This window comes from Oncorhynchus mykiss, chromosome 20 (assembly GCF_013265735.2).
Source record: "Oncorhynchus mykiss isolate Arlee chromosome 20, USDA_OmykA_1.1, whole genome shotgun sequence".
In the NCBI taxonomy this organism is placed as follows: Eukaryota; Metazoa; Chordata; class Actinopteri; order Salmoniformes; family Salmonidae; genus Oncorhynchus; species Oncorhynchus mykiss.
This window is the reverse complement of record NC_048584.1, coordinates 2,234,974-2,379,152: the sequence shown is the minus strand read 5'-3', so window position 1 is coordinate 2,379,152 and position 144,179 is coordinate 2,234,974. Positions and strand designations below refer to the sequence as shown.

The 144,179-nt window shown below is 41.9% G+C and overlaps 3 protein-coding genes across 5 annotated transcripts; 2 read left to right on the top strand and 1 right to left on the bottom strand.

The window, feature by feature from the left end:
* Positions 1–57,475: 57,475 nt before the first annotated feature.
* gall (galanin-like) lies at positions 57,476–131,057 on the bottom strand. 2 transcript variants are annotated; one of them, XM_036955598.1, is made up of 7 exons: positions 129,996–131,057; positions 128,930–129,744; positions 60,473–60,553; positions 60,174–60,228; positions 58,014–58,109; positions 57,799–57,864; positions 57,476–57,654 (listed from the first exon to the last, which is right to left on the bottom strand). In XM_036955598.1, exons 2-7 carry the CDS (start codon positions 128,981–128,983, stop codon positions 57,599–57,601), a joined length of 408 nt encoding a protein of 135 aa, XP_036811493.1. In that variant the 5' UTR covers positions 128,984–129,744; positions 129,996–131,057; the 3' UTR covers positions 57,476–57,598. The 2 variants fall into 2 exon arrangements, with proteins under 2 accessions (XP_036811493.1, XP_021432384.2); XM_021576709.2 differs by lacking the exons at positions 128,930–129,744; positions 129,996–131,057 and adding an exon at positions 61,470–61,566.
* cd37 (CD37 molecule) lies at positions 84,206–102,495 on the top strand. Of its 2 annotated transcripts, none has more exons than XM_036955597.1 (10): positions 84,206–84,243; positions 84,756–84,979; positions 85,122–85,194; positions 85,411–85,474; positions 85,978–86,108; positions 92,185–92,259; positions 92,996–93,103; positions 94,063–94,227; positions 94,465–94,548; positions 102,125–102,495. In XM_036955597.1, exons 2-10 carry the CDS (start codon positions 84,846–84,848, stop codon positions 102,203–102,205), a joined length of 915 nt encoding a protein of 304 aa, XP_036811492.1. In that variant the 5' UTR covers positions 84,206–84,243; positions 84,756–84,845; the 3' UTR covers positions 102,206–102,495. The 2 variants fall into 2 exon arrangements, with proteins under 2 accessions (XP_036811492.1, XP_021431113.2); XM_021575438.2 differs by having other exon boundaries at positions 94,465–94,630; positions 102,125–102,223.
* LOC110498807 (lymphocyte antigen 6D-like) lies at positions 128,180–138,004 on the top strand. The gene is made up of 4 exons (XM_021575436.2): positions 128,180–128,187; positions 132,538–132,595; positions 133,055–133,192; positions 137,692–138,004. Exons 1-4 carry the CDS (start codon positions 128,182–128,184, stop codon positions 137,787–137,789), a joined length of 300 nt encoding a protein of 99 aa, XP_021431111.1. The 5' UTR covers positions 128,180–128,181; the 3' UTR covers positions 137,790–138,004.
* Positions 138,005–144,179: the final 6,175 nt, after the last annotated feature.

Here is a 144,179-nt window from a genome sequence, read left to right as displayed (position 1 = left end):
GTGGGCATCTGTCCGCGGTGGCGGCTCTGGCGCAGGACGTGGACCCCACTCCACCATAGTCTTTGTCCGCTTTAGTCTCCTCCTAGGAACGGCGACCCTCGCCACCGACCTTGGACTGGCAACCATACTAAAGGGCCCCACTGGACAAAACAAACTCCTCCGGACTGAGGGGCAGCTCCAGACTGAGGGGTAGCTCAGGACTGAGGGGCAGCTCAGGACCGAGGGGCAGCTCAGGACCGAGGGGTAGCTCAGGACCGAGGGGTAGCTCAGGACCGAGGGGTAGCTCAGGACCGAGGGGTAGCTCAGGACCGAGGGGTAGCTCAGGACCGAGGGGTAGCTCAGGACCGAGGGGTAGCTCAGGACCGAGAGGTAGCTCAGGACCGAGAGGTAGCTCAGGACCGAGGGGTAGCTCAGGACCGAGGGGCAGCTCAGGACCGAGGGGCAGCTCAGGACCGAGGGGTAGCTCAGGACCGAGGGGTAGCTCAGGACCGAGGGGTAGCTCAGGACCGAGGGGTAGCTCAGGACCGAGGGGTAGCTCAGGACTCAGAGATAGCTCAGGCTGGTTGACGGCTCTGGCAGCTTCTGGCTGACTGACGGCTCCGGCAGCTCCTGGCTGACTGACGGCTCCGGCAGCTCCTGGTTGACTGACGGCTCCGGCAGCTCCTGGCTGACTGACGGCTCCGGCAGCTCCTGGCTGACTGACGGCTCCGGCAGCTCCTGGCTGACTGACGGCTCCGGCAGCTCTTGGCTGACTGACGGCTCCGGCAGCTCCTGGCTGACTGACGGCTCTGGACAGACGGGAGACTCTAGCGGCTCTGGACAGACGGGAGACTAGCAGCTCTGGACAGACGGGAGACTCTAACAGCTCAGGACAGACGGGAGACTAGCAGCTCTGGACAGACGGGAGACTAGCAGCTCTGGACAGACCGGAGACTAGCAGCTCTGGACAGACGAGAGACTAACAGCTCTGGACAGATGGGAGACTAGCAGCTCTGGACAGACGAGAGACTAACAGCTCTGGACAGACGAGAGACTCTAACAGCTCTGGACAGACGAGAGACTCTGGCAGCTCTGGACAGGCGGGAGACTCTAGCAGCTCTGGACAGGCGGGAGACTCTAGCAGCTCTGGACAGGCGGGAGACTCTAGCAGCTCTGGACAGACAAGGCGCACTGTAGGCCTGCTGTGTGGTGCCGGCACTGGTGGTACTGGGCTGAGGACACGCACCCCAGGGCGAGTACGGGGAGGAGGAACAGGGAGTAGTGGGCTCTGGACACGCACAGGAAGCCTGGTGCGGGGGGCTGCCACCGGAGGGCTGATGCGTGTAGGTGGCACTGGATAGACCGGACCGTGCAGGCGCACTGGAGCTCTTGAGCATCGAGCCTGCCCAACCTTACCTGGCTCGATGCCCACTCTAGCCCGGCTGATACGAGGAGCTGGAATGTACCGCACCGCGGACACCGTGCGCTCCACAGCATAACACGGTGTCTGCCCGGTCTCTCTTGCTCTCCGGTAAGCACAGGAAGTTGGCGCAGGTCTCCTACCTGGCTTCACCACACTCCCTGTGTGCCCCCCAATACATTTTTGGGGCTGCCTCTCGGGCTTCCTACCGCGCCGCCGTGCTGACTCCATTCGCCGGTATCCCTCCTCACAGTGCTCCAGAGAATCCCAGGCGGGCTCCGGCACTCTCCCTGGGTCGACCGCCCACCTGTCTATCTCCTCCCAAGTAGTGACACAGTCCAGATCTCGCTCCCATGTCCAGAAATCCTGACTTCGCTGCTGCTGCCCATTACCACGCCGCTTGGTCCTTTTGTGGTGTGTGGTTCTGTAACGGTTTTCTTCCGTTGAAGGAGAGGAGGACCAAAATGCAGCGTGGTTAGAGTTCAACATGTTCAATAAAGACCATAAACATGAACACTACAAAATACCAAAACAACAAATGTGAAAAACCGAAACAGTCCTATCTGGTGCATAGACACAAAGACAGAAGACGGGAAACAACCACCCACAAAACAGGCTACCTAAATATGATTCCCAATCAGAGACAATGACAAACACCTACCTCTGATTGAGAACCATATCAGGCCAAACATAGAAATAGACAAACTAGACATACAACATAGATTGCCCACTCAGCTCACGTCCTGACCAACACTAAAACAAAGAAAACACAAAAGAACTATGGTCAGAACGTGACACTAACGCTACAGATATTCTTGTTTCCGGATTTATTTTGTATTTATTCCTTTAGCTTTCTGTGATATTCATATTTGTTCTTTACTTCCTATTTTCGTTTTATTGTGCTATTCCCTTATTAAACCACTATCTTGTTCTTATATTAATCCCTACAGATCCAGGACTAAAACTGTAATGATCTGTTCAAGCCCTATTCTCTCCTATTTATATCCATGTTATTTTCCTCTCTCTGATTATTGTACTCAGACTATTAGTTATTGCCCGTGTCACGATCGTCGTATGGAGTAGAAGGTGAGGACCAAAACTCAGCATGTTTATTATAAAGGTGCGGACTCCAGGCCGCACACCTAAATCTATAGGGGAGGGTCTGGGTGGGCATCTGTCCATGGTGGCGGCCCTGGCGCTGGACGTGGACCCCACTCCACCATAGTCTTAGTCCGCTTTTGTGGCCTCCTAGGAACGGCGACCCTCGCCGCCAACCTAGGACTGGCAACCCTGGCCCCACTGGACTGAGGGGCAGCTCCGGACTGAGCGAGGGGCTGCTACCGGAGGGTTGGTGCGTGGAGATGGCACTGGATAGACCGGCCCGAGAAGGCGTACTGGAGATCTGGAGCATCGAGACTGCCCAACCTTACCTGGTTGAATGCTACCCGTAGCCCGCCCAGTGACGCAAGGTGGAATAGCCCGCACTGGGCTGTGCAGGCGAACTGGGGACACCATGCGTAAGGCTGGTGCCATGTATGCCGGCCCAAGGAGACGCACTGGAGACCAGATGGGTAGAGCCGGCTTCATGGCACCTGGATCGATGCTCAACCTAGCCCGGCTGATACGAGGAGCTGGAATGTACCGCACTGGGCTAAGCACTCGTACTGGGGACACCTTGCGCTCCACCGCATAACACGGTGCCTGACCAGTACTACGCCCTCTCTCACTCCGGTAAGCACGGGAAGCTGGCACAGGACTCCTACCTGCCTTGGCCACACTCCCCGTGTGCCCCCCCAATACATTTTTGGGGCTGCCTCTCGGGCTTCCTTGCCAGCCGTGTTCCCTCGTATCGCTGGCTCCTCTCTCCGGCTGCCTCTGCTCTCCTAGCTGCCTCCACCTGTTCCCATGGAAGGCGATCCTTTCCCGCCAGGATCTCCTCCCATGTGTAGCAACCCTTGCCATCCAAAACGTCCTCCCATGTCCATTCCTCCCTATTTCGCTGCTGCCGCTGCCTGTTACCATGCTGCTTGGTCCATTGGTGGTGGCTGATTCTGTCACGATCGTCGTATGGAGTAGAAGGTGAGGACCAAAACGCAGCGTGGTTAGTATACATTCTTCTTTATTGAAGAAAGAACATAAACTGTAACAGTAAACTGCACCAAAACAATAAACGAATAACGACCGTGAAGCTATAATAAGAAAACTGTGCTGACACAAGCAACTAACATAGACATAGATAATCACCCACAAAGTAGCCACAGAATATGGCTGCCTAAATATGGTTCCCAATCAGAGACAACGATAGACAGCTGCCTCTAATTGAGAACCACTCTAGGCAACCATAGACATACAATTTACCTAGAAAGGAAACAGCTCCATAAACATACAAAACCCATAGACAAGATAAAACACAAACATCACCCATGTCACACCCTGACCTAACCAAAATAATAAGGAAAACAAAGAATAATAAGGTCAGCGTGTGACATCCCGTTTCTGGGTTTTTATAATTGTTCTCTCTTTTTGGGTATATTCTAAGTACAAATGTTCCAATTTTTATAGACTGTATATTCTTCCACTTTGCAGTACGCAATATGGTCTCACCCACTAATATCGTCTCTTACTAAGTTACTATAATGTTCATGTATTTTACAATTTATCCTATCTATAATGTTCAGGGATTTTACAATTTAGTTCAAACGTTTAGTATCATATTCCTTCAATGGGTATTTATGTTCATGTATTTATCACATTCACCTCCCCTAGTGCAGGTTGCGTCCGGTGTGCGCTCTGAACGCTCTGAGATAAAAACGTTTTGAATACACGAAAGGACAATCTGACAGCACAGTTGAAGTCACCAAGGTTCTAGATAACATGACAGCCTAACCAGCTCTGCCAGGGCGAGTAATATTCAGTGAGCTGTTCTCTCATTTGTGTCTGGAAGTAGCTAGCAAGTTAGCTTGGTGCTTGACTTCTGTTAGCACGGAATGCTTGGGTCAAGCCTTGAAGAGATGAATGGGGCTTAGGCTTAAGAGGGTGTGAATTATGCTGAATGGGTCTAGACAATAAAGGGTTCTCCAGTAGTAGTACCAAAATATTCAAAGACCATTTTCTCAAAAGTGAGTTTACAAGTTTATCAACTTTCAAAGCTAAATTACTTTCCCAATGTTCCTCAACTGTGTATGATATATAATTTTGTTGCTCTGAGTCTCTGCTTTTATCGAATGTAAAAAACACAATAAGACTGATTTTAAATTAACAGTTGACAATCATTTTTACCTGGTCAAAAACCTCCACATCCTTCTCAGTCTGTGCCTGAAGGTGGTCCTGAAGGTGGTCCTCTATGGCTTTCTGATCTGGTTTTACAACTTTCACCACATCAGGTGGGGTTTCAGTGATCTGAAAGTTACGTCATACAAAAATTGCAATAGACAGACAACACTAAGTCAATCACAAATTTGAAAGACTACAGTATATGCTATAAATGTATATACAGTTGCATTGTTTACCTCCGTCAACAGCTGCAACTCCCGTCTGTACTCGGCCTGGATGCTGCTGTTGTGTGCAAAGAGAATTACCTTCAGGTTGTTCTCCCACCCTTCCTGGTACCAATCAAGGGACTTGCCCATGGAAGTCTTGAGGGTCTGGTTGGTCCATACACAAAACCTGGAGGAGGGGGTAGGAAAGCGATATCTGTTGACAATGTAACATATTTAAATGTCTTATGTACCAAGGAAAAACAAAAATTGTGTGAAAAATAATACAACAAACCATTTGTGACAGAATATAATCTATAACCTCACTCAAGATGACACAATTACATTTTATAGATGGCAATTTGAATGCACAGGGATACCGTGATGAGATCTTGAGGCCCATTGTCGTCCCATTCATCCACAGCCATCCCCTCATGTTTCAGCATGATAATGTAACTAGTAGTGTATAGTGTAAATCTGTGTTGTTGTCTGTGTCACACTGCTTTGCTTTATCTTGGCCAGGTCGCAGTTGTAAATGAGAACTTGTTCTCAACTAGCCTACCTGGTTAAATAAAGGTTCTTCCATGGACTGCATACTCACCAGACATGTCACCCATTGAGCATGTTTGGGATGCTCTGAATCGATGTGTATGACAGCGTGTTCCAGTTCCCGCCAATATCCAGCAAACTTCGCACAGACATTAAAAGTGGGACAACCTTCGACAGGCCACAATCAATAGCCTGATCAACTCTATGCGATAGATATGTGTTGCTCTGCATGAAGCAAATAGGGGTCACACCAGATATTGACTGGTTTTGTGATCCACGCCCCTACCTATCTTTAAACTTTATCTCTGACCAACATATGCATATCTGTATTCCCAGTCAGATTAGGGCCTAATTAATTAATTTTGATTCAAATTCATTTAAATTCATTTTACCTAAGGAAATCAGTGAAGTTGTTGTGTTTCTAGATTTTTGTTTAGTATAACTGAGCAGCAGCAGTTTAGTTTATTAGGATCCCCATTAGCTACTCCACATGCAGTAGCTAATCTTCCTGGGGTCCACATGAAATGTACAAATATATGACAAAGTACAGAACAGTGATAGACAAGAACAACTTAAGATATGATATTTAAATAAAACATTTAATGAGTTATGTGAAAGACAACGAGACAGCAAAATACTAGTTCCACACCATACATATTCTTATATAAAGTTATATTCGATCTTTAGAAAGAGAAGCGCTGTGATACAATATATATTTTTTAAAGGTAAACTTGCTCTTTGCCCGAGTAACCTCTGGTGGCAGAGCATTGCAGTATGACATGGCTCTATACATAACTGAGTAACCTCTGGTGGCAGAGCGTTGCAGAAAATACTTATTTTCCACCATAATTTGCAAATAAATTCATTAAAAATCCTACAATGTGATTTTCTGGATTTTTTTCCCGAATTTTTGTCTGTCACAGTTGAAGTGTACCTATGATGAAAATTACAGGCCTCTCTCATCTTTTTAAGTGGGAGAACATGCACAATTGGTGGCTGACTAAATACTTTTTTACACACACACAAACACACACACACACACACACACACACACACACACACACACACACACACACACACACCACGAAGCAATGGACGGCACCATGAAGACGAAGGAGCTCTCCAAACAGGTCAGGGACAAAGTTGTGGAGAAGTACAGATCAGGATTGGGTTATAAAAAATATCAGAAACATTGAACATCCCACGGAGCACCATTAAATCCATTATTTAAAAAAATTGAAAGAATATGACACAAACCTGGCAAGAGAGTGCCGCCCACCAAAACTCACGGACCAGGCAAGGGCATTAATCAGAGGCAACAAAGAGACCAAAGACAACCCTGAAGGAGCTATAAAACTCCACAGCAGATATTGGAGTATCTGTCCATAGGACCACTTTAAGCCGTACACGCCACAGAGCTGGGCTTTATGGAAGAGTGGCCAGAAAAAAGCCATTGCTTAAAGAAAAAAAATAAGCAAACACGTTTGGTGTTCGCCAAGAGGCATGTGGGAGACTCCCCAAACATATGGAAGACTGTACTCTGTTCAGATGATACTAAAAGGAAAATGCTATGTCTGGCGCAAATCCAACACCTCTCATCACCCCAAGAACACCATCCCCACAGTGAAGCATGGTGGTGGCAGCATGAGGATGTTTTTCATCGGCAGAGACTGGGAAACTGGTCAGAATTGAAGGAATGATGGATGGTGCTAAATACAGGGAAATTCTTGAGGGGAAACAGGTTTCAGTCTTCCAGAGATTTGAGACTGGGACGGAGGTTCACCTTCCAGCAGGACAATGACCTTAAGCATACTGCTAAAGCAACACTCAAGTGGTTTTAAGGGGGAACATTTAAATGTCTGGAATAGCCTAGTCAAAGCCCAGACCTCAATCCAATTGAGAATCTGTTGTATGACTTAAATAATGCTGTACACCAGTGGAACCCATCCAACTTGAAGGAGCTAGAGCAGTTTTGCCTTGAAGAATGGGCAAAAATCCCAGTGGCTAGATGTGCCAAGCTTATAGAGACATATCCCAAGAGACTTGCAGCTGTAATTGCTGCAAAAGGTGACTCTACAAAGTATTGACTTTGGGGGGGACAGTTATGCACGCTCAAGTTGTATAATTGTTTGTCTTATTTCTTGTTTGCTTCACAATAAAAAATAGTTTGCATCTTCAAAGCGGTAGGCATGTTGTGTAAATCAAATGATACAACCCCCCCCCCAAATATATTTTAATTCCAGGTTGTAAAGCAACAAAATAGGAAAAATGCCAAGGGGTGTGAGTACCTTTGCAAGCCACTGTATGTGTAGAGTGTGCAGTCATAAGCATGCATAGTCATTTTAGCTTCTTGTAAGATAAGTGGCAAATCATTTGTAAAAATAGAGAAGAGTAATAGCCCAAGGCAACTGCCCTGAGGGATACTGCACAGTACATATCTAATGTTAGAGAAGCTTCCATTTAATAATACTGAGTTTTATTGGATGAGTAACTCTCACCATGTGATGACAGGTGAGGTCATAATATGGTAAAGCCATAAGTTCGTTTTTTTTCCAATAACAAATGATCAAGAACATCAAATGCTGCACTGAAATCTAACAATACAGCTCCAACAATCATCTTATTTTCAATTCATGTCAGCCAATCATCTGAGTCAGTGCAGTACAAGTTGGGTGCCCTTCCCTACATGCATGGTAAAAGTCAGTTGTTCATGTGTTCTTAAAAAAATAGCATTGTATTTGTTCAAACACAATTCTCTCCATCCGTTTTTTAAGAACAGGCAGCAGCAAGCTGATTTGACGGCTGTTAGAGTTAGCAAAGGGTGCTTTACTAGTTTTAGGTAGCGGAATTACTTTAGCTTCCTTCCACACCTGTGGGGACACACAGACCTTTAGGCTTTGGTTAAATACATCAACTTCAATGAACGATGAAGATGAATTGTTTTTTTTTGGCCCGTATTGTCATTTATCTTATTTTGGTAAGGTAATTATAATAATATTATTGTTCTGGACATTTTAAATGAGGTTAGAGTGTTAATTACACTAAATTACACGTTTAATAGCTTTATATTTTCATTATAAAAAGTGCATTATTTAAAAAGTTACAAAAAAACCACAAAAACATTGGCAACAGTAGCAGGCGCTTGGCCCTTCTACCTGTAGAAAATACTAAACAGCATCACAAACAAAAGCTGCTAAGGGGAAAATCCAGACTGCAAGTGGTATCGGAGTGCCAAGGCTACGTCCAAAAGGCTTCTAAACAGCTTCTACCCCCAAGCCATAAGACTCCTGAACAGCTTCTACCCCAAAGCCATAAGACTCCTGAACAGCTTCTACCCCAAAGCCATAAGACTCCTGAACAGCTTCTACCCCAAAGCCATAAGACTCCTGAACAGCTTCTACCCCAAAGCCATAAGACTTCTGAACAGCTTCTACCCCAAAGCCATAAGACTTCTGAACATCTTCTACCCCCAAGCCATAAGACTCCTGAACAGCTTCTACCACCAAGCCATAAGACTCCTGAACAGCTTCTACCACCAAGCCATAAGACTCCTGAACAGCTTCTACCACCAAGCCATAAGACTCCTGAACAGCTTCTACCCCAAAGCCATAAGACTCCTGAACAGCTTCTACCCCTAAGCCATAAGACTCCTGAACAGCTTCTACCCCAAAGCCATAAGACTTCTGAACATCTTCTACCCCCAAGCCATAAGACTCCTGAACAGCTTCTACCACCAAGCCATAAGACTCCTGAACAGCTTCTACCACCAAGCCATAAGACTCCTGAACAGCTTCTACCACCAAGCCATAAGACTCCTGAACAGCTTCTACCCCAAAGCCATAAGACTCCTGAACAGCTTCTACCCCTAAGCCATAAGACTCCTGAACAGCTTCTACCCCAAAGCCATAAGACTTCTGAACATCTAATCAAATGGCTACCCAGACTATTTGCTCTGCACCCCCCCCCCCCCCCCCCCCCGACACTGCTACTATTCTCTGTCATTATCTATGCATAGTCACTTTAATAACTCTACCTACATGCACATATGACCTCAATTACCTCGACTAGTCGGTGCCGCCGCACATTGACTCTATACCGGTACCCCCTGCCTTGCTATTGTTATTTTACTGCTGTTCTTTAATTTATTGTTACTTTTATCTATTTTTAATTTTTGTAGGTATTTTTCTTAACTGCATTGTTGGTTAAGGGCTTATAAGTATTTCACTGTGAGGTGAAATATATTGATTTGGCAGTAGAATGGCCTTACTGAAGAGCTCATTGACTTTCAACGTGGCACCTTTCCAACAAGTCAGTTCGTCATATTTCTGCCCTGCTTCAACTGCCCCGGTCAGCTGTAAGTGCTGTTATTGTGAAGTGGAAAAGTCTCGGAGCAACAACGGCTCAGCCGCGAAGCAGTAGACCACCAGAATTCTGTCAAGCAACAAATTAAATGGGTCCAAACATTGTAATTCACACAGGTACTAATGATTTGATGGCAATGCAAGGACATGTAGCTCCTGCAATGGACCAAGTGGCAGCCAGAGCTGCAGTGAAATTTCCTAACACCAAAATCACTATGTCCACCAGGTGGCGATGTGCCCTTCCACATTTATTCAGAGCAACAATGCTGAGCTGTCCAGAGGCTGTGCTCTGTTATACATTGTTTACCTAGCGAAACACCGTGGTGTTCACCCCAGCTGATGTACGACCTAGCATACTTAAACTTAAGCGTACTTAAACAGGGTGCCCCCACCCCCACTAAAACCCACGCTAACAGGACAACACCCCAATCAGAAGAGACCCACAGTCCAGCAAGACAGCTATGCAGAAGTGGCACGAATAATAGAACACCCTGCTGCTGGCGAGCTAAACCAGGTAAGGCATCTGATGAACATGATGTGCTCAAAAATCCAGTAATTCCTTCTTTGTTATTACAATTCAATTCAATTCAAGGGGCTTTATTGCCATGGGAAACATGTCTTAACATTGCCAAAGCAAGTGAGGTTGATAATATACCAAAGTGAAATAAACAATAAAAACAACAAACAATATTACAACCCATTATCATTATGAGTTATGGGTTAAAGTTAGCTCATATTAATATAGGTAGCCTCAGATACAAAATTCATGAGATTAGTAATTTGCTAATCTTCGCTAATATTAATATATTCGTCATTTCTGAGACTTGATCAGACAGCGCCTTTTGATACAGCAATAAGAATAGTAGGAAACAACCTCTAAAGAAAAGACAGGAATGTCTACGGGGTTGCTGTACATATTCAGAGCCATATTCCTGTAAAGCTCAGAGAGGATCTCATGAAAAATGAAGTAGAAGTGCTGTGGTTGCAGGTTTGTGTCTCATCTGAAGCCTCTTCTTTTAGAGTGCTGCAATAGACCAAGTGCAAACTGTCAGTGTCTGGAGGATGTGTCTGATGGTCTCTAATGCTAAGAGAGAAATGTATTTTCTTGGTGACCTGAACATTGACTGGTTATCATCTATTTGTCCTCTCAAGAGGAAGCTTCTTACCTTGACTAATGCCTGTATTATGACCCAGGTTATCACTCGACCCACTAGAGTGTATACCGGAAGTGTTGGATCTGTGACATCCACTTGTATTGATTATATCTTCACCAATGCTGCTCCAAAGCAATATCAGTTCCCATTGGCTGTAGGGACCATAACATTGTGGCAATAACAAGGAAAGCTGAAGTATCAAAGGCAGGGGCTAAGGTATTTTATAAGACATCATTCAAAATGTTTTCTCAGGACTCATACGTATGAGTAGAATCTAGATGCAGCACTTGGAATATTTGTAAAAATATTATTTCCAGTTGACAAACATGCACCTATTAAGAAACTAATTGTGAGAACTGTTCGAGCCCCCGATTCAACGATTAATTGAAAAGTTGTATGGTTCAAAGAATTTATGCAAAAAAAGGTGGCAGGCTGCTCAATTGAAAAATGTTGTGACTTTGGAGCATCTTAAAACCTGTTTGGGATAGGGGGCAGCATTTTCACTTTTGGATGAAATGCGTGCCCAGAGTAAACTGCCTCCTACTCTGTCCCAGATGCTAATATATGCATATTATTAGTAGTATTGTATAGAAAACGCTCTGAAGTTTCTAAAACTTTTTGAATGATGTCTGTGAGTATAACAGAACTCATATGGCAGGCGAGAACCTGAGAAAAATCCAATCAGGAAGTGGGAAATCTGAGGTTTGTAGTTTTTCAAAGCTTGGCCTACCAAATACACAGTGTCTATGGGGTCAAGTTGCCCACTAGATGTCAACCGTCTTTAGAAACTTGTTTCAGGCTTCTGCTATAAAGGAGGGGGGAATGGGAGCTGAATGAGTCATGGGTCTGGCAGAGTGTCTCAGGCTCGTGACGCGCGGTCCTGACAGAGTTAGCTCTCGTTCCATTGCTTTTCTACAGACGACAATGGAATTCTCCGGTTGGAACATTATTGAAGTTTTATGTTAAAAACATCCTAAAGATTGATTCCATACATTGTTTGACATGTTTCTACGACCTGTAACGGAACTTTTAGAGTTTTTGTCTAGATGTAGTGCTCGCGCCTCATGAAGCTGGATTACTGGGCTGAACACGCTAACAACAAGTGGCTATTTGGACATAAATTATGGACTTTCTGGAAAAAATCAGTCATTTATTGTCGAACTGGGATTCCTGGGAGTGCATTCTGATGAAGATCATCAAAGGTCAGTGAATATTTATAATGTTATTTCTAACTTCTGTTGACTCCAACATGGCGGATATTTCTTTGGCTGGATTGGGCTCTGAGCGCCCTACTCAGATTATGCTTTTTACGTAATAAAAAAAAAAAAATCTGACACAGCGGTTGCATTAAGGAGAAGTCCATCTTTAATTCTGTGAATAACACACAATGTTTATTATGAGTATTATGAGTATTTCTGGGATTTGATTTCAAAACATTACTGCACGTAGCACGCCAATGTAAACTGAGATTTTTGGATATAAATATGCACATTATCGAACAAAACATACATGTAACATGATGTCCTATGAGTGTCATCAAAGTTTAGTGATTAATTGTATCTATATTTTTGCTTTTTGTGACTTCTATCTTTGTCTGGAAAAATGGCTTTGTGTTTTTGTGACTTGGCTCTGACCTAACATAATCATATGTTGTGCTTTTGCTGTAAAGCCTTTTTGAAATCGGACATGATGGGTAGGTTAACATGAAGTTTATCTTTCATTTGCTGTATTGGACCTGTTAATGTGTGAAAGTTACATATTTCTAAAAAATATTTTTGAATTTTGCACGCTGCCTTTTCAGCGGAATGTTGTTGAGGGGTTTCGCTAGCGGAACACCTGCGCTAGAAAGGTTAAATGATATTATGGGCAGAGTACCTAATTAATCTCCATTAATTGAAGTGTCATTTATAACAAAACCTTTTGTATAGCCAATCACTTTTTTAAATTATTATTTTTACCCCCTTTTCCTCCCCAATTTCGTGATATCAAATTGCGATCAAATTATGATCTTGTCTCATCGCTGCAACTCCCCAACAGGCTCGAGAGAGGCGAAGGTCAAGTCATGCTTCCTCCGAAACATGAACTGCCAAACCGCGCTTCTTAACACCCGCTCGCTTAACCCAGAAGCCAGCCGCACCAATGTGTCGGAGGAAACACCATTCAACTGAGGGCAGAAGTCAGCCTGCAGGTGCCCAGTCCGCCACACGGAGTCGCTGGGTTCAAACCCCAGGCTGTAGTGACACCGCAACACTGCGATGCAGTGCCTTAGACCACTGCGCCACTCGGGAGGCCTATAGCCAATCATTTCAATTACATTTTTATCGGTAAAGTGATCAAACTGAGAAGTGAAATGACAACATTGAACAGTGAACCATCATATGTGTTTTGAAGATCTAATAATGAAAGAGAAGATTTGACATTTTGAATTTGGTCAAGTTTGTGTGGAAGAGGTGGACAAACAGTATTTATCAATAATGATAAGCCATCCGGCATAGACAACCTAAAAGGGAAACTATTGAGCATGGTAGCAGACTGTATTGCCACCCCTATTTGAAACGTCTTTAACCAAAGCCTAAAGGAGTGTGTGTCCCCACAGGCATGGAAGGAAGCTAAAGTAATTCTACTACCTAAAAATTGTAAAGCACCCTTTGCTGGCTCTAACAGCCACCCAATCAGGTTGCTGCCTGTTCTTAGTAAACGGATGGAGAGAATGGTTTGAATAAATACAATGCTATTTTTCTGAGAAATACTTAACTACTGGCTTTCAGCATACATACAGGGAACTGCATTCACCAATAAACTGGTCTGAAATACATCTAAAAAGCATAGTATTTGGTTCAAAGCATTCTCTTAGACCTAAACCTCATCTGGAGTTGTGCATAAAGGGTGTGACCCCTGAACAAGTTGAAAAAGCTGAACTCCTAGGAGTAACATCACGGTCAAGTCATATTGAAAAAGTTGTTGTGAAGATGGGGAGGGGTATGTCTGATTTATAAAAAGATGTTCTGTGTTATTTACACATCAACTGTACTAATTGTTCAAGCTCTGATCTTGTCCCATCTTGATTAATGTCAGGCAATATGGTCAGGTGCAGCAAAGATGGACCTAGCAAAGTTGCAGCTGGCTTGAAGCAGAACGCCTTACCCTTAACTGCACACACAGAACTAACAACAACATGCACAATATTCTTTCATGGTTGAGGAGAAATTGACTATTTCTCTTCTAGTCTTTTTAAGAAACAAACAGACCTACATAACCCACCAGACACGCCACTATGGGTTTCTACACGTTACCCAAACCAAAAACATGTGTTGCTCAGTTATGTATAGAGCCATGTCATACTGCAATGCTCTGCCGCCAGAGGTTACCCAGGCAAAAAGCAAGTTTAGCTTTAAAAAACATCTTGTATCACAGCGCCTCTCTGCTTTCTAAAGATATAATTGAACAGTACTATATATAATATGTATATATGAATAGTGTGTAAATAGTATTTTTGTTGTGTCTTGGTCCCTTCCTATACAGTATATAAGTCTTATGTTATTTTCTATTACCAGTTAGGTACTTTCATGTATTAGTATGTTTGATGCGGACCTCAGGAAGAGTAGCTGATGCATCTGCGGTAGCTAATGGGGATCCTAATAAACTAAACTAAACATTTGGCAGCAATTACAGCTCAGAGTCTTTCTGGGTAAGTCTCTAAAAGCTTTTCACACCTGGATCGTCCAATATTAGCATTTTTTTATTTTATTCTTCAAGCTCTGTGAAGTTGGTTGTTGATCATTGCTAAACATAGATTTTCAAGCCGATTTAAGTCAAAACTGTAACTAGGCCACTCAGGAACATTCACTGTCATCTTGGTAGGCAACTCCATTTGGCCTTGTGTTTTAGGTTATTGCATGGCAAGATTAGTCATTTATATGCAACTCTATATGCATGTTTTGGAATTTAGGTTTGTATTGTGGAGCAACTACAATGTTGTTGATCCATCATCAGTTCTCCTATCAAAGCCATTAAACCCTAACTGTTTTAAAGTCACCATTGGCCTTATGGTGAAATCATGAGCGGTTTTTACTCCTGAACTTATTTTGGGTTGCTGTAACAAAGGGGTTGAATACTTATTGTCTCAAGACATTTCAGTTTTCCACTTTTAATTCATTTGTAAACATTTCTAGAAACTTAATTCCACTTTGACATTATGGAGCATTGTATGTAGGCCAGTGACACAACATCCCAATTTAATCCATTTTAAATTCAGGTTGTAACACAAAATGCACTGTACATGAAAGACATATTGTTGTCGTTTTAATACTCTAGTGTAATTCTACACATTTTTCCATATCTTGTGTGCTTGTGATATGAGAGGTCGAAGCCTGACAGTTCCAAAAAATATCTTCAGTAAATCCAAAAAAATAGGCATTTGGTTTCTCTCCGTCTAAAAATCCTAAATAACAAAATTGCTTTGTTTACGAATTAGTAAGAATGTCTCACCCCATGTTCAAGAATGGCATTTTTCCCTTTTCAGATTGCAATCGTTCACTTTCGATTTGAAAAATTAATTCTCCAAAATATATATATTTTTTTAAACAAGCCATAGAAAGTTGGTTGCCATGTCTGTTTAATTCACCAGAAAAGACAGAACAAATAATAAAGTGGTTCAACTCAAATATACTAATTGATTAAAACAAACTGGAACCTTTAACAAGCGGAATGGGGAAAAGTATTATTATTAACCATGCACATTATAATGAAATAAAAGCCACTTAGATATTCTGTGTTTTTATTTACAGTAGTGATGGACAGCTGGAGGCATTTTGTTTTTCAAAATTCTGCAAACAACATTTCTAGGATGGGCAGGAAAATATATATTGGTCATGGCACTGCATTTCAGTGCAAGGCCTAGACCTATATAAAATAACTCAACTGGCTGATGTAGGATATGAGGCTTAACAGCCTAATAGAAGTAGGATTGTTTTTATTAGCCTACTCACAATTGCAACTGGTCAGAAATGTAGCATCCTACACTGTAAAAATGTTCCTGTAAATTTTCAGCATTATACTGGCACCACAGTTGCCAATTTAACACTGTTATTTTTCTTTACAGCAGTGATGCTGTAATATGTTTTACAGTAAGGAAAATCATACTGTAAACTGCTGTAAAGCAAAATTACAGTATTAAACTGGCAACTGGTGCCAGTATAATGCTGTAAATTTACAGGGAAATACTTACAGTAATTATTTTACAGTACTAAGCAGCATTGCTGCTATATGTATTGTAAGAAAAACAATACATATATATTAAAATTCATAACATAAACTTTACATGAATTGCACTTTAACCACAAAGAACAACATTACAACTTCAGATAGTAGGGAAGAGACATAGACAAATAAGAACATTGACAAATACGGATCGATAATGTACTTCACCATACACAAACCAAGACATCAGAGAATAGGTCATTCTTGAAAATACAGGATTATATAAGAAAAAATCAAATCAAATCTAAACAGATCAATGAAAAATAGGAAAACAACAGTTGAACAGGAAGAAATGTTTACATTTAACAAGAACTGCTTTCCTGCTTGTCTTTGAGAGAGAACTGAGAGAGATGGAGCTAGAAAGAGCCTGTGAGAGAAGGATGGATAGAGAGGAGCAAGCAGGGCTAGACTGGAGCCAGAGCCAACACAGGACGCAAGCCAACACAGGCTCTGGGATGGCGCAAGCAGATGATTTGCTGACCCGACCCGCATGGCAGAATTTCAGAGAGAATGAGAGATGCAAACAAGTCTCGAATAAGTCTCAGTGGTGTGCAGATTATCACCCCAATCTTTGAATCTTTGATCCTCCTTAGCTCTGACATGGAAATAGGACAAACATGGAAATAGAAAGAGAGATAGTAATATCAATCACTACTACTACTATTACTATCACTACTACTACTATTACTATCACTACTACTACTATCACTACTACTACTATTACTATCACTACTACTACTACTATTACTATTACTACTACTACTACTATTACTATTACTACTACTACTATTACTATCACCACTACTACTATCACTACTACTACTATTACTATCACTACTGCTACTATTACTATCACTACTACTATCACTACTACCACTATTACTATCACTACTACTACTATTACTCGCTGGATAAAAAGGCAGATGACAATTGACAAATGAAGTTTGTGTTCATCAGGTGTTTGTGTACTTACAGGTTGGAGTTTTTCCACTCAAACTCCTTCAGTTCTGCGTGAAAGCGTGTAACGTGGGTTAATTGGCAATCAATACTTCTGAGCAACCTTTCCGGTCTTGCGGCTTACTCCTGCTTTCGCTGGGCATTTGGTTCCTTCAGGGTTTATTCAAAGCAGGAACCTGCACAACCCAACAGACTATATTAAATCAGTTGAGACAATGAAAAGATAACAATACGAAATATCATTGCAATGTAACAAACAAATGCTAAATGTAAGTGTTGGATCAATGAATGTTCAATGCTTACATCTGTATCAGCTCCAAGGTTGCAGAGGTCGACTCCTGGTATGCTATGTTAAAACACAGAAAGTGCTGAAGAGCACAGAGAGGGCAGCAGCAAAGTTGGACTCACTGTCCAAAACACAGACCACTCTCCCCTCGATCGACACCATCCATTTTGAGGAACCCGATTAGAGTATTTCCTGAAATACACAAAAGTAAGGCTGTTAGTGTATACTTACTAGATATCTCTAGATAGGTACCACAATACTTCATATTTCTGTTCCACCTTAAATCAAATAAATGTATTACCCAGCATGATCAGCCTGGGTGTGTCTGGCAAAGGAGTTTGAGCCTCGACATCAACCTGAATTGCAGTGACCTAAAATCACTAAACATGCATAGAAAAAATATTCAAATATGTGTAATAGTACAGTATAAACACCATTAATCATATAACATTTGCATTTATAAAAGCACTATTCCTTACATCTGCCAAGAGGAACAGAGATTTGTTCTTCTCTTTGCAGTGGGTCATCAACAAAAGAATGGCAGCAGTGGCTATTAGATCGTCATTGCCTCTGACGTAACCGTCAATTTCATTCAGCAGGCGCTGGATCTCTCTCCTCAACTTGGTCTTTTGGCTTTTATAAAAGTTGACAATTCTCTTACCCTTGTTCAGGAGAGCTTGAGTCAGGCGACTGTCAATCACGATGCCAGTGAGGGTATTGTCGTGGTCGCAGAGCCAGAGCTTGATGAAAAGGAAAGGCCACTGTTCCTGGAGGTCACTGATGCTTTATTTTTCTTTAAAAAAATACAAAGAAAAAAAAACTGTTAGGCTGCACTCCATACCAGCACAAGAGGACAAACAAATCATTTACAGAAACGTTTGTATATTTTTGTACTGATCTATTTTTGTTATTTCTGTCCCTTTTATTGCATATGCCTCGCTCCCTCATAGCATAAAGGGTTTATTTTGAGGGTAATCCATTTTTTTAAAAAGGGTTCTGAAAGGGTTCTTTGGCTGTGCCCATAGGAGAACCCTTTTGGGTTCCATGTAGATCGACCAGTGACACAGACTGATACCCACCAACATTTAAATGGACCTGTGATTCTGTGACCAGAATCGGTGAGATATTTCCAAATGTGTATCCGTCATCATTTTCTCCCATTACAACAAGGCCTTTAGTGTAAGTTGTTGCTTTGTATACAACTTTAGACACCTCTGCCGTGCTTTTCTTTGTACACCCTTTTGACTGGACGGCTCCCTGAATGGTTACAACTGCTCCTCAAATTCATTCATGACACCAACAACTTCAATGCTATGTGGAAAAAAATGGATAAGATTGGAGTAACTGGTGCCTCTCAGACACGTTTTCTGGCACACTCCTTGAAGTAGGAGTGCTTCCTCTCAAACCTCAGGGTCCACAAACAAATAAGTCGCCTAAATTGCAGGATGAGTTCCGGGTGGTGTAACAAATAGTGATGCTTTGGTGCAAGGGCACTCTACCCCACAAGAAAAACTGAAGTTCGCTACATTTCTTTTTTTTTTGCATGAGTAATGAAAGCTTTAATATTTAGGAAATAGAAAATGCAGGATTTACACCTGTCCATTCCCAATAAAGCTACTTCCAGCCAACCTGCAATATGAAAAGTACTCCCAGCCACCAAATTGCATGCACACACCAAAAGAGCTATCAAGCTAGACGTTACCATGCAACTCATGCCAAACACACTTTCTCAAGAAAGAACATGTACTAGACTACAAGGCTAAAGAAAATATCAGTCTGTGCCTGATGTTTCAGAAATCATTAATTTAACGTTGCCTAATTAATGGTTGGTTAAGGATCGCTAAAGATTAGCAAAAGCACAAGGAAAATTCAACTCACAGCAAAATGCCTCCACCATCGCCCTGAATAATGCTAGTAAGTTAACCACACAATCTGAAGAAAATGATATTATTTATTATATTTAATATCCTGCAGGGCAAAATATCAGTCTGTGCCTGTTGTTGCTGAATTCATTAATGTAATGGACTAATAAGGAATACAAAAGCAGAGGGAATATCCCACGACACTTTTGCTAAATCACACACTACCCCCAGACTGAATAGAGCTAACGTTAACCAGAGATATTTAGAGAAAGGTGTCCAAGGGAGTTCGCCATCTCTGAACTGTAGTTAACGTTAGCAAGCACCAGTCCCCTTTCATATGAGACGTGAGCCTATGACCTCTTTGCCACGAATACGACCACTTTGCTACTAATACTGTCATGATGGACACCCATGTCATGCACCCACCAGTTAAGTAAGTAAGTAAGTTCCAAAGAAACACACATGGATTTCTGCATGTTGTTAAAACTTCTTATGGCTGAGATCCCGCTACCGGGAGCGATATAACAACAACCAGTGATAGTACAGGGCGCCATATTCAAAACAACAGAAATCTCATAATTAAAATTCCTCAAACATACGTATCTTCGTTTTCAAGGTAATCTTGTTGTTAATCCCACCACAGTGTCCGATTTCAAATAGGATTTATGGGGAAAGCGCCACAAACGATTATGTTAGGCCACCAGCAACTCACTATAATACACAGCCAATTTTACCAGCCAAAGAGAGAGAGAGAGAAAAAGCACATATAGAGATAAACTGAATCACTAACCTTTGATAATCTGCATCAGATGACACTCATAGGACTTCATGTTACACAATACATGTATGTTTTGTTTGATAAAGTTCATATTTATATCATAAAATCTGAGTTTACATTGGAGCATTCCATTCACTAGTTCCAAAAACATCCAGTGATTTTGCATAGCCACATCGATTCAACAGAAATACTCATCATAAATGATGATAATACAAGTTATACACATGGAATTATAGATATACCTCTCCTTAATGCAACCGCTGTGTCAGATTTCAAAAAAACTTTACGGAAAAAGAAATGCATGCAATAATCTGAGACGGCGCTCAAAAGTAAAAACCCCACAGCCGCAAAGATGGCATCAACATAAACAAGAAATTACATGATAAATATTCCCTTACCTTTGATGATCTACATCAGAAAGCACTCCAGGAATCCCAGGTCCACAATAAATGTTTGTTTTGTTCTAAAATGTCCGTTATTTATGTCCGAATACCTTCTTTTGTTAGACGGTTTGGTATACATTTCCAAAAGCTAATTCTGGTCAGCGTTATATCGGACAAAAACCTCAAAAAGTGATATTACCGGTCGAAGAAACATTTCAAACTAAGTACAGAATCAATCATTAGGATGTTTTTAACATATAGCTTCAATAAAGTTCCAACCGGAGTACTCCTTGTCTTCATGAGCAATTGAATGCAAGTGACTACCATGAGGAATAAGCATGATCAGAAAATGGCTGACTGCCAGACACCTGACTAATTCTGCTATCATTTACTCCCACAACATCATAGAAGTCTCCTTATAATTTCTATTGATGGTTGACATCTAGTGGAACCCCTAGGCAGTGCAACATCATTCATATCTCAAGGGGATTTCATTGGGGACTCTGGTGGGACTCTGAGCTCAGATTTCTGACTTCCTGTTTTGATTTCAACTCAGGATTTTGCCTGCCAATATGAGTTATGTTATACTCACAGACATCATTCAAACAGTTTTAGAAACTTTAGAGTGTTCTCTATCCAATACTAATAATACAATGCATATATTAGAAACTGAGACTGAGGAGCAGGCTGTTTACTTTAGGCACCTACTCAATACTGCCCCCAGCCATAAAAAGTTAATACTAAAATGATTTGCTCTATAGCTACAATATCACTGATAATAGCTTGAGTAGAACAGAAAGCTTATTTTCTCTTGAGTCTTCCCTCAAAGACAGTTTGGCGCAGAGCATCGCATTATTGGAAATCAAGTCTGTTCTCAGGGCAGGTCTGGATGTAGATAGGTTCGAGGCGCGTCAGGGACATTGTTAGCATTTTAGCTTTCCCTAACCTTTACCTAATTATCCTAATCTGCTGTGTTAATTCTTGTAACCTGCTACGAAAAGTAACTTATGCTAGTCAAACCAGCATACCTGCCCTGAGAACAGTCTTCAATCAAATTAATTCATAAAGCCCTTTTTTTAACATCAGTTGATGTCAAAGTACTGTACAGGAACCCAGCCTAAAACCCTAGAAGCACGATGGCTAGGAAAAGCTCCCTTGAAAGGCCAGAACCTAAGAAGAAACCTAGAGGAACCAGGCTCTGAGGGGTGGCCAGTCCTCTTCTGGCAGTGCTGAGTGGAGATTACAACAGAACATGTCCAAGATGTTCAAACATTCATAGATGACCAGCAGGGTCAGATGATAATAATAATCACAGTTGTTGTAGAGGGTGCAACAGGTCAGCACCTCAGTAAATGTCAGTTGGCTTTTCATAGCCGGTCATTCAGAGTTAGAGAGAGCGGGTGCGGTAGAGAGAGAGTCCAAAACAGCAGGTCCGGGACAAGGTAGCACATCCAGTGAACAGGTAAGGGTTCCATAGCCATAGACAGAACAGTTGAATATGGAGCAGCAGCAGGTGGACTGGGGACAGCAAGGAGTCATCAGGCCAGGTAGGCCTGAGGCATGGACCTAGGGTTCAGGTCCTCCGAGAGAGGGAGAGGGAGAAAGAGAGAGAGAGACAAAAAGAGAGCGAATTAGAGGGAGCATACTTAAATTTACACAGGATGAGCCAGGAGAAATACTCCAGATATAACATACTGACGCTAGCCCCCCGACGCATAAACTACTGCAGCATAAATACTGGAGGCTGAGACAGGAGGGGTCGGGAGACACTGTGGCCCTGTCCGACTATACCCCCGGACAGGGCCAAAGAGGCAGGATATAACCCCACCCACTTTGCCAAAACACAGCCACCACACCACTAGAAAGATATCTTCAACCACCAACCTACTACCCTGAGACAAGGCTGAGTATAGCCCACGAAGATCTCCCCCAAGGCACAAACCCGGGGGCGCCAACCCGGGCAGGAAGATCATGTCAGTGACTCAACCCACTCAAGAATGTGGTGATTGATGGTATCAAAAAGCAGCACTAAGGTCTAGGAGCACGAGAACAGATGTAGAGCCTTGGTCTGACGCCATTAAATGATTGGGTCTAAAACCAGACTGAAGCGTTTCGAATACATTGTTTGTCTTCAGGTAGTTGAGTTGAGTTGAGTTGCTGCGCAACAGTTTTTTTTTTTGAGAGGAATGGGAGATTCGATATAGGCCAATTTTATGCTTTTTAGTTAGCTTGGCAACAGTATCAAAAATACATTTGGGATTGTTCTTATTCTCCTCAATTAAGTTGGAAAAATGGGATGATCGAGCAGTAGTGAGGGCTCTTCGATACTGCATGGTTAATCGGAAGACTTCCAGATTGGTGTGGCACCATTTCCGTTCCAAATTTCTGGAAGCTTGCCTCAGGGCTCGGGTATTTTATATATATACCAGGGAGCTAGTTTCTTATGACAAATGTTTTTTGGTTTTTAGGGGTGCGACTGCATCTAGAGTATTACGCAAGGTTAAATTTAGTTCCTCAGTTAGGTGGTTAACCGATTCTTGTACTCTGACGTCCTTGGGTAGGTGGAGGGAGTCTGGAAGAGCATCTAGGAATCTTTGGGTTGTCCGAGAATTTATAGCACGGCTTTTGATGATCCTTGGTTGGTGTCTGAGCAGATTACTTGTTGCGATTGCAAAGGTAATAAAATGGTGGTCCGATAGTCCAGGATCATGAGAAAAAACATTAAGATCCACAATATTCATTCCACGGGACAAAACTAGGTCCAGAGTATGACTGTGGCAGTGAGTAGGTCCGGAGACATGTTGGACAAATCCCACTGAGTCGATGATGGCTCCGAAAGCCTTTTGGGGTGGGTCTGTGGACTTTTCCATGTCCACTGACCCACCAACAATGTGAATATTATCTGCCATGACTACAAGGTCTGATAGGAATTCTGGGAACTCAGTGAGGAATGCTGTCTATGGCCCAGGAGGCCTGTAAACAGTAGCTAAAAAAAGCGATTGAGAAGGCTGCATAGATTTCATGACTAGAAGATCAAAAGACGAAAACGCAGCCATTTCTTTTGTAAATTGAAATTTGCTGTCGTAAATGTCAGTAATATTGCCACCTTTGCGGGATGCGGGAGGGCCATGGCCACTAGTGTAACCAGGAGGAGAGGCCTCATTTAACACAGTAAATTCATCAGGCTTAAACCATGTTTCAGTCAGGCCAATCACATCAAGATTATGATCAGTTCATTGACTATAACTGCCTTGGAAGTGAGGGATCTAACATTAAGCAGCCCTATTTTGACATGTGAGATATCACAATCTCTTTCAATAATGACAGGAATGGAGGAGGTCTTTATTCCAGTGAGATTGCGAAGGTGACCACCGCCATGTTTAGTTTTGCCCAGCTAGATCGAGGCACAGACACGGTCTTAATGACTACACTGACTGTGCTAGTGGCAGACTGCAACAAGCTGACAGGTTGGCTAACAGCCTGCTGCCTGGCCTGCACCCTATTTCATTGTGGAGCTAGAGGAGTTAGAGCCCTGTCTATGTTCGTAGATAAGATGAGAGCACCCGTCCAGCTAGGATGGAGTCTGTCACTCCTCAGCAGGCCAGGCTTGGTCCTGTTTGTGGGTGAGTCTCAGAAAGAGGGCTAATAATCTACAAATTCTATCTTTTGGGAGGGGCAGAAAACAGTTTTCAATCAGCGATTGAGTTGTGAGACTTCTGTAGAGCTCACCACTCCTCTTAACTGGAAGGGGGCCAGAGACGATTACTAGACACATCTTTCTAGCTGATTTACACACTGAAGCTATGTTGCGCTTGGTGACTTCTGACTGTTTCATCCGTAACTTTGTTGGCGCCAACGTGGATAACAATATCCCTATACCCTCTACACTCGGCAGTTTTAGCTTTAGCCAGCACCATCTTCAGATTAGCCTTAACTTCAGTAGCCCTGCCCCCTGGTAAACAGTGTATGATCGCTGGATGATTAGCAGTCTAATACTGCTAGAAGGGATAATGTTAATGTTACTAACGTTACTTACCTTCGGCTGGTAGAGGTCGTGTAGAAACATGTCCAGATAAAGCGTCCGGGGTGAAAAAGTTGATTGAAAAAAGTCGAGCAATGTAAAAAATATAAAACGGTAAATAAAAAGTTAAATCCGGAAAGTGGGCAGGTAACAAAGAAACGTTAGCAACAAACCGCACAGCAGCATGTAAACAAGTCTACAAGTTGTGACTGGAAATGACGTCAGTCTATTCTAAAAGTTGTGAGATACAGTTCTCTTTCTCTCTCTCACTCTCTCTCACACACCATAGACCGTTTGGCGCCACCAACTACAGCAGTGTTCGGGTACTACTGTAAAGAAATACAGTAAATTAGAGTAATTTTTACAGGAGGCTTACAATTACAGTTAATAACAGTATTTTTCAGCATTTCACCCATAATGCAGCGCAATCTGCAGCATTAATGCTGTAAAACACCTTTTAATGTGTTTTACTGTTGAAATTACAGAATTGTCTTAAAGTGTACATAAAACAATAATTTTAAGGAAAAAAAGTCTGTCTGTGTCGGGATAGCCTGCTCGTGTAACGACAGAACAAACAGAACATACTGTCAGCTTGAGACCTAAATATCCCTGGATAACCTTTCACAATAATATTAGTATTTACTAAATACAGTCATATAGGCCACTAAGTTACTTATTCACTGATGAAAAGTTGCAATTCCCCCTTGGACACAATCTTGTGGATGTCGGGTTTGATGGATGTAATTGTGATGTGCAGGCAGTCCTCGATTGACTTATGTGAAAGCCGGTTCCTGTTGTGAGTCATCATTGCGTTCACAGAGGAGGACTCGCAGGTGTAAGTCGATCCAAACATTGTTTGCACATAAAAGGCAAGTGTATTTATTGTGCTGAATTCCTCTGAGCATGACACCCACAACACACACAAGGACTCAGCACTCCTGAGTGCATCCCTGATTTCGCTCTGGAATTCATTCAGCTCAGTATGTTTTGCGGTCTCATCCAGCGAGGGTATAATTTTCTTAGCAAGGGATGAGACTTCTCCACCTGGGAGGACTGTAAAGAGGATCACGTACAAACGCATTGATATCCTTGGGCATGCTGTAGTCTTCTAATCTGGTGGAGAAGTTGTCCCTCAGCTGCTTGATGAAATCTTCCATCACCTCGGTGACAATGCTGCGGCCTGGTATCTCAGCCTGTCGTTTCTTCAGTGTGCTGAAGTGCAGTAGACTTCCAGATGACCAAGTCCAAATCGAACAACTCAAGCTTCCTAGTAAAGGCCTCAAATTTTCCACCACGTCCCTCTTCCTTGTAACTGCAGATTTAACCCTTTTAATTTACAGAATATGTCCGCAAAAAAAGCTGTGTGTGCAGCTTGCGTTTAACGATTCAATGTTTCTGCATCGGGCCTCTATATGGGGTGGGAAGGCCACTGAAAGTTCTAGGCTTAGATTCATAATTACGCCTGAGATTTAATTTTTTGCAAACTGCGATATTTTCATTGCAAATAAGACACATTGACATTTGACATTGGGAAAAGATAGAGAGATGAAGGGATATCGCTCTACACATTCTTCTCTGAAACTTTGATTTTCATTATCCACCTTTCTTCTTGACACTTTTTGAGATTGACATTTTATCTTGCCATCAATCAAATTGTTCTGAACAAATGTTGACGTAAACAAAGTAGTGTAGCCTACAGTAGGCTACGTAGACCTGTTTTTCCCAACCAATCAACGCACAGAGAAATAGAGAAAATAATAATTGAATAGAGACAGGGATTTTATGAGCGTAATCAGATCAAAATGATCTTATTGTCACTGAATTTATTATGTACTAATCATATGTGTTAAACATGTTACATTTGTAGTGAAGGCCAATTAATTGTGCTAATATTATACACTTATTATGTTCTGGCCTACAGTCATCCAATTGTTATAATAGGATTTGAAGCATCGTTCTGTGCCGCTCTGAGACAAGCATTGGGACTGGTCTTGATAAATCCAATTATTATTATTTTTTCACTGAATCTCTGTTTGGGTATCGGTTAGCCTACAATTATTCTGTGGAAACAGTCATGTTGTACAGCGCTATGTTTCCTAACGGAAACCCTGAGGGTTTTGTTTTGATTTTTTTCTTGGAATATAAACACCATCGTATTAATCAAACTAATTAAGATAAATTTTAAAAAAAAAATTCTGCCCCTCCCAAAAGATACAATTTGTAGATAATTAGCCCTCTTTCTGAGACTCACCCACAAACAGGACCCAGCCTGGCCTGCTGAGGAGTGATGGACTCCAGCTGGAGGTGTGCTCTCATCTTATTTATGAACATAGACGGGGCTCTAACTCCTCTAGCGCCACGAGGAAATGGCTGTTAGCCAACCTGCCATCTTAGTGGAGTCTGCCACTAGCATAGTCAGTGCAGTCAGCTCAGCTATCCCCGTTAAGACTGTGTCTGTGCCTCGATCTAGGCTGGGAAAAACTAAACATGGCGGTGTTTGCCTTCGCAAATAAAGAATAAAGATCTCCTCCATTCCTGTCATTATTGAAAGAGATTGTGATATCTTACATGTCAAAATAGGGCTCCTTATTGTTAGATCCCTCACTTCCAAGGCAGTTATAGTCAATGAACAGATCATTATCTCTTTCTAAAATTATCCGCCACAATTTTTGCAACCCCAATTACTAGCCTGTTCAACCTCTCTTTCTTATCGTCTGAGATCCCCAAAGTTTGGAAAGCTGCCCAGTCATCCGCCTCTTTAAAGGGGGAGACACTCTAGACCCAAACTGTTACAGACCTATGTCTATCCTACCCTGCCTTGCGAAGGTCTTCGAAAGCCAAGTTAACAAACAGATCACCAACCATTTCGAATCCCACCGTACCTTCTCAACTATACAATCTGGTTTCCGAGCTGGTCATGTGTGTACCACAGCCACGCTCAAGGTCCTAAACGATGTCATAATCGCTATCGACAAAAGACAATACTGTGCAGCCGTATTCATCGACCTGGCCAAGGCTTTCGACTCTGTCAATCATCACATTCTTATCGGCAGACTCAACAGCCTTGGTTTCTCAAATGACTGCCTCGCCTGGTTCAGTGTGTCAAATCAGGGGGCCTGTTGTCCGTGCCTCTGGCAGTCTCTTTGGGGGTTTAATTCTCGGGCCGACTCTTTTCTCTGTAAACATCAATGATGTCGCTCTTGCGGCTGGCGATTCTCTGATCCAACTCTACGCAGATGACACCATTCTATATACTTCTGGCCCTTCTTTGGACACTGTGTTAACTAACCTCCAGATGAGCTTCAATGCCATTCAACTCTCCTTTAGAGAGTTCAATGCCATTCAACTCTCCTTTAGAGAGTTCAATGCCTTTCAACTCTCATTTAGAGCAGTTGGCCTCCAACTGTAAAACTAAATACATGCTCTTCAACCGATCGCTGCCCGGAGCCTGCCTGGCCGCCTTGCATCACTACTCTGGGCAGTTGTGACTGGTTAGACTGTAAACTCTCCGTCCAGGCTCATATTAAGCATCTCCAATACAAAATTAAATCTAGAATCTGCTTCACTCATGCTGCCAAACATACCCTTGTAAAACTGACTATCATACGGATCCTTGACTTTGGTGATGTCATTTACAAAATAGCTTCCAACACTCAAATTGGATGCAGTCTATCAAAGTGCCATGCGTTTCATCACCAAAGCCCCATATACTACCCACCACTGCGACCTGTGTGCTCTCGTTGGCTGGACCTCGCTTCATATTCGTCGCCAAACCCACTGGCTCCAGGTTATCTATAAGTCCTTGCTAGGTAAAGCCTGCCTTATCTCAGCTCACTGGTCACCATAACAGCACCCACCCGTAGCACGCGCTCCAGCAGGTATGTTTCACTGGTCACCCCCAAAGCCTATTCCTCTTTCGGCCGCCTTTACTTCCAGTTCTCTGCTGCCAATGACTGGAATTAATTTAAAAAATCACTGAAGCTGGAGACTCATATCTCCCTCTATAACTTTAAGCATCAGCTATCAGAGCAGCTTACAGATCATTGCACCTGTACATAGCCCATCCAACTACCTCATCCCCATATTGTTATTTATATATTTGTTTTCTTCTCCTTTGCACCCCAGTATCTCTACTTGCATCTCTACTTCATCTTCTGCACATCTATCACTCCAGTGTTTATTTGCGAAATTGTAATTATTTCACCACTACGGCCTATTTATTGCCTTACCTCCCTAATCTTACTTCATTTGCACACTCTGTATATATACTTTTCTATTGTGTTATTGACTGTATGTTTGTTTATTCCATGTTTAACTCTGTGTTGTTGTTTGTGTCAAACTGCTTTGCTTTATCTTGGCCAGGTCACAGTTGTAAATGAGAACTTGTTCTCATCTGGCTTACTTGGTTAAATAAAGGTGAAATAAAAAATAACAAGGACAGAAATGCTCCAATTCACACTTATCAAAAGAACATCCCTGGTCATTTCTACTGCCTCTGATCTGGCAACTCACTAAACACAAATGCTTTGTTTTTGTTCTTTTGGGATGTTCTTGTCCCATCGCACACCATCGACTCCTGTGGCGAGCCGGGTGCAATGCACACTGACACGGTCGCCAGGTGTACAATGTTTCCTCTGACACATTGATGCGGATGCTTTCCGGGTTAAGAGGACATTGTGTCAAGAAGCAGTCCGGCTTGGCTGGGTTGTGTTTCGGAGGATGCACGGCCCTCAACCTTCTCCTCTCCTGAGTCCGTACGGGAGTTGCAGCGATGGGGACAAGACTATAACACGAAATTGGGGAGAAAAAGGGAGAAAAATATATACTTTTGGGGTTTGCACAACCGAAGAAGTTGTACACAAACTGTCAGAAACCATTTCAGGGAAACTCATCTGTGTGCTGGTCATCCTCAACAGGGTCTGGATCTGACTGCTGTTTGGCGTTGTTACCGATTTCAGTGGGCAAATGCTCACATTCGATGGCCACTGGCATGCTGGAGAAGTGTGCTCTTCAGGGTTGAATGCCGGTTTCAACTGTTCCGGGCAAATGGCAGACAGCGTGCGTGTATGGCGTTGTGTGGGCGAGCGGTTTGCTGATGTCAACATTGTGAACAGAGTACCCCATGGTGGGGTTTCCTTATATTCCTTGACTGATTTCCTGAACTGTGACTCAGTCAAATCTTTGAAATTGTTGCATTTTGCATTTATATTTTTGTCCATGATATATACTATACATTGAAATACAACAACACAGTCATGGGAAGCACAAATAAAACATCACAAATCACCCAGAAATCCCTCCACAAATAAATCCCCAATCAATACTTTAAATTGCCCGAACGACACCACAACATCAAGATGAAATTTATTTTCATTTTACACCCTTTTAAATGGGTTTGGAATCTTGGGTGTCTATACTTCAACAGCAAAGTTAGATAAAATAGAAGTTTATGAAGTACTTAAAGGGAGTAAAGGGAGTAAATTAGAGATCTACGGGTCTTTAACGAAGTCCAGCCACCGGATTCAGTGATGAGTATCAAAACCGTCACCTGTAACAAAACGAAGGGCACTGTGCTAGATGGCATCCAAAGGTTTAAGAGTAGTAGCAGCTGCACTTTGATAAATAATATCTCCATAATCAGGAACAGATAAAAAGGTTGACTGAATAATCTGCTTCCTTCTGCTCAGAGATGAATCTGTTTCTGTAGAAAAAGACAACTTTAAATATTAGCTTCTTAACCAGCTCAGCTATATGTTTTTTAAATCCATATCAATCTAAATGCCTATGTATTTTTAAACGGGAACACGTTTGATTGGAGAACCATCTAATGATTGAACATGAAGTTCATCTGAAATATTCTAACGAGAGTTTGAAAACAACATGCATTTCTGTCACTCCCTCATCTGTTACACCTGTCCTTGTGCTTGTCTCCACCCCCCACCAAGTGTCGCCCATCTTACCCATTATCCCCTGGGTACTTATACCTGTGTTCTCCGTTTGTCTGTTGCCATTTCGTCTTGTTTGTCAAGTCAAGCTCCTGCCCCCCCAGACTCTTTTTTTTTTCTTGCCCTCGTGATTTTGACCCTTGCCTGTCCTAACTCTGAACCCGCTTACCTGACCACTCCCTGCCTTGACCTGTCTTTTGCCAGCCCCTGTTGCCGTAATAAACATTGTTACTTCAACAGTCTGCATTTGAGTCTTACCTGAAACCTGATACATTTCGTTTTGCCCATATTAAGCACAGGTTTTAAATCAGCAAGGGATTCCTGTATTGCTATAAAATCTGACTGTGGTTTTAACACAGCCAGATGAAAAGTCATGGCAATAGCATACATAATAGTATAATTCGCATATAGATAAAGTTTACACATTTTTACTGATGGTGTTTATATAAATAGTGAACAGGTCACAAAATCAACCCGTGGTAGAACATTATATACTTCAAGAAATTCAGACTTAACCCCATCAATCACGGTGGCCTTCTGTTACTACGATAATCATGAAACCAAGAACAGACGTCAGAGCTCAGGCCTACCGAGAACAACTTATTCAGTAAAATAGCATGTTCAACAGCAATGTTCCCTCTAATTGTTTTGGGCGCTGAGGAATCTCAGCTCAGCTGAACGCCAAATTGAACGTTGTGAAAAGTTTGTTTTAACAGTGGCCAAGTAGGCTTCTGTGGCTATTTCATCATAATGTAGGCCTACCAGAGTGGCATACCATCAAAAACAATAGAGAAAATGCATCCCATAACATTTTAACATGGAAATAGCTGTTCTCTCACAGCAGCCAATGTGTGGTGTTCAATGTAGGCCTACGTTACATGAGACTTGAAAAATGAGAAAAAAAACCATGCAGGGCTTGACATAACCTGTTTATCCACTTGTCCTTCAGACAAGGAGGTGACTGAAAATGTAGTGTTTGATGCAAGAAACCACTTGACCAAATAAAATGTATTAATCCCATACCATTATTCTAAACTCAGCCTATTGGCTAACCTATCTCAAAATACAACACTGCCCCTTTAAGACCAAAAAAAAGTTCTTTACCTGATTTGCTTTTCAAAGATGTCTAGAAATGTACACGTTTTGGGCTCTTGTTGGAAGCAATCACTCCTCTATTACTAACTACAAATAATCTATAACTGGGCTAATAACTCACTAACTAGCAAAGGATATGAACAAAATGTGCACACATGGCTACATGCAGCTCTCGCTTGATCTCAAAACAATCGTATCTACTCATGACCATTCATGCTGTAAACAGTCCAGTTCAAAGAAAATGGTACAGATCCATATATGGCAATGGTCATTTGCATACAGGCCTACTGCAGCTCTGATTTGGTTATGCTTCACTGGTCTGTGTAGAGTCATGCATGTCAATGCAATAGAATCCTATTCCGATGCGTTCTGCCTACAAAAATATATATTGTGTAGTTCGTTTGGCATATTAAGTCTTGCATTCTTAGTTTTGTTTCGGTATGTTGCATTGAAAGTGGTCAATATTGCATTGATTCGATCCCAATTGCCACAGTAAAGGGAAACGTTGATAGTGTTAACAGGGAAAACTCATTAACAACTGAAGTGGTTGCTATGGTAGTGCTATGCCCAGGCCTAAACCCTGATTGGTTTACATTCAAAATACATTTCTTAGATAAAAAAAGAGCAAAGTTGTACATTTACCAAGGATTCAAGAATCTTAGCTAGACCAGGAAGCCTTGAAATGGGACAATAATTATTAAGATCTCTACTATCCGTATAGCGTATACTACGCTCTTATGGCGTGGCAGCACAAGAGATAATTTACATACTTTTGGAATATTTCCTGATAAATAAAAAATGTGGGTTATTGAGCCAACAATGATGGGCGCTGCACACTTAAGCAGACCGGGATCCAATTGGTTGGCCTCTGTGGTTTTCTTGTTGTCTATTGCTAGCAAAGCATCCAGGACTTCTTTTTCTGTAAATAACCTAAAAGAAAAGCATTGACTATCGTTTCTCTGATCATTCAGCAAGTTCCCCCTGTCAGTATCCAGCCCAAAATCATTATGAATAGAAGCGGAGATATCCCGCTGAAATGATTAAATGCATCAATGATGGCCTTTTTCCCCGTAATGAGGCCAGTGTCTGAATTAATTTGTTGTGACAGAGAGGAGGAAGTAGAACTCTTCAGGGATTTCAGTTTTCCAGAATTTGCCCGGGTTCCCAATACAATCCGAAAGAACGGTTACATAATCATCAGATTTAGCCTTTCTGATTTGTCCAAGCTTGCAAGTCCAGGATTAAGTGTAACGGTTTTCCTCCTTTTCTGAGGAGGAGTAGGAAGGATCGGACCAATATGCAGCGAGGTAAGTGTTCATCATTTTATTAAACTGAACACTACAATACAAACTAAACAAAATAACAACCGAAACAGTTCCTGGTAACTAATACAAAGACAGAAAACAACTACCCACAAATCATAGTGGGAAAACAGGCTGCCAAAGTATGGTTCTCAATCAGAGACAACGATAAACAGCTGCCTCTGATTGGGAACCATACCAGGCCAAACAAAGAAATTTAAAAACATAGAACAACACATAGAATGCCACCCCAACTCACGCCCTGACCAAACTAAAATAGAGACATAAAAAAGGAACTAAGGTCAGGATGTGACATTAAGGCTGTATTCCAGGCCTTGACCCAAGCATAATCTCTTATTGAAAGACTTCTGATAATTCCGGAGTGTACCAGGCATTCGATCATATTTGTGATCATTGTTGACTGGTCCCTGTAGCGTACCATCACAAATATGTGATTGGAACATTAGAAAGAGAACGTATGATGCAAAAAAAGCATCTAAACAGCATTGTTGTCTGAAAACCATCTAAACAATATTTTGTAATGCTGGGAAATACAAAGGTCTTCACAACTTTATTCCTCAATTTTTTTTATTGTGAAAGATAAATGCAAACTTCATCATCCAAATATCACACAGAACACATCCACAGTCAAACTCATTTTGTAAACCAGTCTAAATAACATGTTGCACTGACAAAAAAACAAAACATAAGTTTGCGACCTAACAGCTAGAATTGTTTACAATGTACCACATCTCTGCTGAGCACAAGAGAGAAATGTAATATTGTTTAGAAAAGAGATGCGTGTCAGCTAAGCTAACAGCAGCTAAATTCTTCATGATGGTAGCCATGTTTGTTTATGTTTGACAAGCAAAAACTTCCTAATCCCAAAACGTCATTCACTATAAGACGCAAATAAACAAAGTCGAAGTCAAAGATGGCTTCACCTATTGCCTGAAAAATATTCACTTAGTTTGGCCACTTTTCAACATATTACAAATAGTTGATGTACTTGTTACAGTGTGTACAAGAACCGGAGCACATGCCTTGGCAAGTCATTTAACGTTTTTTGACAAATCACAAAGCCTAACCATAGCGTAAAAGCTAAACAGGGATGAAACCATTTTAGCCGGATTTGCGCGGGGGTGTTAAGTCCATGGGGTATAGAAATGGGGGAAGGTATCGTGTCTATATGATTAAGGAAATATCAATACGTGGGGGCCAAACACAGAAGAAGTTTAAAGCTAAATAAAAATAAAACCCCTGGAAGGGGGGGGGGGGGGGGGGCTCTAAGCTGGCAACCCATAGTTACAATCCGATGCCGCGTTCAAAACAACTGGGAACTGGAAACTTGGAACTCTGACTTCCACTTCAGTGCTCAAAATAACTGGGAACTCTGAAAAAACTTTGCTCCAACCGGGGAAAATTGCTTTGAACGGTCACCCAACTCGGGAACTCGTGTCTCTATCTAGATCTCTGACCTCTCGACCTGAAGATCGCTGACGTTATGATTTGACCTCATATTTTTGAGAGTTTCCAGTTGTCTTGAAAGCACCATAAGTCAGTTGAGTGAACTATTCCTTGTTATAACATCTTTGGTCCGGCAGACCCTTACGTGATAACCAGAATGCATTGTATGATGTCAACAAACATGGCGCCACACATAGCTGGGAAATAGCTTAGCATTACCTCATCATATTCCGTACAACGTTCAAAAAATCATTTTACACACATTATATGTGTCCATTACAATCTATGCAAAAATAAGAATGCATGATTTGTCACCAGTACTTGAAAACGTGAATAAAACAGTAAATGCATTATGATCCATACATATACACGGTATGCTACAGTAGTTACAGCAACACGACATACAGAAAATAAGGCACTTACTTTGATAGGAATGCACATGTCAAAGTTATTATTTATAAAGAAAACAACAATGAAAAAGTTTGTGCAAAGCCTGTTCTGACTAGAGATGCGCAATGTCTTCATACGTGATCTGGGGAGACACTGAGGAAGCGCTTGGGCTCTTGTTGAAGAGAGAAGTTTGGAGATATTTAGAACTCACACATGAAAACCTTCTTGTTCTGAAGCTAAATCAGGTTCAGAGATAGTTAAAATGAAGATCAAATCAAATGGCCTGTTCGCTGAAGTTTTTAAAGGCTTACAATTTTGTATTCTCACATCTCTAACTCAAACAACTGGGCAATGGTCATTAATGTCTTGGGCGTAGACACCAGTAGAAACACATTTCTATGGTGTATTCATTAAAATAAGATCAGTCAAATTTGACTTTGAAGGATCTTTAGGGCTGGGTCATGTAGTCTTAGTCACCAGCTGGCTTAGGTTTAGATGTCTTTTGGATTGTCTTAAACCTGCATTTCCCAATCCCAATTTAGGTCACCCAGGATAATAACTTCTGGTTTAATAAAAGAAGAAAAAGTAGTTAACTCCTCAAGTGCAGAAAAGTTAGCTGAGGGAGGACGGTAGACCCCTATACCAGTTATGGATGCATTTTTCCCCAGACACAGGCTTGAGCTTTGGGCAAGGAAAATGGATTTTAGTAAAGAGACAGAGAAATTATTCTTAATCTTAAGAATGGTCACTCCACCACCTCTACCCTGTCTGTCACCTCTGAACACATTATAACTCTCAATATTAATATCAGAGTTCAGAATGTCCCCAGGTTTCAATCAATACCTTGAGGACCGGTGGGAGATGGGGGTCTGAGGACTCACATCATCTATAGAAGCCCTCTAAGCAGGAGATGTAGCCTCAGACACTCTTGAGGCCTGATGTCAGAGGTATCCTATAGGGCGGTGCACCATTGGCCCAGTGTCGTCCGGGTTAGGGTTTGGCCTGGGTAGGCCGTCATTGTAAATAAGAATTTGTTCTTAACTGACTTGCCATGTTAAATAAAATTGAAATAAGCTTCCACATTGGATTCCACATTGGAAATAAGTCAATATTATCTCGGAACTATGCAAAATAGGTCAAGCTCCTATGTGGGATGAGTCAAAATAGTTAGTGCAATTAGGGGTCAGCTGTTTGGTTAATCTTTTCAGCCTCCTGACAGTTGAAGAGGCGTTGTCGTGCATTCTTATGACTGTGTTGGTGTGTGGACGATGTTATTCCTTAGTGATGTGGACACCGAGAAATTCAAAGATCTCGACCCGCTCCACTACAGTCCCATCGATGTGGATGGTGGTGTGCTCGGCTCTCCGTTTCCTGTAGTCCATGATCAGGTCCTTTGTCTTGCTGACGTTGAGGGAGAGGTTGTTGTCCTTGCACCACACTGCCAGGTCACTGACCTCCTCCCTATAGGCTTTCCCATTGTCGTCGTTGACCAGGCCTACCACAGTCGTGTCGTCAGAAAACATAATGATGGTGCTGGAGTCGTGCATGACCATGCAGTCGTGGATGAACAGGAAGTACAAGCACGCACCCCTGAGGGGCCCCCGTGTTGAGGGTCAACGTGGCGGATGTGTTGTTGCCTACCCTCAATTTATTAAGAAAAAACAACGGCATCCAGAGCAACAAGATAAATGGGCACAAAAATAACCCGTTGTGCACTCACAGGGAATGTGCACAAGCACTACAATAAACAATCCCACACAAAGACATAGGGGGAACAGAGGGTTAAATACACAACAAGTAAATGAGGGAATTGAAACCAGGTGTGTTGAAGAACAAGACAAAACAAATGAAAAATGAATCGACGATGGCTAGAAGACCGGCGACGCCGAGCGCAGCCCGAACAAGGAGAGGACCCAAATTCGGCGGAAGTCATGACACAGAGACAGAATGTCCCATATTCTGAATTCTTACAACATTCTCCCTGTACACCAAGTCAGAACCACAGGATATATAAAGGGGTCATATAAGCAGACAGTGAAAGCTCTTACAACGTTCAATGATTACACTTCTCTAAAACAGGCTATAGGCTACATGTGCACCACTATGTCAGAACAGTAGGCTAAGTTATGAGGGGGAAAGATACCAAATGAATAGGTTGAGGCACATGGGCTACTAACATCTTACTACACAACATACACTAAGTATTAGTTTCTTAGCTACAGTATACATATCTCCCTGGCATATTACATCATTTATGCAGCAGCATACAGTACATTTTTGGATTCATCTTATGCTGTGCTCACTTGAAAAGGAAGGCGGAGTGGCGGTCCTTCTTGTAGGCAAACTTTGTCATCAAAGTCTGTCATTCTTTGGATTTATGGTGTTTTCATGACATCTGAGAACTCATAAAACAACAAGTTTGAATCATTACGTCAGGGATCTTCATGTTGGAGCACTTGAAAGAGGCCCAAGTTCTCAACTTGTAATTCCGAGTTGGATAACCCCTCAAAATGTATTTTCCCATTTGGAGCTTGTTTCTTTCAGAGTTCCCAGGTGTCTTGAACTCACTGAAGTCTGAAATTTCACTGTTCTCAGTTTCCAGTTGTTTTGAACACTGGAAAAGTCATGCTGGATTGACAGCATGGCCAATGTATTCAACCTTTACTGGCCCATGGCATGTGAATGTTTATCCTTTTAAGCTTGGAAAAGAGACCCTTAAACCCGTACTTGGACCACACACCCAGAGGCTAGTGATTGCTTTGCAATGCTTGCAGTTAGCCACTGATTCCTTCCAAACCACCCATTGTTGAATTTGTGATTTCCAACTTTTGTGTAATGTTTATGTCCAATGGTCGATGAGCATGATACGTTTTATCAATAATTGCTCTTTATATGACAATAATTGGAAAGTATTCCCCAGTAGATTGTCTATGTGACTAATTATGATGACTGCTTGTCTAACTTACTAGCTACGATTTTGAATGTGTGATGTTGCCATCAGTCCAATCAAAGTTACGATAGATATAATGTGATTTTAAGTAATTTTATCTGTGGCCAAGGACCTTGAGCCTTCTTGGATTGATACTTCTACTGTAACTCTATGGTAGCACCCAAGGGGCTTGAATTTTCAAGCTCTCCCTGTAGACTTTGAGGTAACATAGTGTCCCCATGAGTTACAGGACACTGAGATAATCATGGCGCAACTAGGGAACATTACCAACCTCTACACTCCATATTTTCCGTTGGTTGTCCCACCACCACAGAAAGCGCTGAGCTAGGATGAAAAACCTGCATTAAGGAGCTGCCTTACTCAAGAAAGCAAAAAAGAGACCATGTTTGTGTGGCTTTATTAACTCTTTTTTTAATTGAATTTTTTACATTGTTTGCAAACAGATACAGTTGAAGTCAGAAGTTTACATACACTAAGGTTGGAATCATTAAAACTCCACTCCACAAATTTCTTGTTAACAAAATATAGTTTGGGCAAGTCGGTTAGGACATCTACTTTGTGCATGACACAAGTATTTTTCCAACAATTGTTTAGACAGAATATTTCACTGTATCACAATTCCAGTGGGTCAGAAGTTTACATACACTAAGTTGACTGTGCCTTTAAACAGCTTGGACAATTCCAGAAAATGATGTCATGGCTTCAGAAGCTTCTGATGGGCTAATTGACATAATTTGAGTCATTTGGAGGTGTACCTGAGGATGTATTTCAAGGCCGACCTTCAACCTTCTGGGTGGAAGACCCAGATAGAGTTATATAGAGGGCACACCTGCCACGAACGCCCTCTCACTCATCCACGTCCCGGAGCAGAGATTTCTGTACAAAGATTAAAAACTGTAATTTCCTTTTGCCTTTACCAGTATAAATCATCAACAATCACCAGACAACCAATAATACATACTGTCACGTTCTGACCTCGATTTCCGTTGTTTTGTATTTATTTAGTATGGTCAGGGCGTGAGTTGGGTGGGCAGTCTATGTTTGTTTTTCTATGTTTTGGGGCATTTCGATGTTTTCGGCCTAGTATGGTTCTCAATCAGAGGCAGGTGTCATTAGTTGTCTCTGATTGAGAATCATACTTAGGTAGCCTGGGTGTCACTGTGTGTTTGTGGGTGATTGTTCCTGTCCCTGTGTTTGTTGTCACAGGATAGGCTGTATAGGTTTTCACGGTCCGTTTGTTGTTTTGTAGAGTTAAGTTATTTCATGTATCGTTCATTTTCCATTAAAGAAACATGAGTAACCACCACGCTGCTTTTTGGTCCGCTTCTCCTTCGACAGACGAACGTCGTTACACATACCCAGACAGTGACTTGATCTACTCAGACAATCATAAATACTTAGGACTTAAAGTCACACATCATATCATCAAAGAGGACCATTTCAAATACCATATATATGATTGTTTGAGTAGAGCAAGCCACTACCTGGGTTGCCTAAACATCAGACTGTTACCATGGTTACACTTAATCTACCGGTTGTACATGCCATTGGTCCTTTTGGCGGTAGGATGTGGAGATGGGGTATCCACAGGAAAGTGTTGTTCACCTGACTGCTCGTGGCACTGGTAGGTTGTATTTTCAATCTGTTAATGCGTTGCATGTGAAGTCCGATATGTCAGCAATAGCCAAATGTAACCGAATAAAGTCAAACGAAACACGCTACCTCACGGTCAGCTGAAATGCGAGGCCATTCGGTTCTGTTAGGCTCGGCCATATACTGCAACTGTTTGCACTTGAAAATAAAAAGAGTAAATACAAACGATATACAGACCAGCGTACTGAAGGTCGGGTTGATAACACTTCCTTGTGGATATTTTATGTCAGATTACTCAGCAAAAAAAGAAATGTCCCTTTTTCAGGACCCTGTCTTTCAAAGATAATTCTTAAAAATCAAAATAACTTCACAGATCTTCATTGTAAAGGGTTTAAACACTGTTTCCCATGCTGTTTCCCATGAACCAAAAACAATTAATAAACATGCACCTGTAGAACGGTCGTTAAGACACTAACAGCTTACAGACGGTAGGCAATTAAGGTCACAGTTATGAAAACTTAGGACACTAAAGAGGCCTTTCTACTGACTCTGAAAAACACCAAAAGAGTTATCTTCAGATTCAAGTCGGGGCTCTGGCTGGGCCACTCAAGAACATTCAGAGACTTGTCCTGATGCCACTCCTGCATTGTCTTGGTTGTGTGTTTAGGGTCGTTGTCCTATTGGAAGATGAACCTTCACCCCAGTCTGGGGTCCTGAGCACTTTGGAGCAGGTTCTCATCAAGGATCGCTGTACATTGCTCCATTTATCTTTGCCTCGATCCTGACTAGTCTCCCAGTCCCTGCCACTGAAAAACATCCCCACAGCATGATGCTGCCACCCATGCTTCACCGTAGGGATGGTGCCAGGTTTCCTCCTGACACGACGCTTGGCATTCAGGCCAAAGAGTTCAGTCTTGGTTTCATCAGACTGGAGAATCTTGTTTCTCTTGGTTTGAGAGTCGTTTAGGTGTCTTTTGGCAAACTCCAAGCAGGCTGTCATGTGTCTTCACTGAGGAGTGGCTTCCATCTGGCCAATCTACCATAAAGGTCTGATTGGTGGAATTCTGCAGAGATTGTTGTCCTTCTGAAGGTTTTCCCATCTCCAGAGAGGAACTCTTTAAACTCTGTCAGAGTGATCACCAGGTTTTTGGTCATCTCCCTTACCAAGGCCATTCTCCACTGATTGCTCAGTTTGGCCGGGCAGCCAGCTCTAGGAAGAGTCTTGGTGGTTCCAAACTTATTCCATTTAAGAATGATGGAGGCCACTGTGTTCTTGGGAACCTTCAATGCTGCAGAAATGTTTTTGTACCCTTCCCCAGATCTGTGCCTCAACACAATCCTGTCTTGGAGTTTAACAGACTATTCCTTCAACCTCATGGCTTAGTTTTTGCTCTTACATGCACTGTCAACTGTGAGACCTATTACAGGCCGTTGTGTGCCTTTACAAATCAATTTAATTTACCACAGGTGGACTCCAATCAAGTTGTAGACACATCTCAAGAATGATCCATGGAAACAGGATGCACCTGAGCTCAATTTCGAGTTTCATGGCAAAGGGTCTGAATAGTTAAATCAGCTATTTATGTTTTCCTAAAAACTTGTTTTCGCTTTGTCATTATGGGGTATTGTGTGTAGATTGCTGAGAATAGGCTTGTGTACTGCATATAGGCTTACAATACATAAGCATTATGGTAATAGCATTATGGTAATAGTTTATCTTGCCTTATGATTGGCTGGGTTGAGATGACACCATATTGCTTCCACGTGCCCAATCATCTCAGATCTACAGGATTGGCTAAGGAATAGTGACTAGGGGTCCAATGGAATCATGGAATCTTTTTTTGTGTGGCATAAACAAACATTTGCAGCCACCACAAACAACCCCAAAAACAGTTTACAAAACCAGTTTAAATGTGGGGAAGAAATAATATTATTTTGATGTTGACCATTGAAATATGCCTTGTTGACACATTTTACTGTAATGTGTCCTGTATCCTAAAGAGTAATCAAACCATTTCCATCAATGCATCCTCTTCTCTCTTAACCTTTGCTGTCATATAATTGCTTCTATGGGACCAATGTTGTTGGGTGTTTGGGTATCTTGGGTCCCAAATGGCACCCTATTCCCTATGTAGACCACTGCTTTTGACTAGAACCCTTTGAGCCATAGTCAAAATAATACACTTTATAAGGAATAGGGTGCCATTTCAGACGCAACCTATGTGTGTCTACCCTGTGCAGTGCCCCTCACTCACGCTCTGCCTGTACCATAGGGAAGGGAGGGAATGTGTGAGAACTTTGAAGGTGATATGTAACTGAATTACCACATTTCCTGACAGGATACTCACTCCTGTACTCAGTGGGCAGAGGAAGCTGAATGTCGGGCTCATGCAGGCTGGCGACCTGAAGGACTAAAACAACAGGATGCATAAGGGATAGGGAGTAAGGTAGAAGACCCTTGGCAAAGTGTGAGGGGACTGTAAAAACAATACAATGCAATACATATTTATTGTCCATTGAAATGGAAATGTCTTCATTTGCTAGTCATATACCATGGCGTTGTTGAATACACGATTTGGATTGGCCATGGTAAAGTACTATAGCCATTACTACACATACATGTATGTGTAGTGTCCTCTGCTGGTAAGAAGCATTGATGTAAGACTAAACCACTTCTAGTTTAGTTTAAACATAGGAACCCAGAACCAGGGTTAGGGTCAATTTCATTTCAATTCAGACAATTCAGGAAGAAAACAGAAATTACAATTAGACTACTTCCTGAATTGACTGAATACGCTTGGAAAGTAGAGACGTCATAAAACGTCAAAAAGTAACCATTACTGAAAACCCCTTGTAGATTTGGAGACAATTGTTTACGTTTAACCATTGTGATGCTTATCCATGCGAATCCACTTTCTACGTCTATTGAAATGGTATTGACCCCAACCTTGTCCAGAACCAAATCTCACATGCTGACCAGCTACTCGATTTATGTTAACAGTCTGTCACAAAATACTAAACATTGTGGTAGAAACATTGCCTTTACATCTATTGGAGGCTATGAGTAAAATTGTCTGGGACTAATGTAATTACTACAAGTACACTGTACACTCATCCAAATGATTCCCAGTCTACTTTACTAGAAACAGAAATATTATATTCTCCCTGGAGCTGAGAATTTAATGAAACAAAAAATATCCAAAAGGTTTTAATGATCGTGGACCATCTAAGTGAATGAAGCCATACAAGGACATTGCTGACAAACAAATTGTTGTAGTGAAGGTTAGAATTAGGCTGCGTATGCTTGGGGTATTACTGAGATATTCCTTTTCAGAGCTGTCTGTTTTAAAGAGGCTACAGAACTTTGAACTTTGAGGGTTCATTCGTGTCAAAATGGCTCCCCTAAATGGACAGAAATGTTATAGAAATGGGCACACATCTGCATGCCCACAAGCAAAAGCATTTTGTTAGCCTAAAACATTAATTAAGCAATAATACCTTTAGACATTTTTATCATGGCTGTGATGTGGTCATAGCTACGAGGCGAAGCTATCACCTATGGCCTAAATGGGAGGGTTCTACTGAGCTTACATGTGGAATTGTTTTAAGATGGTCATACCATGGATCATTTAGCTATTTGATATGGAATTTTAGGACCCCTTTAGGTATCAAAACAAAGTATTAAACCATTTTTTCATTACGTATTGAGCTTGGCCTTTACTATTACTATAGCCCAGAGGAAGGCATGCAATATCATTCATAAATGGCAAAAAAAAACAGTCATTCAAAAAATAAATCATAAGGAAGAAGATTTTGAAGTGTCTGTCCTATATCTAAGAGATATAAGCTCAGGTAATATTATTTTTTTTTTGGACACATATTTAACCCCTTATTTTTGTTGGCACAAAACTACCTCCATACAAACGCCATAGTGTTTGTGAGCATCTACCCTTTCCATAGAGTAGTTATGTAGACCAAACCGCTCGGACACTACAGACATTTTTGTGAGATGATCGATTTTCGGGATGTCTCATGATCTGACAAACCGCTGTTGCTCAGCCACCTTCCATCGCAGATGCAGAAGGCCACCTTCCATCGCAGACCTAGGCAGATGTGGTGGATTGAGACGCAGCCCACGGAGGGAAAAAAACACAGATCTCTCTAGCTTAAACTGACAGAGTTTGATGGAATTTATTTATGTTACTTAGATTGACACACGGGTGCATCAATAGACTCTTAATTAAGAGATTTGTTTTGAAAATTAAATACAGAAATATCTCACATGTTAGAATCACCTTTGGCAGTGATTACAGCTGTGAGTCTTTCTGGGGAAGCTTCCAACACCTGGGTAGTACAACGGGTCTAATCCTGAATGCTGATTGGTTAAAACTGCTAAATCTATGAAGTTAAATGCCTATTTACTTTGTTCCATCTGGCTGCGCAATCCACTGTCTCATCAGCCCAGGCAGGGAAGTTATACACTTGATCTCCACTATAAAAAGCATTTAGGCATTATTTCACATGATTTATTTTGGACTAACATTTAGTTTAACAGCGGAGATTTGTATAAACCTTGCTGTCTTTCTCTCCGACATTTGCAACAGTGTTTCAATATTCAAATTCGATCTCCAGCTCTCCCATAGTAATGAATGTGTCGGGAGTCAGGATGAGACAGACAGCGTTTCCCAGCCAGTCGAAATCATCAATCAGCTGGCACCATTTGTATGGATATACAAAGAAATGTTAATTGAAAAAAGGTCAAACAAAACTAAGTGCAGCCAGTTTGCAGTCTTTCCAGCTTCGGTTTGAAATTACTGTGTTAGCTGTGTTGTTGGCTAGCTCCTCTGAACAACAGTGTCCTGACAAGTGAGCACATTTTCTATGTCAGGTGAAATCGCACCTCATTAGCTTATTGTTATGGATGTATCCAAATAAATGTCATTCCTCAATTGTCCAGTGTCGGTGATCACGTGCCTGCTGGAGCCGCATCTTGTTTTTAGCTGATAGGAGTGCAACCTGGTGTGGTTGTCTGCTGCAATAGCCCATCTGGATAGACAACTTGTCCGACCCAGTACTAGATGCCTTCAAATTCTTTACCTTGACTCAAACGTTACTGGTAGCCTTCCACAAGCTTCCCACAATAAGTTGTGTGAATTTTGGCCCATTCCTCCTGACACAGCTGGAGTAACTGAGTCAGGTTTCTAGGCCTCCTTGCTCGCGCACGCTTTCTCAGTTCGCTTTCTCTTGTCCTTTTTTTTTTACCCCCTTTTTCTCCCCAATTTCGTGGTTTCCAATTAGCAGTAGTTACTGTCTTATCTCATCGCTGCACCTCCCGTACGGACTCGGAAGAGACGAAGGTCGAGAGCCATTCGTCCTCTGAAACACAACCCAACCAAGCTGCACTGCTTCTTGACACAACGCACATCAAACCCGGAAGCCAGCCGCACCAATGTTTTGGAGGAAACACCGTACACCTAACGACCTGTGTGCACTGCGCCCGGCCCGCCACAGGAGTCGCTAGTGCTCGATGAGACACGGCCAAACCCTCCCTAACCCGGACGACGCTAGGCCAATTGTGCGTTGCCATATGAGCCTCCCGGTCGCGGCCGGCTACGGCAGAGCCTGGGCTCGAACCCAGAATCTCTGGTGGCACAGCTAGCACAGTGCCTTAGACCACTGCGCCATCCGGGAGGTGTCCTTAAGCCATTTTGACACAATTTTGGAAGAATGCTTGGGTTCATTGTCCATTTGGAAGACCCATTTGTGACTAAGCTTTAACTTCCTGACTGATGTCTTGAGATGTTGCGTCAATATATCCACATAATTTCCATCCTCATGACGCCATCCCTCCTACAGCAAAGCACCCACACAACATGATGCTGCCACCCCCATGCTTCACGATTGGGATGGTGTTCTTCGGCTTGCAAGCGTCCCCCTTTTTCCTCCAAACATAACTATGGTCATTATGGCCAAACAGTTCTATTTTTCTTTCATCGGACCAGAGGACATTTCTCCAAAAAGTACGATCTTTGTCCCCATGTGCAGTTGCAAACCGTAGTCTGGCTTTTTTATGGCGGTTTTGGAGCAGTGGCTTCTTTCTTGCTGAGCAGCCTATCAGGTAATGTCGATATAGGACTCATTTTACTGTGGATATACATAGTTTTGTACCTGTTTTCTCCAGCTTCTTCACAAGGTTTTTGCACCAAAGTACGTTCATCTCTAGGAGACAGAAGGTGTCTCCTTCCTGAGCGTTATGACAGCTGTGTGGTCTCATGGTGTTTATACTTGCATACTATTGTTTGTACAGATGAACGTGGTACCTTCAGGCATTTGGAAATTGCTCCCAAGGATGAAGCTTAATGAGGTCTACAATTTTTTTCAGAGGTCTTGGCTGATTTCTTATGATTTTCCCATAATGTCTAGCAAACTGAGTTTGAAGGTAGGCCTTGAAATACATACACAGGTACACCTCCAATTGACTCAAATTATGTCAAATAGCCTATCAGAAGCTTCTAAAGCCTTGACATAATTTTCAGGAATTTTCCAAGCTGTTTAAAGGCACAGTCAACTTAGTGTATGTAAACTTCTGACCCACTGGACTTGTGATACAGTTCATTATAAGTGAAATAATTTGTCTGTAAACAATTGTTGGAAAAATGACTTGTGTCATGCATAAAGTAGATGTCCTAACCGACTTGCCAAAAATATAGTTTGTAAACAAGAAATTTGTGGAGTGGTTGAAAAACTAGTTTAAATGACTCCAACCTAAGTGTATGTAACCTTCCGACTTCATCTGTGTGTACACATGCGATTGTGTGCAAAACAATGACTCAATGTGTTTTTTTGACTGTAAAATAACTCCAGATGTTTTTCTCAGAAACAATATACAATAGACTTGAGGGAAGTAGTGGGAGAGAGAGAGAAGTGAGGAGGAGGGGGGTATTGTGAGAAACAAAATGACAATATTTCCTCACTGTGGAGATTAAATGATAACCCCAAATAGTATTGTTTTCCTTGAAGACTGAGTTATACTATGACATGACAATAATTCTGAAATTCATGTGAATATAATTATTATAAATGAACTGGTCATTAGGGAGTTTTTTTAGGGGGGGGGGTGAAGGACATTTCAGAAATAAACATGGTGACGGCAAACGTGACTCAAGGGAAATTATGGCAGGAAGATTGGGACGATAAAGAACGAGAGAAGAGATGGAGTTATTTTGGGCCGTTGGGTTTCCTGCAGGTGATGGAAATGAAATAGTATTTTAACAAAACAATCGCTCCACAGATTGCGAGCGAGGTGGGGACAGGAGGAGGAGGAGGGACGTGTGCAAGAAGAAGAGTGATTACAGCACATAAACAAAATGATAATTAATATAAACATTCGATATGGAGCCATATGATTTTAACTTACATGTGACGTTGACTTGGATACTATATAAGAAGTGTTTATATTTAAAGTTTAGCTATTAGTAAATTGACAATAACACTGTCAAAACTATTGATTGATTATTGGAGGAGGAGTTGGCTTATTGTGAGTATAGTAACTTTTGGACACACCTCCCCTCACCCCATTTCTCCAGTTTATAAAAGGAGAGAGCAGGAGAAAATATGCTTAAGTTTGAGAACTAGAATCCAGGGACCAATACAATACAAAAATAATTTCAGGATTAATGGTTTTCCTAAAAAGGCATAACACTGTTTTCAATTGTCTTAGTGGTGAGTTTTCTTTCATTTCTATACTTGTATTCATTCATTCAAAGTCTATTGCATTTGTATATGAATTCTGAAAGTCTATCAGTACTTTAAAAGTCTATCAGTACTTATCGGTATCAAAGTTTATCTGTACATATATCACCTTGCATGAGAATTGATAAATGTATGAAAATATTGAAATGTATTCCAGTGATAGCATGGATAATCATATCGTTATAGGTGCAATATATTACTATGCTATGTAGTGTAATGTTATATAATACAATTTTATTGTGATTTCTATGTAATAATTATTTGATCTTCCTTACAGGCCACCACAGTATGGAGATGGCTGTACTGCTGCTTCTGACTGTTCCAGTGACAGTAGCCGCACCCCTCAGATCAACATATTGGTGATTTATAGACATCTTCTATTACCACAACCCTCAGACTTAGCACAGGCAGAGCTATGGACCACATACCACCAGGCCTGGGTCAAATACATATGTAAAGTACTTTAAAATACTGCTTGGAAGTATTTTAGGTGCGGTTGATTTAGCTTGTAGTTTGCACTTTTGGGACTATTCAATTGGTTCCATTGTAGGCCTACTGGGCAAACTAAATCAAATGCAGGTCAAGCATTTGACCTAGGTCTGACAACCACACCACTCAGAGATCCAGATAGTTTCTGTGGAAGTAACTACACAACAAATACAAATGACCTTTCTCATCCTCAATACACCAGCCTCCACTGAACAATGGGAGAGTAATTGAGGAGATCTGTAATCCAAAATCACTGATTACACAGAAGAGCATCTACATTCTTCCAGACAATACTGAGGCAAATAAGATACACACCCAGACACATGTTATATTCCTCAGAATATGACATCAAGCAGTAGTCAAATAATGACTATAGTATGAACTTGAAGATTGCAGCTTTTATGGTCATGATCTGTTAGCAATAATCTACTTTTGGCCCCACAGGATACCTGATACCTACCAATCAGGGGGGCACCTACAGACGTTAGAGGTAAACAGGAGGTTAGAGGTCATGTCAGAAGTCATGCAAGATCTACACCTACCAGAACTAAAGGTCATTCCACTTGTTCAAATGCAAGACATGGACGTTTTTCCATATAGGTAAGCTGCCTACTAGTGTTGCATTGTAGTCTCTGAACATGTGGCATTGTGAGAGGGGGTTAGGGCTACTTTTTTACACAATTAAAAATGTATTTAAAATGTTCAATTGGCATACTTAGGCATTCTTAATATGCTACACTTTCTGTTTTCATGGTTCGAATTTGTTTTATATAATACTCTCTTTCTCCCTTTCCTTCTCTCAGGATTAGGTTGAAACTCCGTTCGAAGCGAGCCCCTCAGCGCGGGTGTCAACTTGGCACGTGTCAACTTCACAACCTGGCCAACACATTGTACCAGATGGGCAAGACCAATGGAAAAGATGAGTCTAAAAAAGCCCACGACGCCCATGGTTATGGGAGATAGTGCCTAGAGAGAAAGGAAATGATTATGGACTATTAATGGTAAAGAGTTTGGAGCATATTCAACGTTATTATTACATTATAACAAAGTTATTATCTCACCAATTGACTGTGCTTACCCGATGGAGCTGGTACTCATATGTTCGTTAAAGTGATGCTTCGTTTAAAAATCTAAGTTTGTCAGTCCAATGTCAAGAAGAGTCCATGTTCAGCTATTTGCCTCAATCCAAAATGAATGGGAGTTAAAGAGGCTATCTTTCTCATTGATTTGTGATTGAGGCATAGCTAGATTTACAAGACAGATGGCGTAGGGAATAGACTCATCTCAACAAGACTACTTTTGAGGTTTGAAAATATTTGACAAACTTTCATTTTGGGGTGAACTATCCAGTGCTCTGCACCCAGGAGGTGAATGAGATTATTGTGAAAGAATGACACATATAATACAATGTTTTGTACAAAGGGAGATGCTTCTATAGGCTATTTAAATGTATTGTAAAATAAGAAATTATTTCGGTTGTGGTTTGACTTTCCCTTATTACCGTACATGTTATTAAATATCTGCTCAATATACCGTTTGTCAAGTCCTGCACGGGCATTGTCTGTCTACAGTCTAAACTTGTTATTCATAGGTTGCATTGCTCTTCCGCATGTTCCTTCGTCATTGGTCACGCTCCACTGCTTAGACGTTGCCAGATCGTACATGGCATGACAGCTGTGGACACGTTTGTTCCTCTGATAGACCTTAAAGCGTCTACCATAGTCCAAAACGTGTACTCACAGCATTACTATAGAATATTGGACCGTTGGCTTTCATACTTTTCAAATTCTCAGCGCAGCACAAAGCAAATTCTCCAAATGTCAACACATTCAAATGAACATGATGCGTTGGATGGGAATACGGGATGCCGGATTTTCGCATCTCACCGTCTGTGGACAATGATTTAGGCCTTATTAAGCAGTGTAACGAGACCATTCTTTTGCAAGGTGTCAGGCTACTCTTTTCTTTTTCTCACCTTTCATGATTCTAAACCATCACCAGGGGCCTCATTTAGAAATATTGAGTGCAAAATATACCGTAAAACATATGTGCGCCAGTTTTGACGCAGAATTTATCAAAACTGAACATGACGTGAGAATGTGCTTATTTTCATGCAGATTTTAGCCCATGTGTACACTGTAAACCCCTAGGCATTTTGATCTTAAATACTTCTAGTAAGTTGAGCTCAAAGTCAATGAAAAGTAATTATTACTTAGTGTTTGTGGTACTGACTCAAAGCTAAATGAGAGGTCACATCAACTCTATTTTTTAAAGTTATGACAACAACTTTTTTCCACTGCTGCAGGTAGATTTATTGGAATTAGTTTTGCATTTACGTTGAGTTAGTAATTGATTGTTATACTACACAAAGATAACATACATTTTTCTAATCCAATCATTTAGTTAGATTATTATTATTTTTTTCCACCCCTTACTGAAACACATGGATTCGGTCCTATGTAACAACATTTGAAATTGTGTTTTTTACATTGGATAAAAGTATAGGCTCGGGAGCTATAAAAATTATATTTCATACACTACAGTTGAGGAACAATGGGAAAGTAATTCTGCATTTTAAGTTAATTAACTTGTAACCCCACTTTTGAGAAAATGTCCCTTGAATGTTTTGCTACACCTACTGGAGAGCTCTTCTTAGTCTACACCCATTCAGCATCGTTCACACACTCCTAAGCCTTAGCTCCACCCATCTATTTAAGGATTCACATGAGGCCATGTGCTAAACAACCAAATATTTTAAGACTAAAGGCTGGTTTATACTGCGTCTATCGATATGTCTGTATACAGTTGTCGCAGTGACATCATGAACATTCTATTGTCGTCCGACATCAAACTTGTCGTTGTCGTTATGAAAAAGTAAACACAAAAACGACAGGCTACATGACAACCGCAGCCTAGTGGTCCAAAATAGCATAAATGGTGTATTTAAACACCAATGAACCCATCGGTTTAAAAATGAATTTAGAATATGTCAATCTAGAAAACCAGGCAACTAAAAGCAACTTTCTAAACAATGTTTTGGTTAGTTTCTGAATTGTTAGGTAGCTAACTAACATTAAGTTAGCTAGCTAGCCAGTTGAAATAATGACATATCACAGCTGACAACGTCTTAACTTTAGTACATTTTTATTCATTATTACAGGAAAATAAACTCACAACATGATCAATATTTACTAGTTAATGGCGAGAAAATGACAGAAAATAGCTTGTGGTTGTGAGTGTGACGTTGACCTAAAGTTATATCCTAATTACTGTCTCCGGTAAACAAACACTATATCACTATATAAGTTTATTTGTCTCATGTACAGGATACAGAAGGTGTAAATGGTACAGTGAAATGGTTACTTGCATAGTGGAGTATTTTGATAAGACGTGTAACTAGCTAGATAAACAATGAACCATAATCCCAACTCATGTTGTAACCATGCATTAATCTGCAGGTAACTAAATGTCACTAACTAGGTTCAATGTTAGCTAGCTAGTTAACATTAGGCTATAACTAACAATGAGTATCACTTTGTGAGATACAAAGAATATTACTACACAGATCTTATACGTAACGAGCCAGCCAGTGCACTTTAACTTGCAAGGAAAATGACTTTCTGACAAAATTAGAAACACACACTACCATTCAAAAGTTTGGGGTCACTTAGAAATGTCCTTGTTTCTGAAAGAGAAGCACATTTTTTTGTCCATTAAAATAACATCAAATTGATCAGAAATACAGTGTAGACATTGTTCATGTTGTAAATGACTATTGTAGCTGGAAACGACTGATTTTTAAAGAAAGGCAGCTATTCTCTTTTTGAGTCCCGACGCATAATATTTGCAATCAAACACCAGAATTTTCTCCGTTCAGTAGCTATCATACTCTGCTTCCACCGGGAGTTCCGTTGATTTCGAAACTCTGTCAACTTCTTTGTTGCAGTTCTTCGTGATATCTTTCAAAAAAGCAGCGTCAGAAAGGATTACCTACACATACTGAGCAGCTCATGTTATAGACAGAAGCGTGCTACATGGCAGACCAATCCGAAATCTTCTCTCGGCATTCCCAGCCCATCCATTATCTCAGCCAATCATGACTAGCAGGAAGGTTCCGGACTTTTTCCATGGCTAAACCAACTAACAATTTCATTCGTATTTACCACTGACATTCAAGGTTTTTATTAAGGCACATGAAAGTTAAAATGTTCTAGAAGGCAATGATAAATACATGTTTACTTTCAAACACCTTTCCTGTGAAGTAGTGATGTGCAACATATGCCTAGTTTCCTGAAACGAGTCACAAATGGTTGTTTCAGTTTGAATGGATTAGGTAAGTCCCGTCACTCTGTTCCTAACCCTGGCAGTCATTATGAATGCAGGTTGCGGGTGAATAACATGTTTAGTTGTTGGATAGCCTAACTCTAGTGGGATTCCAATATGAATAACACATCACTTTGAAAGTTAGCATAATGTCATTTGCAGGTAGGTTTGCCAAATTCTTTCACATTTTCCAGAAATCCTTTTTGGAAGATTCCTGGAAATCCTTCGACCAGGATGTAAAAAATATATTTAAAACTAGGATTTGAAATATATATACTGTATATATAAAATACCCTAATTGCAGGCCTAATGTGGCCTGCAAACCATGAGTTTCAGGCCACTGTATTAGGGTAAAGCTAAGCCCCCCAAAAAGGCCTTATGATACAGTATATGAAATGTATTGTCATAAAGAGTTATAATTATAATGATAACATTCGCATAGGATGAAAAGACCAACACAGGAGATGAGAAGCAGGTACGGGGAGTGAAGGATTAATAACTGACGGACATGAAACAGAACAGGTACAGTGTCTGGACGGGAACACATAACAATTCATGCGGACACAGGGAACACCACCGAGGAACAGACAGGGGCAATCAACCACGTGAAGGAGTCCAATGAGAGCTACTGCGCGTAATGATGACAGGTGCGTGTATAGGTAGTGGAGGGGGAGCAGGAGCAGGAGCAGGCATGACATAGGAACTCACTTGGTGAATGCCACAGGACTGAAAATGAACAAATTCAACAACCATGTTGATGTCACTAACAAATACAGTCATGGGTGGAACTCAAAGTCAAGGTTCATTGAGAAATGATATTGGAGGCATGGTTTAGTGGGGGCGTTACTCAATGTTGAAGAGGATCACTGAGAAATGATATTGGAGGCATGGTTTAGTGGGGGCGTTACTCAATGTTGAAGAGGATACAACTAAAATCTGGACCCCCTACAGTGTCACAGTGACTCTATCAGTTTGAGTAATGACTACAAAATCAGTAATTGTACTCAGATATAGGAAAATTTCACCTCAAAACTATATTTTGGTATTTGTTTCCTTAGTCCATTGTTATATAGTGCAAAAATGTTTTACATGTCAGCAGTCAAGTTGTATAACTTTCAAAATACACCAGGTATGATGGGGGGGGGGCAGATCTGTTGCATCCTGCAGTGTGTGTGACGTTTGGCGTGGTGTGGCATTCTTTTATGTTTTTAATTTGTACACTTAGTTTACAAACAATCTGCCAACCATGGATTCACAGTGGTGGGGTGTTGGACTGATCTTGTTGATGGTGTACAAACCCGCTACAAACGGACTAAATGATGAAAACGCTGCTGGCAGCAGAATCCAATACAGCAGGGAGTTCCTATTACAATGCAACCCAAACACAAACGCCATGGATATCCCAATGGACCATCTAATCCCTGTTTGTCTGTGAGGGGATTACAAACCCAAACACAAACGCCATGGATATCCCAATGGACCATCTAATCCCTGATTGTCTGTGAGGGGATTACAAACCCAAACACAAACGCCATGGATATCCCAATGGACCATCTAATCCCTTATTATCTGTGAGGGGATTACAAACCCAAATGCAAACGTGGAAAACGTGGGGGAATCAGACAAAGACTTAAAAAATGTAAGAACAAACTTCCGTTACCCAACACCTTGCTGAGTAATGCCAGGTCACTGAGGGGGAAAGTGGATGAGCTGTCAGCGAATCTGCACTTCAACACGAATAACGGGAGGCCTGTTTGCTGGCATTTACTGAGACTTGGCTGGATGACAGAGTCCCGGACAGAGAAGTAGAGCCGGCCGGCTTCAGTCTTCACTCACAATCCAGCCCTACATTCTGGCACAGAGACTCATTCGGGAATTCTCCTTAGATTGGGGACTGGTTTTGTGGCTGTTGGACTTCCTGAGCCATCGCTCACAGCGAGTCAAAATAGGGCCCCACGTGTCGGACATACGCAATACAAACACAGGCTCCCCTCAGGGATCTGTTTTGTCCCCACTCCAGTACATCTTGTACACTAATAGTTGTACTAGTTCCCATCCTGACAGACACCTTGTTAAATTCGCTGGGAACTAGTACAACTACAACTGCCTTGACTTCAGGAAGTGTACAACACCTACCTCTGCAAAATCTATCAGAGGTCAGAATATAGAGATTGTAGAGGAAAACAAATACCTGGGTGTCCTCTTGGACAATAAGCTTCAGTGGAGTAAATGTACAGACCTGATCTACAAAAAGAGCCAACAGAGACTGTACTTTCTCAAAGAGTTGGGATCTTTTAATGTAGACTGTACTATACTGACTCTGTTTTACAAATCTTTCATTGAGAGTATTTTAACTTTTTGTATTGTTTGTTGGTTTGGCATTGCCACTGTCAGCCAGAGAAACATGCTGAGAAGGATTATTACCACAGCAAGCAAGGTACTTGGAGTCAAACAAAGGTGTGATATCCCTCCTAAATAGCTCAGGCTAATGTTCCTATCGACTCAGTAAGGCCAGCAGGTTAGTCTTTCTTTTTGTAAATATTTTATTGGACCGTCTAAAACAGCTACCAAATTTCCCCATGGGGACAATAAAGTAAGTAAGTAAGTAATGATACATTTTGCATCATATGATTCAAAACGCATCATACTGGCTGTATTTCTGTTTTTCTCAAACGTTTTGAGTAATGACAGCACATTGGGTTTTACAGTGAGTTTCTGGTGGTTGAACTATTACATTGCAAGCTCGCAAGTAGCCTATATAGCCTAGTATTTTGTGCAAATGGTGGATGTGATGACACGTGTATTCATAAGAAAAAAAGATAACATAATAACGAAACGCAGTAAGTTGATTTCACTGTTTATGGAACCATTCCTGGACAATCCTAGCTTTGTGGCATGGGGGAGCATTATCCTGCTGAAAAATATAATTCACAGATGGATACACTGCTGCCATGAAGGGAGGCACCTGATTGATGACACTCATAGGACTTCATGTTACACAATACATGCATGTTTTGTTTGATAAAGTTCATATTTATATAAAAAAATCTGAGTTTACATTGGCGCGTTAGATTCACTAGGGGATGACAGATCCATACCACATTGGTGAGGCGGGTTGCAGGAGAGTATGCTGAAGTTGAGGTTAAAAATATTACAAATATATACTAAATATATACAAAGGAAACATGCAGTCTGCCTGACTGCTACGCCGTTGTGGAATTATATATATACAGTACCAGTCTGGACACCTACTAATTCCATGGTTTTTATTTATTTTTACTATTTTCTACCTTGTAGAATAATATTGAAGACATCAAAACTATGAAATAGCACATATGGAATCATCTAGTAACCAAAAAATTGTTAAACATCAAAATATACTTTATAATTGAGATTCTTCCAATAGCCATCATTTGCCTTGATGACACACGAAATCTCCAATTTCGGCTCCAGACTAAAGGACACATTTCCACCGGTCTAATGTCAATTGCTCATGTTTCTTGACCCAAGCAAGTCTCTTCTTATTGTTGGTGTCCTTTAGTAGTGGTTTCTTTGCAGAAATTCAACCATGAAGGCCTGATTCACATAGTCTCCTCTGAACACCTAATATTGAGATGTGTCTGTTACTCTGTGAAGAATTTATTTGGGCTGCAATTTCTGAGGCTGGTAACTCTGGGTCTTCCATTCCTGTGGCGGTCCTCATGAGAGACAGTTTCATTATAGCTCATAATGGTTTTTGCGACTGCACTTGAAGAAACTGTCAAAGTTCTTGAAATGTTCCGTATTGACTGACCTTCCTTCATGACTTAAAGTAATGATGGACTGTCATTTCTCTTGGCTTATTTTAGCTGTTCTTGGTCTTTTACCAAATAGGGCTATCTTCAGTATACCCCCTTCCTTGTCACAACACAACTGATTGGCTCAAACACATGAAGAAGGAAATAAATTCCACAAATTAACTTTTAAGAAGGCACACCTGTTACTTGAAATGCATTCCAGGTGACTACCTCATCAAGCTGGTTGAGAGAATGCCAAGAGTTTGCAAAGCTGTCCTACATGATTCCATATGTGTTATTTCATATGTTGATGTCTTCAATTTTATTCTACAATGTAGAAAATAGTACAAATAAAGAAAAACCCTTGACAGAGTAAGTATCCTAAAACTTTGATCGGTAGTGTACATATGGGATGAGTAATGCAAGATATATAAACATTATTAAAGTGGCATTATTAAAGTGACTAGTGATCCATTTATTAACTTCATTAGCACACTGGTTATTGTTCGGAATTTCAGATAACTGACGTGCCTAAAGTAAACTGCCTGTTACTCAGGCTCTGCTAGGATATGCATATAATTGGTAGCATTGGATAGAAAACACTCAGTTTCTAAAACTGTTAAAATAATGTCTGAGTATAACTGAACTGATATGGCAGGCAAAAACCTGTGGAAAATCCATCCAGAATTTTTTTTGTTTAGGTCACAGGCCATTTCAATGCTAGCCTATGGGTAATAAAAATACCCAGATTGCAGTTCCTATGGCTTCCACTAGATGTCAACAGTCTTTAGAAAGGGTTTCAGGCATGTTTTTTGAAAAATTTGAAAGTAGTTGTAGTTTTTCCAAGGTGCGCTCATTAGAAAAGTAGTCTTGTTGGCAAACATCGTTTGACTTGTTTGGACGAACTTTACCGGTAACTTTTTAGATTTGTTTGTATGCATGTTGAACGAGTGGATTACTGAGATCATTGGCGGCAACTAAACTGACTACTGTTTCCTCCTGCAAGTTTGTATATGCATGGGCTTGGTCTCATGAGTAGAAGGTGTTGACGTAGGCAGTTACATCACTAGGGATTGACCATATTAAAGCAACTTTTAACTTTTTTATTTTGCAGAACTTACTCTGAAACATACGTGCTGTGTTTCCGTTGTCAACTTCTGCCTGCAATTGCATTAATAAAGGTTTGATTGATTTACTTAAAGAATATATTGTCTGATTGCTGATTTCACCAATAAGCCAATGATTGACAAGGAACAAGGAACCTATCCCAACATAACTGAGGGACAGAGAGACTACCCTGTCATGGTTGTTTGATCGATAGGACTGTAAAGTTCCAAAATGTAAGAGGAATCCCATGGTATTGGCATATTTGCAGAAATCCAATCAGGTGTATTTTGTGGCTTTTGGTGAAAGTGTTCTAATGATATAAAGTCACGCTGTTGCCTGTAAACACACAGTCCAGTTCAAAGTGAATGATGGTAGGCCTGTGTGGCAAATGGCTTGTTTTCATTAAGGCCTCCTGCGGCACTGGTTGGCTATGGTGCAACGGGTTGCGTCGACTCTGGTCCTGGACAAGATATAATTTTTTATTCTGTTTTATGTACTGTAGTGTCTATTAATTGTCCAAACAAACAGCCGCTTTCCCACTCTCTATATTGCAATAGAATTTTCACAAATGTCTTAGGATACATAATTCCCAAATATTCTAAGAATTTATGAAAATGTGAAAATCACCATATTGAAGTGCTGGAAGTGTACTAGTCTTCCTATATGAACACATTTTGTTAAGATGTTATGTTGCTAAAACGCTGTCAGCTGTCAGGATATTTTTTTGCCAACCTAGGCCTAGTCTTCTAAGAGTCCTTAAAAAGACACGAACATAGAGAAAAATGATATAAATACAAATGTATGATAGAAAGTAAGTTTATTTACATTGTTTTGTCATACCATTGAAAAAGCAGTTGAGTACCATGGGAACAGGTGGAGGTGGAAAATTATCTTTTGACAATAGGAGAGGAGTACTGATTTCTTATTATGACTTCGTTTCTGCAAGATAATGGGTGCTCAAATCCTCCATCTCTCCAATCTCTACAGGAGAAAAGGTGACATTGACATTACTGATTATTTATGAAAAAATTCAACAGAGAAGTTACCCAATTTAAAACACACATTCAAGCCATAGACACTCTTTGAATGTACAACACCCAATTATTCAACAAGGAGAGAGTTCACCTTTCAGACGTAAGTAAGTAATGAAGTCCAGAAAAGCTTGAACGTAGGCGTCATCGATGACAGACTCTAGAACATGCAATTTCAATGTAAAAAATCACAACAGTAACATCAAATAGTAGCCCATGTTTGTCGATGTGGTAATATTTTTAAGTTAATCTAATAGGAAATATTGTAGGCTGTAGGTTTACAAACACTTGGAAACGTGGGAGACTCACTGTATTCACTGTTTTGGAATGGTTTCACATCATCTTCCCAAACACTCCTTTTGCCCAGTAGGGGTCTATGTCTCACAGTCAGTGTTCGTTGTGCATCTGAGTAAGGAGAAGGACAGACATGGTCTGACCGGTTCAAACTGGTTTTCCTCTGCCCCGTTTCCATGGTCCTATTTGAACCTTCTCCTAGAAATATCCTGCACAACCATTAGCTCAACAGGAGAAGGGTTAGCCATCCCTTTATGAATATATTGTTTCTTTATTCAGTCACAAGATAACAAGACAAAAGGACATACACACATCCTCTTCAACATACACGGACATACAGTGCCTTGCGAAAGTATTCGGCCCCCTTGAACTTTGCGACCTTTTGCCACATTTCAGGCTTCAAACATAAAGATATAAAACTGTATTTTTTTTGTGAAGAATCAACAACAAGTGGGACACAATCATGAAGTGGAACGACATTTATTGGATATTTCAAACTTTTTTAACCAATCAAAAACTGAAAAATTTGGCGTGCAAAATTATTCAGCCCCCTTAAGTTAATACTTTGTAATGCCACCTTTTGCTGCGATTACAGCTGTAAGTCGCTTGGGGTATGTCTCTATCAGTTTTGCACATCGAGAGACTGACATTTTTTCCCATTCCTCCTTGCAAAACAGCTCGAGCTCAGTGAGGTTGGATGGAGTGCATTTGTGAACAGCAGTTTTCAGTTCTTTCCACAGATTCTCGATTGGATTCAGGTCTGGACTATGACTTGGCCATTCTAACACCTGGATATGTTTATTTTTGAACCATTCCATTGTAGATTTTGCTTTATGTTTTGGATCATTGTCTTGTTGGAAGACAAATCTCCGTCCCAGTCTCAGGTCTTTTGCAGACTCCATCAGGTTTTCTTCCAGAATGGTCCTGTATTTGGCTCCATCCATCTTCCCATCAATTTTAACCATCTTCCCTGTCCCTGCTGAAGAAAAGCAGGCCCAAACCATGATGCTGCCACCACCATGTTTGACAGTGGGGATGGTGTGTTCAGCTGTGTTGCTTTTACGCCAAACATAACGTTTTGCATTGTTGCCAAAAAGTTACATTTTGGTTTCATCTGACCAGAGCACCTTCTTCCTCATGTTTGGTGTGTCTCCCAGGTGGCTTGTGGCAAACTTTAAACAACACTTTTTATGGATATCTTTAAGAAATGTCTTTCTTCTTGCCACTCTTCCATAAAGGCCAGATTTGTGCAATATACGACTGATTGTTGTCCTATGGACAGAGTCTGTAGATCTCTGCAGTTCATCCAGAGTGATCATGGGCCTCTTGGCTGCATCTCTGATCAGTCTTCTCCTTGTATGAGCTGAAAGTTTAGAGGGACGGCCAGGTCTTGGTAGATTTGCAGTGGTCTGATACTCCTTCCATTTCAATATTATTGCTTGCACAGTGCTCCTTGGGATGTTTAAAGCTTGGGAAATCTTTTTGTATCCAAATCCGGCTTTAAACTTCTTCACAACAGTATCTCGGACCTGCCTGGTGTGTTCCTTGTTCTTCATGATGCTCTCTGCGCTTTTAACGGACCTCTGAGACTATCACAGTGCAGGTGCATTTATACGGAGACTTGATTACACACAGGTGTAACCCTATCATCATTAGTCATTTAGGTCAACATTGGATCATTCAGAGATCCTCACTGAACTTCTGGAGAGAGTTTGCTGCACTGAAAGTAAAGGGGCTGAATAATTTTGCACGCCCAATTTTTAAGTTTTTGATTTGTTAAAAAAGTTTGAAATATCCAATAAATGTCGTTCCACTTCATGATTGTGTCCCACTTGTTGTTGATTCTTCACAAAAAAATACAGTTTTATATCTTTATGTTTGAAGCTTGAAATGTGGCAAAAGGTCGCAAAGTTCAAGGGGGCCGAATACTTTCGCAAGGCACTGTACATCACTCACATACAACACCCACAAAGCCTATCAACATATTAATTGATCTACCATTATCCCACCCCACTATTGTTGGCCATCACTGATCTACAGCACAGTTTTCGTTTTAAGCATTAGCATAGGTGGGTAAAAGGTTTCACCTGTGCTAATGCTTAATATGAAAACGTTGCTGTTGGTCAGTGTATTATGTTCTAAGATGTACTTGGAGTACAGATGAGGGTAACTCACATGGCCCAAGGAGGTATCCTGCACTATTCAGTGTCCAACCTCTCTTTTCTGAACCCTAATAAAAAAATGCATTAACACAATGATGGAATGTCCACAACATTCTGAATGTTGATTGGAGTTCAAATCTTTAAATTAATGAAATATCTATAAGCAAACAAGCAACATCCGTAATCTACCTTAAATTATTTTAAATTGTGAATTAAAGTTTTCACTCATGATCATGATGAATATATATTTTTATTTGAAACAAATGTAGGTGGAATTTAACTTTAGCAATAACTCCATAGATTTGCTCTTACCATTACTGAAATTCCACTGGATTCAGACAGTTGTCCAAAGAGGACAAGAAATGCACACAGAATGGTCTCACGTCTTTGCATCTGTTGATAGAAAACACATCACATATTCTGTGTTTGTTAAGCAGGTCTCAATGTGACCATATCTTCATTAGTTTAAATATGGGCAGACTACATAACATCTGACCAAATTATGCAAGATTTTACCTCTGAGTTTCCGAGATTAGTTTTAATACAATAATCCTGCACACAGGTATATGCTCCCTGGTCAAAAATTCCATTGTGGTAAAAATCATTGTTCTAACAAATAAAGTCACTTGGGAACATACATCAGAATATGCAGGTTCATTCTGTTTGTGAATTGTTAGCTCAACCCAGTACCTGCCAAATATACTTTGAATGCTTCGAGTGTTTAACAAAACAACAATTTTCAATGACAAAATGCGTATTATTCATATGGTATTGGATATCAGCAACCTAAACATCTTAGCACATAAAAATTGTGTAAACTGTTGAGACATCCGTCAATAATTCACAGACATGGACATAATCAACCAACTGAATCCAACAGACAGAGGATAAAGACAGCTAACATCACATTTATATTTTAACCCTGGAATAATTTCAGCATGATAAATGATATATGTAATTGTGTCAACTTCGTCCAGATTTGTGTTTGAGAGTAGCAACCAAGAATTGGAGTTGGATATTGCTCATACCTACAAAATACAAAACAAAATGTTACATTTGTCCTAAATGGACAGAGATGAAACATTCATATCGCCTTACATTAAAATCCATCCAATTATATCAGAGAGTAAACAAATGTGCTTAGTCAACTGTTGTAACACTACTCATAATGACAAAGACATTGGACCACAAATGAATGCATGACAATTGAAGACAAAGTACAAAACTGCAGAATGACCCTGGAAATGACTAAAGCAATCCTCGGATAATCAGCACATGTATAAACAAATGTGCATCCAAAATAACGTACCTTTTTTGGTTGAAATTTATTTGGTCAGTTCTCAGAAGAAACTACAAACCCAACCGACAGTGCTCCCTACTAGACTGATATGGTGATGATCAATAAGGTATGTCAACACTTCCCATGAGAGCGTTGGTCTCACTTCATTTTTGAGTGTGTGACCGATGTGTGTTAGTCTAATGTCCCCCTGAGTAATGCCTTTTTTCCATAATTAACTGTAATTGGTGCTGCTGTTACTGAAACCGATAATGAGAGGACATGCGCAAAGTGATGAGGCAAAATGTACTCAAATAATATTTCACAGAGATCTCACTTTTAGGTCACATGCAAATTCACTCAATAAAATGATCATGGCTGCATCAATTTGGTAAACTATATCCAAATTAAAGTTAGTCAGTAAGATGAGGCCATCATCAATAATAGTTCATTTTTGACATCAATATACATATAACACATTTTATTTAGCCTTTATTTGTGTCACGTCCTGACCATAGAAAGCCTTTTTATGTCTCTATTTGGTTTGGTCAGGGTGTGATTTGGGTGGGCATTCTATGTTCTGTTTTCTATGTTTTTGTGTATGTTTTGGCCGGGTAAGGTTCTCAAACAGGGACAGCTGTCTATTGTTGTCTCTGATTGGGAATCATACTTAGGCAGCCTTTTCCCTTTTGTCATTGTGGGAAGTTGTCTTTGTTAGGGGCATTATAGCCCTTGTAAGCTTCACGTCGTATTTGTTATTTCTTGTTTTGGTGGCGACATTCTAAATAAAAGAAAATGTATGCTCACCACTCTGCGCTTTGGTCTTCCCTGAACGACGGCTGTGACAGAACTTCCCACAAACAAAGGACCAAGCAGCGTGGCCAGAAGGAGCATGGATCCTGGGCCCGGGAGAAGAGAGAGTGGAGGACATCTTGGACATAGGAGCAGGTTATGGCAGGGGACAAGACCCTGCCATGGAAACAGGCGGAAGTAGCAAGGGAGGAATGACAACGATACCAGGAGTCACGGCAACGAAGCAGGCACGAGAGGCAGCCCCAAAAACTTTTTTTTTGGGGGGGACACACTGGGAGATTGGCGGAGTCAGGTTATAGACCTGAGCCAACTCCCTGTGCTTACCGTGGGGAGAAGCGTGGTACTGGTCAGGCACCGGTGCGTCTGCACAACCCAGTGCGTCCTGTGCCAGCGCCCCGCATTTGCAGGGCGAAGATAACCATCCAGCCAGGACGGGTTGTGCAGGCTCTACGCTCGAGACCTCCAGTGCGCCTCCACGGCCCAGTGTATCCAGTGCCTGCGCCAAGAAACAAGCCTCCTGTATGTCTCCCCAGCCTGGTGAGTCCTGTGCCTGCTCCCAGAACCAGGCCTCCTGTATGTCTCCCCAGCCTGGTGAGCCCTGTGGCAGCTCCACGCACCAGGCTGCCCATACGTCTCCTCACACCAGTGATGATCCATGGCACGAAGCCTCCAGTGATGATCCATGGCAAGAAGCCTCCAGTGATGATCCATGGCACAACTCCTCCAGTGATGATCCATGGCATGAAGCCTTCAGTGATGATCCATGGCACGAAACCTCCAGTGATGATCCATGGCACAAAGCCTCCAGTGATGATCCATGGCACGAAGCCTCCAGTGAGGAGTCATGGCACGAGGCCTCCAACGACGGCCTCCAGTCTGGAGCCTCCAGCAACGGCCTCCAGTCCGGAGCCTCCAGCGATGGTCTCCAGTCCAGAGCCTCTTGCGAGGGTCCCCAGTCCGGGACCCACAACGAGGGTTCCCAGTCCGGGGCCCGCAGCGAGGGTCCCCAGTCCGGGGCCAGCAACGAGGGTCCCCACTCTATCGTCAGAGTTCATACTGCTAGGTGACCTAAATTAGGATTAACACCCCGGCCGTCCTACAATCTAAGGTAGATGCTCTCAATCTCACACAAATTATCAAAGAGCCTACCAGGTACATCCCCAAATCTATAAACATGGGCACCCTCATAGATATCATCCTGACCAACTTGCCCTCTAAATACACCTCTGCTGTTTTCAACCAGGATCTCATCAATCACTGCTTGCGTCCGTTATGGGTCCGCGATCAAACAGCGAACCCTCATCCCTGTCAAACGCTCCCTAAAACACTTCTGCTAGCCTTTCTAATCGACCTGGCCCGGGTATCCTGGAAGGATATTAACCTCATCCCGTCAGTAGAGGATGCCTGGTTATTCTTTAAAAGTGCTTTCCTCACCATTTTAAGTAAGCACACACCCTTTAAACTAAGAACAGATATAGCCCTTGGGTCACTCCAGACTTGACTGCCCTTGACCAGCACAAAAACACCCTGTGGAGTACTGCACTAGCATCGGAATGTCCCAGTGATATGTAACTTTTCAGGGAAGTCAGGAACCAATACACACAGTCAGTTCGGAAAGCAAAGGCTAGCTTTTTCAAACAGAAATTTGCATCCTACAGCACTAATTCCAAAAGGTTTTGGGACACTGTAAAGTCCATGGAGAATAAGAGCTCCTCCTCCCAGCTGCCCACTGCACTGAGACTAGGAAACACTGTCATCACTGATATAACCATGAAAATCGAGAATTTCAATACACATTTCTCTACGGCTGGCCATGCTTTCCACCTGAATACCCCAACCCCCAGAGCGCCACACACCCCGCAGCAACTGGCCCAAGCCCCCCAACGTCTCCTTCACCCAAATCCAGACAGCTGATGTTCTGAAAGAGCTGCAAGATCTGGATCCCTACAAATCAGCTGGGCATTACAATCTGGACCCTCCCTTCCTAAAATGATATGCTACCGTTGTTGAAACCCCTATTACTAGTCTGTTCAACCTCTTTTTTGTATCATCTGAGATTCCTAAAGATTGGAAAGTGGCCGCGGTCATCCCCCTATTCAAAGGGGGAGAGACTCTAGACCCAAACTGTTTGACCTATATCCATCCTGCCCTGCCTTTCTAAAGTCTTTGAAAGCCAAGCAAACAAACAGATCACCGACCATTTCGAATCCCACTGTAACTTCTCCGCTATGCAATCTGGTCTCCGAGCTGGTCCCGGGTGCACCTCAGCCAAGCTCAAGGTCCTAAACGATATCATAACCACCATTGATAAAAGACAGTACTGTGCAGCCGTCTTCATCGACCTAGCCAAGGCTTTCGACTCTGTCAATCACCGTATTCTTATCGGCAGACTCAACAGCCTTGGTTTCTCTAATGACTGCCTCACCTGGTTCACCAACTACTTCTCAGATAGAGTTCAGTGTGTCAAATTGGAGGGCCTGTTGTCCGGACCTCTGGCAGTCTCTATGGGGGTGCGACAGAGTTCAATTCTCAGGCCGACACTTTTCTCTGTATATATCAATGATGTCGCTCTTGCTACGGGGGAATCTTTGATCCACCTCTACGCAGACGATAACATTCTGTATATATCTGTCCCTTCTTTGGATACTGTGTTAACAAACCTCCAAACGAGCTTCAATGCCATACAACACTCATTCCGTGGCTTCCAATTGCTCTTAAATGCTAGTCAAATGAAATGCATGCTCTTCAACCGATCGCTGCCCGCACCTGCCCACCCGACTAGCATCACTACTCTGGACGGTTCTGACTTAGAATATGTGGACAACTATAAATACATAGGTGTCTGGCTAGACTGTAAACTCTCCTTCCAGACTCACCTTAAGCATCTCCAATCCAAAGTTAAATCTAATTGGCTTCCTATTATGCAACACAGCCTCCATCACTCATGCTGCCAAACTTACCCTTATAAAACTGACTATCCTACCAATCCTTGACTTCGGCGATGTCATTTACAAATTAGCCTCCAACACTCTACTCAGCAAATTGGATGCAGTCTATTACAGTGCCATTCGTTTTGTCACCAAAGCCCCATATACTACCCACCACTGCGACCTGTATGCACTCGTTGGCTGGTCCTTGCTTCATATTCGTCGCCAAACCCACTGGCTCCAGGTCATCTATAAGTCGTTGCTAGGTATATCTCTGCCTTATCTCAGCTCACTGGTCACCCTAGCAACACCCACTCATAACAAGTGCTCCAGCAGGTATACAGTGCCTTGCGAAAGTATTCGGCCCCCTTGAACTTTGCGACCTTTTGCCACATTTCAGGCTTCAAACATAAAGATATACAACTGTATTTTTTTGTGAAGAATCAACAACAAGTGGGACACAATCATGAAGTGGAACGACATTTATTGGATATTTCAAACTTTTTTAACAAATCAAAAATTGAAAAATTGGGCGTGCAAAATTATTCAGCCCCCTTAAGTTAATACTTTGTAGCGCCACCTTTTGCTGTGATTACATCTGTAAGTCGCTTGGGGTATGTCTCTATCAGTTTTCCCTTAGAAATTTGGTTTTGCCACCTGGAGGCATTTTGTTTTTCCACAAGCGTACTGTAGCTGCGAATTCTGCAAACAACGTTTATAGGATGGGCTATTAGCTGAATAGTCTATTCAACCTTTACTAAAGAATTGTCTAATAACTAGGTGTGAAAAACCCCCACCCCAACTTGCAATAATCTTTTTTTTACAACTGGCAACAACCGCTGCGCAATCAATAGGAAGTGAACAGTGTCTGGTGCTGAAAAAATAGCTAACTTGTTATGCAAGTGTTGCACACCAACCGATGGAGAAAACCTACACTAGTCAAGCAATTAATTTCAAACAATAATATGAATTTTAATTTGACTTTACAAACAACAAGAGGACAAGAGGAAGAAGAGTCTATTTCTTCAGAGCCTAGACCTATATAAAATAACTTAACTTAACTGGCTGATGCAGGTTCGATACCCATGCCGGCCTCCACCGGGAGACCCATGAGGCGGCTTTTGGTTTTCATTTAGAATCCTCTATATGTAATTATTGGCGTAGAGTCACATCATATTTTCTGATATACTGTAGACCTACCATAGGCGACATGAGTTTCACTAGTGTTGCTTATGTGCTGTTAAAAGTGGTGTAGGTCTTATTTATTTAAAGAGCATATTGAAGTTAGAAGCAATAGTGTTATAATCTCCACCCGGCACAGCCAGGAGAGGACTGGTCACCCCTCAGAGCCTGGCTCCTCTCTAGGTTTCTTCCTAGTTTACAACCTTTCTAGGGAGTTTTTCCGAGCCACCGTGCTTCTGACAAGTGCATTGCTTGCTGTTTGGGGTTTTAGGCTGGATTTCTGTACAGCACTTTGTGACATCGGCTGATGTAAAAAGGGCTTTATAAATAAATTTGATTGATTGATTGAATAGGATTTGAAGCAAATGCCTACAACTATTTTAGCGCCATTTTACGCTGCTCTGAGACAAGCATGGGGACTGGTCTTGATAAATCAATGACATTTTTATTTTCCCTTAATCTCCGTTTGGTTATTGGTTAGACTAGAACAAAAAATGAGGATGCAGAAATGTTATGCTCTTAGTGTAACCTTTATTTAACTAGGCAAGCCAGTTAAGAACAAATTCTTATTTAAAAGGACAGCCTCCTCCTTCCTCCCCATCGTGGAATTGAGCCCCGGTCTCATGCGTGCCCTGCCTCTTTAGCTAAATATTTTCCATTCCAACCTAACAGAAACCCAGAGGGTTTTTATTTTTCTTGGAATAGAAACACGATAATATTAAGCAAGTTAATTAAGCAAGTACCAGTCAAAAGTTTGGACACACCTACTCATTCCAGGATTTTTATTTAATTTTACTATTTTCTACGTTGTAGAATAATAGTGAAGACATCACAACTATGAAATAACACATATGGAACCAGTTAACAACAAATTCTTATTTACAAAGACAGCCTAATCCTTTCTCCCCGTCTGGGAATTGAACCACAGTTTTCCACATGCCCGCATTCTCTGGAAACGGCCATTATTGGAAGTACTTGAGGTCACTGAGAAAGTCTGGACATGGCCTGCTCTCCCTTATGTAAGGAATTAGGCACTTTCCCATTTTTACAGTATTTTTGACAGTATGTATTGTAGGCTATGTTTACTTGTCAGACTGCACAGTAGCCTAATAAACAAATGCAGGTGGCTTATATCTTCAAAATGCTGTAAATACTTTATTATCCAAATGTAAAAGCATATACTTTACAGTACTGTAATTCTTCATCAGCATTTTTATGCTTTCTTTAATAAAATAATTATAAAAATAGTCTTTCAAAATGTAGATGTTTATTTAGTTATGGATCCATAGCAAATTACTATTGCGCTGCTCTGAGACAAGCATGTGGAAACGAAAATGTTCAATTTTATTCCATGATATTCTTAAGATATATGTGTTGACTGAATATAAACAAGTGATGTCTGCTAAATAATCAAGTTAGGTTTCTCCAGAAAAAAATGACTATAAATAACAAACTGGCTTTATTTACAAATTATTGAGAACGTCTCACCCCATGTTCAAGAATTGCCTTTTTCTCACTCACTCTAGGTTAAATGAAAATGAAATCTCCAAAATATGTTACTTTTTAAACAAAGCGATCATTATTATTATTATTATTATTAATTCATTTAGAATTAAATAAAAGCCCCTTAGTTATTCTCAGATATTCTCACAGATCCTAACAGAAAATCCCCCTTTGATAGTCATTTAAAATCCTGCACTCCTCTAAATGTAATTTCACATCATTGAGTTTCACGTCATTGAAAATAATATTTTTAGATATACTGTAGGCCTACCATAGGCGAAATTAGTATTGGTTACACTACATTTAGGGTGTGGAAATGTTATGCCCCTTAGATATTAATTTAGAATCCTCCAATCCTCTCATGCTTTAGCCTACTCCCGAACGTCATGTTGTACAGCACAATATTTTCCATTCAATCCAAACGGAAATCCTGAGGGTTTCGTTTTTCGTTTTTCTCGGAATAGAAACACCATAATATTAATCAAATTAAGCCAAATTTCTTAAAATCAATCCCATGTACTATGCTATTACAAAAAAAGGTTTAAAATTATATTGTAATGCTAATTTGGGAGACTATCAAATGCTTCTCAAAGATGCCCTATAATGGTCAAACTAACACTAACTTGTATTAACGTAAAAAATGGCTGACAATTAAATAACAGAATGCAGGGTGTGCTGCAGTATGACGCAACTTTTAAAGGAGGAACCACTGTAGGCTCGTGTCACTGGGCAGCTCTCAGCTGTGCTTCCCTTTTGTAGTCTGTAATAGTTTGCAAGCCTTGCCACATCCTACGAGCGACGGAGCCGGTGTAGTACGATTCATTCTTAGTCCTGCATTGACGCTTTGCCTGTTTGATGGTTCGTCGGAGGGCATAGCAGGATTTCTTATAAGCATCCAGGAGCATCCCGCTCCTTGAAAGCGGCAGCTCTACTCTTTAGCTCAGTGTGGATGTTGCCTGTAATCCATGGCTTCTGGTTGGGGTATGTACGTACGGTCACTGTGGGAACGACGTAATCGATGACCTTATTGATGAAGCCAGTGACTGATGTGGTGTACTCCTCAATGCCATCAGAAGAATCTTGGAACATAATCCAGTCTGTGCTAGCAAAACAGTCCTGTAGCTTAGCATCTGCACCATCTGGCCACTTCCGTATTGAGCGAGTCACTGGTACTTCCTGCTTTCGGTTTTGCTTGTAAGCAGGAATCAGGATAAAGTTATGGTCAAATTTGCCAAATGGAGAGCGAGGGAGAGCTTTGTACATGTCTCTGTGTGTGCAGTAAAGGTGGTATAGAGTTTTTTCCCTCTGGTTGCACATGTAACATGCTGGTAGAAATGAGGTAAATTGGATTTCAGTTTCCCTGCAATAAAGTCCCCGGCCACTAGGAGCGCTGCCTCTGGATGAGCATTTATTTTGTTTGATTATCGCCTTTTACAGCTCGTTGAGTGCAGTCTTAGTGCCAGCGTTAGTTTGTGGTGGTAAATAGACAGCTACGGAAAATATAGATAAACTATTTTGGTAAATAGTGTGGTCTACAGCTTATCATGAGATACTCTGCCTCAGGCGAGGAAAACCTTGAGACTTCCTTAATATTAGATTTTGTGCACCAGCTGTTATTTACATTAGACACAGACCACCACTCCTTGTCTTACTGGAGGCAGCTGTTCTATCTTGCCGATGAACGAAAAACCCAGCCAGCTGTATGTTATCCATGTCATTGTTCAGCCACAACTCTGTCAAACATTCGGTATTACAGCTTTTAATGTCCCGTTGGTAGGTTAGTCTTGATCGGAGCTCATCCATTTCATTATCCAATGATTGCATGTTGGCTAATATGACTGATGGTAGAGGCGGATTACCCACTTGTCGTTGGATCCTTACAAGGCACCCCGACCTATTTCCCCGATATCTCTGTCTCTTCTTCAAGTGAAGGACGGGGATTTGGGCCTTTTCCGGTGTCTGAAGTAAATCCTTCACGTGGAGTCATGCCCTGATGAATTGAGGCTGTTCTGAGGACAAAAGGGTGGTGTTCAACTCAATACTAGGAAGGTGTTCATAATGTTTTGTACACAAAATGTGTGTGGGAATTTCCACATGGAGTGGATAAACATAGGGCACTGACAGCTGTCAGTGTAGCTAGCTAGCAAGCTAACCTTATCTAGCTAACTATCTTCCTAACCTTATCTAGCTAGCTGTTTTCTGTTTTTTACCGGGTTTTTTTATTACACCAAATTCAAAAGATTAGCCAGCTGGCTCTATGGCTGGTTCTGGAGTTGGATTTGGCATAAGCATTGGGAAAACTTTGCCACATATGGAAACCACTGGTCTCCAACGTTTTGGCATATTTAATAACTTGCAGCTGCACATCCACCATGAAAATAGTTAGAAATAATAAATTGAAGCTCAGGTAATATGGATAACTACTGAAAGATAGCTGATAAGCATTTTTCTACATTGTAATGGACACAGTGTAACCTTTGGTAGGTAGGCTGATGTCAGACTTTGGCTGCAGCACAGCAAAGCCAAGTCAGCCCCTGCTCATGGTTCTCACAGGCGACGTGAAATAATAGGCTACATCGACTTTGCTCATGATCATGCATGCCTAAAATTATAAGTTGTTTGATGTTTCTTTTGTTTCTTTTGTGGGTGCCTTGTCATTATCTGGATAGACACTTGTGGTTTCACTTTACACCAATCAAACCAGTGACGCATGTAGTGAAGCAATACTTTAGTGGACAGAAATATTAATCTTGGTGGCGACGAGGCCACCGGGTTTGCAAAATGCTATCATATCACGCAATTATACCATTTATAAAATGGTCATATATATGTTTTAATACAGACTAGCTCAAAAATAAGTGAAAATGTAAAAATTATCCCCTAATTTAATTTGCTCCATGTCTCAGGCGGCCAAGTGGACACAACAAGGCTGTTTGGCTAATCGCAGCTGCGAAGAGGAATAACTTTGCAGATGTTTCTGATTAATAAACAATGCCATGCTGGTGGGTGGTACAATTCTAATAAAACCCAGCCCTGAAATGAAACGTAGGCTGAAAATACTTGTATATCATATCATAGGAAAAGCACTGCATTCACACGGATTAGCACGAAGTGGGCAATTCAGATTTGTCACTTCAAGCCCAAATATATCATACTTTGACTTATTGACAAATCATTGTGCAACATCATGGGTAAGCTCTGGCCATTGTCTTTCAGCTCGGAAAAGTGGATTTTTACTGGTGTAAATATTTCTTGATCAAAATGTCAGCAGAAGTCATAGTACTTTAAGATTACTATACTATACTATACTGTACTATACTATACTATACTATACAGGTAGCTTGCATAGTATACAAGACCAGGCATCACACCCTATAACAGGCCATTTTTGTATCTTTATAAATGTTTATTTCGAGATATCAACTTCCGCAATGCATACATACAAGGCTCTCCTCCACCCTTTTGTCAAATCTGACCATGACTCCATTTTTCTCCTCCCTTCCTATAGGCAGAAACTCAGACAGGATGTACCCGTGTTAAGAACTATTCAACACTGGTCTGACCAATCGGAATCCACGCATCAAGATTGTTTTGATCACGCAGACTGGGACATGTTCCAGGTAGCCTCAGAGAATAATATTGACGTATATGCTGATTTGGTGAGTGAGTGTATAAGGAAGTGCGGAGGAGATCTTGTACCACTGTGACTATTAAAATCTACCCTAACCAACGAAACCGTGGATAGATGGCGGCATTCGCACAAAACTGAAAGCGCAAACCATCTCATTTAACCATGGAAAGGTGACTGGGATTATGGCCAAATACCAACAGTATAGTTATTCCCTCCGCAAGGCAATCAAACTAGTGAAATGTCAGTTCAGAAACAAAGTGGAGTCGCAATTCAACGGCTCAGACACGAGACGTATGTGGCAGGGTCCACAGACAATCACGGACTACAAAATACCATGGACACCGACGTATTTCTTCCGGACAAACTAAACACAAACTAAACACTTTCTTTGCCTGTGTTGAGGATAATACAGTGCCCCCAATGAGACCCTCTACCAAGAACTGTGAGCTCTCCTTCTCCCTGGCCAATGTGAGTAAGACATTAACACGTGTTAACCCTCGCAAGGCTGCCGGCCCTGACGGCATCCCTAGCCGCGTACTCAGAGCATGCGGACATATTAAATCTCTCCCTAGTGAGGGCACTCGGAGTGTGGTGTCAGCAAAACAGCTTTTATATCAAGGTCATCAGACTGTTGATTAAACAGCCCTCACTAACACAGAGAAGCTGCTGCCTCCATAGAGACTTGAAATCATTGGCCACTTCAACAAATGGCTCACCAGTCACTTTTATAAGGCCACTTTAATGTTTACATATCTCGCATTACTCATCTCATATGTACAATTCAAGTCGGAAGTGTACATACACTTAGGTTGGAGTCATTAAAACTCGTTTTTCAACCACTCCACAAATGTTTTGTTAACTTCTCTAGGATAGGGGGCAGCATTTGGAATTTTGGATGAAAAGCATGCCCAAATTCAACTGCCTGCTACTCATCCCCAGAAGATAAGATATGCATATTATGCATATTATTATTTGAATAGAAAACACTCTGAAGTTTCTAAAACTGTTTGAATCATGTCTGTGAGCATAACAGAACTGATGTAGCAAGCGAAACCCCGAGGACAAACCATTCATTTTTCTTTTTGAGGTCACACTCTTTTCAATGTGTTTTCATTGGGAATTTCTAAGGGACTTGCTTCCAGTTCCTACCGCTTCCACTGGATGTCACCAGTCTTTAGAAATTGGTTGAGGTTATTGCTTTGTGTAATGAAGAAGTACGGTCATCTTGAACGAGGGTCACTTCATGTGTACTGTTTGATAGAGGCGCATGACCAGAAAGCATGCTTGAGTTTGTTTTCTTCCTGTATTGAACACAGATCATCCCATCTTCAATATTATTTACATTAAAAAATATCTAAAGTTGTGTTACAAAAGTAGTTTGAAATGTTTTGGCAACGTTTACAGGTAGCTTTCAAAGATATTTTGTTGTCACGTTGCGCAAGTTGGAACCGGTGTTTTTCTGGATCAAACGCCCCAAAATAAATGAAAATTTTGGATATATATGGACGGAATTAATCAAACAAAAAGACCATTTGTGATGTTTATGGGACATATTGGAGTGCCAACAGAAGAAGCTCGTCAAAGGTAAGGCATTTTCTCTGGCTTTTGGCCAAGTGGGACGCTACCGTCCCACATATCCCAGAGAGGTTTTAACAAACTATAGTTTTGGCAAGTCGGTTAGGACATCTACTTTGTGCATGACACAAGTAATTTTTCCAACAATTGTTTACAGACAGATTATTTCACTTATAACTCACTATCACAATTCCAGTGGGTCAGAAGTTTACATACACTTAGTTGACTGTGCCTTTTCCAACAGCAAAGGACCTTGTGAAGATGCTGGAGGAAACAGGTACAAGGTTATGTATATCCACAGTAAAACGAGTCCTATATCGACATAACCACTGCTACAAAACCGCCATAAAAGCCAGACTACGGTTTGCAATTGCACATGGGGACAAAGATAGTACTTTTTGGAGAAATGTCCTCTGGTCTGATGAAACAAAAATAAAACTGTTTGGCCATAATGACCATCGTTATGTTTGGAGGAAAAGGGGGGATGATTGCAAGCTGAAGAACATCTTCCAACCGTGAAGCACGGGGGTGGCAGCATCATGTTGTGGGGGTGCTTTGCTGCAGGAGGGACTGGTGCACTTCACAAAATAGATGGCATCATGAGGAAAGGAAAATTATGTGGATATATTGAAGCAACATCTCAAGACATCAGTCACGAAGTTCAAGCTTGGTCGCAAATGGGTCTTCCAAATGAACAATGACCCCAAGCATACTTCCAAAGTTGTGGCAAAATGGTTTAAGGACAACAAAGTCAAGGTATTGGAGTGGCCATCACAAATCCCTGACCTTAATTCTATAGAAAATTTGTGGCCAGAACTGAAAGTGTGCGCAAGCAAGGAGGCCTACAAAACTGATTCAGTTACACCAGCTCTGTCAGGAGAAATGGGCCAAAATTCACCCAACTTATTGTGGGAAGCTTGTGGAAGGCTACCCAAAACGTTTGACCCAATGCTAGCAAATACTAATTGAGTGTATGTAAAGTTATGACCCACTGGGGATGTGATGAAAGAAATAAAAGCTGAAATAAATAATTCTCTCTACTATTATTCTGACATTTCACACTCTTAAAATAAAGTGGTGATCCTAACTGACCAAAGACAGGGAATGTTTACTAGGATTAAATGTCAGGAATTGTGAAAAAGTGAGTTTAAATGTATTTGGCTAAGGTGTATGTAAACTTCCGACTTCAACTGAACTGTATTTTATACCATCTATTGCATCTCGCCTATTGTTCAACCATATAATTATATGTATATTTTCCTATTCCATTCCTTTACTTAGATTTGTGTGTATTAGGTAGTTGTTGTGGAATTGTTAGATTACCTGTTAGGCATTGCTGCACTGTCTGAACTAGAACAACAAAGATTTTCACTACACTCGCAATAACATCTGCTAACCATGTGACCAATAACATTTGATTTGATTTGAGTAGAAAATTGGTCGGAAGTGCTGAGAATAGAAACATTTTACTCCTACTCTTATGGATAACAATTAAAGTTATGCATAACACCTTTTTAGTCGTGAGTCCCACTTAGTTGACAGATATTTAGGCCTCATGAGCTGTCCTAACCAGTTAAGTGTTACCAGCAGGTGTCTTGACAATAAAACAAGTCTGAAAGGTAGTGGTTCTTGCGCAATAGACAGGCAATTGCTTTGGAGCTGTTAAATTAAAGTTTTGGTATTTCTATATGACCACTGGGCATGGAGGGGTCATGATCCCCCACCCCTACCCACCCACATTCTGAAATTGCATTTTTCCCTCGACAACATTTAAATTGCAGAGCGCGAAATTCAAAATACAAAATTTGTAATATTAAACGATGAACATTAAAGTGTCTTACATCGTTTAAAAGCGTAACTTCTTGTTAATCCAGCCACTTTGTCAAATTTCAAAACGTCTTTACGGCGAAAGCACACCATGTGATTATCTGAGGACAGCACACCGCATACAAAAGCATTACAAACATTTTCCAAACTAGCAGAGGCATCACGAAAGTCAGAAATAGCAATAAAATAAATCACTTACCTTTGAAGATCTTCCTCTGTTTACAATCCCAAGGGTCCCAGCTACATAACAAATGGTCATTTTGTTCAATAATGTCCTTTATATCCCCAAAAAGTCTGTTTAGTTGGCACGCTTGACTCAGTAATCCACCGGTTTCCCTCGTTCAATATGCATACAAATGAATCCCAAAAATTACCAATAAACTTCATCCAAACAAGTCAAACAACGTTTCTAATCAATCCTCAGGTACCCTAATACGTAAATAAACAAATAAACAAAATTTAAGTCGGAGAATAGTATGTTCATTACCGGAGATAAATAAGGAAGTGCGCGGCCTCATCCACGCGCGCCACAGGACTACAGTCAAAATGAGAGCCACCTAGAAAAACTACAAATACTAGCTCATTTTCAAATAACAAGCCTGAAACTCTTTCTAAAGACTGCTGACATCTACTGGAAGACCTAGGAACTGCAATCTGGTTGGTATTCCATTGATTTTAACAGTTTTGGAAATGTTAGAGTGTTTTCTATCCAATACTACCAATTATATGCATATCCTAGCTTCTGGGCCTGAGTAATAAGCAGTTTACTTTGGGCACCTCAGTCATCCAAACTTCCGAATACTGCCCCCTATCCCTAAGAAGACCATGCAGACACCTCAGAGTGGTTGGGTAGGCTATTTGGATGTTTCACCCAACTGGATTTAGGACCGCTCACACACCACAGAGCAGGCGGACTGGCTGTGTGAAAGGCGAAGCTTCTGAAAGGCTGGCTGGACCATTATGGGAGAGTTGGACAGAGGCAGCTGCGGTCAGTGTGTATGTCTTGTGCTCTTTAATTGACTGATGTAGCTGGCAAGATAACGGCTGTTTTAACTTAACAGAAAAAAACTAAACTAGTGTGAGGAAGACCTGGTAGAAGCTGCTGCTGCTGATGATGATGATGAATGGATACAGACAGGTTTGATATAGAGGATGTCTTAACAAAGACAATCAAAAGTCTTTGTACTTTATTTAAGAGTTGTTCACTTGTTAGGCTATTGGTAAAGGTGCAAACTAATGTTGATTATTGAATTACTTTTTGATCTAGTTCAGTTTTGTCAATCAGTTAAACCTATTTCACAGTGATCTCTTACCTAGCTTGATGACTGGGGGCATTTTCGCTTACTTTTTTTATGTTCTAAATAGAGACGGCTAGAAGAGCCATGAGTCATGTTGGATTGTGTAGAAATGCAGGAAGTGCGCTTTAGATGCTCCCAAAAATTCTGAAAGACGAAATAATCACACATTTTTCATTTGATTATTTATTTAACATACATCATGTTATTTCATGTTATCCCTTTGGAATTCAAAATAAAATAAAATAAAAATAAGATAAAATACAATTGTTTTGGTCACATACACATGTTTTGTAGATTTTATTGCAGGTGCAGTGAAATATAAACGCAACATGTAAAGTGTTGGTCATATGTTTCATAAGCTGAAATAAAAGATCCCAACAATGTTCCATGTGCACAAAAAGCTTATTTCTCTCAAATTGTCTGCACAGATTTGCCAAGTCATCTGACAGGTGTGGCATATCAATAAGCTGATTAAATAGCATGATAATTACACAAGTGCACCTTGTGCTGAGGACAATAAAAGGTCACTCTAAAATGTGCATTTTTGTCACACAACACAATGCCGCAGATGTCTCAAGTTTTGAAGAAGCATGCAATTGGCATGCTGACTGCAGGAATGTCCACCAGAGCTGTTGTCAGACAATTTAATGTTCCTTCCTTTACCTTAAGCCGCATACAACGTTGTTTTAGAGAATTTAGCAGTACGTCCAACTGGCCTCACAACCGCAGAACACGTGTAACCACGCCAGCCCAGGACCTCCACATCCGGCTTATTCACCTGCTGGATGGTCTGAGACCAGCCACCCGGACAGCTGGTGAAACTGTGGGTTCGCACAACCAAAGAATTTCTGCACAAACTGTCAGAAACAGTCTCAGGGAAGCTCATCTGCATGCTCATCGTCCTCACCAGGGCCTGACTGCAGTTGGGTGTCGTAATCGACTTCAGTGTGCAAATGCTCACATTCGATGGACACTGGCACGCTGCAGAAGTGTGCTATTAATAGATGAATCTTGGTTTCATCTGTACCGGGCACATGGCAGACAGCATGTCTGCCGTCGTGTGAGCGAGTGGTTTGCTGATGTCAACGTTGTGAACAAAGTGCCCCTTTATGGCGGTGGTATAAGGGTATGGGCAGGCATAATTTACAGACAATGAACACAATTGCATTTTATCGATGGCATTTTGAATGTACAGAATGTGACGAGATTCTGAAGCCCATTGTTCTGCCATTCATCTGCCGCCTTCATCTCATATTTCAGCATGATAATGCACGGACCCATGTCGCAAGGATCTGTACACAATTCCAGGAAGCTGAAAAAATCCCAGTTCTTCCCTGGCCTGCATACTCACAAGACATGTCACCAATTGAGCATGTTTGGGATACTCTGGATTGACATGTTCGACAGCGTGTTCCAGTTCCTGCCCATATCCAGCAACTTCGCACAGCCATTGAAGAGCAGTGGAATAGCATTTCACAGGCCAAAATCAGCAGCCTGACCAACTCTATGTGAAGGAGATGTGTCACGCTGCATGAGGCTGTTAGGGGTGTGTACAGAGGTGAAGTCAGTTACAGGAGATCAGAGTGTAGTAAACAGGCTCACTTTAATTCCTGTCCAAACACGACAGCAAATAAAAACATAAACGTGCCAAAAACACGGAACATGACAAAAGTATGGAGCTTGACAATATCCACATAACAATAAACAATTACACACAAAGACATGGAGGGGAACAGAGGACTAAATACATGCAGTGTGATTATGGAATGAAAACCAGGTGTGTATGGAACAAGACAAAACAAATGGACATATGAGAAATGGAGCGGCGATGGCTAGACGATCGCAGAACGCTGCCCGAACAAGGAGAGGAGCCGACTTCTGCGAAAGTCGTGACAGAGGAAAATGGTGGTCACAACAGATACTAACTGGTTTTCTGATCCACACCACTACCTTTATTTTTAAGGTATCTGTGATCGACAGATGCATATCTATATTCACAGTCATTTGAAATCCATAGATTAGGGCCTGATGAAATAATTTCAATTGACTGATTTCCTTATGTGAACTGTAACTCAGTAAAATCTTAGAAATTGTTGTATGATGCATTTTATATATTTGTTCAATGTATTTATACAGTGCTTTCGGAAAGTATTCTGACATTTTCACAATCTACACACAAATACATTTTGCAAATAAATAAAAAAAACTGAAATATCACATCTAAAATAAGTACTCATACCCTTTACACAGTACTCTGTTGAGGCACCTTTGGCAGCAATTACAGCCTTGAGTCTTCTTGGGTATGACGCTACAAGTTTGGCACACATCTCTGCAGATCCTCTCAAGCTCTATCAGGTTGGATGGGGAGCGTCGCTGCACAGCTATTTCCAGGACTCTCCAGAGATATTCATTCAGGTTGAAGTCCGGGCTCTGGCTGGGCCACTCAATGACATTCAGAGACTTGTCCCGAAGCCAATCCTGCATTGTCTTGTTTGTGTTCTTAGGGTTGCTGTCCTTTTCGAAGGTGAACCTTTACCACATTCTGAGGTCATGAGTGTTCTAGAGCAGATTTTCATCAAGGATCTCTCTGTACTTTTCTCAGTTTATCTTTCCCTAGATCCTGATAGTCTCCCTGTCCCTGCCGCTGAAAAACATCCCCACAGCATGATGCTGCCACCACAATGCTTCACCATAGGGATGGTGCCAGGTTTCCTCCAGACGTGGGAATCTTGTTTCCTGGTCTGACAGTCCTGTAGGTGCTTTTTGGAGATAAAAAACTCCAAGCAGGCTGTCATGTGCCTTTTACTGAGGAGTAGCTTCTGTCTGGCCACTCTACTATAAAGGCCTAATTGTCCTTCTGGAAGGTTATCCATCTCCACAGAGGAACTCTAAAGCTCTGTCAGAGTGACCATCGGGTTCTTGGTCACCTCCCCAGCCAAGGCCCTTCTCCCCCGATTGCTCAGTTTAGCTGGGCGGCCAGCTCTAGGAAGAGTGTTGGATGATGGATGAACAGGTCGTGGCTCGGGTGGTTGATGTCCTTGATAATCTTTTTGGCCTTCCTGTGACATCAAGTGCTGTAGGTGTCCTGGAGTGCAGGCAGTATGCCCCCGGTGATGCATTGGGCAGACCGCACCACCCACTTGAGAGCCCTGTGGTTGTAGGAGGTGCAGTTGCCATATCATGCGGTGATACAGCCTGACAGGATGCTCTCAATTGTGTATCTGTAAAAGTTTGTGAGCGTCTTAGGGCCCATGCAAAATTTCTTCAGCCTCCTGAAGTGGAAGGCCACATTCAGTCTTCCCCAAGGTCCGGAAGGCCACACAACATTTGTATTATATTTCCTAGCATCAAAATTGCAAAACAATTGTCCCATATCCATGGCTTTGGAATATCCGACTGTCTAGCATTGGTTTCGATGATCATTAGTGTCACAGCTCCCGCCGAAGTCGGTCCATCTCCTTGTTCGGGCGGCGTCGACGGTCACCGGATATCTAGCCATCGCCTTTCCACCTTTCCATTTGTTTTGTCTTGTTTTTCCGCACACCTGGTTTACATCCCCTCATTACTCTACGTGTATATTATCCTCTGTTCCCCTCGTGTCTGGGAAATATAATACAAATGTTGTGTGGCCTTCCGGACCTTGGGGAAGACTGAATGTGGCCTGCTTTAGGTCCTTTGATTGTGTTCGACGAAAATGATAGACCTTTCAAACGCTTTATGCAACATTATTGGCAAGTGACTTGATGCCTACCATGCCAAAGCGATTTAGAGTTGTTGAACGGGAGTGACATACTTTACCGGTCAAAAGTTTTAGACAAATCAAAATATGTGTTATTTCATAGTTTCGAAAATATATTTTGATTTGTGTAACACTTTTCTGGTTACTACATGATTCCATATGTGTTATTTCATAGTTTTGATGTCTTCACTATTATTCTACTATGTAGAAAATAGTACAAATAAAGAAAATCCTTGAATGAGTAGGTGTTTTAAAACTTATGACCGGTAGTGTAAGTGTTGAGAAAACAGTACTATTATAAAACTTCTAGGCTACTGAATTGGTAAAAATACAATTTTATTAATGCCATTAGGCAAGAATTAAGAGTAGGCAAAGTGACCGTATCAGGGAAAAGTGATATGAAATGTTTTACAATCGCAACATTTGATGTACAGTCGCATTCACCGTGGAGGTCTGAAGCGTGCTATAGATTTCACAGCAGGCGATGTCGCATCACGATTGGTTATTCCTAGGGGTATGCCGATCTGTCAATACTCGTATTCATTATTGTATCCATAAATTGACAGTTGATAGTCGGATCGGATAATACTCATGATCGGAAAACACGGAAGTGTTTTTATATAAGTAAGTAGAAGTTGGAGAAATACCTCCCTGCACTTTTATAGACCAAAAAAACTGCAGATTATGAGCAGCGTGCGGAGGTGTTTTTGTCACTTAGGGGGTTTTCACATTTAGTCCTCTTTAAAATAACCGATCTGAGTACTCTTTAAATTGAACTGGTGAAAAAAAAAGAAAAGAAGAAGCATATTTCATATCTAAATGATCAAATATTGGAGGAGAATTGATCTGGTAGAAAAGAAGCCGAAGCGAAAAAAAAAAAGAGCCAGGGTGACAGAGAAATACGGCTTCGCTCTAAACAGTCAAAGTAACAGGATCAACGTACAGCCCACCCTTCTCTTTACATACAGGCATAATCGTATCAGGAAAATAGACCATATCCGTTACCTACTGGTTTTGTCCGACTTCTCGGCACATCCCTAGTTATTCTCCATGATTTTCAACAACTGTAATGAGCGTCATCACTATCTTTCCTTTGCGGTACCTCTTGATTACCAGCTGAGATAAAGATTTTCGTCCTGGCTGAGTTTGACTGAGCAGTGTCTTCACATCATCCTAAAGTCTACTCTCAGCTGATTTTTTTTTCTTCTCTGAAAACAAGTTTTAACAGGATTCCTAGGACCTTTTCTGAGACGCTTTGTGGATTTGGGCCCCGGGAAATATTAAACCCTAATTAACACGTTCTCGGAACACACAACAATTGTCCAACTTGAGGTTTCTTTATATGTTTCTTTATATGTTTATATTTTTATGGACACTTTTTATGGACACTAACTTTCAGGTGTATGTTCTTCAGTAATCAAACATCTGCATCAACTTTCAAAAAACGTCTTGGGAACTAAAACTGGCCAATAAGGCAATAACAAGGGCTAGCTGGAGTCATTTTAGAAGAGAGCCCTGTTTATTACGTTTGCAATTGAGAGCTTGTACAAGCAAGCCCCCACTTTGTTAAACACCACATATTCCATAACAGGACAAAATCCATTAGCATTGCTCCCTTTATGTATCTAATGGCCTAGATATAATTATGGTATAATTTCATCCACCTCCTGCTAGCCATTAGCGTCAGACCACTAAGATCAGTTAGGCTAATAACTAAACACAAAAAAACCTTGCACAGAAATAGAACAAAGCTGAAGGGCTTCAAGTTTGACCTGCTACTGAAAACTGATTGAAACTGGATAGAGGTGAATGACTGAAGTGAATTCATAACTTTGATTAAGGGAAAGGGTTTACCCAAGTCACCAGTTGTGCCCACACTAAATGCATTGTATTTCTTTAGCCAATCTCTTCCTCCCACTCTCATGCCTTTGGAGTTGACCTGGATAAGTGAGACACTAAAATGTTCTGTGCTGCTCTATTTGTACTTAACCGTCTCAGGCACACAGTCCAGGGCACAAATGGAAAATCAGGTGAATGTTTGTGATTGATAATTATTCACTTACACTACCGGTTAAAAGTTTTAGAACACCTACTCAGTCAAGGGGTTTTCTTTATTTGTACTATTTTCTACATTGTAGAATAATAGTGAAGTCATACAAACTATGGAATAACACATATGGAATCATGTAGTAACCAAATAAGTGTTACACAAATCGAAATATATTTTACATTTGAGATTCTTCAAATAGCCACCATTTGCCTTGATGACAGCTTTGCACACTCTTGGCATTCTCTAAACCAGCTTCACCTGGAATACTTTTCCAACAGTCTTGAAGGAGTTCCCACTTACACTGAGCACTTGTTGGCTGCTTTTCCTTCACTCTGCGGTCCGACTCATCCCAAACCATCTCAATTTGGTTGAGGTCGGGGATTGTGGAGGCCATCTGATGCAGCACTCCATCACTCTCCTTCTTGGTCAAATAGCCCTTACACAGCCTGGAGGTGTGTTTGGTTATTGTCCTGTTAAAAAACGAATTATAGTCCCACTAAGCCCAAACCAGATGGGATGGCTGCAGAATGTTGCAGAATTCTGTGGTAGCCATGCTGGTTAAGTGTCTCTTAAATTCTAAATAAATCACAGACCGTCTAATGTCCATTTCTTGTGTTTTTTGGCCCAAGCAAGTCTCTTCTTTTTATTGGTGTCCTTTAGTAGTGGTTTATTTGCAGCAATTTGACCATGAAGGCCTGATTCACATAGTCTCCTCTGAACAGTTGATGTTGAGATGTGTCTGTTACTTGAACTCTGAAGCATTTATTTGGGCTGCAATTTCTGAGGCTGATAACTCTAATGAAGTTGTCCTCTTCAGCAGAGGTAACTCTGGGTCTTCCATTTCTGTGGCGGTCCTCATGAGAGCCAGTTTCATCATAACGCTTGATGGTTTTTGTGACTGCACTTGTAGAAACTTTATAAGTTCTTGAAATTTTACAGATTGACTGACCTTCATGTCTTAACATAATGATGGACTGTCGTTTCTCTTTGCTTATTTGAGCTGTTCTTGCCATATTACTTGGTGTTTTAACAAATAGGGCCATCTTCTGTATACACCCCCCCCCCCCCCCCCCCCCCACACACACACACACACACACTGTGTCACAACACAACTGATTGGCTCATACACATTAAGAAGGAAAGAAATTCCACAAATGAACTTTTAAGAAGGCACACCTGTTAATTGAAATGCATTCCAGGTGTCTACCTCATGAAGCTGGTTGAGAGAATCCCAAGAGTGTGCAAAGCTTTCATCAAGGCAAAGGGTGGCTATTTGAAGAATCTCAAATATAAAATATATTTTGATTTGTTTAACACATTTTTGGTTACTACATGATTCCATATGGGTTATTTCATAGTTTTGATGTCTTCACTATTATTCTACAATATAGGCAATAGTACAAATAAAGAAAAACCCTTGAATGAGTAGGTGTTGTGAAACTTTTAACCGGTAGTGTAGGCTAAACCTGAACATTGTTCCTTTGATAGCTCTCGACATTGAGAGTGGTTGATGCTGAGAGTGGTAAAAACAGATTGGAACTGAATATGAAGTGATTTTGAGTTATTAATGCTTTGACTGCCTGGTTAGCCACGCCATCTCATATCAGTTGTTAGTAAAAATTCATGACTGCACATTCACTTCAGACATTTTTCACCATGAACACTATTGTTAACTAAATGTACCCAAATAAAATGCTAAATGTTCCTAATTGTTTGTTTCAGCACACTGTTCATACTCAGAAATGTTTTTAACCACATTGTAAAGACTTCTAAATAGTGATGATTCAGGAATTTAAGAAAAGTCAAGCCTACAATTACCACAAGGACTTTCTCAAAGGTTGCTATAACAGGACCAAACCGGTGCTCTGGGAAATGTCATAACTAATTATATCTAATTAGTTAAGTCATATGAAGTAGTTTAGATTGTGGTTGACAAAAAAATATAAGCTACCCCTTTTCCTCTTCCTGGTTTCATTCATTTTTAATTAAGCAGGCAGATTGGTTACAGCGAGTGTACTTACGCTGGTCAAACAAACAATTCAAGGCAAATTAAACTGATTGAATATGGGATATTAAAAACCAACTGAAAAAACATCTTGGAGGAGAGTGAAAATATATGGTTTGTAATATTTGCTCAGCTGTGACAGTTCATTTGCATGTTCTATTTGTATCTGTGTAACCACCCTGTTTTTTCCTGTACCGTCTCGCTCAAAACCCATTTCTGCTTTTATCGGTTCATCGTTACTTCTCGTTACATTTCAGGTAAGAAAAGAATGTGTATTTCAAGTTTAGAAATGAGCAGTTAATTTAATATCAAAGAGATGGATATCTTGAGGGCAAATCAAGATATATGTGATACTGTAGGATTGTAAATGCTTTATATGCAGACATTCTTTGGTAAACTAATCATGGAAGCTTACAAATGACAAATGACAAAAACCAACAAAGGCTTCACACTGAAGATGGGACTTGTATTCAGCTTCAAACAGAAAGATGCGGTTAATTGTTGTGTAATATTGCAAGATGGAAAATATTTAGGAAAACAACAATTGCTAAAAACAGCTATTTATAAACGTATCATGAAAGTAATAACGTCTTGTCTACATTGACATTAAGTTAGTGTTGGAGAGCTGTATGAAGGTGACTAGTGAATAATTCATCACCTTGAAGGGTAATATAATATGTTGGGTTGTATCACCTAGGAGAAGGGTATATGACACCCCTGGTTTAAAAAAAAAAATCCCATTCCGTATCCCCTTTTGTATTTTATCTAGACAGAAGGAAGGAGAGGGGTAGAAAGATGGAGGCAGAATGGAAATGTTGGCTCGAGAAGCAAACCCATGTCTCTCTGAAGCGAGTACAACATGTGGTGCAGAGTTGTTGGTGCTAACCCTCAGCCACACACCCGCGCTGGTCTATTACTAATAACAGAGAGCATTGATTTTCCACCCATTGACCACCAACCTTTGAAACCACATTGGCGAGGATTCAAACAAACGTAGATGACCAACATTACACTGCACTCGACTTGTAGAATGTTAATGCTGTGTCGGAAGCAGAAATGCAGTCCAAACGACCATTCAAATTACAAAGCAGTGAACAACTCCATAATGACTGTGATTGTGTTTCTTATTTTTCAGAAACAGAATGGCATCCCAAGGCTGTATTGATCTCATCAAATATTTCCTATTCCTTTTCAATCTCCTTTTTGCTGTAAGTTTGAGCATTCACGTATTTAAATGTTTATCCTGCTAGACATAAGAATGGTGGTAACTGTTGCCCAAATTCACTGATAAAAGTACACTGTATATTTGCAGGTTGATTGAACTTGCTTGAAGTCTGTCGAAATATCTATTGATAGGTGAAATTAATTCTTAGTTGAGAGATGTATTTATTGTGCAATGCAATAAGATATCACCCTCCCACCAGTGTGTGGGCGCCCTCCTTCTGTCACTTGGGATATGGATAGTCCTTGCTGAGACAAGCTTCTTCAGTGAGTTTCTGTTTTCATCAACCACTCCTTACAATGAATGACAATATGTAATATTACATAATGTAATATTTCCACACACAAATATCCTTAAATACAATGATGTATCTGTAGTAATATAGGAATAACGTTCCCTGAGATAGTCCTTTTTCATACACTAGGAATTGTCTTTCTGATTCACTTTTGGATCTCATGAACAAAATCACAGTATTTCATTCCTGATGTCCTTCCAAAACATGCTTTTTTGGTATTTATATTAAGAAATATGAGTTTATTCATTCAAAACAGACAGCCTGTAAGCTACATATTATATTCACAAACTAGTCAAATAATAGGTCTACTTTAACCCCAGATTTGTTTTCAAATTGAGACATGATTGTGCTTTGGTTCGACACTGGTCCAATTCTTATTTCAAAGTTGAGTGCACGGTACAGCTATTACTGCTGGCAACCCATACCAGTATGAGCAACAAGTATCTCAAATTATGTTATTTCCTCTTTTTACAGTGCCTGCCCCTCCCTATATGTCTTTTCCTGTCTTCTCCTATTTTCTGGTCATTGGTGGAAGTGCTACGATGTCGTTGGGCTTCATTGGGTGTCTGGGTGCATTGAAGGAGGTGAAATGCATGTTAGGAATGGTAAGACATCATTCAAAACAGCTGACAAGCTCTGAGTGCATTTGTAAAAAATCATTTTGTGTGTACATGACAAGATTATTATGGAAGAAAGAGCGAGATTTTTTGTATTTGTCAAATGGCAGCCAAGCATCGATTATCATGTCACCAAACTAAAACCATCAACAATTATTGTAAAGGAGCATCAAGATCATCACCGTGTACTTTCACCACCCTGTGAAGTTGATCATAAATAATTTCATTTGTAGCCTTATAAACTGTACGCTTTCCCGAGTCGCAGTGCAAGGACAACACAACATACTGGTGGTTATTATAGTGCATTTGGAAAGTATTCAGACCCCTTGACTTTTTCCACTTTTTGTTACGTTACCTTATTCTAAAATTGATTTAATTGGTTTTCCCCTCATCAACTTACACATAATGACAAACAAAAGCTGTTTTTTAGAAATATTTGCAAAACTCTAAAAAGAAAAAACGTAAATATCATATTTACATAATTATTCAGACCCTTTACTCAGTATTTTGTTGAAGCAGCTTTGGCAGCGATTACAGCCTCAAGTCTTCTTGGGTATGACGCTACAAGTTTGGTACACCTGTACTTGGGGAGTTCTCCCATTCTTCTCTGCAGATCCTCCTTAGCTCTGTCAGGTTGGATGGGGAGCGTCGCTGCACAGCTATTTTCAGGTCTATCCAGAAACGTTTGATCGGGTTCAAGTCTGGGCTCTGGCTGGGCCATTCAAAGACTCAAAGTCACTCCTGTTTTATCTTGGCTGCGTGCTTAGGGTCGTTGTCTTGTTTTAAGGTGAACCGTTGACCCAGTTTAAGGTCCTGACCACTCTGAAGTATGTTTTCATCAAGGAACTCTCTGTACTTTTCTCTGTTCAGCTTTCATTCGATCCTGACTAGTCTCCCAGTCCCTTCTGTTGAAAAATATACCCACAGCATTATGCTGCCGCCATTATTCTCCCATCTCCACAGAGGAACTGTCAGAGTGACCTTCAGATTATTGGTCACCTCCCTGATCGAGGCCCTTCTTCCCCGATTCCTCTTGGTGGTTCCAGACTTCTTCCATTTAAGAATGATGGAGGCCACCGTTCTTGGGGACTTTCCATACATTTTTTGGTATACTTCCCCAGATCTGAGCCTCAACCCAATCATATCTTGGTGCTTTATGGATAATTCCTTTGACTTCATGACTTGCTGGTTGCTCTGACATGCACTGTCATCTGTGGAAACTTATATAGACAGGTGTGTGCCTTTCCAAATCATTTCCAATCAATTGAATTTACCACAGGTGGACTACAATCTAGTTGTAGAAACATCTCAAGGATGATCAATGGAAACAGGATGCACTTGAGCTCAATTTCATAGCAAAGAGTCTTAATATTTATGTAAATATGGCATTTCTGTTTTTTTATATATACATTTTTTTTTAAATCTAAAAACCTGTTTTCACTTTGTCATTACGGGTATTGTGGATAGATTGATGAGGAAAAATTTATTTAATCCATTCTAGAATAAGGCTGTAACAAAATGTGGAAAAAGGGAAGGGGTCTGAATAATTTCTGAAAGCACTGTACATCAATATTTGCTTTTATCAGGCCTGTCGTGACATTTGTAGAATTTACATCTTACTGAATGCTGATGAAACACTTGCCCTAATGATTTTTATAAACCCTATCCATTCACTCCTACCGTCGGAAATGATTCACATCCCTTGACTTTTTCCAGTTTTTGTTGTGTTATGAGATGTTTCCATCAAATTTACTTGTTGTGGGTAAACGGCTGTGCGTGAGGACGTGGTGCACGTCAAAATAACTTTTGTGGTTAAATTTAACTAAAAAATGCAAGTTAAATGGGTTTGCTTCGCATTTTCAACTGTACTAATGGTTTTGTCACAAAACATTTAACATTATATAGCAAATGTAAGATGGCACCAGAGCAGAAGGCAGATTTTTACGTGCCCCCAATCGATTGTATTTTTTTGTTTGTTTATTTGCGTTGTTTGTAACTTATTTATTTACTAATTTTGTACATAATGTTGCCGCTATTGTATCTTATGACCGAAAATAACTTCTAGACATCAAGACTGCAATTCCTCACCACGGACTATCAGAATCCTTTTTCTTCTTTCATGAAGAGGATCAGAGCCCCGTGATCTGCGGGAAGAGGAGACGGAGAAAGAGAGGCCGGAGAGCAGGCTGCCTGCTGAAAAGTCAGAGGTGATCGAATAAACCCCCACTTCCCTCAATTCTGCTAGCACACATGCAATCTTTGGACAATACAATGGACGAGTTATTGGGAAGATTAAACTACCAACGGGACATTAAAAACTGTAACATCTTATGCTTTACGGAGTTGTGGCCGAACAACGACAATATCAACACACAGCTGGCTGGTTATACGATGTACCGCCAGGGTAGAACAGTGGTGTCTGGCAAGGCAAGGGGAGACAGACTAGTATTTTTGTAAATAACAGCTGGTGCATTATATCTAAGGAAGTCTCTAGCTATTGCTCGCCTAAGCTGTAGACCACACTACCTACTGAGAGAGTTCTCATCTGTATTTTTCGTAGCTGTTTACATAAAACCTCAGAGGTTGGCACTGAGATACCACTGAATTCCGCCATAAGAAAACGTTCACCCAGAGACGGTGCTCCTAGTAGCCGGGGACTTTAATGCAGGGTCACTTAAATCAGTTTTAGAACATTTCTATCAGCATGTTAAATGTGCAACAAAAAACTCTGGACCACCTATACTCCACACACAGAGAAGCATACAAAGCTCTCCCTCACCCTCCATTTGGAAAATCTGACCATAACTCCATCCTCCTGATTCCTGCTTACAAGCAAAAAATTAAAGCAGGAAGCACCAGTAATTAGATCAATAAAAAAGTGGTCAGATGAAGCAGATGCTAAGCTACAGGACTGTTTTGCTAGCACAGACTGGAATATATTCTGGGATTCCTCCAATGGCATTGAGGAGTATAACACCACGCCTGTCATTGGCTTCATCAATAAGTGCATCGATGACGTCGTCCTCACAGTGACCGTACGTACGTACCCCAACCAGAAGCCATGGATTACAGGCAGCATCCGCAATGAGCTAAAGGCTAGAGCTGCCGCTTTCAGGGAGCGGGACTCTAACCCAGAGGCTGATAAGAAATCCCGCTATGCCCTTCGATGAACCATCAAACAGGCAAAGCATCAATACAGGACTAAGATCAAGTCGCACTACACCGGCTCTGATGCTCATCAGATGTAGCAGGGCTTGCAAACCATTACAGACTACAAAGGGAAGCACAGCCGAGAGCTACCCAGTGACACGAGCCTACCAGATGAGCTAAACTAAGCTCACTTCGAGGCAAATAACACTGAAACATGCATGAGAGCACCAGCTGAACCGGAAGACAGTGTGATCACGCTCTCTGCAGCCGATGTGAGTGAGACCTTTAGACAGGTCAACGCTCACAAGGCCACAGGGCCAGACGGATTAACAGGACGTGTACTGTGAGCATACGCTGACCAACTGGCAAGTGTCTTCACTGACATTTTCAAACTCTCCCTGTCCAAGTCTGTAATACCAACATGTTTGAAGCAGACCACCATAGTGCATGTAACCAACAACACTAAGGTAACCTGCCTAAATGGCTACCGACCCGTAGCACTCACGTCTGTAGCCATGAAGTGCTTTGAAAGGCTGGTCATGGCTCACATCAACACCATCGTCCCAGAAACCCTAGACCCACTCCAATTTGCATACCGCCCCAACAGATCCACTGAGGATGCAATCTCTATTGCACTCCACTCTGCCCTTTCCCACCTGGACAAAAGGAACACCTATGTGAGAATTCTGTTCATTGACTACTGCTCAGCGTTCAGCACTATAGTGCCCTGAAAGCTCATCAATAGGCTAAGGACACTGGGACTAAACACCTCCCTCTGCAACTGGATCCTGGACTTCCTCACGGCCGCTCCCAGGAGGTAAGGGTAAGTAACCACACATCCGCCCAGCTGATCCTCAACACAGGGGCCCCTCAGGGGTGCGTGCTCAGCCCCCTCCTGTACTCCCTGTTCACTCATGACTGTACGGCCAGGCACGACTCCAACACCATCATTAAATTTGCCGTTGACACAACAGCGGTAGGCCTGATCACCGACAACAATGAGACAGCCTTTCGGGAGGAGGTCAGAGACCTGGCCGTATGGTGCCAGGACAACAACTTCTCCCGCAACGTGATCAAGACAAAGGAGATGATTGTGGAGTACAGGAAAAAGAGTACCGAGCACGCCCCCATTCTCATCGACGGGGCTGCAGTGGAGCAGGTTGAGAGCTTCAAGTTACTTGGTGTCCACATCACCAACACACTAACATGGTCCCCGCACATTGACTCTGTACCGGCACCCCCATGTATATATTGTTATTTTTTACTGCTGCTCTTTTATTACTTGTTACTTTTATCTCTTATTCTTATCCATAGTTTTTGAGCGGGGGGGGGGGGGGGGGGGGGGATTGCACTGTTGGTTAGGGGCTCGTAAGTAAGCATTTTGCTGTAAGGGCTACACCTGTTGTATTCAGCGCATGTAACTAATCAAATTTGATTTGAAATGTGCCCACTCAGGATCATAAAGGTTCTATAAAGAACCATTCTCAATCTGAAAGGTTCTTTGTAGATCATCTTTAAAAACCATACAGGGTTTTTTATTCTGGTCAACCATATTATATTGTTGAAATGTCATCTGTGTTAATTGTCAAGTTGAATCAAGTGAGCTACATCTGGAACAGCTGGGGGTCCCCAAGGACAGAATGGAGAATCACTGACTACTTTAGTCAATGGATACAAGGCCATACTGGAATATTTTACAAAACATTGTCACTGGCAATATTCATATATAATATGTAATGGCATAAAAAACACATTTGATCAACTGAAATGACTCTCACTCACGGTTGCACAAAAGAGCTGTGCGCAAGCCAGGCTCCAAAATATTCTAATGAGCGTTTTGTAGACATTTGGAAATTTACTGACAAATTGTCTGTTTCCATCAGGCCTGTCGTGACATGAATTACCATCAATTGTTTGAGGGTTAATTTTTGATTTGTTATATTAAATAATTCAGTAATGCCAAGAAAAAAAATGTTTTTTATTGCCAGTAAGAAACTGCTAGCCATTGGCTGCAATCAGCAGAGAAATGCTAGCTAACTGGGAAGCACAAAAAAAGTTAACAACTTCGGGAGTACAGACACCCAGAAATTTGAAAAAAATGGACAGTCAAAGAGGAGAATAATTATTCTGCGAAGTAAAAGTAATTTTTCATCCAAAATAGAGGCATACTAAGACAAAAGAAACACAACACTGTGAGTAAAGGATAACACATTAGTGCAGGAAATGAAGAAATGTACTAAGATGCAGGAAGTGAATGCTGGAATTAAACAAACTATACAAATAAGCAAAAGCTGTGTGGATTAAGGAAATAAACACCTGGCTCAAATAGACGCCTGGCTCTAATAAGCGCCTGTTGTGGTCAGTGATTTAAGGCCTAGCCAGTCTCAAAATTTCAACCCCATAGAAAATCTTTGGAGGGAGTTGAAAGTCCGTGTTGCCCAGCAACAGCCCCAAAACATCACTGCTCTAGAGGAGATCTGCATGGAGGAATGGGCCAAAATACCAGCAACAGTGTGTGAAAACCTTGTGAAGACTTACAGAAAACATTTGACCTCTGTCATTGCCAACAAAGGGTATATAACAAAGTATTGATATAAACTTTTGTTATTGACCAAATACTTATTTTCCACCATAATTTGCAAATAAATTCATTAAAAATCCTACAATGTGATTTTCTGGATTTTTCATAGTTGAAGTTGAAGTGCACTAACCTATGATGAAAATTACAGGCCTCTCTCATCTTTTAAGTGGGAGAACTTGCACAATTGGTGGCTTACTAAATACGTTTTTGCCCCACTGTATGTCCAAACTTGTGTAGGTTACACACACCTAAAACACAAACAAATAAATTATGCAGCAGCACATACAAATATGGCAGTGATTGATCTACTCTAACTATTGCTCATCTTTACAGTATTTCTTCCTGCTCTCCATCCTTCTTGCTGCTCAGATTGTGGGAGCGGTTCTGCTCTTCACTCAGTGGACTTCAGTAAGACATTTACCTATTACCTGAGTAACTACGCTTACTTATGTACTTTTCTTCACACGAGCCATGTACAATGCTTAAATTCACACAATCCTCGGTGTTATTTGACCATAGTTACACATCACAATCAACAATGACACTATTTATACTATTAAAATCATGACTGGCACTCAAGATTGTGTTGGTTCACCCTTATTTATGAATTACAAAGATATTCAAAGATTTGTGACAATAAAGATGACTTCCTGAACTAGCTATCTATCTATGGTAAATCATTTGTCTCCCTATGACCAGGTTTCCGTTTTTTCTCCGCTTGCCACATTTTACATTTGCAATTGAGTAATTTAGCCAAAGCTCATACATCCCCCATGGGAATACGAACCCACAACCCTGGCAATGGAAGTGCCATGCTCTACCTACTGAGCCACTGCTAGGAGCAAGTCAAATACATACGCATTTCATAATGATGTGACAATCATCAATGCAGGGAGATTTTGAAAATAACATTGTTGTCTTAAAGGGACACTGCTATTATATCTAATTCCACAGCGTCACATTCTGTGAATGCAATAGCCTAGTTTTTCTCGGGGTGTGCCACGAAAGTAAAACCTCTTTTGTTACCTGGTGAATGGGTTGAAAGGGAACCTTGTAAGTCGATATCAGTGGGTATGTTATTTACACAATAGTTCGAGTGACTTTTGAAAGGCATCTCATTTCTTTTTCACACATTTTGTTTTAGTTTGAAAGCAAAGTCGAAGAGCATGTCCTTCATCTCATTGAATCATTCGGCAAGAATGAATCCAACTATCTGAACTTTGAGAAGACTCTGGACTACGTTCAGCAGGAGGTAATACATGCAGTAGTATACACTGCCAGTTGGTCATTTGGTCATGAGATGTTGAACTGAGGTATTGAAGAGTAGCGGTGTTAACCCCGATGTCCTGGCTAAATTCCCAACCTGACCACGTATTGTCATGGCCACCAAATCACCCCCTGATTCCTAATTGGCATAAATCCCTTCTCACCTCTCCGCTGTGAAAGCTAACGTATGGTGAGCTTCCTGTCTTAAAATGGCTGCTGAGGCATCACCCTAGTGGGTGCTAAACATTGGTTAAGGATGAGATGAGTTTCCACCATACGTTAATGTAAAGTGCTTTGAGCATCTGGAATAACACTCAATACATCCAGTCAGTTAACTATGATTATCAATTGGAATGGATCAACCTAATTCTTTAAGAGTCATGGTTTGTTCGGATAGTTCCAAACACATGTTCCAAATGTCATCAAAACTAAGATGCTGCTGACGCTTGGTACACTGTATGTGTGAATTCATCTTGAGAGGTCATCTATGATAGAATCTAGTTCAATTAAATGTAGGCCGGGATTCAAACCCACACAGATTATTGGTATTGCACTTGACTTGTAGAATGTCTATGCTGTGTAGGAGGTGTAACCACAGTAACAGTAATTAAACCTCCACAAAGCCCACTTCAAAATAGGTGTCTTCTAACTTGATGCATGATTTCATTTCCATGTGAATGAAGTGATTTATATAATGAAGTTGGATCATCGATGTTTGAATTTGGCATATAACACATTTGTGATCTAAGAAGTCATTTAAGAACAGGTATGGTTAGCTGATGTGCGACCCAATGGCAATTTCCACCATGGAAAGTTACGTCCGAATCAGAATTGCAGTGTGTCAAGTGCAGTACGATGGTCAGTTGTCTGCATGGTTTGAATCCCGCCTTAGACTTTGAAAGAGTGTTAGATTAAGCATTATCTCCTTCTCTTACAACCCTGCAGATTCATTGTTGTGGATGGACAGGACCAAATATCTGGGTGGAGGCACCCTGCTCCTGTTACCACCCCATCAATAACACCCAGAATGCCTCCAATTCTTATGAAATGTGTGACTGCAATGACATCCGGCCTTTTTCAAATTACACAACGTGTGACATCTATCAAAAAGTAAGTGGTCCTGACTCATGGCATTACTTCAAATGTGTTACATTTGATATTATTATTTTTTTAAAGGCCAGCAAACTTGTATGTTGTTTTCATTTGTATGTGATCTATTTCTGGTCCCAAGCACCCTTTTTGACTTGTTTAAAGAAGAGGATTTAGAGTTAAGCACATTCTCTACCTTAACTGAGAAGTTTGATATTTCCTGGTATTTTACTGATTGCTTTAACTTCTCTGTTACAGGGGTGCAGAGAGAGTATTAGAGAGTGGTTGGACGAGAATATGCTCATTATTTTTGCCGTGCTACTTGCTGTGATGGCGGTGGAGGTAAATTGGATAATCTCATCTCAACTTGACAAACCGGGTCAGAAATCACAATATTCTAAACCCAAAGTATTCTCACAGGAAAGTAAGTTGTAATCAAAATGGCTAGAATCATTAAGAAGAAACACATGTTTAGAGGTCAGGGGCTTTCAGTTTCAGTGAATGGTTATGTTGACCCTCCATAGGTGGTCTGAGAATGTGTATATCCTCACAACATAGTCGTTCCCGTAGTATTTGTATTTATTATGCATCCCCGCTACCTGCTGCCAAAGCAGCAGATACTCTTCCTGGGGTCCAGTAAAATTAAGGCAGTTTATACAATTTTAAAACATTACAATACATTCACAGATTTCACAACACACTGTATGCCCTCAGGCCCCTACTCCACCACTACCACATATCTACAGTACTAAATCCATGTGTATGTATAGTGTGTATGTTATCGTATGTGTGTGTGTGTGTGTATATGCATGTGTCTGTGCCTATGTTTGTGTTGCTTCACAGTCCCCGCTGTTCCATAAGGTGTATTTTTATCTGTTTTTTAAATCTAATTTTACTGCTTGCTTCAGTTACTTGATGTGGAATAGAGTTCCATGTAGTCATGGCTCTATGTAGTACTGTGTGCCTCCTATAGTCTGTTCTGGACTTGGGGACTGTGAAGAGACCACTTGTGGCATGTCTTGTGTGGTATGCACAAAACAGTAGGTACACACAAAACAAGGGTTGTTTGGGAAGGGTGATGGCTCTATGTGGAACCATGCTGACCCAAAGAACCCTTGGAGCCCTTCAATGCTTCTTTGCAGTTCAGAAAAGGGTTATTTCCTCTTTTAGTGATCATTTAAATGTAGGGGTGGTGGCTCATTAGAATAATTTGTGGCATGGTTTAGACACAACTTTTTTTGTGCAACCGTGAGTGAGAGAGTCATTCCAGTTGAGTTAATCTGTTGTGTTATGCTAAATCATGTTATATTTAGACTATCGCTAGTGAAGGTGTATCGTGAAAGACCCAAGCATGGCTTTGGGTCAGTTGTGAATGGTTTACTAACTTAGTCAGTAGTTCTCAATTCTCTCCTCAGGGGGACCCCCTGCTATTTCAGAGCTAACACACATGATTCAACTTGTTAATAAACAACAATAAAACCTATAGAATTTGAACAATATAATATGGTTATGAAACCAGAATTAAACAGCCTGTATGGTTCTACAAATAACCTTTGATATTGAGAAAAGCTCTTAATGAAACCATTCTCCATAAAGGATAAGTAAAGAACCATAAAAAAAGGGTTGTAACCATAGCAGAACCCTATTTTTTGGGTTCTATATAGAACCTTTTTTGAATGGCTCTTTATAGAAGCTTATTAAATGGTTCTTTATAGCACCATTCAGGTTCCATTTAGAACCTGATGAGCATGGTTCCTTATAGAACAAATAAACATATAGTTACAAGCAAACTAACCTTTATTTGGCACTCTATAGAACCATTTGTTTTTAGTGTGTACTAGGGAAGCTTTAACAACCACACCACGTACTGTAACCACTCCTATGGTGGAGCAATCATACTGTTAGAGTTTTGTTTAAATGCACCATGAGAAGACCCGTAGTGACCCTTATAAATAAGAGTTGTCCACGCTTTGTGTCTTTGTCTCCATGTTCTCATCCCAGTGTCTCCAATGGGTGTGTCTCCTGGTTCTTTGTTGTTTGAGTTGTACTCCATGTCCATGTTGTCATCCCTCAAAGACTGAAGGCAGGCACTTTCAACTTTCCAGGTCTGTCATGTTTTTGTGTGGTGGTGATGCAGTGAAAAATACAACATTTTAAAAACGACATATGTACACTAGCGTTCAAAAGCTTGAGGTCACTTTTTTTTGTCCATTAAAATAACATAAAATGGATCAGAAGTACAGTGTAGACACTGTTAATATTGTAAATGACTGTTGTAGCTGGAAACAGATTATTTTTAATGAAATATCTAGCCTTCATTTCTCAGAAAAATAATAGATTGACGAGTTTCAGAAGAAGTTTGTCATTTTGAGCCTGTAATAGAACCCACAAATGCTGATGCTCCAGATACTCAACTAGTCTAAAGAAGGCCAGTTGTATTGATTATTTAATCAGAACAACAGTTTCCAGCTGTGCTAACATAATTGCAAAAGGGTATTCTAATGATCAATTCGCCTTTTAAAAATATAAACTTGGATTAGCTGACACAACATGCCATTGGAACACAGGAGTGATGGTTGCTGATAATGGGCCTCTGTACGCCTATGTAGATATTCCATTAAAAATCTGCCGTTTCCAGCTACAATAGTCATTTACAACATTAATTAACAATGTCTACACTGTATTTCTGATCAATTTGATGTTAATTGAATGGACAAAGAATGTGCTTTTCTTTCAAAAACAAGAACATTTCTAAGTGACCCCAAACTACACGGTAGTGTACATATTTATATATGCTGTATAATTACTAATGGAAGTTTACACACACTGAACGGTAGTGTACATATTTATATATGCTGTATAATTCCTAATGAAAGTTTACACACACTGAACGGTAGTGTATATATTTATATATGCTGTATAATTACTAATGAAAGTTTACACACACTGAACGGTAGTGTACATATTTATATATGCTGTATAATTCCTAATGAAAGTTTACACACACTGAACGGTAGTGTACATATTTATATATGCTGTATAATTACTAATGAAAGTTTACACACACTGAACGGTAGTGTACATATTTATATATGCTGTATAATTCCTAATGAAAGTTTACACACACTGAACGGTAGTGTATATATTTATATATGCTGTATAATTACTAATGAAAGTTTACACACACTGAACGGTAGTGTATATATTTATATATGCTGTATAATTACTAATGAAAGTTTACACACACTGAACGGTAGTGTACATATTTATATATGCTGTATAATTCCTAATGGAAGTTTACACACACTGAACGGTAGTGTATATATTTATATATGCTGTATAATTACTAATGAAAGTTTACACACACTGAACGGTAGTGTACATATTTATATATGCTGTATAATTACTAATGAAAGTTTACACACACTGAACGGTAGTGTATATATTTATATATGCTGTATAATTACTAATGAAAGTTTACACACACTGAACGGTAGTGTATATATTTATATATGCTGTATAATTACTAATGAAAGTTTACACACACTGAACGGTAGTGTACATATTTATATATGCTGTATAATTACTAATGAAAGTTTACACACACTGAACGGTAGTGTATATATTTATATATGCTGTATAATTCCTAATGGAAGTTTACACTTTGCACAGTTCTCCCATTTTGCTGCCGTAAATTAAAATCTAAAAAAGGATTAAGTAAAACACAATCCTACTGATCTACACAACTTACTCTTAAATACCATTTTATAAATTAAAAATTAAAAAATAAGTAAAAGATGACTCGATTGACACAGCAAATTTGAGATCAGAATTGTAATGCCCACATCGTTGTATTGAACACTTTCTTAGAAATGAAGTGCCCTACAGAAATAGTTTTAAACAAAAATCTTTCAGTGTTCACAAACTCACACCCCTAGAGTGTAGGTCCCTAACACCACGGGTGTTGCAAATTCCGACTTAAATGAACACTTTATTAGAGTTGACGCTGACACACTTTTTTACTGTTAGGAAATAACACATGTAGTTTTACACAGCTTGTTTTAATACTGCAGGTTGTAAAGTCACATTTGCATAATTGTGCAGCTGTTTAAACAAAACTATATCCCAGGGTTAAGTCTTCAGAAGACTGGGGCATGTTTTCCTCTAAGTTTTTACCTGGACTTTGTTCCTTCCATATTTATTTTTTCCTGTTGGTGACAAGCAGACCCATAACAAGATGCTGCCACCACAATACTTGAAAACACAGAGGGTTTCACTCGGATGTGTTGTATTGGATTAGACCCAAACCTGAAGTTGTCATTTAGGCCAAAAAGTGAATTTATTGGCCATGTTGTCTTGCAGTATTATGGGCATTGTTGCAAACAGGATGGATGATTCACTTTGTCATATAGGCCAGTAATGTGGAGTGAATGCAATGTTGTTGATCCATGCACAGCTCTTTCACCTCAGCCATTACATCTGTGGCTGTTTTAAAATGATCTTAAGCATCATAGTGATATCCCTGAGCAGTTTCCATTATCTCCCGCAGCTCAATTAGGAAAGATGGCCAGATCTTTTCAGTGTCTGGGTGATATGATACACCATCCACAGATGAATTACCATACTGAAAGGGATATTCAGTGGGATATTTATTTGACCTCCCCTGATCTATTCCAAACTAAATGTATCCCATACATACTTGCAAGGCTCATTGGTGGCTCTGAGGTTGTATGTACAGTATGAGTTATTCTTAAATCATGACAACTACTACTTCTGATAACATATGGACCTCATTCAACAAATTGTGTGATTTTGTTTCTGAAAATATTATCACCTGAACATATTTAGATGTGCCACAGCAATGGGTTTGAAGACCTTTTCAAAGAGCACTTATTTGTTTTATTCATTTCAGAACATTTCTATAGTTTTTAGATCAGTGGAAGAAAACCCCAGTTGAATCCCTTTTTAGATTGAAATTTAAGGCAGCCAAATGTGAAAATTGTGCCAGCGTGTGCAAACTTTGAATAGTATGTAATGTATGTAATGGTTGAATTTCAGATTATGTTTAAAATTAATAATCTTTCTGAATCATTTAACTCCCTCCAGTGATATTTATATGGAATATTGGCAAGGTATATTTTGAATGCTTTCATTTTTCATGGTTTGATGTTACATTATAGCGACTGAGAGCCAAAGTGGCATTGCATTGTTCCTGCCCAAGGGCCTTTTCTGCCCTGTGTTTTACAGAATCATTTATTTGATTTTCAAATAGTTAGATAGTATGTCTGAGTCCAAGATGGCAGGGTATGATGACAACACTTTGTCCCTCAATGTGGTGCAGTGTAATCTTAGTGTGTGCTTTGAATAACTGTTTTGTGAAAATAGTGCCATTTAATTAAAAAGGTTTGATCAGGCATTAACAATATTCTTCTGACAGAGCAAAGATGAAAAAAATAGTCTCTCGAAATTCATTGGACCAATGAATGATATATGACAAAATGTAAGACATATTCAGTGCGTATCATAAGTAAGTATTCTCCCGTTGGATTTTATCCCATTTTGTTGAGTTACAAAGTGGGATTGAAATACAGAATATTTTATTGTGATTTGTCATTGATCTACACATAATACTCCATAGCGTCAAAGTGAAAAGAAGATTCGACACATTTTCACAAATTAAAATATTGTTGTTGCATCAGTATTCATCAAGCCTAAAATAGTACAGAAGTAAAACTTGGTGTAACATAATAAGTTACATCTCAATCTGTGTGAAATAATACAGGTTGATATGAATTTCGAATGACTACACCTTCCTCTGTCCCCCATCGAACAACATCTGTAAGGTCCTTCAGTCAAGTATTGAATTTAAGCACAGATTCAATTACAAAGACCAGGGAGCTTTTCGAAAAGCCTCAAAGAAAAGCAGTGATTGGTACATGGTTAAAATGAACAAATCAGACACTGAATATCTCTTTAAGCATGGCCAAGTTAACAATTATGCTGTGGATGATAGGGACGGTGCCTGGTTTCCTCCAGATGTGACGCTTGGCATTCAGGCCAAAGAGTTCAATCTTGGTTTCATCAGATCAGAGAATCTTGTTTCTCATGGTCTGAGACCTATATGGGCCTTTTGGCAAACTCCAAGCAGGCTGTCATGTGCTTTTTACTGAGGAGTGGCTTCCGTCTGACCACTCTAACATAAAGGCCTGATTAAGTGCTCCAGAGATGGTTGTCCTCCTGGAAGGTTCTCCCATCTCCACAGAGGAACTCTGGAGCTCTGTCGGTGTGACTATCTGGTTCTTGGTCACCTCCCTGACCAAGGCCCTTCTCCCCCGATTGTTCAGTTTGGACGGTTTGCCAGCTCTAGGATGAGTCTTGGTGGTTCCAAACTTCTCCCATTTAGGAATGATGGAGGCCACTGTGTTCTTGGGGACCTTCAATGATGCAGACACCCTTCCCCAGATCTGTGCCTCAACAAAATCTTGTTTCGGAGATCTACGGACAATTCCTTCGACCTCGTGGCTTGGTGTTTGCTCTGACACTGTCAATTGTGAGACCTTATATAGAGAGGTGTGTGCCTTTCCAAATCATGTCCAATCAATTGAATTTACCACAGGTGGCCTCCAATAACATTGTAGAAACATCTCAAGGATGATCAATGGAAACATGAAGCACCTGAGCTCTGAATAATTATGTAAATAAGATATTTCAGTTGAAAATGTTTTGGTTTTTTTTAACTGTTTTTTCTTTGTCATTATGGGGTATTGTGTGTAGATTGATGATGGAAAAACATTATTTAATCCATTTTAGAATTAGGTTGTAACCAAACAAAATGTGGAAAAAGTCAATTGGTCTGAATACTTTCCGAATGCACTGTAAAGCCCTTTTTACATCAGCAGATGTCATAACGTGTTTATACAGAAACCCAGCCTCAAACCCCAAACAGCAAGCAATGCAGATGTAGAAGCACAGTGGCTAGGGAAAACTCACTAGAAAGGCAGAAACATAGGAAGAAACCTAGAGAGGAACCAGGCTCTGAGGGGTGGCCAGTCCTCTTCTGGCTGTGCCAGGTGGAGATTATAAGAGTACATGGCCATTTAGGCCAGATTGTTTTTCAAGATGTTCAAATGGTCATAGCTGACCAGCAGGGTCAAATAATAATCACAGTGGTTGTAGAGGGTGCAACAGATCAGGACCTCAGGAGTAAATGTCAGTTGTCTTTAGTTTTTTACATTTGCCAGGTCAAGGTTTGACTTTTTCAGGAGAGGCGTTTTACTGCCACTTTTAGTGGGTCTGGTACAAATCCGGAGGATAGGGAGCTGTTTATTATGTTCAACATAGGAGGGCCAAGCACAGGAAGTAGCTCTTTCAGTAGTTAAGTTGGAATAGGGTCCAGTAGGCAGCTGGAAGGTTCAGAGGCCATGACTATTTTTGTGAATGTGTAAGGAGATATAGAATTCAAAAACTTGAGTGTCTCCATTGATCTTAGGTCCTGGCATTCTGAGTTTTGGAGAAATACACAGATTGAAAGAGGAGTCCGTAATTTGCTTTCTAATGAAAATGATATTTTAGAATATACTTTAGAAGTGTTTAATGATTATCATTTTATAAACTGTCCAATTAAATCAATTTAAATCCCAATTTGTAACACAGTAAAATGTGAAGAAATCCAAGGGGGATGAGTACTTACGATACCTACTGTAATACCAAAAAATCTGATTGATCTAATATGTTGGTCAGAATTTGTCCACATGGTTTTTATAAAGATGTATGTAGATCAGGGGTGGGGAAAAACGTTTTGACTCACTGTTGAATTTCTGAATCCCAAAGTGGCCCCCAAATTATCTCCCATCTATGAGGCTCATGTGCAAATAGGTTATGCATGTATATGTTAATGATTCTCTCTCTCTCTCTCCAGCTATGTGGTATGACCCTTTCGATGTGTCTGTATAGATGGACCAGCCTGGATTACAGCATGCTGATGCAATACTCAAAGTAGGACAGAGTGCTGCATAAACATCTGATATAATTGGTGTTTCTATGTTTATAAAGCAAAATAAAAAATAGATAGTTGCATTATTCATTGTTAAAATTTGAGTGTACTTAATCGATTGCTTTGATATAACTCCTTCATTCTTGCTAATTTCTTCATTCTTCATCACTTTATTTTTTGTATTGATACATTACATTGCTGTGTCTATTACTACTATTTCATAACCATAAGTGCTTCAAGACAAGCAAGTACGCACATTTACTTCGGTTAATGTGCTTTTGTAGTTTATAGCTAAATTCATCGCAGATTATAGAAGCTTCAAATCGTGCATCAGTGGTAGTAGTATTGATGCTAGAAGTAGTGAAGGTTTTAATAGGGTTTTCAGAGGCTGTGTGTTAGCTATAGTGACCTATTTTGGGCTGGTTTGTAAGTACTAGATCATCATAAGCCATAGACTGTTTTTTAAGCTCTCAAAATGTGGAACATTCTGAATGTTTGTGGCAGTGATTTCAGTTCAGAATGTTGAAGATTGCATTCCGCCATTAAAATGTATGGGATACAACAAGCTTTATAGTTTATGGAATGTGAATGGTAGCAAAAAGCTGTGTTGAATCAATTTTAGTTTAATCAGTCTCCACATTTCAACGTTGGGTTGGTGTTTGTAGCTTTGAAGCCTATAGAGGTTTAAACACATTTAATATGGCTATCGTTCAAAAAGTACAACCGTATCAAAAATCGTTTGAAAAACATTGTAAGTTGAGTTAGTCTGCACATGTTAACGTTGGGTTGGTGTTAGTATCTGAAATGGATCAAGAGCAGTGTTGAATCCACATTTTGCCTTAGAAGTATATGGAGCTTTTATGCTAGTTTAAAATTGTTATATTTCAAAAGTACAAATAGCATCACAATCTTTTGACAAGGAATCTAAGTTGAGTCAATTTGAATATGCCAACATTGGTTTGGTGTTTGTAGATTTAACTGTTCAAGAGAATTAGCGAATCCAAATACTTCCCATTCAAGCCTATGGGGCTTTTATGAACATTTGAAATGGTTCTAGTTAAAAAAGTATCAATGGTATCAAAAAGCTTTATACAAGCACACCATTATAAACCGGTCTGTACGTTTGAATGGTGTTTACAGTGAAGCCCTTTCATGCAGTCAAATGACCTAGGGGCTTCATGGGTGGAATGTTAATCATATTTTTCATAATTTCATAATTAATAAACATTATTTTTTTGAAGACGCAGAAAATCTGGTGTTTCTATGTTAAACAGTTTTGTTATATTTCAGTGTTCTGTCAGGTATATCAAGTTTAATATTAGGATGCAAACTAAAAATGTAAAACATTTCAACACTATATCTGACTAACGGTTTTCTTTATGTGAAGGAGAGTCGGACCAAAATGCAGCGTGGTATTCTTGATACATGTTTAATAAAGATGAAACGCGAACAGTACAAAAACAACAAACGTAACGAGAAAACCTAAACAGCCTATCTGGTGCAAACTAACACAGAGACAGGAACAATCACCCACAAACACTCAAATAATATGGCTGCCTAAATATGGTTCCCAATCAGAGACAACGATAAACACCTGCCTCTGATTGAGAACCACTCCAGACAGCCATAGACTTTGCTAGAGAACCCCACTAAGCCACAATCCCAATACCTACGAAAACCCAAAGACAAAACACACCACATAAATAAACCCATGTCACACCCTGGCCTGACCAAAATAATAAAGAAAACACAAAATACTAAGACCAGGGCGTGACACTGACATGTTACAAGTGTCTTCTTTTTATTTAGCCAATAACCATGCCTGTGAGGTGTATACTTTTGTTTCAAAGTAAAGTTGTTTAAGACTACCAAGAAAGACTCTGATTTAGCCCATGTTGGGATTTGTTTCCTTGTCAATCACTGGCTCATTGGTGAAATTAGCATTATGACAATATCTTTAATGAAATCATTCAAAGCCTTTATTGATGCAATTGCAGACACAAGTTGACAACAGGAACATTACACATGTTTCCAAGTAAGTTCTGTATCAAAGAAAAGGTCCCATGTTATTTTATTAAACCCGAAGTCCAGCCCTAGTGATGTCACTGCCTACATCATTACCTTTTACTCATGAGACCAACACCATGCCTACACAACTATATAAACAATAATTTTAGTGTTATCTAAAATCTCAGTAGTAAATGTCCAAGTTGATTTATAGTGGAATGTCTGACTAATCTCTTGTCTCTTACACTCCCCTGCAGAGTTCTGTCTTCACAGTCACGCATTTCTCAGACAGTTTCTTCATAAGAGGCAGAGAGCCTAGAAAAGGACTGTGGAACAATATTAAACCTCATAATGTATATATATTGTTAATCTGTTGTCTAGGACCCTATAAATGTAAGGAGGGCGGGGTCTTATAACCCCTCCCCTTCTATTAATACAACATAAGCATAATAAATTATTCTAATATATCAAACATTTGTTAGAGCCCCAATCATGACCCCTAGGTGAACCTCTAACACCCACTGCAGTAAAATATAAAATGATTGAAGACTAGTTATGACCAGAATTTTTACCATTCATGTCTATGGCCATTGAAATGCATAGGATTTATGCAAATATGGTTGTAGTGTGAAAAGTACAAGTAGTATCAAATAATTGTATTCAATCAACCTGATCAGTGGCAGTATTGGTGTTTTAAAGTTGTTTCGGTTTTGGTAGCTTTTATGGTTTTGGCGCTACAGGTAGCAGTGGAAGGAGAATAAGAAGAAGACGAAGTATGAACAATTTCCAAAGTTCAGCAAGCACGCCTGATAAATGCTGGCTGCTTTCTGCTGGCTGCATGCTGCTGGCTGCTTTCTGCTGGCTGCTTTCTGCTGGCTGCATGCTGCTTTCTGCATGCTGCTTTCTGCTGGCTGCATGCTGCTTTCTGCATGCTGCTTTCTGCTGCCTGCTTTCTGCTGGCTGGATGCTGCTGGCTGCTTTCTGCTGGCTGCATGCTTCTGGCTGCTTTCAGCTGGCTGCTTTCTGCTGGCTGCATGCTGCTGGCTGCTTTCTGATGGCTGCTTCCTGCTGGCTGCTTTCTGCTTGGCTGCATGCTGCTGGCTGCTTTCTACTGGCTGCTTTCTGCTGGCTGCTTTCTGCTGGCTGCATGCTGCTTTCTGCTGGCTGCATGTGGCTGGCTGCTTTCTGCTGGCTGCTTTCTGCTGGCTGCATGCTGCTTTCTGCATGCTGCTTTCTGCTGGCTGCTTTCTGCTGGCTGCATGCTGCTTTCTGCTGGCTGCTCTCTGCTGGCTGCGTTCTGCTGGCTGCTTTCTGCGTCCTGCTGGCTGCATGCTGCATGATGCTGGCTGCATGCTGCTTTCTGCTGGCTGCTTTCTGCATGCTGTTTGCTGCTTTCTGCTGGCTGCCGTCTGCTGGCTGCATGCTGCTTTCTGCTGGCTGCATGCTGCTGGCTGCTTTCTGCTGGCTGCATGCTGCTTTCTGCTGGCTGAATGCTGCTTTCTGCTGGCTGCTTTCTGCTGGCTGCATGCTGCTTTCTGCTGGCTGCATGCTGCAGGCTGCTTTCTGCTGGCTGCTTTCTGCTGGCTGCATGCTGCTTTCTGCTGGCTGCATGCAGCTGGCTGCTTCCTGCTGGCTGCATGCTGCTTTCTGCTGGCTGCTTTCTGCTGGCTGCATGCTGCTTTCTAATGGCTGCTCTCTGCTGGCTGCGTTCTGCTGGCTGCTTTCTGCATCCTGCTGGCTGCATGCTGCTTTCTGCTGGCTGCATGATGCTGGCTGCACGCTGCTTTCTGCTGGCTGCTTTCTGCATGCTGCTTTCTGCTGGCTGCCGTCTGCTGGCTGCATGCTGCTTTCTGCTGGCTGCATGCTGCTGGCTGCTTTCTGCTGTCTGCATGCTGCTTTCTGCTGGCTGCATGCTGCTGGCTGCATGCTGCTGGCTGCTTTCTGCTGGCTGCATGCGGCTGGCTGCTTTCTGCTGGCTGCTTTCTGCTGGCTGCATGCTGCTTTCTGCTGGCTGCTTTCTGCTGGCTGCATGCTGCTTTCTGCTGGCTGCTCTCTGCTGGCTGCGTTCTGCTGGCTGCTTTCTGCGTCCTGCTGGCTGCATGTTGCTTTCTGCTGGCTGCATGATGCTGGCTGCATGCTGCTTTCTGCTGGCTGCTTTCTGCTTTCTGCATGCTGCTTGCTGCTTTCTGCTGGCTGCCGTCTGCTGGCTGCATGCTGCTTTCTGCTGGCTGCATGCTGCTGGCTGCTTTCTGCTGGCTGCATGCTGCTTTCTGTTGGCTGAATGCTGCTTTCTGCTGGCTGCTTTCTGCTGGCTGCATGCTGCTGGCTGCTTTCTGCTGGCTGCTTTCTGCTGGCTGCATGCTGCTTTCTGCTGGCTGCATGCTGCTTTCTGCATGCTGCTTTCTGCTGCCTGCTTTCTGCTGGCTGGATGCTGCTGGCTGCATGCTTCTGGCTGCTTTCAGCTGGCTGCTTTCTGCTGGCTGCATGCTGCTGGCTGCTTTCTGATGGCTGCTTCCTGCTGGCTGCTTTCTGCTTGGCTGCATGCTGCTGGCTGCTTTCTACTGGCTGCTTTCTGCTGGCTGCTTTCTGCTGGCTGCATGCGGCTGGCTGCTTTCTGCTGGCTGCTTTCTGCTGGCTGCATGCTGCTTTCTGCATGCTGCGTTCTGCTGGCTGCTTTCTGCTGGCTGCATGCTGCTTTCTGCTGGCTGCTCTCTGCTGGCTGCGTTCTGCTGGCTGCTTTCTGCGTCCTGCTGGCTGCATGCTGCTTTCTGCTGGCTGCATGATGCTGGCTGCATGCTGCTTTCTGCTGGCTGCTTTCTGCTTTCTGCATGCTGTTTGCTGCTTTCTGCTGGCTGCCGTCTGCTGGCTGCATGCTGCTTTCTGCTGGCTGCATGCTGCTTTCTGCTGGCTGAATGCTGCTTTCTGCTGGCTGCTTTCTGCTGGCTGCATGCTGCTCTCTGCTGCCTGCTTTCTGCTGGCTGGATGCTGCTGGCTGCTTTCTGCTGGCTGCATGCTTCTGGCTGCTTTCAGCTGGCTGCTTTCTGCTGGCTGCATGCTGCTGGCTGCTTTCTGCTGGCTGCTTCCTGCTGGCTGCTTTCTGCTTGGCTGCATGCTGCTGGCTGCTTTCTACTGGCTGCTTTCTGCTGGCTGCTTTCTGCTGGCTGCATGCTGCTTTCTGCTGGCTGCATGCGGCTGGCTGCTTTCTGCTGGCTGCATGCTACTTTCTGCTGGCTGCTTTCTGCTGGCTGCATGCTGCGTTCTGCTGGCTGCTTTCTGCGGGCTGCTTTCTGCTGGCTGCATGCTGCTTTCTGCACGCTGCGTTCTGCTGGCTGCCTTCTGCATGCTGCTGGCTGCATGCTGCTTTCTGCTGCATGCTGCTCTCTGCTGGCTGCTTTCTGCTGGCTGGATGCTGCTGACTGCTTTCTGCTGGCTGCATGCTTCTGGCTGCTTTCAGCTGGCTGCTTTCTGCATGCTGCTGGCTGCTTTCTGCTGGCTGCTTCCTGCTGGCTGCTTTCTGCTTGGCTGCATGCTGCTGGCTGCTTTCTGCTGGCTGCTTTCTGCTGGCTGCATGCTGCTTTCTGCTAACTGCTTTCTGCTGGCTGCATGCTGCTTTCTGCTGGCTGCATTCTGCTTTCTGCTGGCTTTTTTCTGCTGGCTGCTATCTGCTGGCTGCTTTCTGCTGGCTGCTTTCTGCTGGCTGCATGCTGCTTTCTGCTGGCTGCATGCTGCGTTCTGCTGGCTGCTTTCTGCTGGCTGCATGCTGCTTTCTGCACGCTGCGTTCTGCTGGCTGCTTTCTGCATGCTGCTGGCTGCATGCTGCTTTCTGCTGCATGCTGCTCTCTGCTGGCTGCTTTCTGCTGGCTGGATGCTGCTGGCTGCTTTCTGCTGGCTGCATGCTTCTGGCTGCTTTCTGCTGGCTGCTTTCTGCTGGCTGCATGCTGCTTTCTGCTGGCTGCATGCTGCGTTCTGCTGGCTGCTTTCTGCTGGATGCATGATGCTTTCTGCACGCTGCGTTCTGCTGGCTGCTTTCTGCATGCTGCTGGCTGCATGCTGCTTTCTGCTGCATGCTGCTCTCTGCTGGCTGCTTTTTGCTGGCTGGATGCTGCAGGCTGCTTTCTGCTGGCTGCATGCTTCTGGCTGCTTTCAGCTGGCTGCATGCTGCTGGCTGCTTTCTGCTGGCTGCTTCCTGCTGGCTGCTTTCTGCTTGGCTGCATGCTGCTGGCTGCTTTCTACTGGCTGCTTTCTGCTGGCTGCATGCTGCTTTCTGCTGGCTGCTTTCTGTTGGCTGCATGCTGCTTTCTGCTGGCTGCATTCTGCTTTCTGCTGAATGCTTTCTGCTGGCTGCATGCTGCTGGCTGCTTTCTGCTGGCTGCTTTCTGCTGGCTGCATGCTGCTAGCTGCTTTCTGCTGGCTGCATGCTGCTTTCTGCTGGCTGCATGCTGCTGGCTGCTTTCTGCTGGCTGCATGTGACTGGCTGCTTTCTGCTGGCTGATTTCTGCTGGCTGATTTCTGCTGGCTGCTGGCTGCTTTCTGCTGGCTGCATAATGCGTTCTGCTGGCTGCATGCTGCTGGCTGCTTTCTGCTTGCTGCATGCTGCTTTCTGCTGGCTGCAAGCTGCTTTCTGCTGGCTGCTTTCTGCTGTCTGCTTTCTGCTGGCTGCTTTCTGCTAGCTGCTTCCTGCTGGCTGCTTCCTGCTGGCTGAATGATGCTTTCTGCTGGCTGCATGCTGCTTTCTGCTGGCTGCTTTCTGCAGGCTGCTTTCTGCAGGCTGCATGCTGCTTTCTGCTGGCTGCATGCTGCATGCTGCTGGCTGCTTTCTGCTGGCTGCTGGCTGCATGCTGCTTTCTGCTGGCTGCTTTCTGCTGGCTGCATGCTGCTGGCTGCATGCTGCTTTCTGCTGGCTGCTTTCTGCTTTCTGCTGGCTGGATGCTGCTTTCTGCTGGCTGCTTTCTGCTGGCTGCTTTCCGCTGGCTGCTTTCCGCTGGCTGCATGCTGCTTTCTGCTGGCTGCATGCTGCTTTCTGCTGGCTGCTTGCTGCTTTCTGCTGGCTGCTTTCCGCTGGCTGCATGCTGCTTTCTGCTGGCTGCTTTCTACTGGCTGCTTTCTGCTGGCTGCTTTCTGCTTTCTGCTGGCTGCATGCTGCTGGCTGCATGCTGCTTTCTGCTGGCTGCTTTCTGCTGGCTGCATGCTGCTTTCTCCTGGCTGCAAGCTGCAAGCTGCTGGCTGCATGCTGCTTTCTGCTGGCTGCTTTCCGCTTGCTGCATGCTGCTTTCTGCTGGCTGCATGCTGCTCTCTGCTGGCTGCATGCTGCTTTCTGCTGGCTGCTTTCTGCTGGCTGCTTTCCGCTGGCTGCATGCTGCTTTCTGCTGGCTGCTTTCTGCTGCCTGCATGCTGCTGGCTGCTTTCTACTGGCTGCTTTCTGCTGGCTGCTTTCTGCTGGCTGCATGCTGCTTTCTGCTGGCTGCATGCGGCTGGCTGCTTTCTGCTGGCTGCATGCTGCTTTCTGCTGGCTGCTTTCTGCTGGCTGCATGCTGCGTTCTGCTGGCTGCTTTCTGCGGGCTGCTTTCTGCTGGCTGCTGGCTGCATGCTGCTTTCTGCTGCATGCTGCTCTCTGCTGGCTGCTTTCTGCTGGCTGGATGCTGCTGACTGCTTTCTGCTGGCTGCATGCTTCTGGCTGCTTTCAGCTGGCTGCTTTCTGCATGCTGCTGGCTGCTTTCTGCTGGCTGCTTCCTGCTGGCTGCTTTCTGCTTGGCTGCATGCTGCTGGCTGCTTTCTGCTGGCTGCTTTCTGCTGGCTGCATGCTGCTTTCTGCTAACTGCTTTCTGCTGGCTGCATGCTGCTTTCTGCTGGCTGCATTCTGCTTTCTGCTGGCTGCTTTCAGCTGGCTGCTATCTGCTGGCTGCTTTCTGCTGGCTGCTTTCTGCTGGCTTCATGCTGCTTTCTGCTGGCTGCATGCTGCATTCTGCTGGCTGCTTTCTGCTGGCTGCATGCTGCTTTCTGCACGCTGCGTTCTGCTGGCTGCTTTCTGCATGCTGCTGGCTGCATGCTGCTTTCTGCTGCATGCTGCTCTCTGCTGGCTGCTTTCTGCTGGCTGGATGCTGCTGGCTGCTTTCTGCTGGCTGCATGCTTCTGGCTGCTTTCTGCTGGCTGCTTTCTGCTAGCTGCATGCTGCTTTCTGCTGGCTGCATGCTGCGTTCTGCTGGCTGCTTTCTGCTGGCTGCATGCTGCTTTCTGCACGCTGCGTTCTGCTGGCTGCTTTCTGCATGCTGCTGGCTGCATGCTGCTTTCTGCTTTCTGCTGCTCTCTGCTGGCTGCTTTTTGCTGGCTGGATGCTGCTGGCTGCTTTCTGCTGGCTGCATGCTTCTGGCTGCTTTCAGCTGGCTGCATGCTGCTGGCTGCTTTCTGCTGGCTGCTTCCTGCTGGCTGCTTTCTGCTTGGCTGCATGCTGCTGGCTGCTTTCTACTGGCTGCTTTCTGCTGGCTGCATGCTGCTTTCTGCTGGCTGCTTTCTGTTGGCTGCATGCTGCTTTCTGCTGGCTGCATTCTGCTTTCTGCTGGCTGCTTTCTGCTGGCTGCTTTCTGCTGGCTGCATGCTGCTGGCTGCTTTCTGCTGGCTGCATGCTGCTTTCTGCTGGCTGCATGCTGCTGGCTGCTTTCTGCTGGCTGCATGTGACTGGCTGCTTACTGCTGGCTGCTGGCTGCTTTCTGCTGGCTGCATAATGCGTTCTGCTGGCTGCATGCTGCTGGCTGCTTTCTGCTTGCTGCATGCTGCTTTCTGCTGGCTGCAAGCTGCTTTCTGCTGGCTGCTTTCTGCTGGCTGCTTTCTGCTGGCTGCTTCCTGCTGGCTGCTTCCTGCTGGCTGAATGATGCTTTCTGCTGGCTGCATGCTGCTTTCTACTGGCTGCTTTCTGCAGGCTGCATGCTGCAGGCTGCATGCTGCTTTCTGCAGGCTGCATGCTGCTTTCTGCTGGCTGCATGCTGCATGCTGCTGGCTGCTGGCTGCTTTCTGCTGGCTGCATGCTGCTTTCTGCTGGCTGCTTTCTGCTTGCTGCTTTCTGCTGGCTGCTTTCTGCTGGCTGGATGCTGCTTTCTGCTGGCTGCTTTCTGCTGGCTGCTTTCCGCTGGCTGCTTTCCGCTGGCTGCTTTCCGCTGGCTGCATGCTGCTTTCTGCTGGCTGCATGCTGCTTTCTGCTGGCTGCTTGCTGCTTTCTGCTGGCTGCTTTCCGCTGGCTGCATGCTGCTTTCTGCTGGCTGCTTTCTACTGGCTGCTTTCTGCTGGCTGCTTTCTGCTTTCTGCTGGCTGCATGCTGCTGGCTGCATGCTGCTTTCTGCTGGCTGCTTTCTGCTGGCTGCATGCTGCTTTCTCCTGGCTGCAAGCTGCTGGCTGCATACTGCTTTCTGCTGGCTGCTTTCCGCTTGCTGCATGCTGCTTTCTGCTGGCTGCATGCTGCTCTCTGCTGGCTGCATGCTGCTTTCTGCTGGCTGCATGCTGCTTTCTGCTGGCTGCTTTCTGCTGGCTGCTTTCCGCTGGCTGCATGCTGCTTTCTGCTGGCTGCTTTCTGCTGCCTGCATGCTGCTGGCTGCTTTCTATTGGCTGCATGCTGCTGGCTGCTTTCTGCTGGCTGCATGCTGCTTTCTGATGGCTGCTTTCTGCTGGCTGCATGCTGCTTTCTGCTGGCTTCGTTCTGCTGAATGCATGCTGCATGCTGCTATCCGCTGGCTGCTCTCTGCTGACTGCTTTCTGCTGGCTGCATGCTACTTTCTGCTGGATGCATGCTGCTTTCTGCTGGCTGCTTTCTGCTGGCTGCATGCTGCTTTCTGCTGGCTGCATGTTGCTTTCTGCTGGCTGCATGCTGCTGGCTGCTTTCTGCTTGCTGCATGCTGCTTTCTGCTGGCTGCATTCTGCTGGCTGCTATCTGCTGGCTGCTTTCTGCGGGCTGCATGCTTCTGGCTGCTATCTGCTGGCTGCTTTCTGCTGGCTGCTTTCTGCTGGCTGCATGCTGCTGGCTGCATGCTGCTTTCTGCTGGCTGCTTTCTGCTGGCTGCTTTCCGCTTGCTGCATGCTGCTTTCTGCTGGCTGCATGCTGCTGGCTGCATGCTGCTTTCTGCTGGCTGCTTTCTGCTGGCTGCTTTCCGCTGGCTGCATGCTGCTTTCTGCTGGCTGCTTTCTGCTGCCTGCATGCTGCTGGCTGCTTTCTATTGGCTGCATGCTGCTGGCTGCTTTCTGCTGGCTGCTATCTGCTGGCTGCATGCTGCTTTCTGATGGCTGCTGGCTGCTTTCTGCTGGCTGCATGCTGCTTTCTGCTGGCTTCGTTCTGCTGAATGCATGCTGCATGCTGCTATCCGCTGGCTGCTCTCTGCTGACTGCTTTCTGCTGGCTGCATGCTACTTTCTGCTGGCTGCATGCTGCTTTCTGCTGGCTGCTATCTGCTGTCTGCTTTCTGCTGGCTGCTTGCTGCTTTCTGCTGGCTGCATGCTGCTTTCTGCTGGCTGCTTTCTGCTGGCTGCTTTCTGCTGGCTGCATGCTGCTTTCTGCTGGCTGCATGCTGCTTTCTGCTGGCTGCTATCTGCTGGCTGCTTTCTGCTGGCTGCATGCTTCTGGCTGATATCTGCTGGCTGCTCTCTGCTGGCTGCATGCTGCTGGCTGCATGCTGCTTTCTGCTGGCTGCTTTCTGCTGGCTGCTTTCCGCTGGCTGCATGCTGCTTTCTGCTGGCTGCTTTCTGCTGGCTGCTTTCCGCTGGCTGCATGCTGCTTTCTGCTGGCTGCTTTCTGCTGCCTGCATGCTGCTGGCTGCTTTCTATTGGCTGCATGCTGCTGGCTGCTTTCTGCTGGCTGCTATCTGCTGGCTGCATGCTGCTTTCTGCTGGCTTCGTTCTGCTGAATGCATGGTGCATGCTGCTATCCGCTGGCTGCTCTCTGCTGACTGCTTTCTGCTGGCTGCATGCTACTTTCTGCTGGCTGCATGCTGCTTTCTGCTGGCTGCTATCTGCTGTCTGCTTTCTGCTGGCTGCTTGCTGCTTTCTGCTGGCTGCATGCTGCTTTCTGCTGGCTGCTGGCTGCTTTCTGCTGGCTGCTTTCTGCTTGCTGCATGCTGCTTTCTGCTGGCTGCATGCTGCTTTCTGCTGGCTGCTATCTGCTGGCTGCATGCTTCTGGCTGCTATCTGCTGGCTGCTCTCTGCTGGCTGCATGCTGCTGGCTGCATGCTGCTTTCTGCTGGCTGCTTTCTGCTGGCTGCTTTCCGCTGGCTGCATGCTGCTTTCTGCTGGCTGCTTTCTGCTGCCTGCATGCTGCTGGCTGCTTTCTATTGGCTGCATGCTGCTGGCTGCTTTCTGCTGGCTGCTATCTGCTGGCTGCATGCTGCTTTCTGATGGCTGCTGGCTGCTTTCTGCTGGCTGCATGCTGCTTTCTGCTGGCTTCGTTCTGCTGAATGCATGCTGCTATCCGCTGGCTGCTCTCTGCTGACTGCTTTCTGCTGGCTGCATGCTACTTTATGCTGGCTGCATGCTGCTTTCTGCTGGCTGCTATATGCTGTCTGCTTTCTGCTGGCTGCTTGCTGCTTTCTGCTGGCTGCATGCTGCTTTCTGCTGGCTGCTTTCTGCTGGCTGCATGTTGCTTTCTGCTGGCTGCATGCTGCTGGCTGCTTTCTGCTTGCTGCATGCTGCTTTCTGCTGGCTGCATGCTGCTTTCTGCTGGCTGCTATCTGCTGGCTGCTTTCTGCTGGCTGCATGCTTCTGGCTGCTATCTGCTGGCTGCTTTCTGCTGGCTGCTTTCTGGTGGCTGCTTTCTGCAGGCTGCATGCTGCTTTCTGCTGGCTGCTTTCTGCTGGCTGCTATCTGCTGGCTGCTTTCTGCTAGCTGATTTCTGCTGGCTGCATGCTGCTTTCTGCTGGCTGCATGCTGCTTTCTGCTGGCTGCATGCTGCTTTCTGCTGGCTGCTATCTGCTGGCTGCTTTCTGCTGGCTGCTTTCTGCAGGCTGCATGCTATTTTCTGCTGGCTGCATGCTGCTGGCTGCTTTCTGCTGGCTGCATGCTACTGGCTGCTTTCTGCTGGCTGCATGCTGCATTCTGCTGGCTGCTTTCTGCTGGACTGCATGCTGCTTTCTGCTGGCTGCTGGCTGCTTTCTGCTGGCTGCATGCTGCTTTCTGCTGGCTGCTTTCTGCTGGCTGCTTTCTGCTGGCTGCATGCTGCTTTCTGCTGGCTGCTTTCTGCTGGCTGCTTTCTGCTGGCTGCTTTCTGCTGTCTGCATGCTGCTGTCTGCTGGCTGCATGCTGCTGGCTGCTTTCTGCTGGCCGCTTTCTGCATGCTGCTTTCTGCTGGCTGCATGCTGCTTTCTGCTGGCTGCTTTCTGCTGGCTGCATGCTGCTGGCTGCATGCTGCTTTCTGCTGGCTACTTTCCGCCTGCTGCATGCTGCTTTCTGCTGGCTGCTTTCTGCTGGCTGCATGCTGCTTTCTGCTGGCTGCTGGCTGCTTTCTGCTGGCTGCTTTCTGGGGCTGCTTTCTGCTGGCTGCTTTCTGGGGCTGCTTTCTGCTGGCTGCATGCTGCTGGCTGCATGCTAAATCTCGATCGGTTGACTAGTATTTACTTCCTTCATGCATTCAGCGTTCGGTTTACAAGGATATGTAATAGTGAAATAGGGTTATTCAACCTCCTAGGTCCATTATTGTGTCAAGACTGTCAAGAGGCTCTCCAGGGGCAGACTATTGTTAGACAGACAATACATGACCTGGAATCTGTTCCAAAGATGTGTCGATACTGACTTGTTTCTTTCGGTTTATCTTACTGTTCTACTGTGTATTTCTCAAGCTATTCTATTTACCAGCTCAGACATTTTAGTTGCCACAAGTTCTCAGAAGTGGGACAGCTTTTGTCAGGAGATGTGGAACACATGTTTAAGCTTAAACAGTGCTGTATAACTATAATGCTAAAATAAATGTAACATAAGCAACTATTATTCACTAAAATGTTTTATAAACCTGGCCTACTATTTTTAACAGTTATAATATGAAAAGGCTTTTTCACCTGGTCACAGACAGCTGAAGTCCACACGTGAAGGGAAAAAGTGAAAGGGGGAGAACGCGTAGATACTAGAAAAATTATACACCGGGCAAAGTGATCATGCTGTTTCTATGTGCTTGCTATGAAAGTGAACTGTGTTTGCGTGTGATCAGGTGTGTATTCATTATGTTTAAAAAACGAATCCTAAACGGAATGAAATGGAATGAAACAGGGATAAACATACCTGAATTTGTCCAATAGAAACTCTCGTTTACAACTAATGATTACAACCTAGATCGGCTGGATGCAGGTAAGACTGTGCAAAGCGGTATTGAATGTGTCACTGTCACCTTGATTACTCAATTATTTTCTCTCTACCTGTGCACCTACATTGTAAACTTTCATTCATAGGCTAGGTTGGAGCAACCTCATGATGGGTATAGGGAAAATGTGAGTATCGTGTAGTATCGAGTAGCCTAAACCTATCTATATTACATTGAGCTGGGTGAATGGGAATATGAACGACAATCATCCAATATGCTGTCATAGAAATAAGACTATGCTCATAAAAAATGTAACATTTCCTCCCTCACCGACTGCCACTGGGCTGCAGCATGATGATGAACTGAGCACGTCTCCAGAGCCACTGAGCTAGTATTAATCCTGCTGTAGAATTCATTGCAGTCACTCAGAAAAAACAATCATGAAACTCGAGAATAAAAAGAGTAGTTAAAAAAAGAATGAATCGTTATCGAACTGCACATCACTTCTTCACTCACGTAGTAGCCTATTCCTGAACAAAAGCCTGTGACTTGTCTGATAATGTGATTTTGTTTCACTGAATCTCATTTTTCTCTGAATGGGCAAATAAGCGGAGGTGGTAGCTCATCTAGTCGGCCGCTCATCTATCACTGATCAGAAACATTTAGCCATAATGTAGCCTAAATCAAGATTATTATTTTGCTATGGACTCGCGGATATGTAAAAGAGTTAAGAACGTACCAAAAGTTCACTCCACAGCTAGCTTGAAATGTTGCCGATGGAGCTATCCAATTTTAGATTTTTCAAAAGCTCAAACTGTTGGTACGTTGTAAAAGAGGTCGGTCATGTGTACTAGCAAGGCAGAGGTCCCAGGTTTGAGGCTCGGCGTGACCTAAGCAAGCAGCGTGATATCTGTAACACATCGTAGGCAACTCCAAACGCCCGCTGAGTTTGGAAATTATGAACACCAGACTCACATGCTTTTTAAAATATAGATTGCTATTATTTTCTACAGGTATCAGGATGTAGTCCAAATTAAACACCTGCTCCCTACTAGGCGTAGAATTTACACGCAGGTGTCATAGAAGGCTTTCGCCGAGGTGGTACAACAGGTCAAATTATTTGGTCTTCATTCTTAGCATCGAGCGCATTTTAGTATGGCACCCGGCCAGTAATGCTTGATGTACTATATAATATTAACCCCCTAAGGTCGATGTCTGCGCCTCCACGGAAATCTATTTAGCATAACACAAAAATCCACATAAAAATATGTGAGATGAAGCAAGAGATATGCATCTCAATCCAGCGCATCTGCCTACATCGCACTTCCTCATCTGCGTTGAATGGCGACAAGCTAGAGAAGTGTCTGTCAGACCATGCAACAGCACAAAATTATCTGTAGTGTCCAAAACGGTTTGGCCTACAAACTGTTATGACCCCTCTATGGAAAGATGAGACTCTCATGAACAAGATGGAGTTCTCCGTTTTGCTCTCCGACCCGTCTGAAGTCAGGATAGCCGATCTGCCAATTTCTGTCTGTAGCGTCCGAATAGTTTGGGCTACACACTAATCCCCCTCCGTGCACAGGCGAGACTCTCACGAACACGTACATGTCGGTTGTTCTGCTCTAGGATGCCCACAAGGCCTCACACGACCAGTTGAAAACATGTATGGAAGTATACAGTGCATTCGGAAAGTATTCAGACCCCTTGACTTTTTCCAAATTTTGTTACGTTACAGGCTTATTCTTAAATTGATTCAATCGTTTTTTTCCCTCATCAATATACACACCATACCTTATAATGACAAAGCAAAAACAGTTTTTTAGAATTGTTGCAAATGTACTAAAAATAAAACACTGAAATATCACATTTACATCAGTATTCAGACCCTTTACTCAGTACTTTGTTGAAGCACCTTTGGCAGCAGTTAGACCCTCGAGTCTTCTTGGGTATGATGCTACAAGCTTGGCACATATGAATTTGGGGAGTTTCTCCCATTCTTCTCTGCAGATCCCCTCAAGCTCTGTTAGGTTGAATGGGGAGCATCGCTGCACAGCTATTTTCAGGACTGGGATACTAGTCAGGATCGAGGCAAAGAAGAACGGAGCAAAGTACAGAGAGATCCTTGATGAAATCCTGCTCCAGAGCGCTCAGGACCTCAGACTGGGGTGAAGGTTCACCTTCCAATAGTACAACGACCCTAAGCACACAGCCAAGACAACGTAGGAGTTGTTTTGGGACAAGTCTCTGAATGTCCTTGAGTGGCCCAGATAGAGCCCGGACTTGAAACCAAAAGAACATCTCTGGAGAGACCTGAAAATAACTATGCAGCAACGCTCCCCATCCAACCTGACCGAGCTTCAGAGGATCTGTGGAGAAGAATGGGAGAAACTCCCCAAATACAGGTGTGCCAAGCTTGTAGCGACATACACGTAACGAAAGTGACAGGTGTGCGTAATGATGGGCAGCCTGGCGCCCTCAAGCACCAGGGAGGAGGAGCGGGAGCAGGCGTGACAGAGAGATGTATTATTTTGACCGAACAAGTTAAAAAGATCTGAGTCGGTATAAAGAGTCGAACTTGCCATTGATAGAGTGAATAGCAAAATAATCCAGTTGTTTTAGGCTATATAACATGCTAGAAAAATGGTCTGATCAGTGTTCATACACTCTAAAAAATGCTATGTTGTTTGGTTGACCGAACTGCTGCGTTTGATCACTTAGTTGGGTTGTTTTCTTTAAAAACTGCTGGGTTTTTGATGCTGGGTGCTGGATTATTGGTACTGGGTTATTGAGATATTACCCAGCGGGTCAGACCAGAAGACTGGAGGTGTGGTTTAGTTGTGGTGTGGCATTCAGCTAGTTCTTTTAAGCTACCCATCTGTTCTGATGCATAGTTATCACGTCAAGGTAGCTTCAATGACACTTACAGAAGTGTGAGTTTCCTAAAAGCTGTATGGTGGAGATGTTCTAGGGTTGTTTCCTTTACTCTACTCTCTCTCTCCTATCCTTTTCTTTTCTTTGAACGGACCAGGAGGCAGCAACAGTAACAGTGGCTTAATTAACAGCGGCTGGCAGTGCCTTTCTGGTCCAGTGGAAAGGGCAGAGAAGGCCTGAAGGACTGGGAAAGATGGAAGGGTAACAGTGTCTTGTCTTGCCCGACCTGGCTCTTCAGTCCCCCAGACAACTCGGAACTCTCCAGCATCCAGAACCAGCAACGTACCAGCTGCCTAAGGAGGAGACGACTGTTCTTGCAACTGTGGGGTCTTGAAACTGGCTTCAAATGATTCCTGTGGCCCTGGGGCTTTTACCAAAAAGTTCAGGTCAGACGGCAAAAAGCTCATACCTCTCTGGCGATTGGTGGCGCCGTCCTCTCCCCTTAATCTCATTCCTGTTCATCATGTTATATTTCTACACTGCAAATTTCCATCAATATTTTTAAACGTTACATATTTTAATATATTTTAATATAAATGTAACAGCATTATTTAAGTATTATAACAAAGTAATAATTATCCCACCATTAGAATATGCATAGGCCCTTTGGTAACTCATAATCTGGTTACAAAAGTCCTTAAAGTAAAAAAAAAAAAAGTCAGTGCTAAACCATTCATATTTGATGACAATTCAACAGAACAGATTAACCCGGAATGATTTTTACTCTCACGGGTGGCCATAAGGAACTAGCTGAAAGCCCCTACTAAGCCACGCCTCCAGTCTTCAAAGACAACAACCCAACTAAATGATCCAACTGGCTGGGAAAAAATAAAATAACGTGTGTTCTGTCCATCATTTACCCAGCGATGTGTTGTTTTTAACCCAGCATTTCTTAGTGTAGGGAAATGAACAGCCATTTTTGAACAATGTATTTTTGGTAAAATGGACACATTGACCACACTTTTATTAGCATTTTAAACATAATCCATGAATTCTATATTTATATACAATACCAATATATTATTATATCAAGTTTGGACACACCTACTCATTCAAGAGTTCTCTTTATTTTCACTATTTTCTACATTGTGTCGACATACAAAAAAGTGTTCAACAAATCAGAAGGTATTTTATATTTTTCAAAGTAGCCTCCTATTGCCTTGATGACAGCTTTGCACGCTCTTGCACTCTCTCAACCGGTTCCACCTGGAATGCTTTTCCAACAGTATTTAAGTAGTTTCCACATATGATGAGCAATTGCTGGCTTCTTTTCCTTCACCCTGTGGTCCAACTCATCACAAACCATCTCAATTGGGTTGCGGTTGGGTGATTGTGGAGGCCAGGTAATCTGATGCAGCACTCCATCACTCTCCTTCTTGGTAAAATAGTCCTTACACAGCCTGAAGGTGTGTCCTGTTATTGTCCTGTTGAAAAACAAATGATAGTTTCACCATCACACCTCCTCCTCCATGCTTCACGGTGGGAACCACACATGCGGAGATCATCCGTTCACCTACTCAGCGTCTCACAAAGACACGGCGGTTGGAACCAAAAATCTCAAATTTGTACTCATTAGACTAAGGGACAGATTTCCACCGGTCTAATGTCCATTGCTTGTGCTTCTTGGCCCAAGCAAGTCGCTTATTATTATTGGTGTCCTTTAGTAGTGGTTTCTTTGCAACAATTCAACCATGAAGGCCTGATTCAGTCTCCTCTGAACAGTTGATGTTGAGATGTCTGTCACTTGAACTTTGTGAAGCAATTATTTGGGCTGCAATTTATGAGGCTGGTAGCTCTAATGATCTTATCCTCTGCAGCAGAGGTAACTCTGGGTCTTCCTTTCCTGTGGCGGTCCTCATGAGAGCCAGTTTCATCATAGCGCTTGATGGTTTTGCAACTGCCTGATTGACTGACCTTCATGTCTTAAACTAAAGACGGACTGTCGGGGGCGCTAGAGAGCGTGCTATGGAGTAGACGTGCTTTGCTAGAGCTCCGCTCCATTTTGAAACAAATTAATATTTATCTTAACCTCTCACAACCTATATCTTCAAACAAATAATGACAAAGGAAAAAGGCACCAGAAAAGGGAGCGCTAAACAAGATAATTTGAATGAGATAGACAGCGAACCAATTTCAACGTCACCAACCCACGAGGAGTTAGCTGAAGAGGCTAGCTTCCAAGAGTTCCCCACAGAGCCTACGCAAAGTGACATACTGGCTGCCATAAACTCACTAAGCAAGAAGGTGGACACAAGGTTGGCTGATATCTCAAAGAGTATTGGGACTTTGGCCGAAACTGTGAAGGCAACTCAGAGAAGGGTGCATGAGGTTGAGCAGACGACAGTCGATCACGAGGCCAGGCTACAGGACATAGAGAAACAGTGCGCAAAGTTTAAAAAATGACAACAAAACCCTGAAAGCCCGACTGGAAATGCTTGAGTCGCATTCAAGACGCCAGAACATCCGAATATGTGGCATCCAGGCGGACACTGAGAAAGGGAAACCCACTGAATTTGTCTCGGAGCTGATACCGGCCCTGCAGGGGAGCGAACACTTCAAAACGGCCATCCTGATCGACCGCGCACACAGATCTCAGGCAACGAAGCCGGCCAAGGGCGGCCACCAAGGCCATTCATTGTACGGCTTCACTATCCCCAGACCAGGGATCTCATCCTCAAGCTGGCTAGTCAAAAGTTCCCCCTTAACTTCAACGGAGTCAGGGTGTCTTTCTACCCAGATCTTACCTTGGAGGTGAGGAACCAACGGAAAGAGTTTGATGAGGTACGCAACAAATGCAGGGCGGCCAACATCCGATATGGATTCCTCTTCCCAGCCCGGTTTAAGGTGACAGTCGAAGGATCAACACGTACATTTGACAACCCAAAAGAGGCCGATCTGTTCTTGACAAGCAAGCTCCCTGGCTGAGGATACAGAACGGCTGTGTCAGCCGGCTAAATGACCAAATAGAGGCCAGGAATGTGTTTGGGTTTCCGGACTATGTCTTTTCGATTAGAAGATCAGAATTTGGGACTTATGATTGGTGAGATGTTGTGGCTAATATAGCATTGTTTGGCACATCATGTTTTAGCGCCACTCACCCCCTAACGTGAGAGTTAAGTGTTACGTGCTATTTAATATTAGCGTATATGCGGAGCATCTATAGACGACGAGTTAGTTCAAGCTGTATGTCTAGACACCCTAAAGTTTGTGTGTTAGCCAAGGAGTGCTTCGTTTGGGGAAGTCACTCAGTAAAGGGACGGGAGGGGGGATGGGGTATGTGTTTTATGTTCACGTTTATTATTAGTACAGGTGGCATGACAAGCTCCCGCACGGCGGGACGTTTTTCTTCTGAGTTTTGTATGACAGCAACAATTTGCTCTAAAATAAGAAATGCCACATAGTGACAGAGCACAGAGTAGACCAGGTGGAATAAAGATGGTCAGCTGGAACTGTAATGGCTTGGGGCATGTGGTGAAACGAGCTAAGGTTTTTTCTCATCTTAAATCACTGGGTGCTGACAGTGTTTCTTCAAGAAACTCATTAAACGCTCCACTCAGGCCAAGCTACGAGTCGGCTGGATCGGTCAGATATACCCGTCTAACTTTGATGCAAAAGCGAGAGGGGTAGCAATTCTGATAAGGAAAAACTTTCAGTTTGTTTACTCATCCTCGATTTCAGATCCTAATGGTCGGTATATTATTGTGGCTGGTACACTGAATTCGAAACCAGTAACCTTGGTCAATTTATATGGACCCAACTTCGATGATCCATTATTTTTTCAAAGGGTATTTAAGGACATACCAAATATCTCGGATACAAGTGTTATTGTTGGAGGGGACTTTAACTGTACGTTAGATCCTCTTTTAGATAAACATCTATCAAGGTCACTTCAACAATCAAATGCCAATGTCTGTCTAAATACATTGATGACAAACCTTAACATTGTCGATATTTGGAGACTGACGCACCCAACAGATAGGGATTACTCTTTCTTTTCATCAGTTCATAAATCATATTCCAGAATTGACTATTTTTTGTTGGACTCCAAACTAATTTCAGCAGCTGAGTCGGTTACCTATCACCCAATTCTAATTACGGACCATTCTCCTGTGTCCATGGTGCTGAAACTCTACAATATGTCGACAGGTCGGCGACCGTGGCGCTTAGACGCATACCTGCTGAAAGATTAGGCTTTTTGTCAGTATTTGAAGGAGCAGATTGCCTTTTTCCTCTGAACTAACGACACGGGGGATGTTGACGACTCCACCCTTTGGGAATCTCTAAAGGCTGTGATTAGAGGTTACATTATTTCTTATACATCAGAGAGGAAGAAACACGCCAATACTAGGCTAAGAGAAATTGAAAGAGAGTTAGGGGAACAGGAGAACGTTTTTAGGACGAATTCCTCGTATACAGTCCTTGAGAAGATCACAAAGTTAAAATATGAATACAATACCATCCTTTTGAAACGGGTGGGCTCTTTACTTGCTAGAACGCAACAAAGTTATTTTGAACTGGGTGACAAACCACATAAATTATTAGCAAGACAGCTAAGGCATGTACAGGCATCTAGAGCTATTCACAAAATAAAAGACAAGAAGGGTAAAATAGTAACAGATCCGCAGGATATTAATAAATGCTTTGCGCAGTTTTACTCAGAGCTATACCAATCAAAATGCGATGCTACTGATCCACACACTACGGAACGCTTTCTCGCTGAATGTGAACTTCCTAAACTAGACAGGGGGGCAGCTTCTGCACTCGATGCAGGGATAACTTTGGAGGAAATTAACACAGCGATAGCACAATGTCCAAACAGCAAGGCCCCTGGACCCGATGGATATGTAATAGAATTCTATAAGAAGTACTGCGCCAGTCTAGCTCCACTTATGTTGCGAATGTTTAAACAAGCCAAAGAAAATGCCAAACTCCCGCAAACACTGTATGAGGCTACAATAGCACTGATCTTGAAAAAACATAGGGATTCCATGGAGATGTCGTCTTATCGCCCCGTGTCGTTACTCCCCATAGAAAACAAGGTGTTGACAAAGATATTGGCAAACCGATTGAAAACATATATTTCTGACATCATACACCCTGACCAGACAGGTTTTATCCCGGGCCGACATATACACTACAATTTGAGACGTATTTTCAACGTAATGTATCACGATCATAAGGTTGAGGAAGTGGTAATAGCTCTTGATGCAGAGAAGGCGTTTGACCGGATTTAGTGGAAATATATGATGTCGGTTCTGGAGCACTTCGGATTCGGAAAGGTATTGATTAATTGGATAAGAATTATTTATGCACACCCAATGGCGTCCATGGTAACCAATCAAGAAATGTCGCAGTCATTCCGCTTGTTCAAGGGGTGCCGACAGGGGTGCCCTAATTTGCCTGCTCTCTTCGCTATAGCCATGGAACCCCTTGCTACTCGCATTCGGGCATGTGCCGATATAGCTTCTGTTAAAATAAAGGACACACAGCACAAAATTTCCCTATATGCAGACGATGTTCTTTTGTTTTTGTCCAAGCCTAAAACTTCTATTCCACCCTTACTTAACTTGATAAACACATTTGGCTCCTTCTCTGGCTACAAGATAAACTGGCAAAAAAGTGAGTTGATGCCAATATCACAGCCTGAGGATATGCAATTTCTGCAATCTACCCCGTTTAGAACAGTGATGGACAAGTTCACAAGCCTTGGCATTGTAGTGACAAGAGACCTTGATCAGCTATTGAAAGCGAATTGGGACATGAAAATATATCAGCTTAAACAAAATATATATTTTTGGAAGACTCTGCCTATCTCCTTGGTTGGTCGTATAAATGCTATTAAAATGGTTGTCCTACCCAGGTTTCTCTACCTCTTCCAATGTCTACCCAATTTCATACCACAAAGCTATTTCAAGAAACTGGATTCAATAGTAACTCAAGTACAAAATAGAGCGGGGCTCTGGCCTTCCTCACTTTAAACTGTATTATAGGGCTGCTAATCTGAACATTGTCTCTTTCTGGAGGGAAAGTTTACCTGCGATGAGACAGAAGGATATGCCTGCATGGCTTTTGATTGAGCAGGCCTCCTGTCAACGTTCCTCACTCCCTGCACTTGTTAATAGCCCATCATATGTGAAAAAATCCACTTATGACTCTAACCCAGTCATTTGTCATACGCTTAGGATCTGGAAACAGATTAGGTATTTCCTTAACATACCCACTGTATACATTGACAGCCCGATTTGCCTGAATCATGCTTTCCACCCCGCATTGGATGATGTGGTGTTTTCACAGTGGAGGGAGAAGGGGCTCACAACAATTGGTAATCTATACATAGATGGTCAGTTAGCTTCGTTTCAACAATTACAGGGAAAGTTCAACATGCCAACAACACATTTTTTCAGATACCTCCAAATCAGGAATTTCGTAAGGACACATATCCCACAGTATGGCATGAAGCCAAATAGTCCTACATTAGATAGCTTGATCCTTGTCAAACCCCATTCAAAAGGGTAGGTCTCTAGACTGTATGATGTGCTACAGGCCCACATAGAGGTATCCACAGACACCATTAAAAGGGCTTGGGAACAAGAACTTGGGTCAGAAATCTCAGATGAGGACTGGGTAGAAGCTCTCAGGAATATAAACCACAGTTCAGTGAATGCCAGACACAACCTTGTACAGTTTAAGGTGATACACAGGTTACATTACTCAAAAGTAAAACTGCATAAAATATTCCCGGACACCTCACCACTGTGTGAGAGGTGCAAGCAGGATGAGGGGACGTTGACCCACTTATTCTGGACATGCCCTAAGTTACATGTTTACTGGTCTCTCATTTTTGATTATTTATCTAGAGCCTTTGATAGAGTTCTAGCCCCAGACCCATTGACCGCTCTGTTTGGTACAGTTGATGGGAATAACCACGAAGGGAAAGCTGTCTCTCTTTGTACTCTATTAGCCAAAAGGCTCATATTGCAATTTTGGAAACTGGAGACTGTACCTACCTTTGAAATGTGGTTACGGGATTTAGGGAATGTAATACATATGGAAAGGATTCAATACAATACCTCCAATAGAAGTCCAATGTTTTACAAAATATGGCAGCCGATACTGGATAAATGGTCTAGTCCCGCTTCATAACTGGGTTGACGATCTGCTGCTACTCTGTGCTGTACTCCACTCAATATTTATTTTTGGCTTAACTACACTGCTTGTAATGACTATATGCTGTCTTCCTATACATGTACCACCTAATAGGATTTTGTTTTATGTGGTGTATGTGTGAGTTAAGTTTTGTTTTGTCCTCTAAATTGGCCATCCCATTCAACAGTACAATGAATGTCATTGTTAGTATTTTTTTATTAGATTTTTTATTGTAAAATAATAAACATATTATAAAGACGGACTGTCGTTTCTCTTTGCTTATTTGAGCTGTTCTTGCCATAATATGGACTTGGTATTTTACCAAATAGGGCTATCTTCAGTATACCACCCCTATCTTGTCACAACACAACTGATTGGCTCAAAAGCATTAAGAAGGAAATAAATTCCACAAATGAACTTTTAACCAGGCACACCTGTTAATTTACATGCATTGGTGACTACCTCATGAATCTGTTGAGAGAATTCCAAGAGTGTGCAAAGCTGTCATCAAGGCAAAGGGTGACTACTTTTAAGAAACTCAAATATAACATATATTTTGATTTGTTTAACACTTTTTTTGGTTACAAGATGATTCCATATATCTGTTATTTCATAGTTTTGATGTCTTCACTATTATTCTACAATGTAGAAAATAGTACAAATAAAGAAAAACCCTGTAATGAGTAGGTGTGTCCAAACTTTTGACTGGTACTGTATATATATATATATATTTTATTAAAACTTAAAAATTAAAACTATTATTTATTTATTTTTATCACAAGTAGGTCACCGACCCTAACGCCCTGATGGGCGGGCCGCCGCTGCCACATACACACCAATGCTTGCCAACAGCTTCAAAGATCTGGTAACAATACTAAGACAAGAGAATAGGACAAAGAAGCCACGTCATGCAACTTTAGCCAGGAGCACTTCTTCTACATTGAGAAAGTGCACAGGAGAAGCAGAACAACAGGTGACCAACCCAAACAAGAAGTGTACAAAGCTGGATGCCAAAGACCCTACATAATGTGAAGGTTGGATCAAATGCACACTATTCAAGGAATGGTACCATTAGCCCAGGGCTGAGAGAAATGGATAATGATTGAGGAATGGTACCATTAGCCCAGGGCTGAGAGAAATGGATAATGATTGAGGAATGGTACCATTAGCCCAGGGCTGAGAGAAATGGATAATGATTGAGGAATGGTACCATTAGCCCAGGGCTGAGAGAAATGGATAATGATTGAGGAATGGTACCATTAGCCCAGGGCTGAGAGAAATGGATAATGATTGAGGAATGGTACCATTAGCCCAGGGCTGAGAGAAATGGATAATGATTGAGGAATGGTACCATTAGTCCAGGGCTGAGAGAAATGGATAATGATTGAGGAATGGTACCATTAGCCCAGGGCTGAGAGAAATGGATAATGATTGTTAATAAACATTGTAGGTTATCATTTTTTTCAAAAATTAACATTCATAGTGAAGTGGCAAAGAAGCACCTTTTAATAAAAAAACTACTGTCAAACCAAACAAGAAGTCCCACTTCACTTGAAAAAAACTGACTGGATGAGAGAGTGGGTTTTGGTTTGTTTGTTTGAGGGAGTTTAACACAATTAGAGTGAGAAAATAGCTGTTTTATAGTCTCCTGAAGCATATACCAAAAATACTTTACCATACAAATACACATATTCCGCAGCATACCTCAGGGGTTGTCATTAGGCTGAAACAAAATCCAGATTCGGGGTTTAAATCACATGCACAACACCATTTAGTCGGAGGCCAAAGCAAATATATGTGAGACGACTATTGGCTGAAACGGATGCCTGGGGTGAGGCTCAGATGTCATATATAAATGAAGGAGATGGTTGCTTTTGAACCATACATTCAAGTAGTCAGAGAGGTAAGAGTTCACTTTCCTCTCTATAAAAACCTTTATGGACTTTTCTTGACATTTAAGAATATTGAAGGTACTTTAAATTCTTCTCAAACTTAGTACATTTTTTTGAAAAATGTTTGATACAGCATGTGAACTTTTAGTCTTGTTTTAGTGTTGTTAAGTATTGCTATTTTGTAAATGTTTTGAAGAATGTGGCTTTGGAATAGCTTAATACTACTTTATCTTATCATAATCCATCAAATGTATGTTGTAATTTTGATGTCTGTTAAGCATATTGTATGTATGTATCTTCACAAAAAATGGATGTTTAGGGCTATTTGCGATTGGAAAATATGTAACATCTCCTTATCTCCTTTAAGATGCAAGTCTTATCAAATGTTGGCTAAACAATTGTATTATTATAGACGTGACTATAGCAATGCATGTTGAAGAGAGTTTTTCGCCCTTATAATTTCTCAGTCAATATTCCATAGTACGGAACGTAATGTGGCACAGCGGTTGAGAGCTCAATTCCGCGGCAAACTGATGGTGCCGCGATCAACTCTCTCATTTTCTTTCTTGAAGGATGTGTAGAAGATCTCTACAATGACATTTAAGAAAATCCACTAAATTGTCAACAGTTACACTCAAATAACAGAAAAAGATTACATAAGTGCCTTCCTTTTGAATATCTGAGAAAGGTGTTGTTGATGTAATTAAAAACAATATTTTTTTCTGTTATCTTTTACAGCAAAGAATGAAGGTAAGCTAACTAAATTACATTGGGGCTAACAGGCTAATACTTCATTTTTGTTGAAGGAGAAACAGAAAAAGACAGACAGAGTTAGGATTACAGATCATACAGTCTCATTCAAATTGAGAAATGAGGCGTACCCTCATTGGAAATCTAAAAGGTCTATGTACCAAGCTGTGAAGCAAAACTGACACCTAGCCACTCTCTCCTAGCAACAGTAGCTAGCTACACAAGTTTTTATCTAGATAACCTTACTTATATCCCGACAACATTGATGCTAAAAATATTTTTGTTCTCAGCCACATTCAAAATTGAATTCAAGCCAGATAGCTTACATGATTGAAATTGTATCTGTTTTGTTAGTTGATGTTGTAATGTCAGTGGTTAGGTACCGAACTAGCCTGCTAGCCAGGGTCCCGGGTTCACGTCTCGTCCGAGCAGCCCACTTACGGCATAAGTATACTAGCTGGCTAGCTAACTCATCGTATCTTGACAACATTAACCCTCTACATAATTATTTTGTTATATTATCTCAGCCATAGTTACAATTACATTCAAGACAGATTAACTATCTAACAGGCATGAGCTCAGATCAGCTACAAACATTACATTTGTTGAATCTAACCAACCTCTCCACCTTACGTAGCTAGCTAGTTAGCTACAATAGCAAATTAAAACAATTGTCTGAAATGACATAGCAGCATAATGCCGTGACAGTTTTATCAAGCATAAGTAGAACGTTATGTCTTACCTTGATTGTCGCCGTATTTGTTACTCTTTGGCCAGGATCGAGTTTGGGAAACATGTTGTATAAGATGACGCTTGATCTTGTGTCGAGTCTGTTGATTCCATCTTCTTTTGGTCATCCTCATCGTGGTACTCAGGGGCCTCATCGGTGTCACACTTTTTCCCCAGCCACAGCTGACACACCTGATTAAACTAGTGCTAATGCAAACCAGTATATCTTCCTCCACTGTCCCTGTACCTCACTGGTCTCAAACCAGTATATCTTCCTCCACTGTCACACACTGGTCTCAAACCAGTATCTCTTCCTCCACTGTCCCTGTCCCACACTGGTCTCAAACCAGTATATCTTCCTCCACTGTCCCTGTCCCACACTGGTCTCAAACCAGTATATCTTCCTCCACTGTCCCACACTGGGCACAAACCAGTATATCTTCCTCCACTGTCCCTGTCCCACACTGGGCACAAACCAGCGATCCTCTGCTTGCAAACAAACAACTGTCCTCCATGACAACATATCAATAGTCTGAAACACCCAAAAGGTACCAATTGGATGGCTCCATCCACAACATTTCAAGCTAGCTGTGGAGTGAGCAAACAGCAAGTTCTTAACCGGATTAAGCGTTTGTATATGATCATGTATAAGTGTATGTATGTGACTCCTCTCGTGACCCACCTGCCCTCGACACTACTCATTCATGTTGCCTCTCTCTTAGACCATGGTGCTGTGCTGTACTCCTCAGTCTTGCCTTCATCGCTCTTCAGTGAGATGAGGTGGTACTGGGGGGTTGCTTTCTCTCGGTCTCATTCATCCAAGGCATGCTAGATGGGAAGGAGACAAAAATTGACATGGTCTTATCAGTAAGGTATACCAGTATAAATACAGGTATTCTGGTTGGAAATTGGGTAGTCTTGTCATTCTTCAGCAACATTGTACAGTAATGACTGTGCAGGTGCCTTATTTTGCACAGGAGGGACCTCCTTTTTGTCTTTGCAAACAAATTGTGCGCTAATGACAGTGAAGTTAAGAAATTGTCCATGGTGACATTTCTCCCCTTGCTGACATTGCTCACCTCCTGCCCGATGTAGATCGTTCCCAGATATTGAAAGCAGTGCAGCGTGTACAGTTATGCACACTCTCACTGTGTAACCTACTCCAAGTTGGCCAGAGGAGACTGATGAGGCTCATTTACATTTTCTCATTTACAACTGCGACCTGGCCAAGATAAAGCAGTGTGACACAAACAACAACACAGAGTTACGCTTGGAATAAACAAACGTACAGTCAATAACACAAAATAAAAAATCACATAGCTACAATACAAACAGATTGTCAAACCTAGCCACCATGCATTTAATTTTGATAAAACATTTAAAAATTATGTTCAAATGCCTCTCCTGTGAAGTAGTGATGTGCGACATGTGCCTAGCTTCTTGAAACGAGTCACATATTCAGAGGCTAAACAGTGTTTGTTAAAAAATTACATTGTTTTCAAACAGTTGAGTTGAACAAATAAATAGGTGGGGTTCTGATGGTATGACAATTGGACTAAGCTCATTATTATTATTATTTTTTAAATATAAGTTAAATTCTTCAAGATGATCAACATCAATGGGTGTTTTATTTAAATAATTTAAAAGTTTAAAAAAATTATGAAGCAATCACAGATGGACCCTTTCAATCAGAGCGCCGGAAACATGTTGCAAGACCGCATTTGCCCAATACTTCTCACCACTTTCAAAGATAGCAGCAGCAACCCGGCCAGTTCTCAGTGCATTTTCTGGGGTCCAGTTCAACATTTACCTGCTCTGTCGCAGTCTACTATAGAAAACCACTGAAGACTACATGCAGAAGCGCTGTGCTATTTGTATTTGAGCACCACTACACCCCCACGAGTGACTTCTCGAGCACTCGAGCAGTACAGAAGCTGATACGTTCACAAAGCACATGCAAGCTGTCCTGAGCAAAAAGAAGCGCCCATCAATCTGCTCGCTGAGCTTTTTTTTTATTTTGGGAAAGTAATTTACAAAAGTAAACCTTCAATAGTGAACATACTAGCAATGTGCTGGCTACTGTTGATAGTCGACAAAAAGAAAGCCACAACAATACACTGTAGCATTTGTCTTGTCTAGCATAATGAAGCCAGGTCAAATTCTCTTAAAGGAGCAGCGTCCTATTTTGAGATGTAAAAAAAATATTATCTAAATGACATAATTTAGAAACCAAATAAAAGCAGTTAATAAAATGCAATTCTAAAGAATAGAGTAACGACTTACATTGCTAAATTATATTAAACAGCTTCAAAATAACCAAAGGTGGCAGCAGGTTAGAGCATTGGGCCAGTAACCGAAAGGTTACTTGTTTGAATCCACTGGCCAACAAGGTGAGAACTCTGTTGATGTACCCTTGAGCAAGGCACTTAACTCTAATTGCTCCAGGGTTGCCGTTAATAATGGTGGACACTGGCTGTGACCCCACTCTCTGATGGGGTCTCAGGGAGAGTTGTGATATGCAAAAACCACATTTCCAATTCACACATGCGTATTAATACACACTTGTACATGTGTGAAGTAGGACAAATATAAGCACCCACCAAATTATTTGTATTTATTCATTATAAATATAGACTGTTAATAGCTGCATATAGAGAGAAAGCATGCCAGCCTAGAGGCCCTGCATGACCCCAATGCATTGAAAACTATACCATGTCCTAGCCAGTAGAAATTCTGTTCGGGCCATTAGATTTTTGTCCAACTGGTCCGGTCATGACAGTAAGAAAAACAATTAGTGTTGGACCCTGTCCTAGCCTACGAATAGGACCCAAAGTTTTACCTGACCAGGTGATGAAATCAGGAAAAACTCCAGGCCCCAGAAAGACATGTACAACTTTTGCCACACCACTTTTGAACCTTTTGGTGCCACCTCAGCTTTAAGTACGATAAATTGTAAATGTCTCTAGCATAACTGTTTTACCCTATCATAACTCAAAATATAAGGTTGCATTACTCCATTCTTTATAACGGAAACATGAAAAATGTCAAATAAGTTCAAACGGTGTCCACTACCTTGTCTATTTCCCATCTGAGTAAGCTTATGTTTTAAGCTAGGTCAAATATAGGGTTAAAGAGTGGTTTCGAGGACACAGATTACACCTCGTCCTGGAGTAAAATAATCTTGCTTTTTAATCCATGACTAGGCTTAATCTTTGTCCGGGCAAACCTCCCCATAATGTTTAAAACACGTTTACATTATTAGGGTAAACCTTCTCTAAGAGTAAGTATTAGACTGTTTGAGAGGTTGGAACCCCAATCCACCCATCCAATGTGTGCACATCTGTTAGTGAAGTACAGTAGATCAATAAAGCTGCAGTACTCTAGCAGTCGTCAAGCTGCTGATGCTGAAAAGCCTTGGGGCATAGGTCAAATTAGCTTTTACATGTCTTGTCTTTTTCAGCTTCAGACAATAGCTAATGTTTTACTTAAAACATATGTTTTGGTATTATTATAATACACAAGGAAAGAATGTGTAGCAACAGTGGGCTGAAATAATTGTTGCTATGTTTAATATTCTGAAATCTATGTCTAACAATAACTATAAGTTTCTGCTTGATTTAGGTCAATACAATGTCATCCCTGACACTTGCTTTAACAGTGCTTGTTGCAGCATTCTGTGGTGAGTTGAAAGTGATCCATGAAAACATTCTACATATTATTCTAGATTGGTTGTAGTAGAATAGCATTGTTATTGGGAATGGGTCAACTGATATCTGAGCAATCAGTACACTTTCGACTGCATCTTTAACATGAATGTGCTATATAACTGTTATACTTTAAGATCGTACCTCTCTTAAAAACCTCTTAATAGCTAATTACCTTTGTTAAATAATTATTTCTGCTTATTCCATGTTGGCAGTATCACACAAAACAATTCAGTTCAGGATTACCAGAGACACAAATGTCTCACCTTTTAACAATGTCTCTCTTTATGACCTGTGTTGTTCTCTCCTTGAATATGCATTTCCTCAGGGACAGGGACTTGCTAAATCTAGCCCATGAAGATTTTATAGAACAAAAGCTAATAATATTTTTCACAAATACAGAAAATAACATTCACATTGTTTCTCCAACTCAGCTACTGTGGCACTGAAGTGTCACAAATGTACTACCATCAATCCAGACCATCCAACCTGCACCCAGACTGACATAACCGAGGTGGAGTGTGGTGTCAGTTTCACCCACTGTGGAAGAATTGTTTTCCACAAACCAGCCTGTAAGTGAACAAATTATTAGGACTTGCAAGCAAACCAATTGTTTTTAATGGAATTCTTATTTCGTTCTTTCTTAATATTCTCCCACCTTTGTTGCAATATATCAGTGCACAACTGATCAAATAAATGATACTTTGCCAATATCAAAGTATATCAACACCGCTACCCAGACAGCAAAAACAACACAGATTGGCCAGTAGTTGGGGCTGTAATAAACATTCAGAGTCTAAGGCTCAGCCCCGCCGCCGCATTTGACGGATAGTGCATTCGGAAAGTACTCAGACCCCTTGACTTTTTCCATATTTTGTTACTTTACAGCTTTATTCTAAAATTGATCAAATACACACAATACCCCACAATGACTAAGCAAAAACAGGTTTAAAAAACAGAAATACCTTATTTACATAAGTATTCAGACCCTTTGCTATGAGACTCGAAACAGGTGCATCCTGTTTCCATTGATCACCCTTGAGATGTTTCTACAACTTTATTGGAGTCCACCTGTGGTAAATTAAATTGATTGGAGATTATTTTTGAACGTCAAACAGTTGACAGTGCATGTCAGAGCAAAAACCAAGCCATGAGATCGAAGGAAATGTCAATGGGCTCCGAGACAGGATTGTGTCAAGGCACAGATCTAGGGAAGGGTACCAATACATTTCTGCAGTTTTGAAGGTCCCCAAGAACACAGTGGCTAAACTTCTTATGGCTTGAATCCCACTAACGGGATCGATATGACAACAGCCAGCGAAAGTGCAGGGCACCAAATTCAAATATCTCATAATTAAAATTCCTCAAACATAGAGGTATTTTACACCGTTTTAAAGATCAACTTGTTGTGAATCCCACCACAGTGTCCGATTTCAAAAAGGCTTTACGACGAAAGCACACCAAACGATTATGTTAGGTCTGCACCTAGTCACAGAAAAACACAGCCATTTTCCCAGCCAAAGAGAATCTCAATCACTAACCTTTGATGATCTTCATCAGATGACACTCATAGGACTTCATGTTACACAATACATGTATGTTTTGCTCGATAAAGTTCATATTTATATCCAAAAATCTGAGTTTACATTGGCGCGTTATGTTTAGTAGTTCCAAAACATCCGGTGATTTTGCAGAGAGCCACATCAATTTACAGAAATACTCATAATAAACATTGATAAAAAGATACAACTATTATGCATGGAATTATAGATATACTTCTCCTTAATGCAACCGCTGTGTCAGATTTCAAAAAAGCTTTACCGAAAAAGCACACCATGCAATAATCTGAGTACAGCGCTCAGACAACAAAATCAAGCCATACAGATATCCGCCATGTCGTGGAGTCAACAAAAGTCAGAAATGGCATTATAAATATTCACTTACCTTTGATGATCTTCATCAGAATGCACTCCCAGGAATCCCAGTTCCACAATAAATGTTTGTTTTGTTCGATAATGTCCATCATTTATGTCCAAATGCCTCCTTTTTGTTTGCGCTTTTAACCCAGTAATCCAAATTCATGATGCGCGGGCCAGACGACAAGTCAAAAAGTTCCGTTACAGTCCGTAGAAACATGTCAAACGATGTATATAATCAATCTTTAGGATGTTTTTAACATTAATCCTCAATAATGTTCCAACTGGAGAATTCCTTTGTCTGTAGAATTGCAATGGAAAGCAAGCTAACTCTCACGTGAAGGCGCGTGGTCAGCTCATGCCTCTCTGGCAGACCTCTGACTCAATCCCCTCTCATTCGCCCCCACTTCACAGTAGAAGCATCAAACAAGGTTCTAAAGACTGTTGAAATCTAGTGGAAGCCGTATGAAGTGCAATATGACCCCATAGACACTGTGTATTCGATAGGCAATGAGTTGAAAAACTACAAACCTCAGATTCCCCATTTCCTCGTTGGATTTTTTCTCATGTTTTTGCCTGCCATATGAGTTATGTAATACTCACAGACATCATTCAAACAGTTTTAGAAACTTTAGAGTGTTTTCTATCCAATTCTATACTAATAATATGCATATATTAGCAACTGGGCCTGAGTAGCAGACACTTTACTCTGGGAACCTTTTTCATCCAAGCTACTCAATACTGCCCCCAGCCATAACAAGTTAAATGGAAGAACTTTGGAACCACCAAGACTCTTCCTAGAGCTGGAAGCCCCGGCCAAACTGAGCAATTGGGGGAGAAGGGCCTTGTTCAGGGAGGTGACCAAGAACCCCATGGCCACTCTGATAGAGCTCCAAACTTCCTCTGTGGAGATGGAAGAACCTTAAAGAAGGACAACCGTCTCTGCAGAACTCTACCAATCAGGCTTTTAGGGTAGAGTGGCCAGCCGGAAGCCACTCCTGAGTAAAAGACACATGACAGTCCGCTTGGAGTTTGCCAAAAGGCACCTAAGGGACTCTTAGACCATGAGAAACAAGATTCTCTTGTCTGATGAAACCAAGATTGAACTCTTTGGCCTGAATGCAAATGTCACGTCTGGAGGAAACCTGGCACCATCCCAATAGTGAAGCATGGTGGTGGTAGCATCACGCTGTGGGGATGCTTTTCTGTGGCATGGACTGGGAGACTAGTCAGGACAGAGCAAAGTACAGTGAGCTCCTTGATGAAAACCTGCTCCAGAGTGCTCAGGACCTCAGAGTGGGGCAGAGTTTCACCTTCAAACAGAACATTGACCCTAAGCACACAGCCAAGACAATGCAGGAGTGGCTTCGGGACAAGTCTCAGAATGTCCTTGAGTGGCCCAGCCAGAGCACGGACTTGAACCCGATCGAACATCTCTGGAGAGACCTGAAAATGGTTGTGCAGCAACACTCCCCATCCAACCTGACAGAGCTTGAGAGGATCTGCAGAGAAGAATGGGAGAAACTCCTCAAATACAGGTGTACCAACCTTGTAGCGTCATACCCAAGAAGACTCGATGCTGTAATCGCTGCCAAAGGTGCTTCAACAAAGTACTGAGTAAAGGGTCTGAATACTTATGTAATTGTGATATTTTTTTTATACATTCGAATACAATTCTAAAAACCTGTTTTTGCTTTGTTATTATGGGGAACTGTGTGTAGATTGATGAGAGGAAAACACTATTTCATCAATTTTAGAATCGGGCTGTAACAACATAATGTGGAAAATGTCATAGGGTATGAGTAATTTCGGAATGCACTGTATTACACTCAGAACACTTTTTACATTAACAACGAGATTTTAACACACATTTGCTGTGTAGGAAGGAGTATGCCGACTGAAGCAAGTCTTGATATCTTAAAAAAAAAACATGGAAACAGCAAGCAATTCAGTTTGTGAACCTCAAAACTGTTAGCATTTATTTGAATGCTAAAAAGATATCAGCTCCGCCGCCCTGTTACACATACCACAACAAAACTTGATAGATGAGTGTTTTAGCTTAAGGAACACATTTGCATCATATACCTATGATTTCCTTCATATTGGATTTTCCTTCATATTAGATTTTTTGAATCAAATCTCCAAAAATGGTGTTCTCGTGAACAGTACATCTGATTGACTTGAAACTCAGAAAGTATGTTCATCATGTCAGCCTCTACTAAGTCCAGATGTGGAAGAGAAAATGGTAACCTTGTAAAAAATATATATTGCCTCCTCAATCAAACTGTAATAGCTTCACTTCTCTTCACTTGATCAACTTGAAACTCACATGTAGTGTTTTGAATTGTTACAAGAACACAAGCGAGGAGGATGTATAGTACTTCCATGCAACTGTTTATTTCAGCCTGCTCATAAGCCAGCGCCCCGTTTGTAGCTATATTTCATTTTGCTTTAGTAATTTAGTAGCATATTACACTGCATCTATTGGTAGTCAAAATACTATATGATGCCACAAATGTAAAAATCGAAATACAACTGGAGCCAGTTTGGAGTCAGGAAGTAAGAGGCGGTAGCTAACTAACTGTACGTAGCTCTGTTGACTGTGGGGCATAATAATGATCTTATTTGAAGTTTTTTTTCAATTGTTTATCAATTACTTAAAGGGCCAATCTGCAGTTGCTACATTCATTTTTTGGACTTACACATTTATGATATGTACCCATTTATTCTCAAAGAATATCATTTATAAATGCCTCATGAGCTTAGTTTAACTGTTGAACCCCATCCAAACTAAAAAATACATAAGCTTATTTTTACTCCAATGATTGCAAACAAACACCATAAAGCCTCAGAACATGGTTAATAATTTGAATAGTCCTTGCACCCAGAACTCTGTCTATGAAGTTGAGTGGTTAGATTTCTCCAGCCCAATCTCTAGGCTTTTTACTGAAACAGGGGAGTAGAGAACGCTTTGTTACTGTTTCAACTGCGGATTTCTGCTTTAACTGATGCACCTACTTTCCTATCAACAATTTCCTCCTATTGTTTAGTATTTTTGAATGTGTATCCATTTGTTATGACATTGTGCAGAAAGATTAGGCATTTGTATATTTCTCCACTAAGGCCCCCATTAATGTGTGTGCCTTCAATTTCAGATGGTGAGGTGAGAAAATGTGCTACTGAAAATGAGTGTAATGTCAAGTCGCAAAGAAGTGTGGTGACGGAATGCTGCACAACTGATCTCTGCAACTGACCCAAGCTGGGAGAACCTGACTCACACCTGCAAATGGAGTAATATCAGCAAGGAACAATTTTGTAATTGAATCAACATACTGAAAACAATTTTGTTTTCAATTGATAGCTAAAAATTATTATTATTCGTACCTTCCCCTGTAGTCAAATGAAAAAAAATGTATGTCATTTCTCCAATTTCTGAAATGCTGTTAAAATTGTATTTTCATATCATAAGCTTTGTGGACTGATTATTATAGGAATGTCTGGTAGGACCTGTGGTCAAAGTTGAAGATTAGTGAATAGAATTGTAGACAATTTTCATACACCTCCTGACATCATTTCCCAAGCCTTCGCCCAAAAGGACCAATGCAAAGAAAAGCCCTCCTTTCATGTGTGTTTTCACTAGCGCCCCATTGTGTACATTTTATAATGGTGCGGAACTGTAATTTTCTAATTTGCTATATTTAGGAGAGGCTGAAGAAAATTCCCACACAGCTCCTGACATCATCACCCTTCAACCAAAAGGATTCAAAAAATGTAAATATAAGGGGCATTTTTTGACCACCCACCCACTCCAGAATCAGAAAAAGGGTATATATTTTATAAGCTCATAGGTGATGCCTTTACGTTGAAACCCACTATTCCAATCCATCATTGTTTTATTGTCACATACACCAGATAGGTGCAGTGAAATGTGTTGTTTTACAGGCTTAGCCATATTAGTACAGTGCTACTGTAGTAAATTAGGGTTAAGTGCCTTGCTCAAGGGCACATCAACAGATGTTTCACGTTGTCGGTTAAGGTTTTCAAACCAGTAACTTTTCAGTTACTGGCCCAACACTCTAACCGCTAGGCTACCTGCCACCCTTAGTAGGGCCCTATAAAATGTATAATGCAGAAAACGGGGACGAAATCACAGAATCCAGACATTAAAATATAATTAAACAATTTAAAACTTGTATTGAACATGTATTAAATGTATGGAAGTTAGTTAAATTCCATTAGTTTCTCATAATCCATAATAATGCATCAAGGATAAATATTTCTTGCAAGGTAATGATATGGAAATGTGCCTGTTAGTGTTGTGTAGCCAGTTAGCATGCCGAAATAGTAATTTCTTTTTCAAAAAATCTTCCCAATGTAATGGTGGGTGAGTGATGGGTGAGGAGTCAAACGCAGAGAGCAAAGTAAACGGGAAAAAACACTTTAATGTCCTTAACAAAGTAACAGGTCCAAACATGGGTGAAGCCCTGAAACACAGGTGCAAAAACAAACCCAAAACCTAGTTACACAAACCCGGACAGAAACAACCCAAAACCTAGTTACACCAACCCGGACAGAGACAACCCAAAACCTAGTTACACCAACCCGGACAGAGACAACCCAAAACCTAGTTACACCAACCCGGACAGAGACAACCCAAAACCTAGTTACACAAACCCGGACAGAGAAAACCCAAAACCTAGTTACACCAACCCGGACAGAAACAACCCAAAACCTAGTTACACAAACCCGGACAGAGAAAACCCAAAACCTAGTTACACAAACCCGGACAGAGACAACCCAAAACCTAGTTACACAAACCCGGACAGAGAAAACCCAAAACCTAGTTACACAAACCCGGACAGAGACAACCCAAAACCTAGTTACACAAACCCGGACAGAGAAAACCCAAAACCTAGTTACACCAACCCGGACAGAGACAACCCAAAACCTAGTTACACCAACCCGGACAGAGACAACCCAAAACCGATGATACACTACAAACGTAACAAACACAACAAGCCCGCACAAACACCAGCGGGCAAAACTAACTTAAATAACAACCATCCCAAAACCCCAACAAGGAACAGGTGAAAACAATTAGACAAAAACAAATGAAAAGGAAAAAGGGATCGGTGGCAGCTAATAGACCGGCGACGACGACTGCCTAGCTCCACCCGAGCAGGAAGGGGAGCCACCTTCAGTGGCAGCTAATAGACCGCCGAGCGCCACCCGAGCAGGAAGGGGAGCCACCTTCAGTGGCAGCTAATAGACCGCCGAGCGCCACCCGAGCAGGAAGGGGAGCCACCTTCAGTGGCAGCTAATAGACCGGCCACGATGACTGCCTAGCGCCACCCGAGCAGGAAGGGGAGCCGCCTTCAGTGGCAGCTAATAGACCGGCCACAACGACTGCCTAGCGCCACCTGAGCAGGAAGGGGAGTCACCTTCAGTGGCAGCTAATAGACCGGCCACGACGACTGCCGAGCGCCACCCGAGCAGGAAGGAGAGCCACCTTCAGTGGTATTCGTGACACCCAATTAAATGTTGACTGCAAAGCAGGTCTACCTGGCAGAATTATATAATGATGATTTGTATCAATCGCGTGGGCATTTGTTTAGAAAACTCTGCCATCACATGTGCAGCACAGAAACACAGCTAGATAAACACAACAGTCTCTCAATTGGTGCGCACTTGAATTAAAGGGGTCTCCTTGTGTGTTTTAGGCTTTGATTTGGACTTAGAACATCCCATTTAGTTGTTTTTTATAAAAATGTGTGATTTTGAGGGTGAAAACTTTCATAAACTGGGAAAAATCAAAAAACTCAATGGAGTTTTTGAAGGGCCCTAAACTAGCCCCGGGGGAGGGATATAGCTCGTTAGCGCACCATCACAATGTTGTATGTTAAAGTGCACAAATCTTCAGTGGTGATTTTAACATGTACATCTTGGTAGGGCAAAGTCTTCTTTCTTTTAGATGCATGCCATTGAAGACACTACACAACACTACACATTTATTAATGCACAATAACGGTGACATGAGCTGACCATGGAGTTAATCATAACCACAGCTACACCTGGTCGTCAGGGAGCCGACTCCGGCAGCCTAGCTGATATGGCCGACTTGCTTAAATCTCCCGAACAGTAAAAATGATGTTTTTCATGAAATGTGATGATATTTAGATGAAACCATCATTTCTCTCACCCATCTACACACAATACCCCATAATGACAAGGTGAAAACATGTTTTCAGAAATATTTGCAATTGTATTGAAAATGAAATAAAGAAATATCTATTTTGCATAAGTATTCACACCCCTTGTCAATACTTTGTAGAAACACCTGTGGTATCCCGGGAGGTCTACCCCGGGGGTTAGTGAGAGAGGGGAGGTATGTGCCGCGACGTTGGCTCCCTCTGCTGGGGTACTTGGGCTGGGCACCCCGACGCTGACTGCTCCAAGTAGAGGTAATTAGGGGAGAGTGCCAACTAGCCGTGCAGGCCACATAAAGGGATCACCGTGGCACACCGCGAGGAGGAACAGAGAGAATGACATGGAGCAGAACCTGAGAAGAAGGTACGAGCCAAACCTATGTTATTTTGTTGCCTAGTAAAGTTGTGTTTTCTGACTAGAACTTCCCTGTCTCTGTTAATATCTGCACGCTCAACCCAACACCCAACGGTTTACCACAAACCTTTGGCAATGATTGCAGCTGTGAGTCTTTCTGAGTAAGCATCTAAGAGCTTTTCACACCTGGAGTGTGCAACATTTGTCCATTATTCTTTTCAAAACTCTTCACAGTCTGGGAAATCGGTTCTTGGTCATTGCTAGAAAACCATTTTCAGGTCTTGCCATAGATTTTCAAGCATATTTAAGTCAAAACTATCTCGACCACTCAGGAACATTCACTGTCTTCTTGGTAAGCAACTCCAGTCTAGATTTTAACTTGTGTTTCAGGTTATTGTCCTGCTGAAAGGTGAGTTAATCTCCTGTGGAAAGCAGACTGAACAGGGTTTCTTTTTTATCCTGAAAAACTACTCAGTCCTTAACCATTACAAGCATACTCATAACACAATGCAGCCACCACTACACTTGGAGATATGGAGAGTGTTACTCAGTAATGTATGGTATTGGATTTGCCCAAACATAAGACTTTGTATTCAGGACAGAAAGCGAATTGCTTTGCCACATTTTTTGCAGTATTACTTTAGTGCCTTGTTGCAAACAGAATGCATGTTTTGGAATATGTTTCACTCTGTCAAATGTTTTATTTCTTTTTTTTCACCTTTATTTAACCAGGTAGGCTAGTTGAGAACAAGTTCTCATTTACAATTGCGACCTGGCCAAGATAAAGCGAAGCAGTTCGACACATACAATAACACAGAGTTACACATGGAGTAAAACAAACATACAGTCAATAATACAGTAGAAAAATAAGTCTATATACGATGTGAGCAAGTGAGGTGAGATAAGGGAGGTAAAGGCAAAAAAGAGGCCATGGTGGTGAAGTAAATAAAATATAGCAAGTAAAACACTGGAATGGTAGATTTTCAGTGGAAGAATGTGCAAAGTAGAAATAATGGGGTGTAAAGGAGCTAAATAAATACAGTACGGGAAGAGGTAGTTGTTTGTGCTAAATTATAGATGGGCTATGTACCGGTGCAGTAATCTGTGAGCTGCTCTGACCGCTGGTGCTTAAAGCTAGTGAGGGAGATAAGTGTTTCCAGTTTCAGAGATTTTTGTAGTTCGTTCCAGCCATTGGCAGCAGAGAACTGGAAGGAGAGGTGGCCAAAGGAATAATTGGTTTTGGTGGTGACCAGAGAGGTATACAGTATAACTGGGCAAGTCAGTTAAGAACAAATTCTTAGTTACAATGACGGCCTAGGAACAGTGGGTTAACTGCCTTGTTCAGGGGGAAAATATAATAATATATACACACACACAAATGTGGACACCCCTTCAAATTGATGGATTTGGCTATTTCAGCCACACCCATTGCTGACAGGTGTATACACTTGAGCACACAGCAATGTAATCTCCATAGACAAATGTTACTGAAGAACGTGGCACGTTCATGGGATGCCAGCTTTTCAACAAGTCAGTTGATAAAATGTCGGCTCTGCTAGAGCTGCCCCAGTCTAGGAGCAAAAATAGCTCAGACGCGAAGTGGTAGACCACACAAGCTCACAGGATGGGACCGCTGAAGCGCGTGGCACGTAAAAAATTGTCTGTCCTCGGTTGCAACACTCACTACTGGGTTCCAAGATGCCACTGAAAGCAATGGCAGCACAAGAACTGTTCATCAGGGAGTGTCATGAAATGGGTTTCCATTGCCAAGCAGCTGCACACAAGCCTAAGATTTCAATGCCAAGCGTCGGCTGGACTGGTGTAAAGCTCATCGCCATTGGACTCTGAAGCAGGGGAAATGTTTGGTGGAGGAGGAATAATGGTCAGGGGCTGTTTTCATGGTTCAGACTAGGCCCCTTAGTTCCAGTGAAGGTGAAATCTTAATGCTACAGCATACAATGACATTCTAGACGATTCTGTGTTTCCAATTTTGTGACAACAGTTTGGGGAACACCCTTTCCTGTTTCAGCATGACAACGCCCCCTTGCACAAAGTGAGATCCATACAGGAAAGGTTTGTCGAGATCGTGTGGAAGAACTTGACTGGCCTGCACGTAGCCCTGACCTGATTTAGAATTACTCCTACTCTGAGACGCTTGATCCACCCTGAATGTACGATACTTTCAATAAATACTGTGTTGGAAAAACTCACAAAGAAATAAACTATGAAATAAGCAAATAAGGCTTACAAAGCGCATGGTGGTGGTGAGAGAAGAGGCTGGTGCAGTAACACACAAACAAACAGAACGACACACACTACAGCTGTGGATGCCAAAAGCATTTTGCACATACATGACAAGGGGTCGGGGGGGGGGGGTTGTGGTAATGGCTATAGAACAACACAAAACAAACACAGGCTACAGTACACAATACCAACAACTCACTCTAGTAGTCCTGAACAGAACCCACAGAGGGAAAGAGGGAGGTTGTGGTAATGGCTATAGAACAACACGAAACAAACACAGGCTACAGTACACAATACCAACAACTCACTCTAGTAGTCCTGAACAGAACCCACAGAGGGAAAGATCGAGGTTGTGGTAATGGCTATAGAACAACACAAAACAAACACAGGCTACAGTACACAATACCAACAACTCACTCTAGTAGTCCTGAACAGAACCCACAGAGGGAAAGATCGAGGTTGTGGTAATGGCTATAGAACAACACAAAACAAACACAGGCTACAGTACACAATACCAACAACTCACTCTAGTAGACCTGAACAGAACCCACAGAGGGAAAGATCGAGGTTGTGGTAATGGCTATAGAACACTAAACAAACACAGGCTACAGTGCACAATACCAACAACTCACTCTAGTAGACCTGAACAGAACCCACAGAGGGAAATGATCCCCATCATTACTGATAATGGAAGCCTGGTATCATCACACCTGTCGGCCCATAAACACATTAACCCCCCCCCCAACATGGGTAATGACCTCGCTCCCCACTCCCCACCCCCTCTGTGGCAGACAGGCGAGGTGTCCTCACTTCTCACCTCCACTTCCCTTCCACCCCA

Bases quoted from the DNA above. Each gene is read 5' to 3' on its own strand.
- cd37 (XM_021575438.2), top strand. From the start codon at position 84,846: ATGTGGTGCAGAGTTGTTGGTGCTAACCCTCAGCCACACACCCGCGCT. The intron at 93,104-94,062 runs GTAATACATGCA...ACAACCCTGCAG, and splicing joins TGGACTACGTTCAGCAGGAG to ATTCATTGTTGTGGATGGAC. The intron at 94,228-94,464 runs GTAAGTGGTCCT...TCTCTGTTACAG, and splicing joins CGTGTGACATCTATCAAAAA to GGGTGCAGAGAGAGTATTAG.
- LOC110498807 (XM_021575436.2), top strand. The intron at 132,596-133,054 runs GTGAGTTGAAAG...TCTCCAACTCAG, and splicing joins GCTTGTTGCAGCATTCTGTG to CTACTGTGGCACTGAAGTGT. The intron at 133,193-137,691 runs GTAAGTGAACAA...CTTCAATTTCAG, and splicing joins TGTTTTCCACAAACCAGCCT to ATGGTGAGGTGAGAAAATGT.
- gall (XM_036955598.1), bottom strand. From the start codon at position 128,983: ATGTTTCCCAAACTCGATCCTGGCCAAAGAGTAACAAATACGGCGACA. The intron at 60,229-60,472 runs GTAAGAGCAAAT...TTTTTTTATTAG, and splicing joins CCAGTGGAATTTCAGTAATG to GGTTCAGAAAAGAGAGGTTG. The intron at 57,865-58,013 runs GTGAGTCTCCCA...TGCATGTTCTAG, and splicing joins ATTCCAAAACAGTGAATACA to AGTCTGTCATCGATGACGCC.